At 40.2% G+C, this 114,860-nt stretch overlaps 6 protein-coding genes and 1 long non-coding RNA gene across 10 annotated transcripts; 1 reads left to right on the top strand and 6 right to left on the bottom strand.

The window, feature by feature from the left end:
* Nucleotides 1–4,309: 4,309 nt before the first annotated feature.
* icmt (isoprenylcysteine carboxyl methyltransferase) lies at nt 4,310–12,396 on the bottom strand. The gene is made up of 5 exons (XM_034591499.1): nt 12,132–12,396; nt 11,220–11,308; nt 9,967–10,136; nt 6,076–6,293; nt 4,310–5,390 (listed from the first exon to the last, which is right to left on the bottom strand). Exons 1-5 carry the CDS (start codon nt 12,348–12,350, stop codon nt 5,211–5,213), a joined length of 876 nt encoding a protein of 291 aa, XP_034447390.1. The 5' UTR covers nt 12,351–12,396; the 3' UTR covers nt 4,310–5,210.
* Nucleotides 12,397–14,460: 2,064 nt separating this feature from the next.
* Nucleotides 14,461–38,816, bottom strand: rtel1 (regulator of telomere elongation helicase 1). 2 transcript variants are annotated; one of them, XM_034591397.1, is made up of 33 exons: nt 38,549–38,816; nt 37,460–37,655; nt 35,245–35,338; nt 34,849–34,930; nt 34,531–34,591; nt 33,675–33,750; nt 32,694–32,778; nt 30,682–30,747; nt 30,003–30,159; nt 29,818–29,856; nt 29,614–29,689; nt 28,968–29,065; nt 28,205–28,260; nt 27,456–27,527; nt 27,269–27,350; nt 26,908–27,040; nt 26,336–26,449; nt 26,089–26,129; nt 25,850–25,935; nt 25,669–25,746; nt 23,871–23,948; nt 23,182–23,328; nt 22,965–23,080; nt 22,629–22,752; nt 21,319–21,481; nt 21,071–21,228; nt 19,653–19,748; nt 18,261–18,471; nt 16,812–16,949; nt 16,260–16,391; nt 15,679–15,867; nt 15,466–15,588; nt 14,461–14,976 (listed from the first exon to the last, which is right to left on the bottom strand). In XM_034591397.1, exons 1-32 carry the CDS (start codon nt 38,648–38,650, stop codon nt 15,509–15,511), a joined length of 3,426 nt encoding a protein of 1,141 aa, XP_034447288.1. In that variant the 5' UTR covers nt 38,651–38,816; the 3' UTR covers nt 14,461–14,976; nt 15,466–15,508. The 2 variants fall into 2 exon arrangements, with proteins under 2 accessions (XP_034447288.1, XP_034447290.1); XM_034591399.1 differs by having other exon boundaries at nt 14,487–14,881; nt 38,549–38,784.
* Nucleotides 38,817–41,371: 2,555 nt separating this feature from the next.
* Nucleotides 41,372–43,399, bottom strand: ndufb11 (NADH:ubiquinone oxidoreductase subunit B11). Its single transcript, XM_034591521.1, has 3 exons — nt 43,176–43,399; nt 42,110–42,240; nt 41,372–41,581 (listed from the first exon to the last, which is right to left on the bottom strand). The coding sequence occupies exons 1-3, from the start codon at nt 43,347–43,349 to the stop codon at nt 41,452–41,454; spliced, it is 435 nt and encodes a 144-aa protein (XP_034447412.1). The 5' UTR covers nt 43,350–43,399; the 3' UTR covers nt 41,372–41,451.
* A 2,795-nt stretch (nt 43,400–46,194) lies between these two features.
* Nucleotides 46,195–69,946, bottom strand: LOC117765191. The gene is made up of 3 exons (XR_004614518.1): nt 69,936–69,946; nt 68,679–68,688; nt 46,195–46,815 (listed from the first exon to the last, which is right to left on the bottom strand). It is a non-coding gene; the product is annotated as an uncharacterized LOC117765191 (long non-coding RNA).
* tbc1d25 (TBC1 domain family, member 25) lies at nt 48,977–57,677 on the bottom strand. The gene is made up of 7 exons (XM_034591400.1): nt 57,183–57,677; nt 54,904–55,013; nt 54,630–54,784; nt 53,037–53,164; nt 52,761–52,949; nt 51,819–52,094; nt 48,977–51,139 (listed from the first exon to the last, which is right to left on the bottom strand). The coding sequence occupies exons 1-7, from the start codon at nt 57,225–57,227 to the stop codon at nt 49,445–49,447; spliced, it is 2,598 nt and encodes an 865-aa protein (XP_034447291.1). The 5' UTR covers nt 57,228–57,677; the 3' UTR covers nt 48,977–49,444.
* Nucleotides 59,232–69,214, top strand: dedd (death effector domain containing). 3 transcript variants are annotated; one of them, XM_034591473.1, is made up of 5 exons: nt 59,232–59,458; nt 61,160–61,791; nt 65,001–65,105; nt 65,189–65,326; nt 67,862–69,214. In XM_034591473.1, the coding sequence occupies exons 2-5, from the start codon at nt 61,227–61,229 to the stop codon at nt 68,266–68,268; spliced, it is 1,215 nt and encodes a 404-aa protein (XP_034447364.1). In that variant the 5' UTR covers nt 59,232–59,458; nt 61,160–61,226; the 3' UTR covers nt 68,269–69,214. The 3 variants fall into 3 exon arrangements, with proteins under 3 accessions (XP_034447364.1, XP_034447362.1, XP_034447363.1); XM_034591471.1 differs by having other exon boundaries at nt 59,232–59,529; XM_034591472.1 differs by having other exon boundaries at nt 59,232–59,529; nt 61,153–61,791.
* An 8,602-nt stretch (nt 69,947–78,548) lies between the features above and the next one.
* On the bottom strand, nt 78,549–106,518 carry LOC117764835 (voltage-gated potassium channel subunit beta-2-like). The gene is made up of 15 exons (XM_034590915.1): nt 106,468–106,518; nt 101,575–101,915; nt 98,134–98,177; nt 96,178–96,215; nt 92,593–92,672; nt 90,405–90,449; nt 89,300–89,344; nt 87,389–87,432; nt 86,655–86,741; nt 84,667–84,752; nt 84,249–84,369; nt 82,702–82,796; nt 80,730–80,850; nt 80,416–80,504; nt 78,549–78,858 (listed from the first exon to the last, which is right to left on the bottom strand). Exons 1-15 carry the CDS (start codon nt 106,516–106,518, stop codon nt 78,769–78,771), a joined length of 1,377 nt encoding a protein of 458 aa, XP_034446806.1. The 3' UTR covers nt 78,549–78,768.
* Nucleotides 106,519–114,860: the final 8,342 nt, after the last annotated feature.

Here is a 114,860-nt window from a genome sequence, read left to right as displayed (position 1 = left end):
TTTCTCTTGTTAAACTCAGATAAAACAGAGGTTCTAATACTTGGCCCTAAACACCTTAGAGATACATTATCTAATGATATAGCTGCGCTAGACGACATTGCCCTTGCTTCCAATGAAACAGTCAGGAACTTGGGAGTGATCTTCGATCCTGATTTGTCCTTTAATTCACACTTAAAACAAATTTCTAGGACCGCCTTCTTCCACTTGCGTAATATCTCAAAAATCAGACATCAAACTAGTCCACGCCTTTGTTCCATCCAGACTTGATTATTGTAATTCCTTATTATCAGGCTCCAGCAGTAAGTCGTTAAAGACTCTGCAGCTTGTCCAAAATGCTGCAGCACGTGTCCTGACAAGAACCAGGAAAAGAGACCACATTTCTCCAGTATTAGCTTCACTACACTGGCTTCCGGTTAAATCTAGAATAGAATTTTAAATTCTCCTCCTCACCTTCAAGGCCCTTAATAATATGGCACCATTATACCTCAAAGAGCTGATAGTACCATATCAACCCACTAGAGCACTGCGCTCCCAGAATTCAGGCTTACTTGTCGTCCCTAAAATCTCTAAAAGTAGAGTAGGAGCCAGAGCTTTCAGCTATCAAGCTCCTCTCCTGTGGAATCATCTCCCACTTTCAGTTCGGGAGGCAGACACCATCTGTACGTTTAAGAGTAGATTAAAACCTTCCTTTACGATAAAGCTTATAGTTAGAGCCGGTCCAGGCTTGTCTTAGACCCGCTCTTAGTTAGGCTGCTATAGGTCTAGAAGGTCGGGGGACACATGACACTCGGAGCTTCTCTTTCCAGCTTCTCCTTCCTCTTCTCAATCGTTATCACATCAAAGAAATGCATATCTCATCAATACATGTTACTGACTTGACTTCTTCCCCGGAGTCCCTTTGCCTTATCGTCCGCAGATCCAGGGCCGCGGCTGTGGCCACATCATGGATTATTATCTGTGGATCGCATATCAGAGATCGTAATGGTGGATCCAGTATGACAGATTCTGTATCGTGCTGGCTGATCGTGATAATAATGGTGGATCCTTTATCGTGTTGGCCTCTGATAATGGTGGTGGACCACGATCGAGGTGGCAGCTGATGATGGATCCTGATGGCGGCAGTGGACAATGACTGTGGACTATAGTGGCATCCGATCTTGATGGTGGATCCTGATCGTGGTAGCTGCTGACCATAGACTATGATTGCAGCAGGACTGCTTGATACATAGTATTTTTCCTCAGATACTCGACCATTACTGACAATAATCCATCAATTCATTGACCTTCAGTTATGCTTCAAAATGTTTACCCTTATCAATGCTGCTAAAACCTTTATCTTGATGATGTTCTCCTTTACACTTGACATCTATTGCACTTCTGTCCATCCTGGGAGAGGGATCCCTCACATGTGGCTCTCTCTGAGGTTTCTACATTCTTTTTACCCTGTTATAAATGTGGTTACATAAGTGTGCATACCCCCTTATAATTGGGAATGTGGCTGTGTTCAGTCATGTTAAATAGCAGTCAGAACAGACATGCCATCATGTAAAGTGACTCTGATCAACCCCAGATAAAGTTCAGCTGTTCTAGTTGGATTTTTCTGACATGCACTTGGTCCATGGCCATGATCCACAAAGAGCTTCCAAAGCATCAAAGGGAAGCCATTGTTGAAAGGTATCAGTCAGGAGAAGGGTACAAGAGAATTTCCAAGGTATTAGATTTACCATGGAACACAGTGAAGACATCAACAAGTCGAGAAAATATGGCACAACAGTAACATTACCAAGAACTGGAAAGTCCCTTAAAAATGTATGAAAAGACAAGAAGAAAAGTGGTCGAGGAGGATGTGGAAAATGTGTAATGGTCTGATAAGACTAAGGTTGAAGTCTTTGCATCATGCTTTGGGGCTGTTTTTCTTCAGCTGGAACTGGGGCTTTAGTCAAAGTGGAGGGAATTATAAACAGTTCCAAACACCAGTCCATTTTCGCACAAAAATGTAGGAGCCTCCGCTATAAAGCTGAAGATGAAGAGCAATTATACCTTTCAGCACGTCAACGACCCAAAGCACACCCTCAAATCAACAAAACAATGGTGTCACCAGAAGAAGATTAAAGTTTTGGAATGGCCCAGCCAGAGCCCAGACCTGAGTCCAATTGAAAATCTGTGGTTGGACCTGAAGAGGGCTGTGCAGAGGAGATGCCAGATCTGACAGATTTGGAGCTCTTTTGCAAGGAACAACGACTGCTAAGTCAAGATGTGCCATGCTGATAGACTCCTAACCAAAAAGACAGAATGCTGTCATAAACTCAAAAGGTGTTTCAACAAAGTATTAGTTTAAGGGTGTGCTCACTTTGCCACCACATTATTATAGTTTTTATGAAATGATACAAGGTCTGAGGAGGCCATGGTTACATACCAGGTCATTTCTTAAGATTACTAAGTAGTAATATTTACAGCCTTACTTTAACGCAGTATTAGTAGATGGGCTCCCTGTCTCCCTCCACTAATAATTTTACTAATCCTTTATCTCAGATGCATTGCTCGTGGATAACATTATATATGTACTGTAAATCCATGTGATGTTATCAGTTCCTGCACACACCCATCACTCTAAGTCCACTGTGATATGTTCTGAACAATGAGAATAATAACGACAGAGCCTTTATAATAACTGCCTAGATTTTAATCCACACAATTGGTGTTGAGAAAATCTGCTTTTTGAATAAATGCACAGTAATCTGCCAACAGTTTTCAGTCAGAGTAACAAACTGCTTAATACTGGCCTACGATAAATGGACGATATACAGTAAAAGTGCAACACACCCGGAAACCAATCAGGTTCCATGCTGCAATCAGCTCATCATCTGAACACCTCATACAGTCATCTCATAGTCTAAACCTACACAGAGCACTTCACACAAATGCTACAAGTGTGTCACTTTAAAATCAGACTACACACACAACCCACACGTACATGCAGCCTCTGACTGCACTAAACAAACCCAACAGTCAGTAGATTGTGCCACTGGTCAAAATTTTAACTAATTTCATGAATTGGTTGAATGTTTCTCGGGTCTTCTTGTATCAAGCTAGTCCTGAGTGTTAAAAGTAACAATTAGCAGACTCTATAGCTTAGCACAGACAGTGAAGTGATAGTAACCATCATGTTAAGAGGGCTGATTCAGAAGTTTGTGGACTTAAGTAGGAGAAGATGAGTTATACAACTCTTGGTAAATGCACGTGCACTTCCAATTCTCTCAGTAGCCATTTTCAGTCATGACCTGCGGGTAAAATCCGGAGGATGGGCTACAGAGTTTACCCAGTGTTTGCCTTTCACACATGCACAACACAGCGGGAGATTCTACGCACAGACACGTTCACATCAGCAACAGATCCTACATATTATTCAGACGAGAGGTGGAGCAGCCGGGTGCAGCAGACAGAGACAGGAAGTGATGTATTAACTCTGCTGCAGAGATCATGGGATTTTCTTTACAACACACAGAAACCAGTGTCTGCTCTTATCACCACAAACTCTCTTGAGATCTTCGTTGGTGTCTTCGATGTGTGCGTCACCGCTTTTTCAACAGGAAATATGTTTTCTTCATTTTTGCGTCTGTTAGACGTTAGAAGCATCATCAACCCCCCACTCACTTGCTGTGGGGGATCCCCTGCTGGATTCACACATCGATTTCTACTAACTTTATACTAGGAGACCAGTCAGAGAAGCGTCTCACTCTGACATTTGTGTTCACACATGCACCTCCTCCAGAGAAAATACAGCCAGTGATTAGCCAGAGTTTGAAAGGGCTCATCATCCATCACCAATGGAGGTCCACAAGGTGGCGACACTAAGGGATGGGGGCCGCTTCTTACAGCCTGGTGAAGAAGTGCACTGATGAACTCAAAGGTGGCTCCCAAGATGCTGGGTTCTACAAATTAGGGATTCACAACCACTGAACTTGGAGTGCAAATGTATGAGGTGATTTATGTTGCAATACAAATGTGATAGGTTTTCTGATTGGTCTGCTCCTACCTTACACCATGAACTTATCAACCAGCCCTCATGCAACTGCAGCATACACAATTTTAAGTGGTAAGTTGGTAGATGCATAGCTGAAATGAGCGAACACCATGTAGAGTGAAGCCGACAAGCTGAACTTTGGTATACAGTAGTAGGTACTGTGGATATTGTGATATGGTTGACTGACAGACGACAGCAACCATCTGTTCGGAGTCCAGATGAGAAGTGTTATCAGGCTTCTCAGGTCTGCATCCCCACACAAACTGCACAAGGCCAATGGAAAAATCCCATGACTTGGAAATGTTTATAAGAAATAAAAGAAGAGAGACCCACAATTTCCCCAAGCGTACAAACACGTCATCATCAGCCTAATTAAAATGATACATACAGACCTGAGACCTGCAGCAACACTTTTGATCCTTTGCAGACCAGATATACTCAATAATCTTTGACCCGAGGTGCCTCATGTCCAGGGATGAGTCTCGATAACAAGATAGTGAGTAGACCTACAAAGAGCTCTAATACAGTATGTGGCTGTAAAGTTTTCCTTAAAGCCTTTGTTTGTTTTGAAATGGAAATACAGTGGAAACCACTTATAGTGATCACGGATATAGCGATCAACTGCCCCTCTGCCCGGGACAAATGTAAACACTAGAAGCTGTTTCCACTGTAGCTAATTAAGGAGAGTGCTTTTTGACCTAACTACTGATAGTGCTAGCAACTATGTGAACTCATTGACTCTAGAAAATATCTATTGAACCTAATTTCTTGTGAAACATTTCCCATTTAAACTTCAGAGAATGATAATTTCACACTCTGCTGGAGTACGATACCAAAGGGCCCAGTGCAGGTATCATTCTTCAGCTCATCAGTGAAAACACTAGGCATGTGTAAAGCATGCAAACAGAAACACAATTCAAACAGATAGAGTGAATGTTATTGGAATATATCTAGTACAGCGGAGGTTCTCTGGTCTTTAATTGGATTTTTGAGGTTGGTAGAAAAACAGCAGCCCAGCTGCCCACCGTCCTCCCAGCGCTCAGTCTTTGTCTGTGAGCTACAGGCTCTCAGCCAGCTGCAGGGTTTCCCTCTGGAGAGCAGCTGACACGGCAGACACTGCACACCCACCAGGTCTGACCTGGTTTAGTGATGTAAGTCTGTTATGTCCAGGATCCAGTTGATGGGACTAGTTGACACGGATGCCTGAGATGAAGGGCAGCCCAGTGGGAACCTTCTTCTTGTACTTCACATAGTCCTCTGCGAAGAAGTGGATAAGAGAGAGCTCCTCCTCCTCAATCCGCTCCCGAAAGAACCGCCAGCTGGCTATCGTGTAAGCCAGTATACACAGCGGGTTGCACAGCAAGACCTGCAACAGTTAACAGTGTTGTCAGTCCACAAAGCAGAACACATAGGAAATGTCAACAAGTCTGTACTGTCTCATCTGTCTGTTATTATGGGTCCGGAATGAACAGTTTTCCTAAAATTTTTACATTTCTGCCAAAATTTCAGCATGAAGTGGTTCTGTGCCCCAATCATATGGGCTGCATTGTTTTTCATGAAATATGAGGAAGATGCAGGGAGCTGCAGTTCATGATACACAGTCTGTCTGATGCTGATCTGAAATCCTGCACTCTGTTTACCAGCTATTTCGGCTTTGATGATACAGTGTCATATTCAGAAAACACATGACCAACAGACTCCAAATCCTCCAAATTTCTGTTATTCCAACAAGACATGGTTCAAATGCCACCAGATCTGGTATCCATCTCCAGCCAGTCCTTCACTATTGTTGGATAAAATCTGAAAACGTCCCATTTTAGATAATGACTAAATTCATTATTAGATGACGCATTGGAGGAGCTGTGAAATGTGGAAGATGTTCAACAAATGATCAAAGCACAGACCACAGTAATAAATACTTATTTCAAACCATCATTATTTGACGGACAAAATTAAAATAGTGGAATGTCACTAAAAAAAGATTGTATTTAACATTGTGCTGGGGTTTGGCAGCATTAGAAGAGAGAATGACGTGTGCTGTAGCAGCTCACCTGTGTTCCTATGCTCCAGTAGAACCAGCCCACATAGGAGGGGTGTCTGAAGTAGGCGTACACCCCGTCAGTGACCAGCACATGACTCTGAGCCTTCTCATTCTGGACAATATGGTTGAAGTTCGAGCCAGCGGTCAACATGGCCGACTTCCGCAGGCACTCGCCACACAGCACCATGAGAAGACCCACAATGCTCAGCCAGCTCAGCTGCTTCAGCTCTGTGAGAGTGGGGACAGGAGAGAACACGTCATCGCCGTGCGGAGGTCATGTAGGGTCTGTGATGGACATCTGCTTCTGTCTGGGTGCATGTATCCTTCGCTCTCATCTGCAGCACTCGGAGTGAACTACAGAGGAACTGTGGGAGCTGATCAGGTTAACTGTTTGTGCTTGTAATAAAAAAAATGTAGAGTCAGAGAGATTTAGCTGTTACACCAGTGTGTCCGATAAAAACCTAATATTTCATGTTGATAATCTCAATTTCACTTTGTAGCTAGAGGTTTTAGGTTTATGACCTTTCTACATTCTCCAATGAAACATATTTCATATCTAAACCTTTGAGTCAGTTATCGAGAACTTAAAAAACTGAACCTTCTTGGGTACAGTAAGGGTTCCATAAACACAGGTAATGCTCATTTCAGGCCACATAAGCAAACAACCACAACAATGTCAGAACATAATGGAGGGATCTCCATCTGTCAACAACCGCTCGTACAATCGACTTAGCAGGATTGTTGATGAGGAAGTGTCCACTGTGAAATACTATGGATTAGGGCTGTAACGATACTCCAAATCCACAGTTTGGTTAATACCTTGTATTTGTGTGTGGTTCTTCTGTGTTTTCTTTGAGGGGGGTGTAGAGGGTGATTAAGAAAAAGCAGGGGGAACATTTCTAAAGAGAAGAACCATGTTGGACTTGACTTCACATAAAACTATGTAAACGAAAATAACCAAAGAATAGGAAAGAGGTGAGAGAGTGTGTGTGTGTGTGTGTGTGTGTGTGCGCGCGCGTCTCCCATCGTCTCAATGTCCAGAGTTCAAACCGTATATACACAAAGTCTGTTTCAGTCTGCCCAACACAGTTCAGTTCAATCCAATTCACATAAGGAAAAACATATACAACAAAAGAAAATCTGTTCCGGGTTTTACAGCGGATCTTCATAAACCAACAACTCAGGAAATTAAACAGAAAGAGAGTCCTTGTCACCTCAATAACAACAGCATTCCTATATACAATATATTCAGGGCACTCACAGTACCATTGATGGTCTAGTGACTAGACCATCAACACTCTCGACTGACTGACAGACTAGACTCTAGTCTGTCAGTCAGTCGGGATCAAACCAGCTCAGGGATACTCCACAGGGAATAAACAGTCCACCTGACTCCGACTTCAGAGATGAGGCGTCTGCTTCTGAGTGGCAACAACACGCAGACTTTACAACGCACTTTGTAAAGTCTGCGTGTTGATGATCCTCTCCGACCGCTACACTTATTGCTCTGAAGATACTAGACACTTCTGTGTTGGTTCAGATTATGCAGGGTTGGGATTGGAGTGCGATTGGAAACATACGCACACACGCAACAGGCTGCACCTGCTGCTGTGGCAGCGTGTGGGGTTGGGCAGGGAGACGCGTCGCAGTTCCTTCTTCGGGTGTCGCAAATCTGTTTTGGTTCGAGAATCGTTACAGTCCTATGGATGAGTGGTTCTTCAGAAAATCCACAAAGATTCCTAAATTGTGACAGGCTCTGCAATCGTCAGATTCTAATAAGGATATGTCTGAATTCTAGCATGTGACCTTTTCCACATCACACAAGGAAGCAGAGCACAAACTGTAAAGCAGTGGAATAATTGATGATGTGAAGGAGCCCAAAAATCCTGCTCTGAAGGTTGAAGACTTTGAACGTTGTCCTTGTTCTGTTAGACCTTAGTGGAGCATTTGACACTGTTGACCATCAAATTTTATTACAGAGACTAGAACAGTTAATTAGCATTAAAGGAACTGCCCTAAACTGGTTTAAATCCTATTTTTCACATCGAATCCAATTTGTGCAAATTAATGATGCGTCATCTGTGCGCACCAAAGTTAACCACGGTGTTCCACAGGGCTCTGTGCTCGGCCCAATTTTATCTTGTCAATAAAACCTGAATAGTGTAATCAATTAACTAAACTCCAAGCATGTCTCAAAGACATAAAACCTGGATGACCCACAATTTTCTCTTATTAAACTCAGATAAGACAGAGGTTCTAATACTTGGCCCTAAACACCTTAGAGATACATTATCTAATGATATAGCTGCGCTAGACGACATTGCCCTTGCTTCCAATGAAACAGTCAGGAACTTGGGAGTGATCTTCGATCCCAATTTGTACTTTAATTCTCACTTAAAACTAATTTCTAGGACCGCCTTCTTCCACTTGCGTAATATCTCAAAAATCAGACATGTCCTTTCTCAAAAAGATGCAGAAAAACTAGTCCACGCCTTTGTTACATCCAGACTGGATTATTGTAATTCCTTATTATCAGGCTCCAGCAGTAAGTCGTTAAAGACTCTGCAGCTTGTCCAAAATGCTGCAGCACGTGTCCTGACAAGAACCAAGAAAAGAGACCACATTTCTCCTGTATTAGCTTCACTACACTGGCTTCCGGTTAAATCTAGAATAGAATTTTAAATTCTCCTCCTCACCTTCAAGGCCCTTAATAATATGGCACCATTATACCTCAAAGAGCTGATAGTACCTTATCAACCCACTAGAGCACTGCGCTCCCAGAATTCAGGCTTACTTGTCGTCCCTAAAGTCTCTGAAAGTAGAGTAGGAGCCAGAGCTTTCAGCTATCAAGCTCCTCTCCTGTGGAATCATCTCCCACTTTCAGTTCGGGAGGCAGACACCATCTGTACGTTTAAGAGTAGCTTAAAACCTTCCTTTACGATAAAGCTTATAGTTAGAGCCGGTCCAGGCTTGTCTTAGACCTGCTCTTAGTTATGCTGCTATAGGTCTAGAAGGTCGGGGGACACATGACACACGGAGCTTCTCTTCCCAGCTTCTCCTTCCTCTTCTCCCTCCTTATCACATCAAAGAAATGAATATCTCATCAATACATGTTACTGACTTGACTTCTTCCCCCGAGTCCCTTTGCCTTATCGTCCGCGGATCCAGGGCCGCGGCTGTGGCCAAAACTGCGATGGTGGATCGCGAATCAGAGATCGTGATGGCGGATCCTGTATCGTGCTAGCTAATCGTGATAGTAATTGCGGATCCTGTATCGTGGTGGCATCCGATCGTGATGGTGGATCCTGATCGTGGTGGCTGCTGACCGTGGATTATGATGACTGCTTGATATACAATATTTCTCCTCAGATACTCGACCATTACTGACAATAATCCATCAATTAATTTACCTTCCATTATGCTACAAACTGTTTATTCTAATCAATAGTACAAATACCCTTATCTTTCTGATTATCTCCTTTACACTTGACATCTATTGCACTTCTGTCCGTCCTGGGAGAGGGATCCCTCACATGTGGCTCTCTCTGAGGTTTCTACGTTCTTTTTACCCTGTTAAAAGGGTTTTTTTAGTAGTTTTTCCAAACTCTTGTTGAGGGTTAAGGGCAGAGGATGTCACACCTTGTTAAAGCCCTATGAGACAAATTGTGATTTGTGAATATGGCCCATACAAATAAAATTTGATTGATTGAACGTTGGATTGTCTATATCTGTTGGGGCATATTTGGGAGATTCAGAAATATTATACTGTTAATTTCTTCATGCTCTGTACATCCAGTCTGCACATTGTCCTGAGCTGAGATCACACTGATGTAATACAAAATACACCCAATAGTTCTGAGTGGACGGAGAGCAGTGACAATGAGACTGATGACACACCAACCTGGAACTGTCAGCTTCTCCACAGTGAACTCCACCCATGACGAGATGGCAGCCAGGGTGTACTCCACGCTGTGGTTGAGGAGGAAGGAGTCCAGCGACAGGCTGCGAGGGTTGATGATGGCTGTCACCAGGTACTCAGAGTAATGGAAGAACGACAGGGAGCACAGGTACCTACACAGAGGGACCGTTACTACACATGTTCAGCTGCATCACTACTGAAACATCCTGCTGTCATGATAGGACACATGGCCTGCTTCAACACTCATCTCTTCTGACCTGAGCAAAAAGGTTTGTTTGATTCGCTCAAGAGTTTACGAGACACACATTTAAACCAACATTTTTGTGTGAGTTCACCTGCCACACAACAATACAATACAAAACTAAAAGCACCTCTAAATCATAACCATCCTGTTAACTCAGCAGGTATCTCCATGACCAATTTTTGTTAACAGAGCCAGAGATTCCACTTTATTTATTGTTTTGGTTGTGAGTGGTTAATTTGATTTATGTTTGACCTATTCAGGCTATTTAAATATTTCAAATTCTAATTTAAATGTCAGACTGAATATTCTTTAGAATGAAAGTGTATTACTCTTTGAAAGGGTGTAGTTGCATGATTATGTTCTAATATTATCATTGTATCAGTGGTATAATAAGGTTTCAAAATGATGACAATAATATAATTTATGGCTATAATTTCTGGGACAATATATCATCCAACAAAATGTGTTATTGACAGGACTACCTTCATATTTTTAATAATGCACCAACCTAGGTTTTCTTTGCACAGTTTACAGCTTTAGTTCTTTGAGAATTTCTTTCATATCCAAGCAGAATTGATATTGTACAATATCCTGAACTGAACAGATATTGAATAAAATTGGAAATCGAATCGAAACCTTGTAAATCAGAATCCAATCAATTTGGGAAATCAGTGGTGATACCCAGCTCTTATTAAGAAATTACCAATGTATATGGGAACCGTCCAGAGAAAGTATAATAGTTGTATTATTGTGGTGCCAAAAGGCTAATTTTGGGTGCACATAGCAAATATATTTTCATTTAGGTCCTACATGAAAAGGTTAGGTGCACCAGTGCAACCAATGTACAAAGTTAGTCTGAAGCTGTGGATTTAATAGAAATGAAGGAGTAGAAGTACATCTGTACACTCCAGCATTGAGACTGTCATCCGAACGATACAAATGATACATACCATACATTCATATATACATACATACATACATACATACATACCAGCCAAAATGTGTCCAAGTGGTTTCAGAGCAGCTGATGATTAAGCCACAGCCAAATGTGACCCCCAGGAAACAGGCTCTCACCGCCACCTGCAGTCAGTGAAACATGTTTCAGGTTAACAGCTGCCAGCCTCAGACACACCTACACTACATCTTTACATCCAGAACTATCACTCTCATTGTTTTCATTATAACAACTAGTCTGTCAGAGCTGAAACATGATGGTACACAACTGTTCCTGGTACTCCCCCCCCAATCTCTCTCCTCTCAGTCCGACCGGTCGAGGCAGAAGTTTGTCCACATTGATTCTGGTTCTACAGGGACTTTTTTCTCTCCACAGTCACCAAAGTGCTGCTCAAGTGCCTTGAGATAATGTATATTATGATTTTGTGCTATACAAATCAAATTGAACTACATCCAGATTACTCGTCCAGATTAACAGCAGCTTAAAAACCATGAAACCTTCTCCTTACACCTGACAAAGCTTTAACGTTGAACATTATTTGGAAGAAGGCTTTGTGGCTCCTCCCACCACCTTCACATACCAAGCAGCACAGGAAGTGTCAAAGTGCAGCCACCATGTAACCGGTTATCCTTCACCAGAGTCTGGGTGAATAAAGGTCTCAGGTGGTTCACTGAGGTAAAGTCTGTGTCACCTGTACATTCAGTAGATTAGAGAATGAGAGGACATCAGCTCAGCCTCGTCTGGATTATGGATCTATTCAGAGCACACTGTTAATCACCTTAAGTCAGCGTGTGGCTGCAGTAAGCCAACTGTCAGTGGGAGTTAAGCTAGCTAACATTAGCAGAGCTACACCGCTTTAAATGGCGGAGTTACTTCGACATGTTGGCTAGTAGTAAGTGCGAGAGCGGTGTGAAGAGAGAGTCTCCCTCAGTGACATGAGGAGTTTACCTTGTACAGAGGACCTCTGTGTATGACCAGCAGCAGGCCGTTCACCACTGCTACGTGGACGCAAATCGCTATTTTCCCCGGAGTCTCCGTCAGGTAATCAAAGACCCAGTCGAGATGTCCGAACCACGTCCTGATCAGGGGGATGATAACCACGCTGAGCCCTAAAAGAAAACATCTCACACTCACTCTGCCTTCCAGCGACAACTTACTGCCTGCCATGTTGAGTCCTGAGCTGCAGGAACTATCGCGATACGTGACTGGAAACCTGGTGACGTCATCACTACTTCCCGCTAGCTCTTCGGAAGTACCAGGACCCACTTCCTAGAAAGTGGCCCTCACAAGACGGTAATAATAATGATTAACAAGGGATATTCTCTATCTTGTCCTATATTGTAAAATAATTAAAATAATAACGATAACATAGTGATAAGAATAATGATGATAATAACAATAATAATAAAGATGATGTTAATAAGAAGAATAAGATAATGATAATATTGATGATGATAATGATAATAATAATGATGATAATACTAATAATTATAACGATAATAATATAACAATAAAACAATAGTGATGATGATAACAGCAACAATAATAGTAATAATAATAATGACAATAATAATGATAATAATAACAATAACAACTATGATGATGATAATAGTTTTATTTATAAAGCACTTCTCCATAAAGTTACAAAGTGCTTCACAAATAAAGAAAACACAAGTAAAACACATTCAACATAACAATAAATAAAAAAATAAAAAAAATAAAATTTCAGCATGACCTACCGTTACAATAATAAAAACTAGAATGAGGTTGCAATGAGGGATGCAATATGATAAAAGAAGGATTAAGCTTTGATTTAAAGGAAACTCACTCAGCCTGCTGTATTTACTCAGGCAGTGCTCCAGAGCCTCAACGAAGAAACACTCATAAGACACAGTAGATGGCAGTAATGCACTATGATGTTGGTTGCCACCCGCCAATAAACCGAACAAAGAAGAAGAACCTCTGAACTGTCATATTTCTAAAGCTCTGTCCCCCTCAGTCTTCAGCTGAGCACAGATCAAAGGCCCCTGACAGAGGATCTCAAAGAGCGAGCAGGGTTGAATGGGGATAAAAGATTCACAATTATCTGAAGACTGACCATTAAGTGGTTAATAACCCTATTCTAAACCCTATTCCAAAATGTACTGGAAGCCAGTGTAAAGAGACTAAAACCGGAGTAATGAGTTCCAACCGGTTTACTCTGGTTAAGAACCTGGCAGCTGGGTTCTGAACTGTCTGAAGGAGCTCTACAGATTCACTAGCAAGGGAAGTAAAAAGACTGGGGCAGTAATCCAGGCATGATGAGATAAAAACATGTAAAATATTGAATTCTCACAATATTCCCCAGTTGATAAAAACACATTTGTACAAGTTTAGTGACATGCTGCTCAACATCATGTCCCCGGATAGTATTACATATTCGGTCCCAAAATTGACCCTTGTGGTATCCCATACTTGAAGTCAGCAAGTGAAGACATATGATTGTTAACGGCACGCAGACTTTTGTGTCTGATGGATAGGATTTGATCCAATTCATTGCAGTACCAGTTAAGCCCACCCATTTCCTCAGTCTATCCAATAGAATGCAATGATCGACTGTCAAAAGCAGCACCCAAATCATGGAGTACAAATCACTGAAGTGTCACTCAATTAGCCCCTAGATGGAAAGACAAATTATATTTGCTTCACATTTTAATTGTATTTATTACATTTTTTTGAATGAAATTTACTCACTTATGATTTTTTGCGTTTTTGCATATTTATGTGATATTTAGATTAGCTCTGTCTTACATTGTTGTTAATGTTATAAATGTTATTGCCTGTTGAAAAAAAAAAAAAGGAAGCTGAAACCAAAATGTGTTACAACTTATTTCTTTTTAAATGTGATCATAAAAACATCTGTATTGGTATTGGGCACTTATGAGAGATGGACGTGCAGTTCAAAAGGGACAAAAGTAACATTTCGCAAGTTGACATTAGAAGCTACTATTTAGAGACAATGATGCTAATTGGTTCATAAGTGATGACGTTAGCAACTCAAAAACTCTTCTGAATTTTTCTGGCTTGAGATGGAGAGGGAAACAAATGTTTCTGATTATTCCAACACCACATGAACCCACCATCGATCTCTGGTTGACACTTCACCATAGAAAAAAGCTTATGTAAATATGACACAAGCCTGTCTGAAGTCTGACCCAACATCTACCAATCAGCAGGTAGCATAACGAAGGCTGAAGAAACCAGAGCCATGAATAAATTCATACATTCAATTCAATTGATTCCAAAGATTTTTTATTTTTAATATTGTCATGGAGGTGATTGTACTGTGAGTCCAGTGTTTGAATTTGTGCTTGATTCACAGAAATTGCCACCACATATTACAAGTTCACTTTTAATTACATTATTGTAAGACCTAGTGTTAGTAGACAGTCTGCTTTACTTGCAATTAAATTATAAACCTTTACAGCCCATGTTTCAAAACACCTTTTAAATGCGTGATCTACTCTTCTTCGTTGTTGGGCAGATGGAGAAGAACGCAGGATCATGGGACTGCTGACGAGCGTCGTCAGGAGTTACAGGCGCCACTTGTAAATGTTGATTCCAAAAGTAAATCTGGTTCATCTGCTCAGTCTGTGATGTACAGAGGACTTCCCAACCAGAACGCATCCAGCTGCAGCGTTCAGAGGAGTTACTGCCCCAAAACAGAACCCAGTTTGCCAGAAGGAACATATCAGTAACAGCTTTGTGGCTGCCTGAGGACAAAATGTCTCCAGTTCTCAAAGGAGGTGACAAGCTGAGAGAGAAAAATGCAAAAGAATTATAAGGCTACATGAAACAGACAGTATTGTTCTATGAACAACAGCTAATAGTACTGTTTTGTTGAGTGAGAGGGAGTTGAAAGCTGTAAGCAACCTAAAGAGGAGACCTAAACCAGCAGCATCTCCTACTAATAAGAACTTTGTGTCTATCTATTATACACTAATATAGCTTGTTCCTCTGTAGCATAGAGCAACACAGAGACACACTAGCACTGGGTGACATCTTCCTTATGGACACGGACACGGACACACACACACACACACGGACAGACATGTATATGGACACATGCACATGGACACACAGACAGACATACACGTACACAGATGGACAAGCACCCAGGATATCTATTAATTATCTGGCCTCATCTAACATTGATCATCCTAATAATCAGTTCTATGAAGCTGGTTATCAACTGCTCTGTGGTTTCTCAGTGTAAACGATGATCAGTGGTTCTGTGATATACCTTTTCTTTGCAGGTCTTCATTCACAGCAGGGACATCAGCAGTTCACACTGGCTGACCTTTCAAAGCATCCACCATCTCTTTGTACTGCTTCTTATGGTGGGTGCGAATAAACATGCCAAATCCTTAATGAAGAAAACATGAAAGAAATAGGAAAATGAGCAGTGAGAACCGCTGGATCAAACATTTAAAATGATTTACTTGTTAGAACTTACGGACTAGAAGGTTGAAGTCCTCGTCTCTCTCTGTAAATAAGCTCACCACTGTGGTCACCAACTGCTCATAATTGTCCGTCTTCTTGTAGCTGTTAATGGTCTTAAAGAGCTCAGCTGATTTCTCTGCTCCCAGGGCTTTTTTCACATCAGCCAGAAAAGCAACGTGGACGTCTTTCTTTGGAGCAGAAGCTGATGAACACAGGAAAGGGGGCTGGAGCTTATCTAATGCATAGTGACACAGATTTAAGCTGATTTTAGATGTGCACAGAACTCTGTAGATCCTATGGACTTTCTCGGAAGGGGCTCTATGTGTAAAAGCTAATTTCCAGAGTGAGAGCCTCTGGAGTCTCTGCAAACTTTCTCTGTCTGGCCCGCTAGTTTTAAGTCCGCAGAAAGTCCGGAGGAGCTGATGAAACAACACTCCGGACTTCCTCCGGAGGTCATGTCTGAAAACAGCTTAATATTTAAGATTTGATCGCTCTATTTGTTTATTGCTGAATCTTTTTCATGTCAGATGGAGAGTGAAGAGATGAAATAATCATTGAAGTGTACACAGCACCAGAGGTTAAAGGATGTCCTACCAGTCGCAGGTTCTCTTAATCCTTGCTGGTTTAAGTGATGTCCCCCTTTGTTGAGCTGCTCTGTATTAAGCTGCCTGCAGGTAGACGTCCCACTGGAGGAGGTTAGACTCACAGCAGGCTCACGGTCTGTGGCTGGTAGAAAGTAAGACAGATGAGCTCTCCACCATATGCAATGAAACAAAGCTGTTCTGACTGTAATGATTAAGAATGATCAAGCAGAAAAAAGTATTAGTAGTTGTAACTTTGGAGAACAGAAAAACGACTGAAATTATTTATAATAAAGATACAGGAGCTGGAAGGAGGACTTACATATAAACTATAACTATTCAAACAAATGGTAATTAGTATTTTGACACAACTTCTACCACTAAAGTGAGATAAGGACATGTTCTAACATAAAACAATCTGAATAGCAACAACCAACATGCTTCTGAAAATGACAGAATTAACACATGAACTGAAAGAATTGTTTAATGATTGTGTTTGAGCTTGCCAGTTATGTTCAATGCTATCAGACACACAGAGGAGAGAGGTGGGTTGAGTGATCCGTACCACTCTGCAGTATCAGCACCTTCTTCTCATCCTTTGACAGTGAGTGGTCCGGTTTGTATCCGCAGCCCTGCCCTGTCAGCTCCACACACCTCTCATCGAACCTCTTCTTGTGATGTGGCCGAACAAACTGGTAGAAGCCTGCGACACAGAGGCTCCGTCAGAATCAACTGGTGACGAAAAAGCTTGAGTGCAATGTATTGTGCATATCACCATTACTGGGCTTCATTTTATATCTTGATTATTTGTATATCAAGAGAAAGAAAATGGTTTCATCAAACATGTAACATGTCAAACAGTCTGAATTAACTTCTAAGTGTAGTGAAAATCTGATTTATTTTTAAAGTAAAGAATTACCTGTTAGAAAAATTCAGCAGCCACTCATGAGAGGATTTGATTTCAATACTGAACTTTGACTGTTTAGTTCTGCGCCTGTGTGGAAATCTGATGTGTTGACGTTACATGAGGATGAACAAAAAGCAACCTCTGTGCAGGTGAATAATATATCTACCAAAAACCTTGGTAGCCGAACTGAAGAAAAAACGTCATTGATTATGTTTGTTTAATTCGACTGATGTCAGTCACAGGCTGTCAATTGTGTCACTTGAGTGGTTGTCAGCCTTGTGAGGGTGGTTCTTAGATGAGATGAACTGAAGGCAGATGGAGAGCGAGAATTGCGTGCAGTGGCCTGTCAGGAGGACTTGTTTAGTTTATGGAGGTATTTTGGTATGTCCCAAGGGACAGTTTGGGAGGAGAGTGGAGCGACCATGGAAAGTGACTGAAGCTCACCAGGCTTCATATGAGTCATCGAGGAACCCACTTCATGTTGTGGCCTGTTGTAATGTAGTACAGCTGAAAAGCTTAGTGGACATCAACTCCATAGATGCAAAACTAATAATTTCACCAGTACAATCTGCAGCATGCTAGCATGCATATCTCGAAGTGTGAATTTGTACAATGTGATCATAATGTACAAATAAAAGTAACAATGATTAAGTTCTTAAAAAAAGATTTTGACCCAGACTCCTCTAGACAGGGGATGTAGGTAAAGCATCTTAGATCAATTAATCAATTATGTGAAATAACTGACAGTGTACACAGGAACTTAAGGCCCCTGTGGAAGTCACCTGCTTTGTTGGTGAACCCTACTTTGCTCATGGGTTTCTGTAAGACAGTGAATCTGCTTTTAGACGGGCACTGAACTCCATAAGTCCTCCTCTCGCTGTATGTGTGAACGCAAATGTCCAAGTGAGAGGCTCCGGACTCACTCCGTCTGGCCCCCTAGTATAAAGTCTGCACAAAGTCCAGAGGATGTGTACACACAGCAGGATATCCTCCTCGTGTGATTTTCAGGTATTTGGTCTTGCAATTTACCACAATGTGAAGTTCAGCTAAGAGACAAGTTGAGGGTTAGAGAGGGCGCTTGACTGTTTATTACAGCAGAGGACTTACCACGGAGCAGACTGTGAGTGTTGGTGTCCTCAGTTAAGACAGCTGTCTCAGTGAGCAGGACATCCAGGTTGTCTGTCTTCTTGTAGGTCTGCAGCGCCTGCACGATGCGATCGAAGTTGACCTGGCTCAGTGACTTCTTCATCTCTGCCAGAAACGTCTTAGCTCGGCTGGCTCTACTTTCCCCACACACATCCTCTGACACACTGATTTTCTTAATAGATGGAGAAAAATACACACAATGTGATGGTCAACTGGATTTTTCTTTCACAGAAACAAACAAATCTAAAGATACAGAACCCATAAATACAGATTTATCACAGAATAATTGGCTAAAGTAATCAAAAATTAAAGCAAAACATTAAATAGTCGCATAAAACAAACACTGAGACCAACTTAAAATAATATTAGTCTTTATTTAATTGGTCAAAAATGCTTACAATTGAATTGATGTGACAGTGTGTACTGTTAACACAAAGAGGCATAAGAATGAAGGAGCCACATTACTGCATGTGTCTGACAGTCAGACACATGCAGTAATGTGGTGTAATGTGATGGTGTCACATCACATTACACCATCAGGCTAGTTTCACTCCACACACGGACAGGCAACTCAACTGATACATTTAAAAGAAGAATTATAATGAATAATATTTTGATCACTACATCCTCAGGATTATTTTGTTGGACATTGTACAACTGACTTCATGGTTTCAGAGGATGATTAGTTCTCCTAATCACTAGACAGCCTTTAAAAATAGTAAAAACATACGATGAAGAGATTATTAAATATTTCACTTAATAATTATGAATTACTGATTAAATCAAAATGGAACTACAAAATATTTGTTTCTGCCACCACCTTCTACCTCTGTTTTTCTCACACTTTTAAAAGATCGCGTCACAAATTAAAGGTGGGTGGGCAGAGCGCCAGTAAATATGGAATAAATCCAATCTACAAAGATGTTTGTCACTGACCCAGTTCTTATTACTCTAATATCTGTGTGTGAATATCTGCTCTCTCACACACACACACACACACACACACACACACACACACACACACACACACACACACACACACACACACACACACACACACACACACACACACACACACACACACACACACACACACACACACACACACACACACACACTCTATACGAGAGGAAATAGTCAAATCTCTCACAGCGCAGTGGAACGCACAGATGGGCGTAAACGTCCTTACACCCCTGTCTATGAAGGAGGCAATTCAGCTGTGATTTTCACTTGTCAGAAAATCTTACTTTATACTCAAAACATGTATATTGGGCTTGATGCTCTAACTGCACAGCAGCACAGTGGGTTGAACAGATCTGTGGAAAAAATTGTTTTGTTAAACTCAACATGTACCTGCTCTTGGACCAATTTGATTTTACGTTTTCCTCCCCGCATTTCATCTTCCATCCTCTTGTCATGTTTAAGAGAGAGGGTGGACAGATGGTTTGCCTTCAAAAGAAAAGTGCACAATTGAACACAAGTATAATCTTTGGAAATAAAATGTCGAATAAGTGTATTTTTTCATTGTTGTTTCAGAGAGTGACATACATCAGTAATAACTGTGTTGACCTGCAAACCTCACACAAAAATTTAACTGAACAAGAAATTGACCACAAGTTATTGTGTACACAGGTCTCTCCTTTGCTTAGTAGCTGGTCCTTCAATGTGGCCCAGCACATCTTCAAGTTCCAACTAGGACTGCAGCTATCAATTATATTAATAATTGAGCATTCTATAGATTATTCCACTTATTCATTGAATAATCAGATTTTTAAATAAATCACTTTTGCCTTATTCAATAGCAAAAGTAAATAAAGAGAAAAAAGACATGTATTAAAATAAACACCTGACCCGTTAACTTTTTAGACATACATTCAGCATTTCTGTAGGATTAATTGCAAACTAAACCTATTGAATATATTTGAGTGCCATATGGTTTTCAAACATTTTCTGAAATGCAAAAACTAAATAAATAAAAAATAATACAAATATGTCAAAATATAAACAATAAAATGTAGGCACTGTGGAGCTGTCCGTGGTCTCTGCGTCCGTAGCTAGGGACCGTTTATGTTTATTTATCGCAAGTCATATTGTCATCGCGATATTCAACAACGTTATCGCATATCACATGTTTTCCTAATATCACATTACACAATGTTCAGGCACATATGGATCGCATAACTATCTGTTAGATTTTTTACAGACAAAAAGCTGTTTGGTTCATTATCATGTATCAGCAATACTAACTGAAACAGAACAGAGTATTATCACATGACGCCAGATAAACGACAAGGCAGAAGATTTGATGTCAAAGGCTATAAAAGGTTCAAGATGATAAACCAGTCAACACAGACACTGATGTGTCAGAGAGGCGCTGCTGCATACTGGTCTTCAATTTAACGAAGGTATAAAACACAGAGTTAGTGATCTAATATTTGTAAAGCAATTTCTGATCATTATTAAACTGTGGGGATGAATTGGACTGAGGCGGGTCGCCTGTTAAACACTGCACACAAGAGTAAGGCTGTAAAAAAATTGATTGTCTGTGCAAAACTCGGAGTTGTACAGTTAAATAGATTCAATTAAGCTTCAATGCAAATAATTTGCATCCTTTATTTGTATTCTCAATGCATCTTGGGTATGTTCAAACTTGTACTTCCAGCTTTCCACTTGTGATTGGATCACCTGAAAAAGGTCTGAACTGGGTCTAAAGTAGAGAACTGCTATTGACTTTTAGGACAGGTCACTGTGTCTCACAGTACACACACTACCTTCTCCTCTCCCACGGCAGCATCAGCGCCCTCTCCATCGTGGACGTCACCTCGTTCCAGAGCGTCCAACAGGTTGGCTGGTCTCCTCTGACTCTCCTGCACCTCACACTCGTACTCAATACAGATTTTGGCCATCCCACTAGCTCCAGTGTTTTCATCTGACACACAAAGACCAGACAACAGGTTACGACTTACGACACATGAAGGACTAGCTTCTCATGGGAACATGCCTTTATATTCATACTCACTGAGCCTCCTCCTCTTCAGGCTGGGAAGGTGGCTGTCCAACATCTTAGCCTTCTGTGTGTGGGAGCTTTGGGTGGATGCGCAGGAAGTGAAGCCAGAGGACTGAGTGTCTGATAGACACTCTGTGCTACATTTCCCTGCAGCAGTCTTTTCTACTACAGGCCTCTGTCACAGTCAAACACAACCACGAGCAGTCCATTTAAACTTAAAATCAACTGAAATCAACTTCCACAATTCATTGTCAACACACAGGCAGGTCAGATTTAATGAGGTTTTTGTTCCTGCCCTTCAGTGCAGATGAGCTGCATTCTGCCACACACACACATACAGTATGTTAAATGTATCAATTAGGTGCAGGAGCTCAGAGTCATAAATTACATGTTATTTTTAGTGAGTGTCTCTGTCATTGCATATGCATTTAAGGGAGGATTGCACAAATACAAGACATATTACTATATGCTGATTATATAATCCACTGTATCTGTTACAGTCTGTCCTTACCTCTGGAGAGCAGTAGCTAGCTACTTATGAAAATTAAATGCACATAGGCAATAAGGTGTGTTGTCAGGGAGAAACCTCAGTGAAACTTAACTAAAACTGTAGTTGTATTAAAAATAAAATAGATTTAAATCAATCTGCTCAATAAAAATTCAGTTTGAGCTGATCATATCAAAGGTTCTTTATGTGACAATAGAGTGTAACTCTTTAGCCGTTTTCAGACATGAACTCTGGAGGATGTCCGGACTTTCTCCACAGTTTGTCTTTCCCACATGCACAACGCAGTGGGAGATTCTCCAGTCAGGCACGATCACAACACAGAAATCTTTGGAGCTTTCAGGTGAGGGCTGGTGCAGCAGACAGAGGCAGGACAAAACGTAATAATTCCGCTGCGGAGATCACATGTTTTTGTTTCCAGCACATGGACTATGTCTAGTCTATTTCTTCTACATGTATGGCTCCGCTTTTGAATCCTGTGCTGCTGGTACGGGATGGAAAAGGGGATGTACACAAACGACGCGCAATATATTTTTTATTAAGTTGAATAATCGCAAAATTTATAAAAAATAATTTAAAGATAACTACATAAATGTGCACCATATCTGTATTTCTTTCTTGACCAAAAACCAACAATTATTTCTGAACATACTATATATGATATTTTGGGCTAAAATTAACTGGGTGCAGGAGTTGTAATTAATGTCTGTTAAACTTGAAATTGAACTTAACAGTGTATTCTGTAATGTCCACCTGCCCCACCCTCTCCCTCACTACACTGATCATAGCAGTTTTGTGTGCATGTGCCAAGACTCACCATTTTCTGTGCAACCCTGAAGAATTGAGAGACGTCACGGACCACATTCCCAAAGCTATCGTACAGACGCACATAAGGTCTAACCCATGATGGAAGCTGAGCCCGGGCTTCAGAGCTTTTAAACCTGTGGGAGAAGTCACATTATTTTAGTTCACCACCTCGATTTTTGTTTAATTGACCCAGTCAAGCTGCTGTGGGAGAAAAAATTATTAGAGGTTTCTTCAGGATTTAATTTTTTTCCAAAGACATTCCAGTTAACTTTACTTAATTATATCTTGCACAAGGACCTCAGTATCTCAGTGTAGGTAATAATATGACTTGTTACTGAAGACTGACCTGTGATCGCACAGGAATATGGCTCCATAGTCGTCCTTATGGCGAATAACTCTACCCACGGCCTGGTTCACAGCTCTGAAAGCCTGCTGTCTATACCACTCCTGCCCAGACAGGTACTGTTCCAGCACACACACATTATATATACACACACAGACAAATATAACAACAACTATGGTCATGGAGCATTTTCAGTCAAACTCTGAGCAGTTTCCCTCACCTTTAGTCCAGGAACTCTCTTCCGGCTCATCTCATCCAAGAACTGCATCTTCAAGATGACTCGAGGGTCCATCCTTGGAGGGAAGGGAAGGCCTGTGATGATGACACCTCGACCAAAGTTGTCTGTAAAATCCAGACCTTCGCTAGCCTGATACAGGAATACATTCACAGAACTGTGACCAGGTGAAGTTACATCATATAGACGCCTCTAGTTTTGTACCAACTCGCAAAGTGTCTTCTCAAAAGGTTTCCGCGATTTTTTTAATTTCTTCCTCATGTACTGTGGTTGTCTCGCTTTTTGATACTGTTTGATACACTACGCCCCACGTTTACGGTGGTACTTCTCCATTTCATCTTTTCAGTCAGAATCCAGAAGCTTTTAGAAGACATGCAAAAATATGGACAAAACTAATGCAGAGTATGGACAGAAGGCTCCCTCTGTTTCTGAATACGTGTCACTTCCTGATTGGTTCTTATTGGTGACAACTATACTACCAGTGGTGAATGTAAAGTGCTGGTAAAAATGATCAGTAACAGTTCTACCTCGTTGTTCTAAGAAAACAAATCCATGCTCTTCCTTTTCACCATTAGCTCTGGTAAATATCCATACAACATTTGATAGCAATATGCTCTTCTTATCTAAAATGGTCAATCTTGTTTACAGACTTCACGGACACACAAAAACCTCACCTTCCCTCGACACACCGCAAAGAAGCTTCCCCCTTTGGATGCTGGATCACGGACTTTGTTGTAATATCCATCAATAGCCTACGAACAGAGAGTAATAAAATATAATAGTAAACTTTTATATATAAAACTTTACTTAACAAAGTTACAAAGTGCTTTACAAGGAAGAAACAATAAAAATAAAACTATGAAACATGAGAAAACATAACAGTAAAATAGATTTGCCAGGGTAAATAACAGCCAATGTCAATCATTTATAAAAGCTTGAATACAAAGAAAACTTTTATGAAGGGATTTAAAAGAGGATAGAGAGTTCCATGGGGTATGAATTCCCCAAAAACCTAGACTTAAAACTAACACTATAACTTAAAGGCCCCAAATTTTACACCTTTCTGGGATTGAATCTGAGGTGTTGGTACCCCTTAGATGATATATCAGTGGTTTAAAGTCGAAAAAACTGCTGCAATGTGTATTTCCATGGCCTCTCTTCTGCCTCTCTCTGGAGCTGCAGACAGAACAGGCTCTTGAGCCCCTCCTCTGATTGGCTGACTGCACTTTGAGTGACACGCGACCAGGCCTATCACCGGTCTCATTCTGGCGCATTCACTCTGGTAAACAGAGCTGAAAGACACGTTGTTATGTTTGCAGCTATAGAAGACAAGCCACATATTTACAGTCGGTTACAACAGGATGTTTCTGAACGGTAAGTTACACCGTCCTCATGTTTGTTCAAGTTTTAGCAGGACCCTTGGCCAATTTAGGAGTAACGTCCAGAAAAAGTCCACGGAGTGACTGTTTTCATACTTTGAGGGTCCCTGCTGACCCCCTTCAAGTAACTACGGATAGTAAAAGCCCAGAAAATGTATTTGACACAATATGGGCCCTTTAAGGAAAGAGCTTCCGAATTAGATTTCTGTTGCAAAGGTTTAATGATGGCGTGTTTAAAACGGTTAAAACATTATTAAGACATTTTAATACAACAGGGAAAACGTTAGGGAATAGTCTTTGAGCAGCTTGGTGGGGATGGAATCTAGCATGCAGGAAGAAGCGTTTATATGCAGGATGGTCATCTCCAGCATTGAGACTGAAACTGTTTGAAGGAAAGGATATATTCAGGATGGATTTGGGACCTAAGATTCTATTCCTTGTTTACAAAGTGAATCTTCAAGTGAACTTAAGGGATATTGTTATTTTAAAAAATCAGCTCAGAAAAATATATCAATCTTGCATTCATTCACACTGAGTTTTGAGTGTGGTAAGCCCTGTTTCAGACTTACTGACCTTCCATTGTCTCTCTAGGGTAAGATCATTTATCCAGAGGAAGTGACTTGTTTTTAGTAATCTCGTTATAAATTGAGCAGTTTGGTTATGGATGGAAAGGCAGTGATAGTTGAACGATTTTAACAAAGCGTCTGGATCAAGAGTGGATATAGGGCAAGTAACAGAGGATGGATTTAAAGGTTCAGTGTGTAGTATTTAGTGACATCGAGTGGTGAAGTTGCATGTTGCAGCTGAATACCCCTCACCTCACCCTCCCCTAAGTTTTTAAACATAAAAGGGCCCATTCTACAGTAAAGAAAACAACAATTCATACAATTTAGATGAAACACACTAGTGAAAACATCACTAGGATGATTTTATATTCAATCCCTTTCACCTAAATCTTACATACTGAACCTGTAAGCCATAAGTTGTTATCCAATTATCACACTGCTATCAGGAAGTTAACCAGTTCACACAATGAAAGCTCATGAAATACTTTGAGACATGCAAATAGATTTCTAATAAAAGTTACACATACCTCAGTAAAGGTGCCCTTTCCTTTAGGTTCAACAAACATAGGCTTTATGCTCTCAATACGATCTGCATGTCCGTTATCCTGATGAGAGAAAACACAGTGTAGCAGCACATTTAACATGATAACGTTCAATTCAGGTATCATACAGTCTTGTGTTTCCTTATTGCTATATTTCCACACTCACTCTCCAGAAGTCCAGTGTTTTGTCCATTAAAGAGAAGGAGGGAAAGAACACTAAGAGACCATGAGGAACCACACGGCTCATGTTGGCTGAGGAGAGAACCCAACAAGAGACACATCCATGAGACGATCATGACAGAAAGGATGAAGTCTAATAATCTGATGTATGATAACTTTTTTAACAAAAAACATTCTCATCCTCAGAAACGTGCAAGAATAAAGATATATATTGTTTGATCTTACCAACAGTTTTGCCTAAAGATGCCATGTTTTCAGGAATAAACCTGTCCACAGAGACAAACATTAGGAGCTTTATTTGCAGTATATTTGATAGTTAGGAAATATCATTATCCTATAATAAAATATGAAGGTTTTTAAATTAACTCTGGAATCTTCTTTATGTATGTATGTATGTATGTATGTATGTATGTATGTATGTATGTATGTATGTATGAAGTGTAGAAGCTTGTCTGTAGGAGGAAACACTAACCTTCTGTCAAACGCTGAACTCAATTGCACGCCATCTGGGCCTCGTTCAATGACGCTAACAAAGATCTGGTCCCGCTCAATCACATGGCCGTTCTCCAGACACACTGGGAATTTTCTGCAGCAACAACAAAAACAGATTGGGATCAAGATCAAGGTTTTCCTGCTGCCAATACAACTAAATGATTGATTACTAAGGTTAAGTGTGTAAATGTTTGATGTTTAACATTCAGGATAATAAATCCTGATGATTTCTGCTTTGTCTTGTAGCAATCAGTACATGCTAAGAACAGCTTAGTCTGCACTTTATCAGGCTCATGTCTACTTTATCCTGAGTTATGTCTGGCTGGAACAATGGTGGATGGACAGACAGACAGAAGGACATCACAATCCTCAGAGCGTACAGGGATGAAAACTACACTACATAAGCACTAAATCCACTTTGTTGAGTTTGTAAATTAGATTTGCAGTCCCTTTATTAAGGTAGCTATTGACTTTGGGCCCCAGTCTATAGTGTTGGTTGCATAATTGTACATAAATCCAGCTTTGGGAAGCAACGAGTAGGAGGTAACTTACATCCTCATCTCAGAGGTGAATGATGACAGAGGAGAGAGGGTACCACTGGTCAGAATGATGCAGCGAACACCTTGATTCACCAGATCCTGCATGCTGTAGCCAGGAGAGAAGCACCAGTAACTCAGAATATTGCCTACAAGGTGCCAAGAAAAGCAAAAGAACAATTTAACCAGGCTTGCTCAGAGTAGAGGGAGGACAGTGAAACAACCTGAACTAAAAGGTCAGCAGGGTTCATGGTTCAGATATCCACACAGAAGGTTTAATATGGCCATGAGTGATTTCAAAGCAAGTTAAAGATGGTGTATTGTTGTACAGTGTTTGGTGTCTGAGTGTAGTTGAGGAATAAAGGTCATACCATTACCTTGTTTCTTCGATGAGGATGACGCCCACACATCAGAGCTCTGTTTTTTCTTGTGAGAGCTGGTGTCTCTGTGAATATGAACCTGAGCCAAACACATTGATATGACAGCTGAAGTCACTGCATAAATAAGTGTGTGGAGATGCAAAATCACTTCCTGCCTGTTTTATGAGTTCTGATGGACACGCACCTTAAAATGAGAGGTGTTCAACTGCATCTGCTGCTGTCTGTCCTTTTCTGATGGCTCACCACAGAACACCAGCTACAAGAGAAAGACAGGAAGAAAACTAATTGCTGTGTATGCAACAGATCAACGATGGGCTCTGCCATTTAGCAGTAAATCTGGTCATGTGCTAATTTACATTTTCCAGAAAATTCCAGAGCATTCTTTACAGAAACAATTAAATTCCATTCAACTTCATTTGTACAGCGCCAAAGCCCAACATAAATGATCTTAATGCACTTTACATAATAAAGTCAAGACCTTATAATTGTAGAGAAATCCTAAGTTCCCATAATGAGCAAACTCTTAGTGACAGTGGAGAGAAACACTCCTTTTTAACAGGAAGAAACCCCAACAGAACCAGGAGAGAGGACACAGTCCAGAAACAGTAACTTTTGTATTTAAGCACTTTCAGACTGGTTATTATTATGATATATACTGTATACTGTAGGTATAATGCTATAGTGCAGTTTACTAGATAAAGCACAGGGTTTTGTATGGGTAAAAACTGAATGTTAAATCAGTGAACTTTGGATGTGATGGGAGGTGTAGTTTTAAACTTTGGACAGTTTCCCCCTCCACGTCCCCCTCTTGACTCCACCTCTTTACCTAACACAAGAGTCTGATCTCCATCTGATATCTCACTCAATGTAAAAAGAGGATAAATGTGTTCCACAAACATACAACGATTCCTTTAACTTCATTATGTAGCATACCTGTATGATATCAGCCAGCTTCTGCAGTCCATTGGTGTTCAAGAATATTCCTGTCTCTGAAGAGAAGCAAGATGAGATCTCATCTATTAATAATATCAACTACTGCACATTTGTATTTGTTTTGAAACAATCTGTGTGATATAGCCATAAGCTGCTTTCAGGCATGCACTGAACTCCCGAGAATCTCAGGACATATTCCAGAGGGGCTGTATGTGAAAACATAAATGTCCGAGTGAGAGGATCTGGGCTTTCTGCAGAGTTTCTCTGGCTAGCCTCCAAATAAAAATCCCAGATTATGTCAGAATGATCCGATGAGAGTACACAGCAGGAGATCCTCTGCATGATTCACCATGAGCGAGTGGGTGTGTCGATAACATTTCTAACATGCGACAGGAGCAAAAATGAAACTAGTTACCACCTGAACCCTCCGAATATTTGTGCGTTGTGGTGAACGCGTCTGAGCAGAGAATCTCCTGCTGTGTTGTTCACATGTGAAAGGCATCCTCCAGAGAAAGTCTGGACCCAAGTGTGCCAATATTCTCTGGGGTTAATGCCTGAAAACAGCTTACAACATGAGTATGGCACCAAAGCATATTACAGATATTGGTTTACATTCAGTTCCTGCTTATAGGCAGGTATGAGTGGAAAACAGACTCCATAGTTGAAAGATACATCTCTTCGTAGACAGTGAAAAATGTAACAGATCCTAAATCAAGTGACATGTCATCTTGTAAGCAATAAGTAGAAATGAATCCACACTGACGCCCAGCTAAGTATCCACTGATCTGCTCCAGAGCTTCATGGACTGCTGTCTTGCTGCTGTAGGTCAGGTGAGCTCTCTCTAACAGCTCATAGATGAAGCTGAGACAGAGAAGGAGAGGTGGCAAGTCAAAAGGCAGATATCCACTGGAGTGTTGTTGCAATGGATAATATTGTTTTGAACCACTTTAAAATGTCCTTCTTATTCCTTTCTTTTCACACTATACAATATCGAACTTCTTTTGGTCAAGAAATGTAAAATAGAGCCTCTACTAATTCATTGTATGTCCTTATTTAACATCATTATCCACAACTTTATGTTTTGTATAAGTACAAAGTAGAAGGCAGGCTACACTGTGAGGGCAGAGCTGTATTTAATAAAATACTGTTTCATTGATATTTACTGAGGTAAATAAGACAATTAATTGAGACTAATCTTTTTCATATGACTTTCATGTGATTCATCAGACTGTGTGGATTCAAAACACTATGTGGATAAATCTGACACCTTGGAAGTGGAAATGTGTCTGTGGAAATCCATATAAGATGTTATGGTAATCTAACTGGTAGATTACAGCAGGAGCCAGAAAGGACTGATCAATTAAAAATGTTGCAATCTGTTCAGTATCTACTACCACATTTTGACTCACATTCCAGGTTTAGTGATGCCTTTGTCACTTGGAACATCATAGGAATCAATGGCAGCTTCCAGATCCAATAGAATCTCTGTCAGAGCAGACAGAAACCCCACAGAGCAGAGGATTAACGTGCAGTCAAACCTAGTTCATGAGATAATTGTGGTAAGCACCAAAACAAGGGTTGTGTATCTTCTTTATACCTGAAAGAATACTTACGTTTGATTTTAGCAACGGTGACCAAATCTATTTTTAAACCTGAAAGAAAAATATATATAACCAGCAGATTAATAATGAATTAATAATAATAATTCAAATATGTTTAAAGCCTTTTGTCAATCAAAAATCATTAATGCCAATCTTTAAGTGTGAAGTCAATGGTTGAGATAAATAAGCATTCTAACCTGAGTTGAGGGATTCTACATTGAAGTTTTCAGTGACAGCATCTGTGTGGCTGGCTTCTTTAGCCTGCTCCACCAGCAGCCTGTCCACAGCATTAATGGCAGAGGCTACATCATAGGGAGTCAGGTCAAATGACGTGGACTCTTCGCATGTTTTCTCCTGCAGAAAACACAAACATCATGTGGTGGATCCTCTGTCCTCTATGAGAACCCTCGGCCATATCTGTCCCTATGCTCATGAATCATTTCTCCCACATGGGCTCAGATTAAACACTATGTTACTGGATTATTTCAGTTTGCATGTTCTCTCTGGTTGGTGCACTGAACCATCAACATTGCTGGTGCACCCTCAGTCAACTGCTTGTTTAAAATGTTTGAATCACCATTTCTGATTATGGAAGCATCACACATATATTGTAACTTCTCAAAGCCGGGTATAAAGTATGTTATTCCAACTTCTCGCTCAAAACCCCCTTTTTCATTCCTCACACTAAGTATTTCCGCAAGTGCATCATAATTCACATCTCTGAGATTGACTACAAACATGTTAAAGACAGAGTTTTTAGAGAGAGATCAGGGAGGCTGTGAGATGGCCTATAATCAATCAATCACTCACTCACTACTGGTGCTCAAATACAATTGAGTGAAGTGTTAATTAATCACAGAGTAAATAAGCTCTTACCACATTATGAGCTTCATCAAAAATGACCACAGCTCCATTCAGCTCAATATTGTGGGCTCTACGGCTCTGTGGAACAAAGGGAGAGGAGAGAATGACCACATTCATTATAAGGGTTCAATTACCAAATTAAAGTCTATGTTAATGCACTTTACTGTCACCAAACACTTTGATAACCATCTGTATAGTCCGACCAGCTCGAAACATCATTTGGTCTTTGTGAACAGAAATGATGTACAAATTAATTTGTATATATAGAGGTGAGATCGCAGTGGTCACTGGAGATATATGAGGAGACTCATTCTACAGCCAGGAACTTGGAGCAAATACAAGCTGTGGTTTGAGCCTCTCCATGAGCCTGATGTTTGACCTCATGAATTGTATTGTTTTTTCAGAATAAACACTTATTTCAATTTTGATTCTTGCAACATATTTTTTTTAAAGTTGGGACGGTAAAGCATTCACCACTTTGTAATGTTGCCATTCCTTTTCACAACACTTAAGAGATGTTTAGGGACTGAAGACACCAAGTGATGAAGTGTTTCAGGGGTCATTTTGTCCCTTTCTTCCTGCAAACAAGTCTTAAGGTGTGCAACAGTACGTGGTCTTCGTTGTCGCATTTGAGTTTTAAAATGTGCCACACATTCTCTATTGTAGCCAAGTCTGGTCTGCACGCAGGCCAGTACAGTGCCCCCATCCTCTTCTTCCGCAGCCATGCCTTTGTAATGTGTGCACAATGTGGTTTTGCATTGTCTTGTTGAAATATGCATGGACGTCCCAGGAAAAGATTTCGTCTTGAAGGGAGCAGATGCTGCTCCAAAATCTCTATGTACCCTTCAGCATTAATGGTACCATCACAGAAGTGTAGGTTACCTTTAACAAGTGCACTGACACAACCCCATACCATGACAGACCCTGGCTTTTGGACTTGTTGCTGGTAACAGTCTGGATGGTCCTTTTCATCTTTGGTCTGGAGTACACAGCGTCCATTTCTTCCAAAAAAGACCTGAAATACTGACTCGTCTGACCACAGTACACGTTTCCACTGTGCTATGGTCCATCCCAGATGCCTTCCAGTCCAGAGAAGTCAACAGCGCTTCTGGATAGGTAAACATAAGGCTTTCTTTTGACACAGTAAAGTTTTAACTGGCATTTGTGGATGTAACTACGTATTGTAGTGCTTGACTAAGGTTTGCCAAAGTAATCCTGAGCCCATGTGGTTCTATTGCTTCTAGATAAATGACGGTTCTTGATGCAGTGTCGTCTGAGGGATCAGAGAGCACGGTTAGTCAGCTTAGGCTTGCGCCCTTGTCCTTTACGCACTGAAATTCCTTCAGATTCATTGAATCTTTTAATTATGTTATGCACCGTAGAGGATGAAATATCCAAATCCAGTCCTATCCTTCTTTGAGGAACACTATATTTAAACATTTCAGTAATTTTCTCACATGATTACAATCACCTGTTGACATCACCTATTTCAAATCACATAATTTTTTAATCATTCTCCCTGATAACTAGCCCTAAATTGCCCCGTCCCAACTTTTTGGGGAATGTGTTGCAGGCCTGAATGGCAGGAATGGATGTATATTTACAAATAAAATGAAGTTGACCAGACAAAACATAAAATATCTTATGTTCATACTGTCTGCAATGAAATACAAGTCAAATTAAATTTAGAAATCACTAATGTCTTTTTTTAAATTGCATTTTCCATACCGTCCCAACTTTTTCTGAGTTGGGGTTGTACAATATATATATATATTAGTATACTGTGTTGCTGCTTTAGTGAACACTCCACTGTAGCTCACTCTCTTTCTCTGTCCTTCTCTCACACACAAAAACAAACTAACATACAATATTATTCTCCCTATTTTAAGTTGATGTACCATCACAATGATTTTAAATATGTTATTTTATGGAAACAAAGAAAACATGTCATTGTGCAGGTATGAACAGGGCCTGAGGTAATTTCAGAAGCGAGTGAGAAAATGCGATTTCTCACGGCAGCTCACCTTTGGATCCAGCAGGTAATTGTAAGGCATAAAAATGATATCTGCTTGCTGCTTTAAGGAACGTGAGAGATAGTAAGGACAGGCCCTGGGAAAAAGAGAGCAAAAGAAAAAGGACTCAGCTTATTATCCCTGAAGCAATACAACAAAGCTGCAGCACAAGGACATTACACCAACATATCATTCCTAAGGCAGCAACAGTAGTATTTACATGGATGGAAAACTAAAGCCGTTTTCAGACATGAACTCCAGAGGACGTCTACATCATTTGGTCTGGGCTTTCTCCGGAGTTTGCCCTTCACACATGAACAACGACACAGAAATCTCAAGAGCATTCAGGTGAGGGGTGTTGCAGCAGGCAGAGCCAGGATGTAGAGATCACAGGTTTTTGTTTCCCAACGTCGGCTCCTAATCACCAAAAGCTCTCTTGACATCTTTGTCAGCGTCTTCTACTTATGTGGCTCTGCTTTTTCATCCCGAGATATTTTTTTTCTTTTTCTTTTTGTTTTTTTGTGTCTGTCGCGTGATAGTAATTCCATCAACACACCCACTCGGTCACAGTGAATCCTGTGGAGGATCTCCTACTCTGTTCTCACATAAGCTCCTTCGATCATTCTACAGACTTTTTACTAGGGGGGGTGGCCAAAAAAAAAAAATCAAAGACCAAAAAAAAAATCGGAGAGCAGACGTTTCACGAGCACAGAAGAAGCTGGAGCACTGGAAATCTAAACACAAGCAGGAGCTTTTAGATGGCGAGCGCAGGGTTTGAAGTCAGAGCATTACAAAATCTAAACATGAAATCAATAAGTCATGCTCTCAAACTGAAAGACCACCCTCTTGAATCTTAAACCCCATATTAATCAGGTTAAAATCAGATCTGGACACAATCAGGATATGAAACACATTTTAATATTTGGTGTAAATGAACTGAGAAATTTGCTGGGGAAACCGACAAGTCAGTGAACAAGAGTAGATAAATCTCACCTCTGTTTGTTGCCAAATTTGACCAAGTCTTCCACATCAAGGATAGAGTTCACCAAGTCTCTGTCAGTGCTCTTCTCTAAAGAAGAAAACATACATATAATGTGCAAGGGGTCACAAGCAGCATTTAATAACAGGTGCTATATCATGACTAGGTGCTCTTCACACTTCATGTGATGACATATTACATATAGCCTGATAAACATTTAGACAGGTCAGATTTTCCATAATACATTTTGATACATAATAATACCTGTGACAGTCAGTTTGTTCGATACAGTCATTAAAGCTGCTTTTAGACATGACCTCCGGAGGATGTCCGCAGACTTTCTCACAGGTTTTCCTTTCACACATGAACAATGCAGCAGGAGCTTCTCCGCTCAGACGCGTTCACAACAACACAGAAATGTTTCAATGTGTTCAGGTGAGTGGTGATGCAGCAGACGTAAGATGTAAAGTATAAATTCTGCTGCAGAGATCACATGGTTTTGTTTTCAGCACATCGACACCAGCTCTGATCACCAAAAGCTCTCTAGACAGTTTCGTCAGTGTCTTCTATGTGTATGACAATGAGTTATTTCTCTTTTTGTTTTTTCATTTTTGCGTCTGTCGCATGTTAGTCTGTCCGCTCGCAGTGAATCCTGCGGAGGATCTCCTGCTGTGTTCTCACATCAGCTCATTTGGACATTCTGCAGAGTTGTTATTAGGGGATTGGCCTGAGAAACTCAGCTGAAAGTCCGGAGGCTCTAAATTACTCTCAATCCCAGTTCAGTGCATGTCCTAAAGCAGCTTTAGTGCTGCCCTTTCAGACCTCACGGACATCTAGTGTTTAAAGCTCTTGCAAGTGTGAAACCATTACCATCAACATTATTGTAGTAGACACATGACCTGGTGGAGACTTTTCCTCTGCACATATGGACCTGAAAAATCCATAGAAATTGTATTAAAACTGTGAAGACTGGTTCAGTTTGCACCAATTTTTGTGTCTAATCTTCTGCGTCTTTTAAGTAGCAACACATGCTCACACAGTACGGACTGTGGAATCAGGACATTCATACAGACCAAACAGTCACAATTTAAAAAACTATTCTAAATATAAAATAAGAGACTTCATGTCTGAATCTTTAAGACAGTTCATCTGACATGGCAACAAGAACAAAGCAGAGGTGTAGATTACCTTAACATGGTTGCTCTCTTGACGCATCACTTCCTGGTTAATACATAGCTGCTCTCTTGACCCCAGCACACACACCTTTGGCCTAAAACAGACATATGGGTACAGTGATATACATTTATGGCTTTACCAGAAATGGCCCGATACTGAGAGCTCAGCTTGTCTGTGATGCACCAGAATCAGAGAAATACACTGCACAGAGAATAGGTCACATTAAAGCCTTTAAATCAATGTCAAACATTGAAGGTTGACTGGTTTTATACATGTAAAACATCCAAATCGTAGTGGGATCCTGATTTTCATTGTTTAAATGGAAATAGTAAAATAACATGAAAAACACATGATATGTAAAGAAAAGAACATTCCTTACATCTTGTTATGACTGGTAAAACAGTTTACCTGTATGAAGTGTTCTTTAACTCATTCATGACCTGTGCCAGCTGAGAATGTGTCCTGGATGCGTAAATGATCTTGGGGACGTCAGTGTAGTAGGCTGGGACATAATGACACATTAATTACACTTTGTTTCAGAGTTACATGAATCAATAGTTTAACTGCCAAATGTACAAATCATACATCTACAGAAAACTGTTGAACTGTGTGTAAGTCACAGACATCAGAGGTCATAGAATCAACTCATCTGAAATCAGCTGTTTGGTTGACCTGGTGATATTAAGAGCTTCGTTTATAGAGTGAGAGATGGATTCAGAATTCAGAATCCTTTCGAGAACGTATGTTTACCAGCCAAAAACTGTAACTCCTATTCTTTGCAGATATGGCTGAGCTGTTTTTAAAACATTCTGCTAGTTTGTATGGACTTAAGATGAGTTAAAGCATAATTAAGCATTTGGGAACTCTATAACAATCCTTAAGGTGTGAGGCTTGGAAATGATTTCATTGCACTTGAAGGGCATTGGGTATAAGGAGATTTCCCAAAGATTTAACATTCCAAGAGACATCATTGGGAGCATTATAAGGGAGTTTAAAACTTATGGCACAGCTGCAAACCTGCATAACCATGGGAGAAAGACCACCAAGTGAACTGGCAGCAGAGCCTCATATTTAACAACGAGGATCAAACTGTTATATTAGAAAAATTTGAGGAGAACAGGGTTAGGGTTAGGGTTACATTATCCAGACTAAAGGAAACACAGTTACAGCTGCTAAATGCAGGAAGGACAGCTGGTAAAAGAAAGTTGTGTGAATGTGTAAGGTGACATTTAGGAAAAGAATATTACGTGACCACGACATAACGCGTGGGAACAAGATAACTCGGGGGCCATGAGATATGAATCTGTTCTTTACTAACAAGACCTGTAGAACTGAAGAAGCCTCTTGGACGAGAGATGAAACGTTTCACTGAATCACATGAAGTCGCCTAATGAGCTTTACTTTGACACACACTGTCTGCACTGACTCTGAGGACACACTGGGGTGGAAACGTTTGCAATTACTAGTCAATACAAACCTATGGACCTATTTTCATGTGTCATGACTGTGCGCATTTGGTATTTAGGTGACAGGAGGTGCATCAGGAAACAGGGAGATTGAGATGTACTGTGTGTGTTGGCGGCGGAGATCGACTTAACCAACCAAACACTGTTTTAAACTTCCCTTATCCTTCCCTTCAAGGAGAGAGGCCACCGCACAACAGTGTAGTGTCACTGAGGGCTGACTGTTCGAGTCTCAGAGAGAGAGAGGGGAGGGAGGGGTGGAGGCTGTCACAAGGTAAATCTGTAAACTATCTATGCCCCCTTTTCAAGTAAATATTTACAGTCTGTGGTACTGGGAGCACGTTGCTCCTACATGTCATGTTGGTTATGTTGGGCTCCAGCAGCTGACACAGGTTTATTATTCCCTCTGATGAGAATCTATATTTTATACAGGTTGATGTTGTATTTCAAACTTAACCTGCTACGGAGCAGGTTAGCCGTTCAGCATAAGTTAACATGGTGATTTAACCAGTTACGAAGTGAACGAGTGTTGTAGGACTGGAAACCCTGAAGTAAACCTGAAGTTACCATGATAACCACAAATCCTGCTTCATAGTAGAGGCTTCTGGAGTGACCTTCTCAGTCCCTGGATTTAAATCCCATTGAAAATCTTTGGTGAGATTTATAGAAAGCAGTTGCTGCACAGAAGCTATAAAACATCACTGACATATATATATATATATATATATATATATATATATATATATATATATATATATATATATATATATTTGTTGTTGTTGTTGTTGTTGTGTAATGTGGCTTTTTGTTATGTATTTTCATTAACCTTGATTCACAATGTCTTTTGAAGTGAGGTGGTTGAATATTTCCGATGGCAACTGTAGTTTAGGTACTTAGACAAACTTTTCTAGTGACCACCACACTCGAAATGAAAGCGTGTACATTCAAATGTGACTAAATGTAAGGATCCTGATATACTGTATGTTATGCACTCTGGGAAAAACATATTTAGCTAACATGTGACATCAGATTTCTTAAAAATCACAAATATTGTGTAAAGATCCTGTAAGGGGTTGACTGCAGTGTGAACCTAATAGTAATCTGAGGAACCCAGCCACTGGAACACTTTAAAGCTGGGTGGTGATTTGATATGAACATACTTGGTGTGTCACCGTCTGTGGCAGCCGATCCCCAGGATGCGAGCGGTGTGTTTGGGAACATCTCCCCGTCCATCTTCTGTGCTATCTTGCGGGCAGAGATGGTGTCCTTGAAGTGCTCCCTCCAGGCCAAGGTGGCACACAGCAGACACAAGGTTTTACCAGTGCCCGTGGGACTCTCCAGAGCCCCGTTCTCTTTCTGCAACAAACAGGTACACGTGACCACTGGATGAATCTTGGAGAGAGAGCTCCGCCAAAGCACAGATTTTTCTTTAATATTCACAGATGTACTATCACATGATAGAACAAGGTCTGTGATTCTCCCCAAATTCATAATTCTGCTACTTTCAGAGAAGTGTTGATCCGCCAATCTGCTGTTATTGATATAAAATACAGAAAATACAGAGCTTTACTGGGCAAGCAGCCCTTTTGCTATCTGACTGTTTGTCTGTCTGTCTATCTGACTGGCTGTCTGTTTGTCTATCTGACTAGCTGTCTGTCTGTCTATCTGTCTGTTCACTGTCTACCTGACTGTCTGACTGTGTCTATCTGACTGGCTGTCTGTTTGTCTATCTGTCTGTTCACTGTCTACCTGACTGTCTGACTGTGTCTATCTGACTAGCTGTCTGTCTGTCTATCTGTCTGTTCACTGTCTACCTGACTGTCTGACTGTGTCTATCTGACTGGCTGTCTGTTTGTCTATCCGACTTGCTGTCTGTCTGTTTGTCTGTCTATCTGACTGTTTGTCTGTCTGTCTATCCGACTTGCTGTCTGTCTGTCTATCTGTCTGTTCACCGTCTACCTGACTGTCTGACTGTGTCTATCTGACTGGCTGTCTGTCTGTTTGTCTATCTGACTGTCTGTTTGTCTATCTGACTGGCTGTCTGTCTGTTCGTCTATCTGACTGTCTGTCTGTCTGTCTATCTGACTGTCTGTCTGACTCTTTATCTATCTGACTGTCTGTCTATCCGGCTGACTGGCTGTCTGACTGTGTGTGTCCAGCTGGTCACCATGACAGCAGCTGGTCAGGTGTAGAGCAGCCTCACAGTGTTGTGGTGTAGTTGTTGTCATTAGCAGGTGTTGACTTCTTACCGTCTGAAGACATTCAATCACTTTGTTCATGTAGACCTTCTGACACTCGTATGGAGGGAAGGGGAAATTCACTGTGACTCCATTCACAGTCAGTGTCGGCATCTCGAGTCTCCAACTAACGCTTCACTAACAGGGAACAGTCCCCGCGGGTCCCATTCAAATGAACAGACTGATATATACAGCTTGATTCGGGCGAAACTAAACTCTTCACGTCACAAACTCAATTTGGCGCCAGCTTTCTGGTCTCAGCTCAGTGCGCATGCGCGTTGTACCATCGTCCCTGTGCTGCGTTCATGTGCAGGCGGAGAGCAGAGTGACGGTGCAGCAGACGGATGTGGTGCCATTTTAATTTAAGGCTGCTGCATTTCATCATAGAGTAACAAATCTTTCCCCATGCCCTGTTTCTAACAAATCTTGGCTGGATATTAAAAACTGCTTATCACGCAAAGTAAACAACAACCTTTATCATTTCCCATATTCTTTTTTATTTGAATAATCAAATACATCAGTTTCTGATGTGGTTAGCGTGACATAATCCTCATGGGTAAATATATTCTTTCCAGTAAAAGGAGAACATCTAACCCCTCTGTTGAATGGTTGTAAATGATTTTAAATTATTTACTTCACTGTTTAAAATAATGCACTGTGCAAGGAATTTCTATAAGGATGTATGTTTTTATTTTACTTATGTCCCCCTTTTGGAGTTCCAGTTTGTGAAGGTCTTTAATAATTACTGTGTTTAAAATTGTACGATGATAAAACATACTTAATACAGATATTAAGATGAGAAGAAAAAAAAATCTAAGCAATGTTGTCGAAAATGTTTCTTAGCGAATTAGACAGCTTTGTTGTTTTTAATAGTTTATTCATTGAATCATATAGAATGTCAGAAGTTCAGTATAAATCAAGAAAGTTAAGAAATGAGGTTTTGTGCATATGATATGTGCCCTAAAGACATATCATTTCTATCAAGACATCATTTCACTGTTTTCAGACTCTACTTAATAAATAAGAGTAAGAGTAACAAGGAGATCTAAATGTCTCTGGAATGTGTCCATGTTTAAATTAAGTGAGAAAAGGACTCAACCTAGAGGAACACAAAGTGGAAACATCTGGACTAAAATTGTGAATGAATTAATAGCATGGACAGTATCTGTGCACAATTTAGATATCAATCAATCAATCAATCAATCAAATTGTATTTGTATAGCCCATATTCACAAATCACAATTTGTCTCATAGGGCTTTAACAAGGTGTTAAAACCTTGACTGATATGAATTTCTTCAACTTTATTAGGGACAAAAGATGACAACTGATTTTAGAAAACATCACCTTCCATTGATGTTAGGACTTTGGATGTGGTCTTTGAAAAGATGTCAGTAATTTCCACCTGGGGAGTGGAAGGTCCTCAGTCCTCCATCTTTTCTCTGTGGTCTTGAAGAGGGACCCTTTGAGAAATTCTAATTTTACAACCTGAATTGTTGTAGTAATATGGTTGTTTGCTGCATTTTATAAATTGGCTCTTTTTTTCTGTGTGAGGTAATATACATAGATAATAGGTTGTATTATTCCATCATAGAAGTATACAAGAAGGCTGCAAACAACAATTACGTTCTTTATTAATTCAATAATGATTCCAAATTAATCTTATGTAAATTGATCAACTGACCTCACAAGTAATCAGTGTCACATCAGGCCTGGGAGACTGGTTGATGTTAAGATGCCTCCGGTGCCTGTCAGTAGGGGCCCAGAAGCCGTTGTGTGGAATGACACACACATTTACAAAAATATCTTTTCATCAAACTAGATACTAGATACTTAACTTAGTTTTGACCACATCTTTGTTTAATATTACTTGCTTACTTTATATGGCAGCATACATACAAAAAGTACCACTGTAAAGCACTTAGTAATGTGGATTTTGAAACATGCTCTACAAAGTTTATCATTACATTATTATAACTTGAATACTTTTGTGTTCTTTGTTTCATAGGTGATTGATTTAAGTCAATTTATAAAGCTTTGTTCTGTTTAAACTGAATATCTGTTTGCTAACTGTTGAACGTGGTTCTCCTCCCATCAACTGTGCTTCAATGTGGCAAAGATGGATTCATAGACTGCTCAAGGACCAGAAGTGGAAACTCATCAATGTTAAACATGATCGTAGACACAATCAGGGGGATCACTGTGAAATTTCATGGGGGCTGTAACGACTCTACAACCGAGATCACAATCTCACATCATATCTAGACGCCAACTCACTGCCTCCACAGCAGGAGCAGAATGTGGACCTCTCACATCTTTACTACTGCAACAAAACAGTTTTCTCCTTTTCACAATTAACACTATATCAAATGTTAACCACTAAATATTATTTAAGTAAATATTAGGGCCTACTGTATATTCTACAAATATTCTATATTAAACCAAACTGCAAGTGTGCCATGACTATTTTAGTCCAATTATGTTCAAGTTAAAAGTGTTAATAGTCAAAGGACAGCTTACTAAGCTCGAGATAATTAATAACCCAAGACTGTAGATCCCTCAGACATGCAGGTCAGATATGTGGGAACATTTTAGCCCACCCTCGCTGAAAATATAACAAAAGGAAAAATAAACAAATTAACTTTGAATTTGGAGAATCCTTAAATATGATAAGTTATTTGAAGGGCTGGGAATCTGGTCTTTTTAATATAGATCACAATGCACTGGAAACAGTTTATTAGTGGGTATCAAAAAGTTAATTTCAGATTTATCTTTAATAAATGATTAGGACAACAATCAAAATATTTGTTCAAAAACTCATTGTCCACACACAACAATTACACAACTCAATACCTAATATCATTTATTATAGTGTAATACAATAATCATGAAACACAGAAGGTGGATGATGGACATCCTACTCCTCTCCAGCAGACGGTAGAATGATCTTGTTTGGGTCGTAATAGTTCTCATCTATGAGAGGAAGACCCTCCTGTTCTCTCTGCAGGATCACACGCTCAGCCTCCCTTCTGGCCCACTCCCGCATTCTGGAACATTCCCACAGGAGATACAGTCAGGGAGTGGAGGGGGTGAGAACGACAGAAAAGGAAACTTGTATATCTACAACTGTTAAAGATGATCTTTTATTTTCAGCCACTGCGTTTACTGGCAGGCCAATTACAACAGAATAATGCCACAACAAGTCTTTTAGATACATTTTTTTTGCCTATATTGGAAAGTCAATGGTAAAGATGTTGTTGTTCTTTTAGCTCTTTTATCTATAAGTGGATTCAGCTGTAACCTTTGCCATTACTGTTGTAATAACCATAACAATAATAATTTGAATTTATATAGTTCTTTTCAAGGAACTCAAGTCATTACATGTTTATTCTATATTATGTTAGTCTGCTCTGAAATCTTTACAGTCAGGTGATATGCAAAAACACAAGAAAAGCATGAGATCTTTCCTCTGTCCTGAGAGGAAACCATGACTCAGCAGAGCCGTCACTACCACCACCGTCGCGTGTTGGTAAATATAACAGCCGATATGATAAGACAATGAATGGGGGACTCACCCATGGTCTGGTAAATAGTGGATAAATGCTGATCCGATCACAAGAGTCAGTGAGATGCCAAAGAAGAAGGCCACCCTCATGTTCCACTCATCCACCACAGGATCACTGGAGAAGCCATGGTAATCTGGATTCTGACAAAAAACAGAGCAACACATATCAGCAGCTGTATAGTGTGACACTTGTGGAATAAAAGGTTTTTATTTTCAGATGGCAAGTGGATTTTTGGGAAACAACATTGATGTGTGCCATGACTACCACCAGCTAGGGGAACTTTTGGTACTGACATACTGCAGCTTTCATATTCACTTAATGATGAAATAAGACACTATCACAGGCTGACTGTTGCACTCTGCATCCTCCTGACCTCCCTCACAAACTCTGCTGGGAGAGAATAATAAATAATGACAATGAAAATGATGCCTTAAGACAAGATCATTTCCAATGGTGGTAGCTGCAAGTCAGCCTGTGCAGGTTGTGTGCCCATGAGATAAGCAGCAGTGAGGCAATCCATCTAGAGGCCTGAGGACTTTCCTGCAGTTCCACACATTGTGACTCAAACAAGGCCACCCCTAAGAGGGCTGATGACCAGTATATACACAAGAACTGCGGTGACTAATGCGTTGTATTGAATTGCTGTTTGATCACTTTCCTCCTCCAAACATGTATGACTGTAGGAGGACATCATTGGCTCAAACAGCGCAGCAAGTCCATTTTAAGAGGTTCATTTTAAGTCTGTCTTGAAAATCTATCACAGCAAGATTATTAGTTTGTCTTCATTTATACACTCAGTTTCAGAAAAGGAGTATTATCAAAACACACACTGGATTCCAGTTAACTTCCTGGAATCAGGGGGAGTGTGTGTGTACATGAGAAGAGATCATCTCGCATATTATTTCAGCCATTTGACTCAACAGTCACAGCTACAGAGATATAACCAAAGCTGCGGTTCACAGCGGGCCTGTGCGGTGCAGTGTGACCGAACATGGTGAATGTCCGCTGGGTAAGCATTGTGTACATGACAGCCTGTGTCCCCCACACTTCATGGAGAGAGCCGAGAAGGACTCACCTTGACGTACTGGCTGACCTCACCGTGTCCACCCTGGTCCACCGTGGGGTGCAGCTCCGTCACAGCGGGAGAACCGGCGGCACCGCTCGGTTTGGACTGAGAGACAAACCTTGCCGGCGGACGAGCAAGTAACCGGGGTAGAGCGGGGCCGAGCCGTGAAAGTCGGGTCAACATTATGGCTGTTTGTGAAGACTGTGCTTGACCCGGAAGCGGAAAAACAACCTTTTACTCCGCTTCTTCTAAATCTCCTACAGGTTGAACGGAGCGTTACCGCTACCACGAGGTAAATGACGGTAATGCACCCAGTAGACCCAGCATGGTCAATACTGATTGTCATCAATGTGGATTCTTTTTTAAAGGGGACATAGCATGCAAATTCCACTTTGTTAGTGCTTCTACAGGTTAATGTGGGTATCTGGCATGTCTACCAACCCAAAAACTCTGGGAAAAAACACTCGCGCGTTTTGTTATAGTTCCTCTAAGTCAGAAACGTCATGCTTGAGTGACTCGATTGAGCTTCCTGGGTTTTGTGTCGTAACAAGGTACTGGAAGTCTCCCTACAAGGTCAGCCCGCGATTCTGCTTTCTCTGCTTGTTGTTGTACCCGTTGAATGTCGGGGTTCGGGGGTAAATGATGGTCTTCATAGCCCCCCCCACCCCCCACCTCTCTTTCTCTCTCTGTCTGTCTGCTTGTGTGCTTGTAGTGGATGGGCAGAGGGGGACATTTAATTATGTGATTGGGAAAATTAAAACTCCAGGACAACAGAAGGGGAATACAAAGTATGGGATGCATATTTGATAATTTATATCATATAAAATATGTAATTTATATCGTTTAAAATCATGGGGGGAGAGGGGGGAGGGTGGAGCTGGCTCATTCGCATTTAAAGGAACAGGCACTCAAAACAGGTCACTCTGTGGAGGGCTGTTTTAGACAGGGTAAAAAGGGTGCTGTTTGAAATGATCCTTGTGGTATTTTGACCAAAGTATGTTACAGACATTTCATTAAGACCCCAAGGAACCATATCAACTTGTGGTAAAATGGGCATGCTATGTCCCCTTTAAAACAAAAAATAGAAACGTTAGAACATCTAATTTGATTTGCTGGGATTTTTAAATTAAGTTATTATAAATGACCACTTATTTTTCTGCTTTAACCTTTTGTAAAATTACATTTGGTCTCATAACTGAGAAAATTCGAATTTTTCTTAAAATCATTTCATAAAACTCGCCAGTTTTTCAAAACAAATGTAAATTTTTAAGAACCAACCCGAGATTCAGTATATTTCTGAAAGAATTATCACTTTATTTAAATTGTTTGAAACTGATCAAATCTAGAAATCCCTATTATCATATTAATGTGTCAGTAGTGTCAGTTAATCTCCAGACAGAAGATGAAGTATGTTTAATTCAGTTTAATTTTAATTACTATTTACTTATTTATTTTAGAATTGTCTCACTTTTGTCTCATTGTCTCATTTTTGTGTTTTTGCATATTTATGTATATTTAACTTTTTGCTTTATCTTACATTGTTGTTGTTGTAAATGATTTTGCCTGTTGAATTTGTATTTGCAATACAAAAAAAAAAAGAAAAACCATGTCAGAACATGACTCTAAGATCATAATGAGTCCACATATTATTATAGTGTAATGGTGTATGGGAGACTCCAGACAAAACAAGTCTTTTGACTGTATATAAAAGGTCTTAACTCAGGTTTGATTGACCGGGTTCTACAATAAGTCCTTTTGAACACCTTTAACATTGTTAAATGTTTCATGTTAAAGGTCCAATGTGTAAGATTTAAGTGAAAGGGATCTATTGGCAGAAATTGAATAAAAAATTATCCTAGTGATGTTTTCACTAGTGAGTTTCATCTAAATTGTACAAATTATTGTTTTCTTTACCCTAGAATAGGCCCTTTATATTTACATCGGGAGCAGGTCCTCTCTACGGAGGCCGCCATGTTTTTTAAAGTCATCCAAACTGGACATATTAAACACCTTTTGAGTTTTTATGAAAGCTACCACAGGTTCTCTTTCATGTTTGGAAGGGGAGGGTGAGGTGAGGGGTATTCAGCTGCAACATGCAACTTCACCACTAGATGTCACTAAATTCTACACTGAACCTTTAAATAATCAGTGTTTTAGCGACGCTACACCTATACGATTGTCACTGTCACTGCAGTGCGTTGTCTCAAGTTAAACTTGACTGTATAATGCTTAAGTGTTACCTAGTGAAACAAGTGCTGGCAAGTAACCACATTGAAATTCCCATAGTAAAATTCATGGTCCAAAGGATCTCTGATTTTGGCCTTGTGGTTTTAATGACCCTGTGGATTTTCTTCTACAGCCCTCGGGTCAAACTACATCGATTTCTCCTTCAATCCATGTTAAGCTTGAATTGGTAAATGGGCTGAATTTATGTAAGTTTGTTAATTGGAACAACCACCCAACACACTTCACACTACAGGTCACATTCATAGTGCTCCTGTATCACATCCTATTGATACACTTATGACGCAGCTAACAGGGAATTTGCTGATTCAGAACACTTGCAGATCGAACCATGACCTTCCAATAAGTGGACGAACTCACCTGGTCCACAGTTGCCTCATATTGTGTGGGATGTAGTGAACATCGCACTCTAGAAAGCATTTGCGGAGATCTAGAGAGTGTGTACAACTTTGGTTGAACAGCGGCCACTGTGGCTACAAATGCTAATTATTGGATTATGGGAAATGTATATGTTTGATTGATTCAACATTTCTGTGGTATTTTTTTCTTCACAAATGACAGTCTACTCTAAGAGTTTGCTGAAGCCAATGGTAAATCTAATGTCAAGCCAACACAACAAACAAGTATACATGTTCAGCTCTGGTAATTGGAAGCTCCAGGTATTTTCAGCCTGTGTGAATGAAGAGGATTATGATCTATACTCCAAATGTATACATTTTATATAACCTATCAGGTTTCCGTCAATTTTTTCACTCGACCCAAAAACACATCCTTCACGCAATCCTTTGCACTGATTATTATTTATTTGTGTCCAATATACTATCGGTAACACTGTTGTGTGTTGTATGATTAAAAAGTTTTACTTTGTGCACATATATAATTTAATGATATAATCAAATACATTTTTGCAAATGCACATATTGTGAGCTCATAGTCCACCTAGTCCAGTTGTTTCAGTTCTTTTTAAATATGCTATTAAATACTGATGTACAAAAGGAGGCTGAACCAGATAGTACGAGTAATAACCACAATAATCACACAGGTCTTTCTAAAGACATGAGATCACTTGCACATGTTAGAAGTTTGCCTTTCTGTCAGAAAACCTTTGCACGAGGTTCATGTAGTGAAAGGATCAGATTTAACACAAACCATGTTCTGTTCCTATACATAAGTCATCTAATAACCTAAATTTCACCAAACCGTACTCGAAAACTGAAGTTGATACCAGAAAAGCTTTGTAGCATAAAGCCCTGAGGGCAAACTTCTAGCAAAAGTATTTCACTTCAGCCCTCTGCATTACAGATTACTAAGCATACACAACAGCAGAAAGAACAGAAGAGTCAAGACAAGCCTTCAGTCTTAAAAGTAAACAGTGCTGAGGAAAAAAAAGAATCTTCAAAAAAATCTGGGAGAAAATCTGTTTGTGGCATGACAACAAAATCAGCAGGTGCACCTCTGAGGATGTATTACCTAAAAACTCTGTGTTTGACTGATTCCTTAAGTTATGCAGCACATCATCTACATTATTTTAACCGAGATCAATATGTGCAATGATCAAGGCTGAGCCATGTCAACATTTTCTAATCACTGTCAAACAAACAGAAAGCTAATATTATGATTACATGAGCATAGCACTCCTGACTGCTGACTTTGTTGTGTTGCAATTGGAATATCTCAATTTAATATTTAAATTAGCTCTCAGGGTCTTTCAATTATGCAAATAAAAATATGACATGAAAGGTTAAGTCACGTTTGACATTTGATACAATTTTGGACCAAATGGAGACACAGGATCAATAATTTGGACTCATAGATTAACTCAATTCAAAATGTGTACAAATGTATTTAGACTAGTTTTGACTCAGTAGCTCAAAGAAAAGTATAAAATAAAAAATATGGACACTCATTTTTCCACATGTCCTGACAGACATGACATATTGAGATAAGAATCTTAGAAGTATGCAGATTCTACAAAATGTTGTTAGATGCTGTTTTACCCTCTCTCCTAAATGAACTCTGTAGTGAACACCATGCATAAGAGCTGTCACTGATACAATCCAGTCACATTGTTTCATCGATTTTTTGGATCAGCATGTGTGATGAACTTACGTAGACAAATGTTAAGAGGACAAAAAAAAATCAAGGCTATTGATTCAAACAAGTGAGGCACTTCTCTTCCAAAGGTTGTAAATAGGCTAATATTTGTGTCAATGGCTACGTCAGGTGGTATCACATCATCTTCTACTTTAGAATGTCTATGACACTGAAGAATCAACTGTTAACATAATGAATATACAGCCAGGACTTTTTTTTTCCAATTTCAGTGATCACACGAAGCAAACAGACTTTCATGTGTGATATTAGCAAATGTGCATTCAATGAACACAGACAAAACACAAAAAGTCAAACAGTCTTTGGGAAACAGCAATAACCAAAGTGCTGAAATGATGACCCGCCTTTAACTAAAGTACAGTACTTTCTTCATGACTGTTGTAGTTTGAATGTATGAGTCCAGCATACATACAGTGTATGTAGATCCACACCAAACTGCTCCCTGCAGCTCTGCACAAACACTACACAACTTCACCTCATTGTGTAACATGACGACATAAAAGATCAGCCACATTGTCCTGTTATAACCACAGACACCCCAGCTACCGACCTGGATATGACCTTGATTGGCTGAGTCACATTCAAAATTGAGAAAAAGAGAAACAAAGCCAAAATAACGGTGTAAAGATTGTTTAGCTAAAGTGCCCCCCCACTTTTGACCATGTCACTGATTCATATTAATTATACCCAAATTTATGGAAACCTCAGCCACATGTCTCCTGTACATCATCTACCATCACCTGTTGTTTCACAGAAGCAGTAAGAAAGTTTAATCATCACACAAAATTAAAAATGATCCAGCTCATGGCAACAAGAGGACCAAAGGCTGAAAGACATATTCATTAATTCTGGCTCATCTAGAGCAGAGTGGTATCAATGGGAATCTTTAAGTGGAGGAATGTAGGACTCTTCTCTCTATCTTATCACATCCACATGCAACAGCACTTGGGAAGAGTAAAAGTAGAAATCCAGCAGACACTGGTTCACAACAGCTTTTGAATTAATGCTCCAGACCACAAGTTTGTATTTTCAGGTACAAAAAGTTCAGGGACAAAAAAGAGAAAGAGCTTGAACAAGATGCAGTTCAAAAGGATCTTTGTTGGACTCATGCATGCTTAAGTGATCCTAGCTGCAACCCAAAATTGTGATAAAGGCTCCAAGCCCAAGCTGAGATGACCCCCGATGACATCACTCTGACATCATCATCTTTGTTTTATCATAATAGACAAACGTACAGAAGCAAAGCAAATGGTGGCAGGGCTCGGTCAGAAAGGTGAGGTTAAGTATGTGTGCTGGCTATTTATGTCATCAGTTTATTTTGTGACTCACTGACGACTTAGAGCTTGGTTGATAAGATGAGTCGTTTCTGTAAAAGTCCTTATGAATAAGAACTATTCAAACCGTTACTTTCAGTATATCAGAGTGTGGAATTCCCTTTTGTTTTTAACTAAAGAAACATGAGTGTTTTAGTTAAGACACGTTTGTGGCTTATAGGACATAACATAAGTTTGTAAACAAAGTTTAAAAAAGAGGGCAACTCAGGTTAAATGCACCAACTCAGGTTAAATGCACCAGGTGGCTAAACTGTTATTGGTTCTAGCAAAACTCAGACAGCCCAACTATCTGACACCTGAATCACAGGGTTTAAACATCATGCATCAGCAACAACAGAGGACATGAAAAGAAATGAAGCTCTTTCATCAAGGACAGACCTCCATTCTATTAACTGGAAGGTTTTAGGAGAAAAATAAAAGATAACAATGACTACTGACCAAAGGAATATAAATACATATTCAAGCATACACAGAATGAGAAGATTATTAACAGCCCAATTCAATTAGGATGGCTGGCTAAAAAGGTGGACACCTCCAACAGGCCACAATCAGTCTTTCGCTGAGGTTGGGAATCTAGTGTTGATGGAATCAGGAAGCGGGGGAAAGGGAAACTTGAGCTGTTGGGGAGGGAATGGTGGTTGTGAGGTTATAGGTTGAGTTTTGAAATGATGACTGAGGCGAGGCTAAAGGGCTGTAAATAGGCCTGGCAGAGATGGTTGAAGAAGGGGAGTGTTGCACAGCGGTAATTGTTGTTGGGGAGTCAGAGCTAACCTCATCCCCTTCCTCTGAGTCCCACACTTCACTCTGCAAGTAGTCTGCAAATAAGGCCTTGGCTCGCTGCAGCACCCTGCTAAGGTTGTGGCGCCGCACTAGCCGATCAAAGTGCATGGCTAGCTCATTGTAATCCAAGCTGTTCTTGATTATGTGGTCTCGGTGCTCCAACAGGATGGACAGGCACAGAAACAGCATGAAGGGATTGCCTTTGCCGAACTCTTGCGGAGGCGGCAGCGAACACGATTTGATGCTGGTGGTCTCAGCTTTCAGAGAACTGGGTGTGTTAGCTGCGGTGCTGGGAGATTTGTTGCCTGGCGAAGGAAGATTGTTGGTGGATGACCTGCTGCCAGACAACGAGGGGCCTCTGCCAAAGGACAAAATAGGTGAAGAGAGAAGGGATCGATTCTGAGGGTGGGAGGGAGATGCAATAGATGTTTTTACAGTGGGGGTTGTGGGAGAGTTGATCCCTGTATCGCTTAGCACTTGGGCGACGGAGGTCAATATTTTTGGAACAGTGCTTGGTAAGGCCTCTCTCCCATTGTTTGTGGATGGGGATGTGGACTTCGGAGGTAAGTCTGGAGACGCTCCTGGCCAGCTGGAGGGTGAAGCTGAAGATGTCAGAGACACAGATGAGCCACTTTTCCAAATAGGTAGGCCACTATGAAAGAGGTGAGGTGATGATATTGGAGAGAAACCAATTTCACAGTTTTTTATGAGAGGTGTTCTCTCTTCTGGATCCCCCTCACTATCAACTGTAGACTGGCGACTTGGGATGTTTGGTACCGACTTTGAAAAAGCCAAACCCTGTGGTTGGTCACCATCTTCCATATCAAAGCTATCTTCATTTCGGGCAGTATAGTATTTAAACTCTCCAAAACTTGTTTGCTTTTCAAAAGGAGCCTGAAAATCAGACTTTACCAGACTCACTTGATTAATGTCACAATCACTGCCCTCACTTCCTGTTCCAGCACCTACATTTTGCCTGTCTTTTTGTTCTATGACGGCATTCCTGGTCGCATCTGCTTCTTCTCTTGAAGGCCTCAACATATGTCTCCTCCGCTGCTTCTCTTTTTGTTCCTTATCATCTCTGAGGAAGGTCTCGACTGTCTTGTCTTTGTAGGTCACAGTTTCATCAGCGTCTAGTGGCGGTCCAAGAAGCTCCACTTCGGTCTCAGGCGGATCCGGAGGCAGGGAGCTCCAGGTGACCTCAAGCATCCGTAAAGCATCATCAAACGCAAATTCTCTCTTGAGCTCCAGGAGCAGCCAGCGGTAGCAGAAGAAGAGGTCGTCAGCTCCTCGGGACACCAGGTAAGAGTAAAATTCTGGGTCAGAGTACTGCAGAAGCAGCTTTAGATGCTGGAATTTAATAGACATGAGTTGCCCATCTGGACGGAAGTTTCCCTCCAAACGCTTCATTATGCCACAAAAGCAAATGAAGGCATGCGCCTCATTGTCCATTACTGCAAGTATAGGGGAGGCGATATCACTCATGCCTTGACAGTATGATATCTGAAAAGCAAGACATTCACACATTATACATAGAGTTATACAAGCCTACAGTTCAAAAACAAAATAGATTTTTAAATCATGTAGATATACACATGCTTTTATGTATAAAATTAGCTTGCAAATTATGGGAAATATTATTCATTAAGAGAGAGTAGACCATGCGCCTCATTTATCATGCATGCACTCAGATTTATCTGTCACTGATGGCGTCACTTGATTCACTTGTAATATCTTTATGTATGGCAGGAAATCAAGTGCTTGCTCCTTGTGGGAACAGTTGGGTTTCTATATAATATTGTAAGTTATGGATCTTACGATGTAAAGTGCCTTGAGATCATTTATGTTGTGATTTGGGTATACAAATAAAATAGTGTGGAAATGGTGAAAACGTTAAGGAACTAAAATGTGAACTACAGTAACAACTCTGGAACACATGTAAAATGACACTCATGTCCATATGTCTGTTGACCTGATCTAATCCCAGGATGCTACTTCTTTAAAAAGCTGCCGGATCTAAACTTCATTGTCTGTGGTGTTTTCTGTCTTTATATTTCTCATTTACAATTTTTTTCCTTCATTTTCTTGTAAATGCTGAAGGTTAGGGGAAGGGTCAAATCCTGTGGTGCTGTCGGCCACCATCCCCCACCACAGGTATAATTGACAAGACCTCACTACCAACCTGTGGGTGTGTGATGGCAAAAGTGGTGAGCAGGTCTGTAAGTGCAGTCAGATGTGGACTGTCTTCTGAGCCAGCATAGTAAGGATGAGCCCGGTCGGTTCTCAGGACGTCTTTGAGAACATTTCCGCGAATAAATTCAAGGTCCTCATGACTGACCCGGGCTGTCCACTCTCTCTTCAGCTGGTCATACTCCCTTGTCTTTCTCTTCATGTAGTCCATTCTTTCCTGTCCACTCAGTCCATCAGGGTACACATTCAGGAGGTACCGCCACACAACCTTACACCACAGCAGACAATACAGAAGTTATTCCTTTATTCCGTCGTAAATGACCAGTTATTATTTAAGAATTGAATGCATGATTTATCATGTCATATATGAAATTAAGGCACAAGCAAAAAACATTCCATTTTTTAGAGAAGAAGCCAGTTTGTCATTATCACAAACTACATCATCATTTATGACAAATGATTATGAACAAGTCTGCTTACAATTGTTTTGGTTTCTTTCTTTGATGATGTACTATGCCAAGAACCACAACTACTAGGTTTGAATAACCCCTTTTCCACCAAGGTATTTCCAGGGCCAGTTCGGAGCCAAGTCTGGAACCAGTACTTTGTGTTTCGACAAAGAACTGGCCCTCGGGGAAGAAAAACTGGTTCCAGGGTGGCACCAATTTCTTGCTGGTCAACAAGAAAGAACCGCCAACGTCTGTGAGCCCATGTGTGATTGTCTGTGTGTCAGCGCGAGTGAGAGAGGAAGACAGTGAGCGAGCTAGCATTGTCGTGGAACCAACTTAGAACCAACACTTGCGTTCGGTTTACTTTTTTGGAAAAGGGGTAAAATAGAACCAGAATTGACAAACGGAATGGAAAACATAATCAATTAAATTCCCCTGACATCCAACCCTGATTGTCTGGAGAGCGTGCTGTAGATGAATCTCACCTTGCGCAGAGAAGGCTCCACACCACCATGATAGATTCGCAGTCTGAGTTCCTCGGGTCGTGTCAACTGGCCCTGACCATTGAGGTAACTGTGAAACTCAGCATCACTGAGAGGAGGCTTGAAAGGCTTGATCTCCTCCCCATAAGACCAGCTCAAAGCTTGCTGGACCTTGGACAATGTCCGGCCCATCTGAACACGAGTGAAAAGAAGCACATTAGGAAAGAGGGTACAGTTTAAAAAAGACTATATGAGGAAGCTAAAACAAGGTGAAGAAACCTGGGACAGTAGAGACTGGGTGAAAGGAAGAGCGGCGGAGGCCAGAGACCTCGTCCTCTCTGCAAGAAGCTGCTCAGAGCCAATCACGTCTTTGGGGCTTATGATGTCCCAGTCCTCCATAACAGGACCTGTGGTTGAACAAAAAACAGTTTTTCCACAGTGGAACCAGCAGAGAACATGTCAAGCCAGTTACAGGGAATCTTGGCATCTGGTTTGACTGTTATTTAAGTTTTAGTCACACACCAGAGAGCGTGGACAAACATGTGCTTGTCAGTTTGTTAGCTCAATTTGGGCTTCCAAAGACAAAAGGACCATTCTACGTGTCTTTATGTCATCAGATCTGGACTACTGCAACAGCACTTTACGTCCTGAGGCAGTGAAACTATTTAGCCCAGGAAATCAGGCCAGCTGTCTGAGTCCCTACCTAAGAGAAACTTTTATCAGACATACTTTCCTGTTTTACTGGAAATTTTTTATTTTCTTTTAACTGCCTTTTTGACTTTTTTAGCTATTGTCTGAGGAATAATTAAATCTGATAAATTAATGACTTCAGTTTCATTCTTTCCTTCTGAAAAACTTTGTATTCTAAACTATATTTATTGCTCTTTAAATAAAGATTATTATCATTACCTATATTTTATGCTCTCTATAGATATTTCACTACTATTATGAAACAGTGAGAATCAGAATTAAGCACCATCGGCTGCTGGTGCAACCCTTGTAGTGATTTGTTCCTGCAACCCACCAACACCTGATCATTAATATAGGCTGTGCATGGGTGTTTTGTACATTGTACATTGAAACTGTTTTTGTTCTGTGTAATCATTCCACTCTTCTTTTTTTTTAAGATCCCTTGCTAATGCACTTTCCCTGGAAGTGATGAGAGACAAAATCCACAGTTTTGTGAAAATCTCAAAAATCCCCCATTAACTTCTTCAGGAAATGCAAACTTCACTTTTGGATTGACCCTCACAGTCCCCTTAATCTATTATTCTAAACAGTGACACAATTTAAACCTGCTGAGGGGTTTGCTTTGCAAAATAACTCTTTCTAACTGCTGCTGGCAGCTAACCTTCAGAAACAATTCTCTTGATCTACAATCCACATTTCTCTTGGTGCTATCTAGAGTTCCCTTTTCTGTTCCTCATTTTCCTTCAATGCACTTCACTCTCCTCTTCTGACACGCCCCTTTCAATGCACTCACAGCTCAGTGGTTCCTTCATCTCCTGAAACATGGGTTAACTTTTAAGGACTCCATAAGCTCTTGACAGCTGCAGCTTCAGCCCAGTATATCAAAAGATCACGTTTGGAAAATAAAGAAGTAACCCTCAATAACTAATATAACATATTCCAAATCTATTTCTTATCATGTAGTATCTTATGTCCCAACTGGATTACTATCTTAACTATCTGCTGCCGTTTTAAAATGTGAACGACTTGAGGAACATTTCACTCATTAATCAAAGTCTTTTACAGTTTATGTTAATAAATAATGTACATGATGACAATTGTATGAAGACGTCACATTTCGCTTTAGTATATTCATACTTTTAGGTTGTGTTATTTGGTGTAAGGAAACACAGGTGTTCTCACTGTCTTCTGAAGGTTTTATGTCCATCTTGAGCTGTAGGTATGTTTTGGCTGCACTGACAAATGCAACATCCAAATCCGAGTCTGACACCAGAGACTGATACATTTCAGCACCACTCCTATCCCGAGACAGGTAACTGATCCCAAAGCTCCGCTTCCTAGTTTGAGAGAGGAACAAAAGGAAATGCTGACAAAAATATTGTAATCTTGCCATGACAAAGTCTGACAATATTTGTGTCTGTACAACAGTTTAGTCAGGGGTGACCATCACTCTTACCCATTCAAATCAAAGGCTCTGATGAGAATGTGCTGCAGAACCTCCAGTGATGTTATCTGAGGATCAACAGCAAAGGACCGAAACTCCACTGGAAGCACCCCATCACATTTCTGAAAAGCATCACAAAACTCAAGCTGAGGAAGGAGGTGGCAAAAATATCAGTCTCGATTCCAAAATATCCAATACAATATAACTCTACAGTAATACATATATAAAGTATACAGTAATGCACAGATATAATACATAGAACATTGTCTATGAGCTGTTACTACAAAATACTAATATTTAGATTAGATTAAACTTTATTGTCATTGCACATAGTACAAGTACAACGAAATGCAGTTTAGTAGACAAATATTAGAATACGGTGCTAATGAGGCAATATTTATATGTAAGGGATATGTGATTTAAGGTGCTGATCAGACAGCATTTATAGGTGAGAGTTTGTGTCATATATTGTAGATGAAAAAAAAAGCTATAATAAAAGAGCAGCATGGTCAATTATTTACAGATACATTACATTACATGTCATTTGGCAGACGCTTTTATCCAAAGCGACTTACAATTAGTGCATTCAACATCTATGAGGGGCCATTTAGGGGTTCGGTATCTTGCCCAAGGACACTTAGGGAAGCAGATGGGAAAGACTGAGGATCGAACCGCCGGACCTTGTGGTTGGAGGACGACCCCTCTACCCCTCAGCCACAGCCGCCCATATGCCAGATATGGCATATATGAGTATATACAGATGCAATGAGAACAGTATAATATATATAAGTATATTAAATTATATTAAATATATATAATAATGTGTGCAAAAGCAGGTAGGGGGGGCAATGAGTAAATATCATGTGCAAGACAGGTGTGAGGGGGCCTGAGACCCGAAGTAGGTATTGAGTGTGACAGAATAAATATGTGCGGAGAAGCAGTGTAAGCCCATGTATATGAAGGGGAGTGGGGGGAGTGAGCTAGTGCTGGGTTATACAGACTCATAAGGTCTCATTCATTAGGAAATGCATAGATGTCCAAATACTGACTGAAGGCTCTGACAGAGGGAGGGTTCAAGTCTCTGCCTGTGGAGCTAATTTCTGTGAATAATCTCATGCAGCAGCGTCACTTTCTTGCAAAGTCCCCTCTACACAGTAATATGTCCCCTCTTTTGGAGTTCCAGTGTGTGGCGGTTTATAATCGTACTTGACCGTGCATTTTTATTGGTGTAAATCAACTGAATACACACTGAACCTTTAAGTCCTTTGAGTATTTGCAGCAAGTCAGAAACTTCTCAGATATCAGACAGAGCATCACAAGGAACAGGAAACACTGGAGCAGCCAGACTTAACAGATGAGGAGCACTCTAGTTTTGTGTGAGGGAGGTCGTCTATCTGAGACCATCAACCTGTGACACAGATGCAGAACCAGAGCCTGCACTGGACTGTGGAAAGGTGGGCTTCCTCTGTTCTTGCGCATCGTTTTTAGTGTGTTTATTTTTTTTACTCATTTCTTATATTTGTCTAAACATCCAACTTATATCAATAGGGAGCACTAATATCGTATTTGTCTTTACATATGGGCTCCATGTGAGTGTTTTGTATGTATTTTGTGTATCTTTCAATTCTTCAGTAATTTTAAACAGCAGCTATTTTATTTCAGTGTGAAATCTCAGGTAACTACGATCATGTGACCAGAGCGATTTTACCTACAGGATGTTTGTCAACAAGAAACCTGACTGTGTGTTGTTTGTCTTGGGTCATGTGACATGTGTTTTAAAGCAAACTACAACACATAGTGAAGCAGCTAAACGTCAACCCTGAGCCTGACCTCATCATGCCTCTGCTGACAGGTCATGTGTGACGTCACCACGTGTTGTCCCGTGCACGCGTCTGCTGAGCAGGCAGGTGACGTCAGCTCCAGTGTGTCTGTGAGTGTGAGTGTGTGTGTGTGTGTGTGTGTGTGTCTGTGTCTGTGTGTTCACTGCTGTGGATTCAGTATCGATGGGATATTGATAATGATCGATCAGACAGTGGCAGGTACATGTGGTGTTATCATCGGCCCAAACACCGGGATAGACAGATTTCAGATTGTAGCGATAACTACGATAATGGCGGTAAACACAACGGTAACGTCATGTCGCCTCTTTCTCGTTAACAACAGTATTCTGTCGCCACAGTGTGAATCACTACAGTTTGTTATGAGCAGACAAACAACAAGCAGGTGAATAAACAGCACAGCGGGCTGTCTACGTGACCAGCTGACGGACGTGGACTGGTTGGCCGTCCTACCTTGACTCTGACACGGACCACCCCTCTCTCCTCCTCGCCTGCCATCTTCAAGAGTCCGTGCTGGAGCAGGATGTTTGTTCTGGGCTTTGTTTTGCGTCTAAGGAGACATGGTGATCGATAATATGATCGGAGCTAGCGCTGCTCCACTTCCTCTGCTTCGTGATCTTCTTCTGCACTCGGTTAATCAGAGGCCCCACAGCGGCATTACCGCCATCTACTGGACACACCGTGATCAAGTCAGCACAAGTCCATTCCAGTCTAACGTACTTTTCTCTGTGAACTTTCAAAATTGATCAATTGGCCCATTCTCCCTAAGGTGGAGGAAATGTATTTAGAGGTGGACCCTCGTAATGAGACAGACGAAATATTAGAACACATGTTTTTTCATGCTCTGTTTCTAACAAATTATGGCTGTTATCACTCGAAGTAAACAACATTCTGACCTTAAACATTTCACACTTTATTTGGATTTGGATTTGGATTATCTAAATTCATTTATTTCTGACATGGTTAACCTTTATAATCCTAATGGGTAAATATCATATTCATTGTAGTAAATGGAGAAATTCTTAGCCATCTTTTTGGATATATGTAAATTCTTGTTTATTTGATGTCCCCCTTTTGGAGCTCCATTGTGTCAATGTTAGTAATCACAAGTGTGTCTTTAAATATTTGCTCCTTTACCCCTTATGTGTGTGTGTGTTTGGTTTCATATATTTGTCTAAATATCGCCCTTTCATAACTTTTACAACACTTACATTGCCTTTATCTATACGTATATGTTCTCTGTCAATGCTTTGTATATATTTTGTGTTTGTGTCAATAAACTTTTTTTTTCTGTCACCAGATTAAAAACTGAAAGTAGGCAAGCCTGCAGTAACAGGGGCTTTCCCCTTTACCAAAATACTATGATTGGTATCTTGGGTAGAATTACTCAGCCAGAGAGTTAGCGAGACAACACACCAGAAAAGTGGAATTATTCTATTCTCTTTTTTTTCACAAGAAGCAAAATCAGCTACACAGTGAACACTACCTGAAATACATGGACTGAACAATACACTATTAAAACGAACTAAGAAAATATGCAATAAACCTACTTCTCGTTCAGTCTCAAACAATACTGTTCACATCACAATACTTTTTCCAAAGTATGTCACTGTATTTTTGATGGTAATGTTTGATATTGAGTGAATATCTGCCAATAATTTCCATTTGTCATAATTCAGGTGTTATCCAGAGTATTAAAAATGTTACAAGCTGCCTGTTATATTTGGCATCAGCATCAGGTGGGGCAGATACAGGCTCCACTGCACACAAACACTAAATCAAATTCTTTCTGAACTCCTAGTGTTGGGAATTCTCTGAAGAATCACAGAGAGGATGCGATGTATCAAATGTCTTTACTTAATCTTGCATGGGGAGAGCATGGTTGTTTTCTGAGGGGATGATCAGAGTGTATTTCCTTATGTACCTTCAGGTAAACCAAAGAACAAAAGCTGTTGACCTCATGGTGCTTGATTCAGACATTCAAGTGTTATTCATGCCTTCTCAGCACAACCCTTCGTGAATCTGACAGATAGTTTTCTCAGAAAGTTCTTAAGGAGAAATTTCCTATAGGTATTGTATTATAATTGGAATTATATTATTGGTATTATGCTGTTGGTGAATGAGGTCCAATGACTATATAATTTGATAGCAGTAGACACTTGACTTGACTTAAAAACAATTATGTCATCCATAATTTGACTTATTATATCTCTGTCACCATCAGATGTAGGGCGTACCTTTTAAAGTGCTAATTTAATTTGAATGGTCAGAAAATAAATGAATATGAGGAGGCTGGTCAGCACTGACGGATGTTGTCTTACGTCCAATCATAGGGAGGTATCTTAAAACTGTTGGAAATGTTTTTATTGGTATACACGAATTAAACAACTTTAAATAAGAAGTCCACAAAAATGGTTTATAGAAGTCGCACGTAATTTTGGTACTTTAAATCTCCAACACTTTTGTCCGTATGGGCCACCGTACTGGGTAACCCGGAAGTGAACTCTGCTGTAAACTGGAAGTTCTTTCATTTTAGCTGAACGAGACCTGTCTGCTTGTTTTTCCCATGGTGACTGTATGTGCACCACAACCATTACACAGACTCTAGTTTCGCGTCAGGAGGGATAAGTGTCCATCAAGACACCGGAGGCACGTAATGAACGTGGATGGTTTTGTTGACATTTAGACGTGGCCGTGTTTCCTGTGCTCCTCTGTCAGACACTGGGAAGGTAACTTAGCGTTAGCGGCCTACCGAACTTTGTTGCTGACGAGCTCGTCTGGGATTTCCGAAAGACACAAGGTAATACAGAGTCTTCATTAGATACCACATGCATCCGATTTCATGCTATACTGAGTTGCAATAAGTAGTTTAGATAACGTTGGCGTGGAATGAAGCTAGCGAGTAGCAGTCATAACAAACCCTGGCGCAGATCACGAAGAGAGGTGGATTGTTGAGCGCATATTCCCGGAGACACTTGCTTGGCTGTTAAGTCGCAAATAGAATACATGGGATGTGAGTCTACTTGCATACATTGTTGTCTAGCAATCACGCATCAACTAGGCCTTGCATCGGTTTTTCATTTCCAGATAACTATCGTTAGCTTGTTAGCTAACTTCAGTAAGGCACCTAGCTAGATGCTAGCACGTTATTTATCTTGCTAAACAGTTGCCGATCACAGAGTGTATTTGTTTGTTTGACCTTCAGTGAAAAGAGTCATTTTAATAGCAAAAGCGTTAATATAAAAACCTTTCCAATCTGTTTGTAAACACAAGTCTAGTTAGCCAAATTAGCCTCTCTCTGCTAGTGTTAAGGTGAGCTGGTCCAAACTCCCTCATTATGATAGAGGCGAGTCATGATTGTGATCTCTCGTGTTCATTACTGTAATTTTACGATGTTTACATAAAAATTCATGCAACATTTGACCAAGTACTAATTCAGTTTCTATCATGCTCGTTTATTCTTGTGCTGCTCTTCTGTACCATTTTGCTCCCTCAATTACGTAAAAAAAGAGTAACCAGGCAAAGTGTGACATCATTCTTGTCATTGTTAATCATATCATTTGAAGGCTGTGTTTAATATCACGCCCACTTGTTGTTTAGTGCATTATATTTGCCTACACTTTTATTTGAGTGTTCGTTTTCCTAGAAGAATGGAATAGAAAAAAGCAGTATCCTTTGCACCCATTCACACACTCCTTTCTGCTAACATTCCCAAACTGAACTACTTCACAATGCAAGATTACAACTGACAGTGAAGGAAAAATGCATTGGTTCTTAAGTATCTAAAATAACAATTTACTGTTCACTGTGGAGGGAACTTTTAGGTATCTGTGGTAGAGAGAGTAGTGAATGAGGGACTGAGGCTTTTGGGTTGGGTGATTGCCGATACAGCTCATGTTATCTGAAGTTGTATACTCGCTGTGGTCCTGGTTTAACTGAGGCTGTAGGACAGGATTTGAAATAATGTTGTAATTGCACAGGTATGCTGTAGGTTTGCAATATGCCTTACATTTGTATTAAATGGAAGTACAGGTATCAAAAAAAATAATGCCCACAATGGCCTTAAACATCCAGAAATATTAAAGGTATGTACAAAATGTACAGCATATGTGTAAACACCTGCTGCTTTACAAATTATTCCCTTCTCCAGAACATCTGTCCCTTTATTCAATATGTGGCCTTTACTGTGTTCTCTTGGCTCAGCTTTGATTCTAAAAAATATTTATTTAATGAAAGTGTACTTAGGATTTCTGACATTGGCAGAGAGGGTTTGCCTTCACAATAATAACATGTGAGAAACCCGGCACATGTTTGAAGTTATATCATGTAGTTAGTTAATGATTAATGATGATGGCCACTGATAGTAAGATTGGTTTAAAAATATTTTATATTAATATGTAATTCCCCCATTCTCCATTTTTAGTTATCAGTTGGAGCAGCGAAAGACAGAGGGAGTTGCAGGGATTCCAGCATCCCTTATCACCGTCTGGCCCTGAGATGACATCACAGCAGCCTCATCTCCCCAATGCTGTTTATCCTCCCCAGCTTGCTCAGAACTCGTCTGCACAGCAGGCCCGGCCTCATCTTCCGGCCAATCAGCTGCACTCCAGCCAGAACAGTCCAAATGCTGGGTCTCTGGAACACAGAGCACTGACTGGCAGGCCGGGGTGCTCCGGTGTGTCAACGTCCAGCGGAGATGTTGCCAGCAGAAATGTTTCTGCGACCAGCACCAACTCTAGCTTATCCAGAAGAGATGGAGGTTTTGAACCGTGGCCGGAGGAGGCAGTGGATAACTCCCATGGGCTGTACTCACTCCACCGCATGTTTGACATAGTTGGTGCCCAGCTAACACATCGGGATGTGAGGGTACTGTCGTTCCTGTTTGTTGACGTGATTGATGAGTATGAACGTGGTGGCATCAGGAGTGGAAGGGATTTTCTGCTGGCCCTAGAGCGCCAGGGTCGCTGTGATGAGACCAACTTCCGGCACGTTCTCCAGCTTCTAAGGATTATCACCCGCCACGACCTTTTGCCTTATGTCACACTCAGGAAACGACAAGCTGGTGAGTATTGTCTATGTCAATTTTTAAATGTACAATACATATTTTTAGATTTTTGAGCATAACAACTTAAGGAAGAGCAAACATTCAAATGCAGAGACATTCCAGTGCTGGAATAATTTCCGTGGCATGCTGCTTAAGGAACTATGAGCCCAACTTGTCTCCAAATATTTAAATTCAGTTAAGGTCAAGAATGAGTACTATTATTACCGCATTTTCAGATCAGCATCTGGTATAAACTACTTAAGAAGGATTTCTTGCACAATCATTTAAAAAACATACTGGGAATAAAATGTTTTATGTAGGCTTCCCCCAAATCCAGTCCATCCAGAGTCAGCACTTCAGTAACAGTGCAGAAAGTTGGGTGCAGGTTGTCTTCATAATATTTACAAGAATGGTTCTCTAAGGCAGTGGTGAAAAACTCATTCACAGAGAGGGCCAAAATTAAAAAGTTGGACTACGTCGAGGGCCAAACAGTGTCAACATTTATTAAACAGGATCGACAGGATATTGGATAAAGTGCAAAAAGAAAACATATTTAGGTAGGCTACATTCTTCTTTTATGTGCATGTGCCAGAGCCAGATGTTTGGCATCTTTTCTTGGCTGACAGTTTATTAAGGTTTGGTGTTAGGCTCTGTGCTGAGGAAACCTAAAGATGGAGTGAAGGTGTGCATCAGTGAGACGACTCCTGTGTGGGGTTTTTGTTCATCTTCATCACAGAGAAAAGCGTGTGGGTGAACTTGATGGGACAGGCACTGGGATCTCTGGAACGCTGGAAAAATAATTTAATATCATCAAATACTCTGCGAGTAAGTGGAGGGGCACAGCTTATGGAGCTTTTTTTCACACAAAAAAATTGTGCGTCCTATTTACCGGCGGGCCAGTTAATATAGACATATGATATTTTATCGCGGGCTGGATATAATTGTACCGCGGGCCAGATCTCGGTAGATCGACCGGTAACTGTCGATCCCCGAACTCTCTGGACTCACTGGCTGCGGTTTCGCTGCAGATCAGCTGTGTGTCGGTTGTTTACACGGCAGTGTGTCCGCTGCTGGCGGCAGAGTTGCTGGTTTATCTACTGCATTGCCTTCAAAACAAGTCGGTTTATGTACTAAACTAAACACCAGGACACTACAGTAGGAAGACGTGCATCTTCCCGTCTGTCGATAACAATCAAAGCCCCTTTAGAACCTTAGAACAGATGAATGGATTCAGAAAGTGAAACACTGGAGTGCTTTTACTTTGAAACCGGTTTGGGAAGTGTTGTAAATAAGTTTGTGTCATAGACAGATAAACATTGTGTTTTACAGAAGAATAAACAGAGAAAATTATCTTTCAGCTGAGTTTTAATGTTTATCTGTTGAAATTATGTTACAAACATAAATGGTTGCAACACTTTCTGTAAGCGTTTCAAAATAAAAGCACTCAAGCGTTTCTGTTGACGGAATCCATTCTTTTGTTTTAACAAGGAGATTTTATTGTGAAATATTTGCAGGAGCAGAATATGCACAGCTTCATACTGTGTAGTACTTGTATTTATTTGAGTACAAGGGACTTCTTTCATACAAGGAAATAGTTATATTAATGGCCATATTCAAGTCAAAGCCCATGTAAAAAACATTGTGCTGCAGTAGCAGCTCCTCTGCAGAACATATTGTTGAACTGAAGCTAAATATTGTGCACTAGACAAATGCTGTAAATATGAATTGATATTGATGTGAATATTGTTCATTAAATAGATAAAGTTGCACAACTGCCCTTCTTTGTGTATATTTATGCTCGTACATTCAGCCTTTATCAGAAATTGCAAAAACTAATAAATATCACCCTCCTAAGTGGGTTTCTTGGAAGATATCAGGGTGGTAGCTCTCGGCTTACGTTTGGAATTAAAACGTGATCTTGGGCTCGAAAAGGTTGGTGACCACTGGTTTAGAACAAACCAGATTCTTACTAGAATTGACCATTCGGACAGTCAGGACTAAGAACCCATTAGTCATTCTAAAAGTTTCAGAGGTTAATATAACAAGTGTTCATTACATATTGATATATTGCTTATGCATTGTGTAAGCACAGTGAGAAGGTATTATACAGACTTGATTTTAATGTTCCACTTCAGATTTGTAAAATGTTTTGCTGATTGTCAAGTTTTTGTCTGTCTATAAATAAGATTTAAAAACCACAGCAGTTACTCAGCAGCAAAATTTGTTTTTAAATGTGAAACAAATAATAATTGGACATTTATCGATCATATTTGATAAACACTGTCAGATTTTTTTTTTTTATTATATTTTTAGCCATATTGCCCAGCCCAGCTCAGCCCAGCTCAGCCCAGCTCAGCCAAGCAAATACAGGTCCTGTTTGACATCAGATGTCAAAATCTGACTGATAAGCTTTAAAGCATATGTGATCAGTAATCTGCTGATTAGAGGTAAACTGCACACATCCAGAGGAAGACTGGAAGCTGTAAGTGCTTCTACAAACTCCTGAATTATGGGTCTGAATACTTAAGTGAATAAGAGAGTTCATTTTTTTATTTTAAAGGGATAGTTCACCCAAAAATTTAAATTCACCCACTCACCACGATACTGATGTAGGGATGGGTTAAGTGTTTGAGTCCCAAAACACTTTTGGAGTTTCAGGGGCAAACAGCGTGCAGCCAAATCCAATAAAATTGAAGTAAATGACCACCTCTTCAAATGTTAAAAAACAACAAAAAATGCCTCCACAAGCCCCGACATTCAAATTCGACTCGAAACGACGTCATTTACACCATGTTTTTAGCCTAAAAGTCCACTGTTATCCTCCTCCTAGTTACTGCTGCACTAACTGCAGCTATTGCGAGTTCTCGCGATACTCACAAGCAGTAACTAGAAGGAGGACAACAGCTCCAAAAGAGTTTTGTGGACTAAAACACTTCACCCACCCCTCCATCAGCATAGTGGTGGGTAGATAATTAGTAAATTTTCAGTTTTAGGTCAACTATCCCTTTAATATACTTACAAAAAGTTTGTCATTATTGAGTGTAGATTGATGGGAACATTTTATCCATTTAAAATGAAATCTACAACACAACAGACTGTGCTGAAAGTGAAGGGATACAACTGCTTTTCTGAAGCTCTCACACATGCTCTATGAAATCTTTGTTATTAATTCCAAAGAAGATTCTTACTCATTGAAATTAACAATTGCTTCCACAATCTATTTTCAGTGTGTCCAGACCCTGTTGATAAATACCTGGAAGAGACATCAGTACGTTATATTTCACCAAGAGGAACAGCGCAGAGCAAGGTCACGGCACCCCACAGAAGAACAGGTTGGTGACTGTGTTTGTTCAAGGTCTTTTTGACATTATGACACAGAAGATGGATTAATGTCATAACTGATGTCCCTGTCTAGGTCCTCAGCCAGTCATTTGCTGTTCCCCGTCAGGACCCCATGTTGGCCCTCCCCGAATAAAGCCAGCTCCCCCTGTACCAAACCGCAAACGGAAGAGAAGTCATTCCTCAGCTGACTGCAGAGAGAAGCAAACATGTGGTAAAGAGACGCACAACATAGACAAACAGCATCATGTTTGTCGAGTCTCAGAGCAGGATTACAGATTTTAATACCAGTAGCCTATTTACTCCATATGCTCAAGATCCTTAGTCAGAGGTGAGAGTGGATTTATGTCATTGATCAGTATGAATCAAACGTTAACAGAGGGATTTAGACTCCTGAAATGGATGTGACAAAATCAGCAGATAGTTGATCTGAAAGTGAAGACTCAACACACTGTTGTTTGGCCTACAAAGCCATAGATACAGTAGTAATAAGTGGCCTAATATGGGCAAAAATTATATTGCGATAAAAAATATTTGTATCCCTCGATAACAATAATTATCACGAAAAATGTAAAAATGTTTCTTTTACATTTAAATACTATTTTGTGAAGGTTGGGGTTTTAAACTCTTCTTGATGGGCAGACAATTAAAAACACTTGCCAAACAGAAAAACATTTATCAAATCTAAGGTCAATCAATTACGTTATTCCTCCTCACAGTGCTTGCACAATGTGTAAGCATTATATTTATATGTTGGACCTTTGTTATTTTGCTATTGATGAATATTATATTACGATAATTAGTGACTGACAGACAGGGGAGAGGGTTTTTTCTAGTGTTTTACACACTACAGATTATAGAGCTGACATTAAATTAAACTTACCCTGAGTTCTTAGTGGTACTGATCTGGTTTCAGTTTCAGCTAGCATCCACATTTCACTTTTACATGTGCACATTTGTGACATAGAAAAAGAGGCAACGGTGCCTTTCTTAAGCAAAGTGGTCCATGAACCTCTGTCCAGATGTTGTGGTCATGCAGTCAGGAAGCAGCGTAACCACAAAATCCCCTCATCTCAACTCAGGACAATTCAGCCACCTGCAACAACCACTCAGCATTCAAAGTGTCTTTTATAAACTTTTCTGAGGAATTAAAATGGAAACAAATTCGAGGCTAATGTCTGGATGCCCATCACAGGCATAACTGAATCATTTACATGAGTTGTATGACTTTTCCACCAGACAGCTACAGACTGTAAAATAAAGCTAGGTTCGGTTTGATGTGCAGGAAAGTGGAAGAAAGCTTTGAGCAGCAGCTGCGATCTCACTCTTTGGTATCAAATGTGCTCTAACAATCATTGGGTGTTGTGCCACACAGTCTGTATAACACACCACTGAATTGCATTTTAGGTAGTGATAGTGTACAACAGACGGACAACTATCCAAGCAAACAAACCAGGCTGATGAAAGCAAGTTTGAAAGTGAGGATACTTGTTTAACCCCCTCGTCCATTCTGCTTCACTCTCGCCATGCTCAGTACCTGAGCAGACCCATTGTTGGGTTATGTTACGCAAGTTCTCCTGACTCTGAGCTTCAGTGCATTCTGTTAAAATGTACTGATCTTACATTTAAGTGCCAAGTTTCAGTTTGAGAAATTGAGATGTCAATTTTGACAGTGCTGTTTGAGTATCAGGATAACATCAGAGGATTCACCACAAGATACAAAAAAAAATATAAGACCAGACTGCAGTTCAAAGACAGAGAAAGCATTCTATGGTCTGATGAAACAAAAATCAACCTCTGTCAAAATGATGGAGACCGTGAACAGAAAATAAGGAGCAGCTCATGACCCAAACTACCTCATCTGTCAAAGGGCAACATCTCCCACACAGGTCTTTCTATAGTGATGTAAAGTTACTCAAATTAAAGTTGAGATTCTCCACTGTACATTGCAGTCATTCACTCATTGTGAATCTGATGTTTGTTTCAATAATAAATTTTTATTAGGAGGGAATTTTTACCTCTTTGTATATAAATACAAACCATTTACTATATACAGTTTCGACTGTATTTTTCTGCGTTCTAGTAGACACTGACATTATAGTCTGTGCGTGGCAGGCTGCACCGCTCTGTCAGAGTTGAACGGGGGGGGCCGGTGCATCATGATGTTGGCTCAACATTGTATTGGCATCGTCCATCAGCCCAACCCTATTGGAAGACATTTATTTGATTGAACTTCATACAATCTTGTAGCCCCAAGACTGCGATTGAACTGTTGAGTTTTCATCTATACACAATAAAAGAAAAGAAAAGAAAAGAAACCACACAGGTTTAGGATAGGCTATGGATGGCAGAGTTCCTGTGGTGGGGAAGCTCTACATGTGGTGCTCTGATGTGCTTGAAAAGTTATGGTCGGTTTTCTGATTTGGCTTCCCTCGGTTATTATATCTTGGGAACAATACCGATGTAGAACAACAAACTGTAATATTTATTTGGCCTGATGAATAATACTAACTTAACCTTGAGACTTGGTTGCACAACTCTTGCAGGGCTTCAGTCTTCAGGTTAGTACACACAATATTCTGCAGTCTAAACCCATGCTAGCTGTCTGCTGTTACTCAGCTGTTATGAGTGTTGATAGGCGCTAACATTTCCAATGTGACCTATTGGTGCTACTTACTGTATATGTTCCAGCCCTACTATTCACTCTGGGCTGACCCACGCTGTACCATCTCTCTCTCTCCTCTCTCAGATATCCGCCTCCGGGTTCGTGCTGAATACTGCCAGCATGAGTCTGCGCTTCAGGGAAACGTATTCTCCAACAAACAAGAGGCAGTGGAGCGACAGTTTGAGCGCTTCAACCAGGCCAACACTATCCTCAAATCCCGAGACTTGGGCTCCATCATCTGCGACATTAAGTTCTCCGAGCTCACCTACTTGGATGCCTTCTGGAGAGACTACATAAATGGATCCTTGCTAGAGGCCCTTAAAGGGGTATTTATCACAGATTCCCTCAAACAGGCTGTGGGCCATGAGGCTATAAAACTATTGGTCAACGTCGATGAGGAAGACTACCAGGCTGGTCGACGCAAACTGCTCTGCAATTTGGTCACAGGGGGAGGAGGCCCACCAGGAGGTAGCAAAGACACTGTATCTTAGACCTACTCTCATGGTGCAAGCATATGGGAAGGATGTAGCTGTGCCTCCCGCACAGGGAATAAAGTGTCATTTGAGGTGCCTGAAGTGTGTCAGAGAGGAACTATGGACTTCCAGTCACCCAATTGATTTCCTTGAGAGCTAAGTTCATAGGATTTCTACTTGGCCACCATGAGCGTAGCATGCAAGCAAGTGATTGGGAACTATGTTGGCAAAGAAGTTGGCGATGCATACAGGTTGGCATTACCTTGTATCCTGAGCTGTTCTTTTTCTTTAAGGAGCAGAATGTTAATCTCATATGTGGGTTGACTTTGACTAATTTCTGGTTTCTAGTATGTTAGCTCATTGAATCACATTGTTAACTCTTTACTCCTGTTCCAAAGTGGAGTTACTGTATGTTCAATCCAGGAAACATGCTTAACACTGATGAGTTACTCCCAGTGGGAGTTGTATGTTATTGTCACACAGGTTTGTCCTTTTTCCAGGTTTTTCAGGTACATTACAGATGGTTTGGATAAACCCAATAAGAGAGTGTTCTGTATGTTATAGAATGGTGCAGACCCCAGTTGACTCACAGTTTGTCTCTTTCTGTTAGCTTACTGCCTGACTTTCCCCACACTTTGCAGAGTTGTCTTTTCTGTAAAGTTAAATCCTGTCAGAGCGTTTGTATGGCTCATATTTGGTCACTGTCAACATTATTGTGTCTTTACTCATTATACGCATTATGGCTCATTACAGCAGCTGGGATTCTGGCCCAATTTGATGTTTCAGCTGTCCAGTCACTGCCAATATTTATTTGTGGATTGCTCTAATGTATCCAATGTGTCATTCGCTGGTGTTTTGGATTTGTAAATCAGTGCCAGTTTCATTGTCAGCCTGCACTGCTGGACATCTGTTCACTTACCTTCTCACTCCTATTCATTAGTGATATAACACTGAACCTAAATGGTAACAAATCAACAGCAAGTAGTGAAAGTCACAGCCAGAATGTGTGGTGTCATCTCAGTTGTGCAGGAGGCCAGAACAAATGAAAATAATTCACATGACCTGTTTGTCTAAAGATAAAGACATGTCACCCTGTAGCTGCACTCGCACATTAAACCCTCAGTAGTATCCCTCTACATATATGATGAGGTTGTGGTTGAGTCCTCTGGGTGGTGTGAGCAAGTGCCCTCAGTGACACCCTTCTCCCTCAGGAGGGGTGGCATCTCCACAGGCATGAGCAAACTGAGCAGGGGGATCTCTTGATAGGGATCTGAAGCGGGAACTACTGTGAGGACCAACATAATGGTGAGTTTCAGTGAACGTTGACACTCTATGTTTTAGCACATAGATCCTGAACTGTGATGTTCTTGTAGTGACACACCACTTATACATTGCAGCTTGAAATGCTAATGAACCAAAATTGGAAAGTTTTTTTTTATCCATTCACAGGAGACATTAGATTTGGTGGGTGCCTGTAACAAGTATGTGTTGGTAGTATTCCTCGTCATAGCTTTCATTTTATACAGTCATAATATACACGTGATGGCCAGGCACACGTTCCCAGTCCTGGGAAGGCCCTAGAAAACACCAGAATCTTTACAACATGGATCCACAAGAGATTAGAGTTTGTGGTCCTGTTGATGCAGTAGCTGTCAATTTTGTGGCTGCATACTCATGCTACAAACCTCCCATCCCACTAAGGATTATCTCTGTATGTCTACATTTAGTGAAAACAGCCTTTAAATTATGTGCTTCTACATTTTCGGTGTTGTGATTTGAAAATGTATTTTTGAATTGGCACTGAACATTTGCATTCAATCTAAATGGTGAGCGGTGGAATCATACGGACACAGTTTCTAGTTATATTGGGCTGCAGTGGACTAAGATGTCATGATGTCGTCAAAACTTAAAATTTGTTTAAAATAAGAGGTAAAGCAGAAAAGGTCATTACTTGTTACAGCAGGACGGATTGTTGTTTAGAAAAAATGTTTAATAGCAACAATATAGTATTAGCATAATGCTATTTTCTGATGAGAAGATTTAGATTTTGTTACATAAGTAGACCAGAGACTGATTTTAGAAACATGCCTGTCTCTAGAGCTAATATTTGACTCTTTTCTGTTAATCAGTGAAATAGACAAAAAATACATGCAGGCTCATATTCACTAGCAACAAATGTGCACTTAGTCAGTAAAGAATGATTTGGACAGAGTTCTTCACTTAGGATTCTTACATCCTGATATTTGTACTTACTACTTTACAAATGTGCATCTTTCTTTTTGCCAAACATTTATCAAATTTTGCCTCTGATTTTAAAATCCAATTAAACTTCAGTTTTCCATCAGTTAGATAAGTGAAATTCAACCGTTTGCTTTTATGTTCCCTCTTAAAAGTTCAGTGTATGTATTAACCAAATATATTCTTCCTGCTAAAGAAGCCCTATCTTATATTTGCTGTCATACCATCCATGGGTACATGTGAGAACATGCAAGTCATGATTGACAGGCCACTATTACTCTGAATTATATAGAGTTGGCCTGCATTTTATATTTTTACCCCAATGGAATTTCAAAAGGTTGCAAGTTAGTATCTATTATATAGGTTGGTGTATGTTATGTTGATTGTATGTTATGTTAGTTGTTCAATGCAGCTGTCTTTTAAGCAACATTGCATGTAACCTGTTATGATCCCCCCCCCCCCCCGAAATCTCATAGAAACTCTCAGTGTTAACATTTGTAAATATCTTCAGAATTTCCAGTTTTATTAATTCAGTTTTGCATTTCTTTCAGAAAATTGGCAAGTAGGACTGTTAATAAATGAAGCGGATGGGTTTTGTTGAAGTTTTATATCACATGACCAATGTCTTTGGTGGAAAACAGTGTACATTTTCCAGATATGAAAATATAGTGGACATATTAAAACTGCTTCCTGATAGATCTTATTGTGGGCAGCACAATAATTTCATAAATTAGGCCTAAACCTTATAGGTTATAATCACTTTGACACACAAACACTGTGTATGAGGAATTCCTTGAACACATTTCCAGCCGTGCGCGAGAGCTTCTGGGTGCATCTCATTTCTGTTTTCCATGTGTCCTCATTCCCTTCACTCGCTCCACAGCTCTTCAAACTCACAACTGGAAGAAGGAAACATCCAGGCATCACATTTTGTGTGGCAAACCAAGTTTATTTGTGCCATGAATGTCCCTGCAGAGACTTGAATGTAATGTACACAGTGTGAACCATACTCTGTTGCTTTCAACCCACATGCTAAATGAAACGATAAAAGATTTGGTGGTTAGTCCTGTTGACTTGTTTACCAATAAAAGTAAAACGTTGCTGTGTTTCTATTTGCCATCGATACTCTGCAGTCACTTCCTTTATTGATTATCAAACTGAGCGTTGACTAACCACTGCTACAGCAGGTCTGCTGTCAGTCAGTACTATCCGACTTTGTACAAAATAGATTAAACTAATTTATGAAAATAAGATGGTGAGTGCTGTGCAATTGTTTACCTAGATGTTTTTCAATAGTAGATCTCACAGTCAGTTAACTAATTTGAGTGAGCTTTGTTACTGTTGTGGCAGATGTATCAGCAGGGCAGAAAGTATGATGCAACCTTCCAAAAGCATCAAAATGTCTCAGTGAGAGCCTTCTGCACTCTCTCCGATTAGAAGACAGCAGGAGATCCATCGCAGGATTCACTGCGAGTGGGTGGGTGTGTGGATGTTTTAAACATGCGACCACATGCGACAGACACAAAAGTTATTAATAAAAATAAACCAAATTTTGATTTCAAACATTTGGTTTTAAAAGCTGTAACACATTCACGAAAACGTGTTGTTTAAAGTTGGTTCGCACACTTGATATCTGTTCCACACATGTACAGTCTCTCTTAGTGAATTGATTTTGGTGTCTGAATTCAATTGAATTTCTGTGTAGCAGTAGCTCGGTCTCCACTCACATCATGTTCACCAGTGTCAGTTAAGTAGCAGCATGTTACCTCCTTACTGTTAGTTTGGCTGGTTATCTGGCCGGTAACCATCCGTCCGGGCCATTCCATTGAAGAAGGATGAGGAGACGTTTCTTTATGGTTCGGAACGCAGTAACTTTATTTGCCCTCCACAACAGCAGCAGCAACATACAGGGCCGTGAACACTGTTGGGCTAGAACCCTGAGCTTCTCTCAACACTTCTGTCTGACTACCTTCAGCATTGGCTGTACTGCCCTTCATTAGCCGCAGGTACTCTCTTCACACTTCATCCCCGTAATAACAACGTCACTTCTCTTCCCCACAACACCGAGGTGTACTATGTCACACACATTGGCTTAAATGTTAAATGTTTGTTTGTTTCACACAGTTAATGAGCAGTGGTCTGCTGTATATCAAAGGTCCAGTGTTTTGTCAAACTGTCCATTCACCCTGACCCACTCCTCCTGATGCGGATGCCACCTGACATCCTTCTTTGCTGTGGTTGTTAGACCTCACCTAACAATAAAACACAACCACTGTATGTGCCAAAAGGGTGTGGGGAAAGATTCATTGATCTAGAGCAGGGGTAATCAACTAAAATTTAAAGAGGTCCAGTTAGAGAAAATTTCTTGAAGCAAAGGTCCGGAAGATCATAATGTCTAACTATTTAGTGTGATATATATTTAAGTAGCCTAGTAGTTGTATCAACATCTGCATGTACTAAAATACCTGACTGTCAAATCAAATGAATTCAGTACGATTCAAAAACTTTTTGACAATATTTATTGTCACGTAACATAGAAGTGAACATATATGTATGATTGCAGATATGTATAATGTTCTCTCATTAACTAAATAAAAGTAGGGCTGCATTTCAAAATAAGAGAAAATAAATAAAATGTGAAAATTGTGCATGTTCAAATAAAGGGCTTAACTTCAGAAAAATTAAATAAAAGGGAGCAAAAGCTTGAATTTCCCTTTTTCTGTTTCACATCTTGACTCAAAAGTCTCAACACATCTTAACAATTGAACAGTTTTAGAATCACTTTCTTCCCCTCTTATATCCCACTCCCCCACTTTGTTCGTCTGTTTCTCTCCCTTTCTCCGGCTCACTCCTGTTTCTCTCCACTTTCTCCGTCTGACTCCTCTGTTTCTCTCCCTTTCTCCGTCTCACTCCTCTGTTTCTCTCCCTTTCTCCGTCTCACTCCTCTGTTTCTCTCCCTTTCTCCGTTTCACTCCTCTGTTTCTCTCCCTTTCTCCGGCTCACTCCTCTGTTTCTCTCCCTTTCTCCGTCTCACTCCTCTGTTTCTCTCCCTTTCTCCGTCTCACTCCTGTTTCTCTCCCTTTCTCCGTCTCGCTCCTCTGTTTCTCTCCCTTTCTCCGGCTCACTCCTCTGTTTCTCTCCCTTTCTCCGTCTCACTCCTCTGTTTCTCTCCATTTCTCCGTCTCACTCCTGTTTCTCTCCCTTTCTCCGGCTCACTCCTCTGTTTCTCTCCCTTTCTCCGGCTCACTCCTCTGTCTCACTCCTGTTTCTCTCCATTTCTCCGTCTCACTCCTGTTTCTCTCCCTTTCTCCGTCTCACTCCTCTGTTTCTCTCCCTTTCTCCGGCTCACTCCTCTGTTTCTCTCCATTTCTCCGTCTCACTCCTGTTTCTCTCCCTTTCTCCGTCTCACTCCTCTGTTTCTCTCCCTTTCTCCGGCTCACTCCTCTGTTTCTCTCCCTTTCTCCGGCTCACTCCTCTGTCTCACTCCTGTTTCTCTCCCTTTCTCCGTCTCACTCCTCTGTTTCTCTCCCTTTCTCCGTCTCACTCCTGTTTCTCTCCCTTTTTCCGTCTCACTCCTCTGTTTCTCTCCCTTTCTCCGGCTCACTCCTCTGTTTCTCTCCCTTTCTCCGTCTCACTCCTGTTTCTCTCCCTTTCTCCGTCTCACTCCTGTTTCTCTCCCTTTCTCCATCTCACTCCTCTGTTTCTCTCCCTTTCTCCGTCTCACTCCTGTTTCTCTCCCTTTCTCCGTCTCACTCCTCTGTTTCTCTCCCTTTCTCCGTCTCACTCCTCTGTTTCTCTCCCTTTCTCCGTCTCACTCCTGTTTCTCTCCCTTTCTCTGTCTCACTCCTCTGTTTCTCTCCCTTTCTCCGTCTCACTCCTCTGTTTCTCTCCCTTTCTCCGTCTCACTCCTCCTGTTTCTCTCCCTTTCTCCGTCTCACTCCTCTGTTTCTCTCCCTTTCTCGGTCTCACTCCTCTGTTTCTCTCCCTTTCTCCGTCTCACTCCTCTGTTTCTCTCCCTTTCTCCGTCTCACTCCTGTTTCTCTCCCTTTCTCTGTCTCACTCCTCTGTTTCTCTCCCTTTCTCCGTCTCACTCCTCTGTTTCTCTCCCTTTCTCCGGCTCACTCCTCCTGTTTCTCTCCCTTTCTCCGGCTCACTCCTCTGTTTCTCTCCCTTTCTCCGTCTCACTCCTCTGTTTCTCTCCCTTTCTCCGGCTCACTCCTCTGTTTCTCTCCCTTTCTCCGTCTCACTCCTCTGTTTCTCAACTTTCTCCGTCTCACTCCTCTGTTTCTCAACTTTCTCCGTCTCACTCCTCTGTTTCTCTCCCTTTTTCCGTCTCACTCCTCTGTTTCTCTCCCTTTCTCCGGCTCACTCCTCTGTTTCTCTCCCTTTCTCCGTCTCACTCCTGTTTCTCTCCCTTTCTCCGTCTCACTCCTGTTTCTCTCCCTTTCTCCATCTCACTCCTCTGTTTCTCTCCCTTTCTCCGTCTCACTCCTGTTTCTCTCCCTTTCTCCGTCTCACTCCTCTGTTTCTCTCCCTTTCTCCGTCTCACTCCTCTGTTTCTCTCCCTTTCTCCGTCTCACTCCTGTTTCTCTCCCTTTCTCTGTCTCACTCCTCTGTTTCTCTCCCTTTCTCCGTCTCACTCCTCTGTTTCTCTCCCTTTCTCCGTCTCACTCCTCCTGTTTCTCTCCCTTTCTCCGTCTCACTCCTCTGTTTCTCTCCCTTTCTCGGTCTCACTCCTCTGTTTCTCTCCCTTTCTCCGTCTCACTCCTCTGTTTCTCTCCCTTTCTCCGTCTCACTCCTGTTTCTCTCCCTTTCTCTGTCTCACTCCTCTGTTTCTCTCCCTTTCTCCGTCTCACTCCTCTGTTTCTCTCCCTTTCTCCGGCTCACTCCTCCTGTTTCTCTCCCTTTCTCCGGCTCACTCCTCTGTTTCTCTCCCTTTCTCCGTCTCACTCCTCTGTTTCTCTCCCTTTCTCCGGCTCACTCCTCTGTTTCTCTCCCTTTCTCCGTCTCACTCCTCTGTTTCTCAACTTTCTCCGTCTCACTCCTCTGTTTCTCTCCCTTTCTCCGTCTCACTCCTCTGTTTCTCAACTTTCTCCGTCTCACTCCTCTGTTTCTCAACTTTCTCCGTCTCACTCCTCTGTTTCTCTCCCTTTCTCCGGCTCACTCCTCTGTTTCTCTCCCTTTCTCCGTCTCACTCCTCTGTTTCTCAACTTTCTCCGTCTCACTCCTCTGTTTCTCTCCCTTTCTACATCTCACTCCTGTTTCTCTCCCTTTCTCCGTCTCACTCCTCTGTTTCTCAACTTTCTCCGTCTCACTCCTCTGTTTCTCTCCCTTTCTCCGTCTCACTCATCTGTTTCTCTCCCTTTCTCCGGCTCACTCCTCTGTTTCTCTCCCTTTGTTTTCTCTACCTGTATCTCTATCTTTCTTTTTCTTTCTACCGTCTTTTCATGTGTAACTTGCCTCTAACTCTCTCACCTGTCTGCACTGTAGAGTCGCAATGTTTACCGCCTGGAATGCACAGACTTGATTGGCTGAGTAGTATCACGTGGGATGGCTTAACTCGCATGCAATTGGTCTGTGCGTTTCCTCAGCCGCTAAACCACTACCGTAAAGACTACAAAAGCTGCGCCGGTTACAAATAGAAGCGCCCCGTCAGGTTTTAAATCAGAACCTTCTGATTTGGCTGTAGGTCCGGGTCCGTACGGGACGGCTTCTGGGTCCGGACTCGGACCGCGGTCCGCCTGTTAGTGACCCCTGATCTAGAGCAATAATCGATTCAATATTGTTGATGCAAAGTGAAAAAATGTATCTATATTGTTATCTTTAAAAATCTTTTAAAAAACATTGAACACTGACAGACGTAGCTTACAGAAGAGATACAGTAGTAAAATGTGATAGTCAACAAGCTGTCATCAAACTAGTGATGATTATATGCAAATGAATTTACATATTTTACTTATAATGTAAAAGAGACACATGTAATAACAACAATAAAGAAATAAAAACATTCATATCAAAATTATTATTTAGCTTTGGTTAAGACACATGTAAATTCCTAAGGTGAAGTGGACAGTTGTGATTCAGGATGACGGTTGCATTTGCACTGTATTGCATAGGTGACCTTGACCTTATGATTACTGGTTATTATTACTTCAAAAATACATTGTCAGAGTCACTAAATATGAGTGAAGATTTACAGAAAAATCCTGCTTTAATGTATAACATTAAAGTTCTTTCAGTTTTGTTTGATAGGATGTTATGTCTCTAAATCTCCAGTTTGTTAATCTTGGTAATCTCGGCTCTTTAAATTCACTGATGAAAGATATTTGCACTTACGTGAGAAATATGGCAGTTTATGGTGAACAACAGAAGGTTCATCTTTTTTCTTTTAATGAAAAAGCACAAATTGCTCAGAAGTAAAATTGTCAAATCATATTTTAGTTCTTTTTTGAGGTGATATCAATGTAATTGATTGTGTTAAAATTGTGTTAGAAAACATTATGAAAATTGTAATCAAAATGAAAATGTTATTGTAACAGGCTTTGTGATATTGGTAATGTTAAATTAATTAACCATACCAATATCATATAGATTTCCAAAGAATGAATATATTATATCAAATATCAATATAATATATTGTGTCTGTAGTAAGCTACTTCCATGGTAGACTTGAGTGAATTTTAATGCAAAACTCATTGTTCGTTTTTATCTCTTTTGCAGTCTTTTGAGTTCTGTATTGAAATTAACGTAAAAATACATTCTATTCATATAAGGTTGACTGAGATGGGGAAACTAAAGCCTGAATGAGTGCATGTTTAATTGTAGAGCTGTGTTAAAAAACCCTGTTTTCTTTCAGTTTGTTCCAGGTGTTTGATACATTCTGCAGGCCTCTTGCTGATGTGGTGTTTTTCTGTTCACCTGTTTCTGTCAATACCAAGATGCAGCCATCACTTATCACCTGAGATGAGGTACACCAGGGTCTAATTCCCCAATACAGTTTCTGCCATACCAAGTGCATGTGAGAGGAGAGACAGAGCTGAGATCATTTGTGCTACAACCACCACCCTGCCTTTGGGCCACTTTTTGAGCTTTTGGACTTTTTAAACAGAGTTCTTAAAGAACTTTTCTGATAAAAAACCCTAGTTTGAGCCTTAATTTGGTCTCTCTCCATTTATGACTGTTGCTGATATCATTACATCTATAAATATCACTCTTATTATTTTCATTATCACAACCAGTCTGACAGAGTCTAAATATGATGGCTACACAACTGTTCCTGGTGTCTCTCTCTTCTCTCCCCTCTTTTCCTCCCACCTCTCCTCTTCTCCCCATTTTCTCCTCTCACCCCAACCTGTCGAGGCAGATGTTCGCCCACACTGAGTCTGGTTCTAATGGTTTCTTCCTGTCAAAAGGGAGGTTTTTTTTACTCCACAGTCCCAAAGTGTGTTTACTCATTTGGTGGGAACTGTTTCTCTATAATATTTTCAGGTCTCAGCCGTACTCTGTAAAGTGCCTTGAGATAATGTATGTTATGATTTGGCGCTATACAAATAAAGTTGAATTGAATTGAAATGTAATTTGATAGCTATAAATGGTCATATTCCCACATTGGCCAAGATATAGTGCTAAACATGCTAACACATGCCCAGAATAAAAAAAAGTCATTCATTTGTTCCTCAGACACCACTGCAACTATCCAGCTGATTAACTAAAGGTCACTTTAAATCCTTTTTTTTTAAGTACAGCTCAACAAAAAAAAACAATCAAACATGCATTATTGAAGTTAAACAACATATGACTTTAAACTGACAAAAACATGACTGCAATGCTGTAACAATAATCAAATACCTAAACTGACCATAAATAATACAAGTTTAATTCCCAAAACAAATGCCTGTTGTTATTACAGTGAAAATGGGAATACATCACACCATAATGTGCTTAGTAGGCTGAAGATCTGGTCCAACACAAAACATGCTGAGACAACAATCTGTAGACAGTGCAGAGGACTCATCCCGCTGATTAGAAGAAATGCAGCTTTTTCTTTTTTTCATTGAGGATTGAAGTATTGCATATGGTAGTAATTGGCACTATAAAGTGGTTATAAGTGCAAACACGAGCAAGAAAGTAAAGTGCATCAACTTGGTGAAATGGATAATGTTTTTTTTATGCCTTGTTGTGTCTTTTGCAAACAGATTTCCGATTATTCACAGTTTGTCAAATTCTGCTAATCGGTGTTGCTGCTTTTTCAAAAGCAGAGACAGTTCATCACTGGTGCTTCTAGGATCTGAAGTCCTTTTTACTGTACGGCTTGTTTCCCAAGATGCCATCCATCTCAGATGCAAGGGACAGTGAAAACTTTGGGAGAACCTGAGGAACGAGAGGAGAGAAACATTACCGTCAAATGTACCTTAGACAACTGGCCGTTGCTTGAGTCAGCCTATTGGAGGCACATCTTGACTTCAGAGTGTCACAGAGATCTCTAGTGGATTTGTCTGTGGTCATTCCTGAAAGCTGTCATCTGTGGTGTAGCCCACAACCAGACCAAAAGATGTTTAGACAATCAATCTGCTGATCATTTGCTTCAGTGCTAACTCTGTGAGTTAGGGTTAGGTCATATTATATTGGGAGGTAACCACTGGAAAAAGACGAAGAAGACTACAAACTAAGCATCTATTAATTTGTGCATTCATGATACAATCCTTTGTATTGTCATGTTGTATTTACACAGTACAAAAGGACACACTCTAAACTTTTAAACTTTGGCACATTTTACTGTATATTGATAACTAATGATCAAGTGGCTCCACACAGTGTACAACATGTGTCGGTTTGATAAACCTTCTAAACTACACAAGTGCATAATCATTTTCAAACTGACTTTCCAGCTGTTTGACAGGGATTTCATTAAAACAAAATAGACAATAATGATTCCAACACTATGCCACATGGTGTGTGCATGTAAAATAAGGACCGTAATTGATGTTTATTCTGTTTCTTTTTAGTGGACCTTTAATGAGCATAATTTTCCACAAGCCCAAGAAATTTGCAGGTTATTAAAATGGATGGAGTGACAACGGAGGCAAGTCCTGTGGTGAGTCTACGGGCCACAGTTAATTCACACAACTCTGGAATAATAGCAGGACAGACTGTGACTGAGTGCTGGGGAATTTGATAGATTGGTTATGGAATGATCAAGTCATGATAATATAATTATATAATAATATCTACCCTGCTGCACTGCAGAATTTAATGAAAGTTGTAGATTATACACCTGAACATGAGCATTGTTTTATGTTTCAGCTTCAAACAGCAAACATTGCGGTGCATGCTGATTTGTCATGGATTATGGACAGAAAGCCCTCAGACTCATCTAATTTTTCACAAGGATTTTACAAATATTGTGATATTTTTACACTTCCTCATCAAAGCTATAGTATCACAGTACAAGAGGACTTCTTCTTGACTAACAATGCTCATATTTATGCTGTCATACTGTTCTCACTGTGGCCCATCAAACATTTGTGGGGAAAACTAAGGTTGCTGACAGGCAGACTATTTAACTTCTCATGGCAAACCTTGATATATGCAATAAATTTAGATAAATGATTTGAAAACTTAACTAAACATAGAATAAACACATTTTATTGTTGATGTCTTTTAAATATGAAAAGTTACTTGTGGGTCCATATGTCTTTGTTTTTACAATGTTTGTCTGTAAAATGTCAGAATGAAAACAAAAACAGATGTGAACTAAAACTAAAAGTCAACAATGGATCACATACTGTATTTTCATCTTAACAGTGGGTGTTAGTTGAATATCTGAAGTGTTCTACCCTCAGACCCTGGTAATATTTAATACTGCAGTTATGGAACTGTTAACAAACTGGTTGTATATGCTTTTTTTTAGCCTGTATACTTTCCGACCTGTATTGCTCTGATATTCTCCATCAGTTGGTCAGTTGTGGAAGCTCCCAGCAAGACTGAGTTCACCCCTTCATTCCTCAGGCACCAGGCTGTGGGAATTTTGAACACAGGTAGAAAAGGTGAAAGTAGTCCATCGCAGAACATGTGAAAGACAGTGTTCTGGAGAATGGATAGAATTTTGCAGTGACAACTAATCTTAATAAAGCCATTATGACAGTAACAGAAATGTAAGGTATTCCAGTTGAAAACAATACCAACTGTGCAGTAGGGTATGATGAACGCAAAACAAGATCAACATTTAACAGTTTTTTTACCAATAGCCAGCTGGGGCAGAGTGCAGCCGAGTCGCTCAGCAACTGCCTGTAACTCTTTTAGTTTCACCTGCTGACGATGTCCCTCCTCACTCAGGATCTTGTCCTTCAGCCATTGATAACCCTGTTGCAGATAGCACAGCAGAGATCAGGCTTAAAAGCACAACAGGGAATTTGGTACAGGGCTCAAACAAGACTGCCACAAGATTTTCTTTTCTTTGTAGACTGTCTTTGTCACAAAAGAACTAGGAAAGCTGTGACTACTCAACAACTACTTTTGGAGACTCTGGAGACACATTGCCTTTATTTGCATGGTATAAAAGTTTGAAACTAGAAATTGGTTTAAACCAACTTGCTGTTTTGAATGACCCTTTAGTGTACTCATATTATGGTATCATATTTTTCTATAGAACAGTATACCATCAAATATAAACTAGAGGAGATTTTCCCTTGAGATTTCTGTGTTACGTTCCACCCGCAGATTTAAAGACCACTTTTCTCCTATAGTTCTGTCCAAGCTGACTTCACTGGTGTCTTCATCCAAACAATCAACTTGTCTATTAGGTTCTATTCCAACTACACTTTTTAAAGTTGTATCTTTATTTAACAGTTCTATATAAAATCAGATTAATATATCTTTACTAAGTAAGGGTTGCCTCAGATAATGTACTTTCTCATCCTGCTGGATATTAGTGCAGCATTTGATTCTGTCACAGAGACTGGAACAAGGAATTAAAGGAACAGCACTAGGCCGGTTTTAAATCGGATTTATCTGATATATTACAATTAGTTAATGTTAACAATGACTCCTCCATGCACACAAAAGTTAGTCATGGAGTTCCACAAGGTTCTGTACTGGGATAGATACTTTCCCCTTTATTTAGAGTGGTCATCAGGACTAGAAAAGTGTTAAAAATAAAAATAAAAATACAGACCATTTGGTTCCCAGAGTCTGTTAGAGTAGAATGGGAGCTGAATTCCAGCTCCCATTCCATAGTAGAGCCTTCAGCTCCCACTCTGGGTTCAGGAGACAGACACTATCTCTACATTTAAGGTTAAACTTAAAATGTTCCTTTTTCATTAGGAACGTTTATTGTTAGTGCTGGTCAGGTGAGTCCTGAACCATCCCTTAGTTATGCTGCTATAGGCGTAGACTGCTGGGGGAACTCCCATCATGCACTAAGCACCTCTCTCTCTCCCTCTCTCTGTCTCTCTAACTCTGGCCCCCCATGTATTTTGATCACATTACTACATGTCACTAACTTGGTGTTTTCTCTCCTGCGCAGTTATTATCTATAAGTATCATTATTACTATTTAAATTACAACAACTAGTATGACAGAGCCAGTTGGCTGGTTCAACACTTAAGATATAACACTCCTGACCTTAAATGTTTCAGTAGAGATCTTCAGACATTCCATAAAGGAGTATGATATTCTCCTGTATATTACACACTTAATGTGTTGTACCTTGTTTCTCTTCTTCAGGAGACACAAATTATAATCAGAAAATGTATTTTATCATTTCACTTACCAACCAATCTTTGTGAAATGGCCTAAGAAGTATTCAGATGGTACTTTCTGTAAGTACACACTTAAAATGAGTAAAGTAGTATCTTCCTAAACCCTAATTAGTTCAATACAAAATTGCTCCAGTGAAAACACAGTATGTGGACTATCCAGAGTAACAAGGAGATTTTGTGGACTGTGAGGTGGAAAACATTTTCACACCTAAACAAATAACACAACAGGCCCTTTATTATTATTATTATTATTATTATTATCATTATTATTATTATTATTATTATTATTATTATTATTATTATTATTATTATTATTACTACTACTGGGATGTTTGCCTTGATGTGTATTTGAGTATGTTCAACACAGGAAGAGAATGAAGCTGAGGTTCACTCAGGTGAAACAGTGACAGGATAAATGCCACATTATGACAGAGGCAGTGAAAAAGTGTGTTACCTTAAACGAGGCACGTGAACAAGGGGGGATCCCATGGTTATACTTCCCTGAGATGATCCCACAAGCAAGTGGAGACCATGTCATAGCGCCGATGCCTGCACATACACAAAACTTGTAATAGTAAACTTTATTTATAAAAAACACAAAGTGCTTCACTATAAGAAAGATAACAAATCAATACAATACACAGTTAAACATTAGAAATAAACATACAGCTTGGATGAAACCAGGAAATTCCTTCTGGTAGAAGGGCATTTTCAGAGGTGATTTAAAAGATGATACTGACTCAGACCAAAATTCCTCAGGCAATGTAGTTCCAAAACTCCAGGGCCCTGACTGCAAAGACTCTGCCCCCTTTAGTTTCTAACTTGGTCTCTGGAACAGTGAGAAGGCCTGGGATAAAAAAGGTGTGAAATACTAATAATCAGGAACCAAGTCATGAAGATCCTTGAAGGTGATTAACAAACGTACAGAGATCACATCTCTGTACTTTCCCCTCGTAAAAAGTCTGCAGAATGTGAGAAGCCGATGTAACAACACAGCAGGAGATCCTCGGCGGGATTTATTGTAAGCGAGAGGGTGTGTTTGTGAGGTTTCTAACACACGACAGAAGCAAAAAGAAAAAAGAAAAACTAAAAGAAAACAAATATCTCTGCTTATGAAAAGTGGACCCATGTAGAAGACACAGACGAAGATGCCAAGTCAGTTTTTACTGACGCCGGTATCGAAGAGCTGTACACAAAAAAACATCCTCCTAGCTGCTTAAAGTCCGGACCCAATCCTCCGGACATCCACCAGAGGTCATGTCTGAAAACAGCTTAAGTTACAGTTATAAGTCGAGCACCAAGCAGAACAGGTTTTTATGGTAAAGGCACAAAAATAGACTATTGCAGTAATCGCAGATAAAAGCATGACAAACGTTCTGCATCTCTACAATTTAGAATGGGTCTTATTTTTTTTACAATATTTTGAGGTGATAATAATAGGACACGCTTTGTGACATGTTGCTCAAAACTCAAATGGCTACTGAGGAGGACACAAAAAGTCCCTGCAAAAGGCTTTATGTAATGTGACAGACAAACCAGTATGTGGCAGTATTTGTCTGGGGATGTGCTGAGGCCCGTTAACAGTTTTATTAGATTAGACATGTTGGAGGAAATTAACAGATATCCAGCTTCTTAAATCAGAGAGGCAATCTTATAAAGAACATCCAACATGGAATGGCAGCCCATCAATTCAATTTGCCCACACTCCTGGTCTCTTATTTTTTAGCATTGAATTTTTTCAGTTTTTATGCATTTTTTCATGTAATTTTATTAGCTTTTCTTTTAAATGTCATTTTAACATCTATATTCTATGTAAAGCACCTTGAGCTGGATTTCGTGTATGAAAGGTGCAATAAAAACAATGTATGTTTATTATTATTATTGATAATAATAATAATAATAATAATAAATATTTTGAGCTTCACATACTGATGAGGAGTGAGTTGTTCATTATTGTAACTATAACAATACATTTCCTCACAGACCATGGCAGCTGCTTACCTATCTTGTGGTAGAGTTCAGGAAGTTGAATTTCAACCTTCTCCCTCTGGAACATGTGATACTCTGCCTGTTCGCAAATGGGTGGGATCTGATTGAATTGTCTTGCCACAGAGTACGCCTCCTACAGCAAGCACAGGGAACAATGACTCCATACAGTTCCTCTACGTTCAAAAAATGTTAACCTCATCGAAAATGGACCAATGAAAAACCCACCCAAACCCAAGGTTCACCAACACCAGTCTCTAAAAGATCAAAGGGTAATATGAAATTTAAAACGCGGTGGACCCGAACATAAGCACTGGCATCACTACACACTTTGCACATTGTACCAATTCAGATAGTGAATCTCGAAGAAAACATGGACATCTGATGCTGATATAATCTTGTACAACATGTTGTGATATAGGTCTGAACTCACCATGATCTCCATAGACGTCCATCTTGATGTACCCCAGTACATGGCCATCCCGTGGTTAATCACATGGGTCATTGCCCTCACCGTCTCTACCAAAACAGCCCAAATTGTTTGAGTCAGCTGAGTCATTTAATTGGTGACATTATCAGTGAGTTTGAAATAAATGGGGGGTTAGGGTTGGGAGTATTGAGAAGACTATGAATATTAAATGGTTAATAATTGTATCTATTTATAGTCTATATTTATATAGCACAGTCTTGATGACCACTCTAAGTGCTTTACAGTACAGTTTATTGCCATTCACCCATTCACTCACACATTTATATAGTGCATCTATGTGCAGCAATGTTTTTCTATGAGGGGCAATACGGGGTTCATCAATTAAATCAAATTTGATTAAACAGAGTCAGAGTAATTAGCTCTGAAGAGGATTTTGGTTTGGTTTTCAGCTAGATGCCAAGTCTGTGGAATATTTATTTAATACAAACAGATCAGATAAACCAAAACTCAATAGAAGATAATCATTTTTTCCCCTGACACTCTCATGTTCTGCCATTTGCCTGAATAGACACGGAGAAATTTCTTGGATTTGAAATAATGGATCTAAAAGTGTGTATTTTTGGTGTTATTTCTTTGGTTGAAAGACAAAATGCTAAGTTATACTGTATACCACCTGCTAGGCAGACTTTCATGTGACTATGATGGGACACCAGTATATGTGTATTTAATTTGATTATGTGTACTTTGGTTTCCTGATATATCTTGTTTTGTTGTCTCAAAAACAAAAGAACGTGAACAAAATACAGATTATGTGAAACCATTTTGTAATTAAACTTGATTTGCTGTTTTATTTCACTTCACCACCAAGGTGCGCCTGCTAGAAGAGGGAAAATTGACAAATACCAAATTTAATGGTAAAAAACATTATTGTTCCATTCAGATTTGAGCTAATGTTGCAGCCAGATTTACATAACATCAGCTATTGACACATACATGTGGGTTTTTGTCAAAGTGTTCTTGGGCAAATTGCCCCCAATGCAATTTGGTGCATAGATGCACTGTATGAATGTGTATGTGAATGGGTGAATAGCAAAACTGTTCTTTAATGGCTTTGAGTGGTCATTATGACTTCAAAAGCACTATTTAAATACAGACCATTTACTTTAACCGGATGGGACATTTTATGTACTAAATTTGGCAGTTCAGGCGAACGTTAAGGAACACTTAGGCCTGGTGCACACTAGACGACTCTTAACTGAATTTAAAAACATGGGAAACCACAGACATTATGAAAGATTTAATCAATTTTTAATCTTACAGAACGCAAACACTAGACGATTTGGCCAGAACACAAGACCACACACTTGTCGTTTGTAGGGAACAATTTCACAGTGGCAATTACAGAGACTTGAGATCTCATGGAAACTTGTGTGATCACACGTGACTTCAGAAGAAAAACAAACATGGAGGAGGATTGACGTTGTCAGCTTGCAGCTTGCTTGTTATTCTATTTTACAATGTAAAACAAAAAAAAACTACGGATGAAATCGTCGCTGAGAAGGCAGAATTGGCATATGGATTTCGCAGAGGTGAGTTGGAAATGTATTTTTGTTTTTAGACACAGCTAGCCGATTATCGTAAAAATCCAACATGTTGGATATTTACGATTTGAGATCGGGGAAACTCTGATTATCATGTAAACCTCTCACACTTAAGGATTATTTGGCCAGATTATCTGCACCGACTGGCTTCTGATCGAGAACACCCTTGAGATTGTCAGAAGGGGCGAATCCAGTCAAAGATCAGCCCCATTATCCTCTATTGTGCACCAGCCCTACAGAACCATCCACAGTAATCCACAGTTTCATCATAGGCTAAACCAGTATTTCAAAAGAATGTAAAAGAGGCGAGATAAACTTGGGTTAATAAATCTCAGTCATTTCAGCACCATAGAAAGCAAAGACACAAGACTGGAAGAGAAAATCACCCACCTTCTATAGGTGTGTTAGGATCTGGTCGATTGGCAAAGATCACATCTATGTACTCCAATTGAAGTCTCTCTAGCGATGCTCTTAGACCTGTTTCATGAAGATATGTATGTACAATATATAAACATTCTGATGTTATGTAGTCTTTTGGGTTACATGCAGCTAAAAACAACTAGATCTTGCTTGTTTGTTGTAATGACAAAATGAAGGTGTGATGATTCTGGGTTTTAGTTCTTGTTGGTTTTTGTGTTCTCTCTCTCTCTCTCTCTCTCTCTCCTTTCTGTTCTTTCTCCTGCAGGGCATGTGTGTGGCAGGGGGCGTGGCTGGCTTCTCCTGCAGCAGACAAGGCACACCTGCTTCCACTCAGCTCATCAACCAGTCCATAAAGCCTGGTCTTCACACTGTTCCTTGTGAATTTTCTGTGGTTTTCTGTTTTCTTGAAGAAGCTCACCAGTGTTTGTTCTCAGTGTACTCAGGTAATCCTGTGTGCCTTGCTGTTTGCCTACATTGTGTCTACAGTGCAGAGTTTTTCTTCCATGTGCTCAGCACGCGTGCCGTCCCTGGGATTCTAGCAGCCAGCCTGCTCTCTGCCTCCACTGCCTGCTCTTTGTTGCTTTTTGTTGAGCAATAAACTCTTTATTTATCTACTCACCTGTATCAGTCTCTGCTTTGGGGTCCAAACAAAATCAAGACTTAACAGAAGGTTTAACATTTATTCACAATGGTGAAAATCTTACCTTCAATAATGTGTTTTCTGGACAAACCTCTCTCCATTTCTGCTCTGAAAAAAAAAATTGAGATTGAGTGAACTTCATTATGTGCAGAAATAAAAAAGGTCCTTAATCTGAAAGCTCTGTGTCGAGCTCCTCATATGTTACAGAGTGGTTTGGTTCTTACCAGGACATAAAAGCTGAAATTCAAAATTTCAGACTAATTTTCATGTTTTGATCTTGAATCACACCAACAAAGGAATTTGAGTTACTGTTGCAATTACTTTGAGGGGACTATAGTTACAAGTTACAGAAAGTAAAATCCTATCCTCACTCAAGTGTTGTGCCATAATGCATCAAACGTGATACCATGAAATGGTGTGCCTTTCGGCATTCAATAAATTTGGTTATCAAAATAAAAATATTAAATATTAATATTTTATTATTAATATTAAATAATAACTTTAATTGATTAAAGTTACCTCGGGGCACCACCCTTCAAAGGAAGGGAAAAGATAGCCAATTTATTGATTAAGTCTCATAAAGGTTCTATCTACAAATTTGGAACTCTGATTAACAATTAAATTAATAACTATAACCAAAATTACCATATAGATAGTTAGCTAAGTTGAAGGATATGGAGTTCTTGACAGTGTAGAGGTTGGCAAAATTCACTTATGCAACATTAATGAAAAGACATTTTTGAAAGAAAAACATTTATTATGAATATAATAAAGTATAAAAACACAAATTACTAACGGTCTAATTGCTAAACAAAGATAGGTATGTGTGTGTGTCTGTGTGAGTCAGCGTGCTTTCAAAATGGCGGCTGGCCAATTGAATATAACACCCTCCCCCCCTATTGGAATGTTTACGACCTGTAGAGATAATGAGGTGAAGAGTTATGCGTGTGTCTGTGTGTGTGCCAAATTAGAGAAGGTTGCTAGATGTATGCAAGGAAAGACTGAAGATCATAACTAGCATTAGCCTAGTATAATTATTAAGCCCAGTTGTGTTACCCGTCCGTGGAAAGGGGAAAAAGGAAGTTGCTGTGCAGTTCGAAGTTCTGTGAAGTCTTCTGGCTGGTTGTGGCTCTTGCCTTGGTGATTCTGTTGAGCTGTGTAGCTCAGTTGCTGGTTGAAGTTTTCCTGCAGGACATCGCATCGCTGCTAGGACGTTGGTAGAGCTTGGAGTGCGAAGAGGTTTCCTTGGTGAGATGAGCTGGAAGCTGCACCTTGGTGCTCCTCTCGAAGAGTTGGATGGGAAGAGAAGATGTGAGCTGGAGAAGAGGCTCCACAGCCTTCCCTCCTGTAGAAGGATTGTAGGAAGAGGGCAGAAGAGGGGGAGAACAGGCCTTATATTGGCCCGGTGACCTCACAGGTCATGGGGTCCAGAGTGACCAATGGGAGTTGAAACCTGTGTCCCTGGGGGGGTTTTCACACCTCTGTGTGAAGTTGATGCCCTCTGGGAGACTGAGTTCCTTGCTCTGGTTTTTGATGGCCCCTGGGAGACTGAGTCCGGGAGGGACATGCTGCTTCAGGCTTTGACGACACATGTAGGCTGAAGTGTGGTTTCACAAAAAAACCATGGCCCAACACAAGCAAAGAGCCATAATGGAGGTGAAGCCCTGTGAATAGGAAGTGTGGCTTCCACCATGGAAGTCCCATTAGCTGCTGTAGTGAGCCTGCTCATAGGACCTAGTGCATGGTGACCCCATGTAGCTCCTACTGTTACAGTCACCTAACCAGAGTGGCTTTATGGTTTCCCCAGATGAATGGTAAAGTAAATTAAAAAGCTCCCATACCAAGTCATTACTACTAGTTAAATTATACCTGACAGAATTTGTAAGTGTTGGAGACATGACAGGGTGCCTTTCGAGAGAGAGAGAGAGAGAGAGAGAGAGAGAGAGATAGAAGGAGAAAAAAAAATAATACATACTTTCCTCCCCAGAATATTTTGGTGGTGATGACCAAACTGGAACGCCTGTATGTGACAACATAGATATACACAGAAATCAAATTGTTGGAGTTTTCAGACTCACACCTTGAAACATCTATCAGCAACAAAAAACTTATTATATTATCAAGCACATTGCTTAATCCAGCAGAAAAAAATAAAATCTAATAGAAGATTCAACATTGCCTCATTTTATTTCTGTTGACAAATACATACCATGTATATTAAAGCGAACAACCTATATCAAAACACAAACTAGTGAAAATCTTAGCTTTAGGCAAGAACACAGTTGAATTGTTCTTTATACTTTAGGACGAGAGGCTGACTCATGGTCTCCTAACCTGATTTATAATTTTCACATACAGTCACCCTAAAACATCCCAGTTTGCCTTTTGGCAATGGTTTTTAAGTCTATACCTTATTTATATGTGGCATTAAAATGGGTCTCAAATCCAGATCGTATCTAGATCTGATTTTAACTCGATAACGTTTACACCTGGTGTTAATATATGCCTCTAGTTTCCACACTTACATCTGATCGCTCTGTCCAGTTCAAGTTACAGACCCTTCTCATCTGTGCTTAAAAATATATATAAAAAAAAACAAAAACAACAAAAAAAGACAGAAGAGGAATATAAAAAAATGTGACCATTCATGATCCATGCTTCTTGAAGTATTTAAGAATGCAGTTAATAATGATAGGAGGACAGTGATGAGGATCTTTACAGATGAAGACTGAGACACAAACTTGTGCTCAGACTCTGTAAGTACTGTATTTGGTCCACTACACCTAACCCACAACTCTTTATGACCAATCTGCAAACCAGTTTTCACTTTTCGCTTCTGCCTCTTTACTTCTTCTAGTAGATCTTTATCTAAGTGATCTCTCAGTCACTTGTTTGTCTGCTTTGCATATATATATATATATATATAAATGTGACAGTCTGACAGCACTTGACGGTGCAGATGACAAATGTAATAAATATTATTTAGGTATAAAAAGTCTCGTCAATATTATCATATTACATCACAGATCAAATAATAGATTACAAGTGTACAAAAACAAGACACAATCTGAAAAGTCTACCTCCATCCTTTCTTCTTTATGATATTTCCCAAGACAACCTCAGCCCTGGGAAAGGAGATTAGCAGAGAGAGAGAGAGAGAGAGAGAGAGAGAGAGAGAGAGAGAGAGAGAGAGAGAGAGAGAAATGAGCAGTTTAATTAAACTCAACAAAATTCTTCATCATCCAACTGATTTCACATAATACACAAAGGCCAGGCCTTGGAGGCAGAGGGGCTACATAGTTTCGTCCACAAGATGAAAGACGGTGGAGATCAAATGATCAACTGATTCCACGACAGCTTGGGTGTTTTATTGGTAAACCAGACAGAGAAGCAAGCTGGTATGTCCATGGGTCCATATTGTCCATGCACCTTGATAGCAGGGGGCTTATTTCCTTTACATATAACATATGTAGCTGAGTAAGGAGATAGTCTCATAGATAAATCTCTTTGCAAGCACAGGATAAGTCCAGAGATTCTGACCAGATTTGGCATAATTTTAGAAATGGAAGTGTTGCATGAATCTACAACCCTTCACTGTTTGAATGATTTCCTGTCTTGAACAGCATTGATCAGCTGATTATGGGCGTTTCTAAATGGCCAATCAGATTCTGCCACAGTCTCTTCCAGCCAATAATGCGACTGCTGTCAAACTTTAAACACCTTCTCGTCTCTTCCGCAGTCAGCCGTCATTCAGCGACGCACATAAGGCAATCTTTTTCTCACCTTTCTTATTTTCACATTGTTATTCATCTCGATGTCGGACTCTCACAATGATTATCCCTAAGAGGTTCGGACCCAGATTCCAGGGGAGATCGCTTCAATCCTTCTGGTGGTCAATGCAGGAGCCTTTGGCGAGCGAACATGACGAATTTCCCACAGACGAGGCTGATTTCCTCATCGATCAGCTTCCACATCGCGGCATTGTGCCAGCTTCACACCGGTTCCTTCTTGGCTCCGTGAGCCAGCAGTTTATTTAGCTCGCATGGTCTTCGGACCCCATTCAGTCTTTGCGACGTATGTGTTGCACATGGTATTTTACTTTCGGAGGACCCTAAGGACCTTAATTTATTTTCGTCAAACTGACTTAATTTCTGTTGCGGTTGTTGTACCATTTTATAATTTCTGTTAGCATTTTTATATTATTTGGAGATTGGTCCTTGCTGACCTTTTACTTTTTTCTACATTTGGCCCCCCATCCAACATGCATTTTATTTTACTTTCGGTCTTAAGGACCTTAATTTATGTTCGTCAAACTGACTTAATTTCTGTTGCTTGTACCATTTTTATAATTTCTGCTAGCATTTTATATTATTTGGTCTTGGACCTTAATTTTCATTCGGTCGAATGACCTTTTATTTTAGTTTGGTCTTTGCTGACCTTTTGTTGTGTTCTACATTTTAGAACATATATCACTCATGCACCTATTCTGTTTGCAAACACCTTTATATGGTTCTCTGCTCACCTCAATTTCTTCAATTATGATCTCTACTTCATTTGGTTTCCCAAACCTTTATCCCGTATGTCTTCTTTATCCCTTGGCCTGCAGCTGCTTTCTAACAAGAGCCATATCACTACAATACATTTATCTGATAAATACGTATATTCGATAAAGGTTCTAATCATCGTCTATTCTTACTAAGGTATTATTCATTCTGTCACAACCTAGAATACTACATTTACAAGGTAAGAAAGATCATTAATCAATTTCACTTCTCCGTCAAAGTCATCCACCATCTTTACTTTCTTCCCCTTTTCTCTTTTTTGGGGGGGAATTCATGTACTACATGCTCCACCACCTCTTAATCCTGATGACATCACATAGCCAAAGACTATAGCATTCACATCACTTCTTGTGGGCATATCAATAAATGTTAAAACGTTGAATCAAAGTCTTTCCTGATTGAAGTATCTTTATAACTGTTGTTTCTTGTTGAGGGTTAAGGACAGAATATGTCACACCTTGTTAAGTCCTATGAGACTAATTGTAATTTTTGAATATGAGCTATACAAATAAAATTTGATTGATTGATACTGAAGCTGAACTGAGGATGTGCAATAATTATTATTCTTTAGCATTTTTAGCTGTTTGTATAAAGCATCATGTGCTCTACTACCATCATCTTGAGTGGAGTGGGGTTCATGCATTAAAACTAAGACAGATAATGTAGCCTAAAGAAAAGTTATTAGGTTAAATGGAGTCATACTTACTTTCCAGCATTGTACACTTCAGCTGTGTCAAACAGATTGATTCCATTCTCATATGCCAAAGTCATCAGTTCCTCTGCCACCTTCAACAGAAAATATGACATGATAAAGAAGAGCAATCAAACTATTGTATTTTCTCTCCCTCTGACACCCACTTTCTCAGATTGTAAAGTTTTTAAGTCCCCAGATGCTTATTCCTTATTTTTGGTTATGCTTCCATTTTGCTCATATTCACAAGGTCAATCTTTTTTTGAGTGAAACTTCTGTTTGAACTGCCATGAAATAAGCTACAGAATTTTCAATGATTAATGAATAAAATGTCTTTTAGATGTCTGAATTGATGACCATATCTCTTTGTCCTAATTGATTCATATGTGTGGTATAGGTCATTGATGAATTAACTTGAACTGAGCTGCTTCAGTACATATTCACAGATCTATGCACGCATTTGCAGATTTGTCAATAGATGTACAAATCTCAATACATTTGCAAATCTTATACAGATTTACAGATTAACAAATCTGATCATGCACAACTCCTAATAACTCCCAATAAACATATTGCTACAATATTGGCCCCATACACTTATATTTCATATTTATCTTAAGTTTGTATAATCACACATATATGGTTTTCCACATCTGTAAATCTACACAATGTGCATATTTAGAATCTGATATTTTGCATTGGCCCACAAAAATTTGCAGAGGAATGAGTTTTGCTTGTACAAAAAGGGACATTACCCTGCCCTGCCTGCTCCCTCAGTCTCTCTACATCCACACGCACAGGCAACAGCAAAGGTCGGGGGTGATTAGGAATACAATTATATACATGCTCAAAATTCAGCTGATTGTTAGTGGAGGCACAGCTGAAACAAAGAACTCAAATAGGTTTTCTGTGCATCCTCCAGCACTGTATGGATCCAGAGTTTCTCAGCTAAAGCACAGTAAACATAAATTGGAAAAGAGGACACTGATCAATTCAAATCCCATAATAGTGAAAACAATCCAATATTTTGACAGCGTTTTCCTCAAAGTCTAAATGGACAAGGTCCAGTGTGTAAGGTTTAGGTGAAAGGGATCTATTAGCAGAAATTGAAAATAAAATAATCTGAGTGAGGTTTTCACTAGTGTGTAATTATCTCAATCATACGATTTATTGTTTTCTTTACCCTAGAATAGGTCCTTTGTATTTAAATACTTAAATACTATATTTAGCGGGTCCTCTCTACAGAGGCTGCCATGTTTTTTGCAAATAATTCTACTCTACTCACAAAGGCTTCCTCCACTGTGCGTCCACCCATATAGCATACAGATATGAGCCACTTCAGGCAACAATGCAGCACTTCTGGTCTACTTGTGGCCCAAACTAAATAGATGTGAGCCTAAAGTTGCCCACTTACAAAATAGCAAATATGGTCCAAATATCCCAAAACAAATGTGGGTTCCTTTTGGCAAACCAGCAGCAATCTAGGAAAGGTATAATGACATGTGGTACTGCTATGGCTTACTTGTGTCCCAGATCTGGCAAACAGGAGCTGACCACCAAAGTGCCATCCTTCCATGCGGCATGTGGGCCGAATGTGGGATGTAGGCCAAATCAGGGCCTAAACTATATTGCTATATGTACTGGTCCACCATCACTGAGGCTGTTACAGTATCTGTACTATGTCTAAGCGGAGACATAAGCGAGGGGCTCACAGTAATAATTTACAGGTGCCTCCTACAAGGAACTTAATTTTATTACATCATGCAACTAGAACCTCTGTATGGACAGGACTGCTCATCTGATGGGACGGTAAAATTAAGAGACAGTCGCTAGTTATGTCTTTGGAAACATAGACATAAACTGGCTGCTGCCGGCAATACTGGCAGCAGCTATGACATCCTTCATTGTTATCTATAACAACAAGTACAGCTCAGTGTGATTTGTTTTGTGATTTGATTAATAATTAATTTGATATCTGATCATTTTTTAAAATTAATTTGACTCCTTTTTCTTTTTTCTTTCCTTTTCTTTTAAATGTAATTGTACCATGTTCTTATGTCTTCTCTTCTTATTTTGAATAACATTTGAACTGTTTTTATTTTCATCTATATTGTATGTAAAGCACTTTGAGCTGCATTTCTTGTATGAAAGGTGCTATACAAATAAAATTTATAATAAGCATCATTATTTTTATTTTTATTTTTTATTTTTTGCATAAACTGAAAAACTGTAGAATGAGTAGAGTTAAGGTTAGAAGGATGATAACATACCAAAAGTCTTTGGCCTGGTTTTTGTAGGAATTTAAGCAATGCTTTAAGCTAAATGCTAATGTCAGCAAGCTAACAGACTCACAGTCACAGTATCACCAAGCTACACTAAATAGCAGATTTATTTCTCACAAAATCCATCCTTTGTTTTTGTGGGAATGTAGTTATATAATTAATATTGCTTGTTATTGTATGTACAGCTTATAGTGATCACGTATGTCCCAGGCCAAATTAAGCACTATAAGTGGTTGATTACTATAACTGAATTGCATAGCTTCCATATGATAGTCCCAGAACTTGAGGTAACGGTGTCGCACACACACGCACACACACACACACACACACACACACACACACACACACACACACACACACACACACACACACACACACACACACAGTAAATTACAGTAATTATTAAATGACAGAGCCCCTAAAAACTGTAAAAAATAACTTTTTTAAGGTCCAAACATGTATGAAAAGACCCTTAAATGATCAATTTAACAGCATTTCTACAGGAACGATTTTGTCCCAAGCATTTGATCCATATAAACGGGTGATCACTATATCTGTAATCACTATAAGCGGTTTCCACTGTATTTAACTGTCTAAATACAGTGTCACTACTGTCACTACCGACTTTCTCAAGCAAAAATGTCTTGGACTCAGATTTGAGTGATGATTGAATGATTACTTATGATGTGAGAAAATCAAATAAAAACAAAAGAATCCTTGGCCTCTCGACTTGGAATGACTTGTTCTCCTTTCCAAGCCCCCATAATAAAACACTACAGCTCTTTTCAGATGGGAGAATTGGCTACGGACTCTTCCTACAGTTTGCCTTTCACAAATGCACAACGCAGCGGGAGGTTCTCTGCACAGGCACATTCACAACAGCATCATATCCTCCGCATTATTCAGGCAAGAGGTGGAGCGCTGTGGAGATCACGGGATTTTCTTTACAACACACAGCTCTTATCATTACAAGCTCTCTTGAAACATTTGTCAGTGTCCACTACGTGTATGGCATCGCCTTTTCACCTGGAGATATTTGTTTTTTAGTTTTTTTCATTTTTGCGCCTGCCACGTGTTAGAAATCAGGCAAGTTTCAAATTTCCCTTCAGAATCAAACACAAGTGGATAAATCTCATATCTGCCTTTTCCTATTCATTGCAACTCTGCCTCCTAACAATCAAAACACTTCCCTCCTCAGTAACGACACACACACATGGAATCCATGCACTCTACATGGTGAAACTGTTACATTTGTTACACCCTGTCAAACATAAACCATGATTATAAAATACTGTAGAGGTTAGGTGTATTCCCCTACCTCATTTGTTATCTGTCCTCCAAAGGTAACCCACGTGCCTGCACAAAATGAAATGATGACATTGTGTTTGTGTGTCTGGAGGACAGAAAATGTCAAATAAAATATTCGGCACAAAATGATATTGGATTGAATTACAACAAATCTGAGAATTGTCAGTTTGTAAATCAACATTTGAGAATGTGCACAGTAGAGATGCGCGGATCAGCTCTGACATTATCTTAATCTGCATGTGACTCATTCACCCATCTCCCACCCAAAGGAATTATTTTCTATAACTAAGAGAATCTCAACAGTACGAATGGTAAATGGGGAAGACTGGGATCGAACTGCCTACCTGCTGGTTGGTTGACGACCGCTCTACGCCTTGATAATGCCCCTTGGCTGCGCTGAATAAGCACTTGCACTCATCCAATTGGCCTATTTCACCCACCCATACGCTTTTAATCTGAAATGTTCATTTTTATGACCCTATCCACCCGACCCGACAGTCTGCAGTGAGACACACCAGGGCTTATAAGAGCAGTGGGACAGACCAGTACATCTGAGAGCAGTGGGACAGACCAGTACATATGAGAGCAGTGAGACAGACCAGAACATATGAGAGCAGTGAGACAGACCAGGGTGCACGAGAGCAGTGAGACAGACCAGGGTGCACGAGAGCAGTGAGACAGACCAGGGTGTACGTGAGCAGTGAGACAGACCAGGGTGCACAAGAGCAGTGAGACAGACCAGGGTGCACGAGAGCAGTGAGACAGACCAGGGTGCACGAGAGCAGTGAGACCAACCAGGGTGTACGAGAGCAGTGAGACAGACCAGGGTGTACGTGAGCAGTGAGACAGACCAGGGTGCACGAGAGCAGTGAGACAGACCAGTGCTAATGAGAGCAGTGAGACAGACCAGGGTGTACGTGAGCAGTGAGACAGACCAGGGTGCACGAGAGCAGTGAGACAGACCAGGGTGTACGTGAGCAGTGAGACAGACCAGGGTGCACGAGAGCAGTGAGACAGACCAGGGTGTACGTGAGCAGTGAGACAGACCAGGGTGCACGAGAGCAGTGAGACAGACCAGGGTGCACGAGAGCAGTGAGACCAACCAGGGTGTACGAGAGCAGTGAGACAGACCAGGGTGTACGTGAGCAGTGAGACAGACCAGGGTGCACGAGAGCAGTGAGACCGACCAGGGTGCACGAGAGCAGTGAGACAGACCAGTGCTAATGAGAGCAGTGAGACAGACCAGGGTGTACGTGAGCAGTGAGACAGACCAGGGTGCACGAGAGCAGTGAGACAGACCAGGGTGTACGTGAGCAGTGAGACAGACCAGGGTGCACGAGAGCAGTGAGACAGACCAGGGTGTACGTGAGCAGTGAGACAGACCAGGGTGCACGAGAGCAGTGAGACAGACCAGGGTGCACGAGAGCAGTGAGACAGACCAGTGCTAATGAGAGCAGTGAGACAAACCAGTGCTAATGAGAGCAGTGAGACAAACCAGTGCTAATGAGAGCAGTGAGACAAACCAGTGCTAATGAGAGCAGTGAGACAAACCAGTGCTAATGAGAGCAGTGAGACAAACCAGTGCTAATGAGAGCAGTGAGACAAACCAGTGCTAATGAGAGCAGTGAGACAGACCAGGGTGTACGAGAGTAGCAGGTCAAAACAAATTCCCAGGATAGATATGTTGATTACTTAGAGAGAATGATTTTTATTTTCAGTTCTACTTGTGTATTTGGGTTTGTCAGCAGAAAAGTGTCCCATCTTAGGAAAGACCTTCTACTTGGAAAGTGTCTTTTTGTGTTGCCATGGTCTTAAGATATCTCAAAACAGCTGTGCAAAATCGAGAAAAGTAGAACACCCATAGTGTACACATAATAGCTCAAAAGTGATGACTTGCAGACTGAAGAGCATTAGAAATTAGACTCGTGACCTTGTCGATGCACTTGAATGTATATGCCACACTCACCTAATCCAAGACAGGACACCCTCAACCCAGATTTGCCCAGATTTCTGCAGACAAAAAAAGTCACAGACCAGTGAGCCCTGCAACAGCTAATTGAAGATTATATATCACATTATCAATATATTCTACTATAAATATCAGTCATGGGCATTGGCAGCCATATTACAATTTCTGCTGTTGGTTTTCACAGTAAATGGCTCTATTGCTTTGCCCACTGTCTCCTACTAAGCAGCTCAGCCAAGTGTAGTTAGATTAAATGAAAGAATCCGCCTCCTCCATACTCTTTGCAATACTCCTTGTTCACAGGGAATGTTACAGTTTTACATAGAGATTTACAAATTAGAGTAACGATGGCTGTTTAATTCCAGAGTGTCTCAGGAAACAGCCCAGTGCAGGGGGGCTGCTTGGCGGGGACCAGGTCTCATTGAATAGGTCCCCTGCAGATACAAAAAAACTGCATAGGTTTTTTGTAAGATCCAGATATGTCCCCCCTTATTCCTCCACACATATGGAATTGTGCATCTATTTGCAGCACTTTCTCTATCACACATCACACATCCATACACAGCCGCCAGGGGTAATTTGGGGTTCAGTATCTTGCCCAAGGAAACTTCTGCACAAGGAAGGGGGAAGACAGGGATCAAACCTTGTGGTTAGAGGCCACCACTCTACCTCATGAGCCACAGCCGCCCGTATGTACTGAGCATTTACACTGTTAACACAAAAGATTACACCATAACTCCACAGTACTTATGCTGTTCATTGGGGGCTGTTATCTAAAGTTTTACTTTCTAACAATTACAAGTGTTAAAGCTGTTCAGTTGTTAAGATGTGATGATATTGTTGATTATCAAGTAGTTTGAGACTGCTGAAATGTGACATGGACTTAAGAAGAAAAAAGAAAAAGAAACTAATACGTTTGTGACATAGACAGATAAACATTGTGTTTCACAGCAGAATAAACAGAGAAAATTATCTTTCACCTGAGTCTAAATGTTTATCTGTTGAATTTATGTCACAAACATAAATGGTTGCAACACTTTCTGTATGGGTTTCGAAATAAAAGCACTCCAGCTTTTCTGTTAACCGAATCCATTCTTCTGTTTTAAAAAAGGGGGATTTATTGTTAAATATTTGCAGCAGCAGAAGATGCATGACTTCGTACTGTATAGTATTTATTTGAGTACACAGGACTACTTTTATACAAGGAAATAGTTATATTAATGGCTATATTCAAGGCAAAGTCTATATGTAAAAACATTGTGCTGCAGTAGCAGCTCCTCTGCAGAACATATTGTTGAAGTGAAGCTAAATATTGTGTTTTGAACAGATGCTGTAAATATGAATTGATATTAATGTGAATATTGTGCATTGAATAGATAAAGTTGCATAACTGCCTTTCTTTGTGTATATTTATACTTATACATTGAACCTTTAACAGAAATTACAAAAATAATAAATATGACCCTCATAAGTTTTAAAGTTTTTTTTAGAAGATATTGGAGTTGTAGATCCCGGCTTACGCTCAGAATTGAAAAGTGATCTTGGGCTCGAAAAGGTTGGTGACCACTGCTCTAGAGTAATTATTTAGAATGTTTTTGAATCCTGAATATGTGGCTGGGCTCTGCTGCATTTTATTAGACATGGTCTGCCTAATGCTTAAAAAAATTGGTTTGCAGCGGATATACTGCTTTCCCTTTATGCTGTTGTTTACACAGGGAGCATGTCTTCTGCAGGGCTACTATGTGAGGTTCAGGTATAACTACTGTATTTCCTTGAATAAAAGTTATGCCTCTATGCTTAAAGGGATAGTTGAAAAATGAAAATTCACTCATTATCTACTTACCACTATGCCAATGGAGGGGTGGTGTTTGAGTCAGCATTCATATTCGACTTGGAACGAGGTAATTTACACCATGTTTTAAGCCCAAAAGTCCACTGGAAGTGGCTAAGCACACAGACGTAGCAACCAGTTGGTGCGTTCGCGGCCCGTCAATGCACCTCGTCGGAAGATATCAGCAGACATTTAGGCTAAAAACATGGTGTAAATGTGAGATCCCATAGAGATTTTTTAATAAGGTGAATTGTTAAAATATAATCTTTACTATTATTTGTTGTGCTTTGCCAAAAATGAGGAAGACAGTGAGTACAGAGATGTGACATAGGACTCAGTAAACTGGGGCCAGTGGAACTGCTTCCAGATCCACACTAAAGAAAACTAAAGAACTGTTGGAGGTCTTTTGGAGTGCAGGGGGCGCTACTGAAGACCTTCTATGGCTCTGTGGTGGCATCAGCCATTTTCTTTGGAGTGGTCTGCTTGGGCAGCAGCATCTTAACTGCTGACAGGAAGAGACTGGATAGACTCATTAGGAGGTCTAGCTTGGCCCGGGAATGCCCCCATGACCCAGTGGAGGTGGTAGGATAGAAAAGAATGATAAGCGATCATCTCCGATGGAGAACCAGCTCCAATTCCTGCAGGACACCATTACAGCACTGTGAAGCTCCTTCAGTGACACACTGGTTCACCCAGTGTCTGAGGAGAGGTATCACAGGTCGTTCCTTCCTGCTGCCCTTAGCCTAACCAGCTCTGCTCCCAGTAACCACACACACCTTATCTATCTCACTCAGGCATTCAACTGAATAAATTCAACCCTAACCCATGTGTGCAATACTATTTTACTTGTTTATATTTTGTTTACATTGTACATGTTTCTATAATTATCTCTATGTTTATTTATCTACTCTATGTATTTTTTACTTATTATAACTTTTACTGAGTTTGTATTTCACTATTCCCTTTTTGCTGCTTTCCCATAGTGGGACTAATATATTTATCTTATAATAATAATAACGATAAACTTATTTATAATGGATTTCTGGGACAGTCCTGCAAATAATGACTAAGAATAATCTAAATGGCTGGAGATAAAAGCATGAATAACAGTTTGTGCATCACTGAATGAGAGAAATTATCTAATTTTGGCAATACTCCTGATTTGACCAATAGCTGATTTAATGATATTGCTGAAATGTTTTTAGAAGTTCAGGTCCGAATCAAAGACTACACCCAGATTTCTGGCCTCATGGTTGAACTGAAGACCCATCTTATCTTATCTCATAACTGTTGTAGGGGCCTAAAGCTGATGCGCTTTGGGGCTGATGTTGCCGTATATATGGAAAGAGAGAAAACTCTCTGTTAATGTTGAACACATTTTTTTGGACTGCCTGTAGGCCAATCATGGAGGCCCCTTGTCTGGTAGCACCTACCTCACTGTATGGAGCAGCTTTTCATCAGATATGTTAACCTACTGTAAAAGTTTAGCTGCAGATTGAATGTTTCGGACCACATTAGCAATAGTGATAATGATATCATCACTAAGCTGCGGTTTCCATATGAGCGTGTGAGCGTGTGTGTGTGTGCTTGTGCGCGTTTGTGTGGTTTACCTGTAAATCATGCCCGTAGAATAAGACATGCTGTCCCTGAGTGACACATGGTTCATCCTGAGGAAATCTTCCAGGTTTTTGAGCTGAGCAGCTGCACGAACCTCTTTTAGCCGCTGGAACTCAGCTAAGTGGTGACTGCGCTGCTGCCTTTCCTCCTGCTCCAGTGCTTGCTCTGACAAGAAACAGCTCAGGCCACTGTGCACGCTATCACTCATGGATGATAGAGACAGTATCTTGCCTCCAGACACGCCACTTCCACTGCTGATGCTACTGCTTCGACAAATCCCACTGCTGTCTCGACTCCCAGGATGCCCCCCTCCACTGCCCCCAGGCTTGGGCATCTACAAGGTTATGAGAAAACAAAATCTAGTGTCACAACCCGACAGTAATGTGACAGAGCAATTGACTATATTGTAAACACGCTGCTCTCAGTCCAATCATCCAGACAGTATTTACACTTTTCTCAACCCATCAAACTGTCATTTGCATCATGGCTTGTAACATAACCATAGCTGTCTGTTGCTTTCTGCTCTGTCTGTGCAATCTGAATTATTGAACTACAAACACTAAGTAATTTATAGGTGACTGATGAATGTGTGTGCGGATGATAAGATGAACATGCACACATTCACATGATAATGACTTAATAATCACATAATCCGAGGGATGATTGATTCAATTCAATAAAATTGTATCTGTTTAGCGCCACATCCCAATCTACATTATCTCAAGGCACTTTACATAGACAGTCAAGACCTTATAATCTTTTTCTAGAGAAACCCAACAGTTCCCACAATGAGCAAGCACTTTGGTGACTGAGGAGAGATAAAACTCCCTTCATTGATAAATTCATGTTTTAAGGTAAAATGGACTATCTCAGAAATCTGGACTTTTTCAAATTTTCTACTTTTACACACTAAGTACTCAGTCACACATACGCAAATGTTTGAGTGGTGAACCTGCGCCTCCCATTCACTTCCAATCTGTGAGAGCGAGAAGGCAAATAAAATCTTTGCTTCTTGTGTGGCAGCGTGTCTTTGCTTAGAGTTCAACCTGGATGAACTTTTACCCACGATATTCGCTTCACATTCATCTATGTGACCGGGCCCTTGGTGTATACACACCAAATGTTAACCTATATTTTCATGTCAACCCAGGTGTCCGTCAAGTCTGGCCGCCTGTGACATTCTTCTTCATCATACAGAACCTGATTTCTTTAGTCAGGCCGGTGTGGTGGGGACTCAACTCATCTTGAGTTCCAGTGAAGCCTCTTTAATACTGCAAAAATACCCACTAACCCCACCCAACTCCAATCGACAGTAATGGAGACATGACTCATTGGAGGACGCACTATTTAAGTTTTCTTATGGAGGAAAACAAACTTTTTCAGATTAAAAGTAAATCTATAAAAAATAGAACACTTGACATTACATCACATGCAGCAGATAGCAAGTGCTGCTCATTGTAAGAACTGTTTGGTTTATATGTAAAGGGCCTTGAGGTAATGTTTCAGGAATCACAAAATCTGAGGTTACATCAAGAATATCCAAAGTGCAGCCACAATGACATCTGTGCTCACACCCTTTTAACATACTGGTAAACTGGTTATCACCACACTTTTGCAATCAACTTTCACCACTGACTATATACAATGCCTTGGTTACAATGTTACAGAATGAGTGTCACAACCTCAGATAAAAACCATGAATATCCACAGTGCAGCCAAAGGAAGAAGAGCATTACGTGTGTGTAATCGAGGCATTAGCATGCAGCCTGGGATCGAGTTGGGAGAAAGTCACTGTATGGTTATTGACTTTTAAGTACTCTTTATTATCTATATATTTATTATTAAAAAATAAACAAAAGCCTCCGCAATACCTAAGGGGGCTTGACTGGGGCTGCATAGATTTGTGACATGGCTTTAGCCCACCCTAGCCCCAGTGTAGCACCGTTCTTGGTCACAGCCTACATAATAATTGGCTGTAACCATTTTTATCAATATTTGAGAGATATCCACAAACCTTTTTATGTAGCCATAAAGGTCACTTGGGGTCCTCTGGTAGATGCAACATATTGTTAACTGTTATTACCTCTCCACTTCAAAATAAAAGTCCATAGTTTACAGTTGTACCAACCTGACTTTTGTTTATAATCTTAAAACTTTAAAACTAATGGGATTTGATATAGTCATTATCATTATCTGAAAAACATAAAATAATGCCACAGGATTTCATTGTGAACTTATTATCCTCAAAGTCACATTTTTGCTCGTATGGTTGCACCACCTGACATTTTGAGGGTTTGAGAAGCCAAAACATTTAAATAATATTATTATTTGAATCAACTGGCACTGGGAAAGAGATAAATGTGGGTTTGAATAAGCTAGATAACAAAATCTCAGGATCTGTAAAATGGCCCTTTCACCTCTCACAATTAATGTGTTACAAATAACACTGACCTGGTAAGGAACTATTCCTCTCAAACCTAGAGTATCTGATGTGTTGCCATGGTACCCGAAATTAGGTTTTTATCAATATTTATCTTTTTACATTTGGTTCTGTGCAACTTTAACAAATTTTACATTCCATAGTTTCATGGATTTGTTATTTCATTTTGTGTGTTTTGGGACTTTCTGTGTACTTGCACACACATCTGAGAGATTGTAAGTTTTTGTCAGCCATTTTTAAACGTTCTTAAACTATTTTGATTATACTTTTAGTGACTGGATATTTATATTATAATTTATTTTAAATCCTTTAATTACAGGTTGGGCGGGTGGGATTTCTCCCAGTGCTACGGATGGTCAGTCTGACTGGGACAGATAGGTCAATGTGTTTGTGAGTGAGTGAGTGAGTGAGTGAGTCCAGAATGTGTCCATATTTAAGTGCCTGTCTGAAAGCATCTTAACAGATCTTACATATATTCATCATTGTTAAACTCTGGTGGGAAAAACATAATATATATATGTAGTGTACACATCGAGGGTATTTATCACTCCTCGCTGACTGTATAGCAATGCTTTTTTTTAAATTAATTTTGGTCATTAGCCCTTAAATATATATTGCCACATAAGTTCTCAACTCATAGTTTGAATAGCATAACTACATAACCAGTATTTAAACCGCCATTCATACTCATTCATATTAATTGTTTCTTGAAGTAGGTTGTACATGTCTCTGTATAATTTCATTACGGTTTACTAGAAATCCATTATGCGGTAGGGATCAGTTCTGTCTTTCCTGTGTATCCCTACTTTCCTTTACAACGCACAGCCTCACCTCCATTGAATCATGATATCAACACCCATTCAGATTCCGCATAACCTTCAACCCAAATATAAAGAATAATGTTTATACAGTGCTAAAGGTCTGAACTAATCAAACAGAGATAGAATTAGACTTCTGTAGTTGGTTGTTAAAATTAAAAGAATTAGTTTTGGATTAGAAATCAAACTATACTCTAAAACAGTAAGTACAGTAGGAATAAAAAAAATATCTTTAGCTACACCTGCTTAGTAAGCCGTAATATAATTGAGGTCTATATGGTCTGAGCTAATCACTACGACTACATGGTTTTGTTTAGTCTCATATTACAATCTGAAGAAACCAGTGCGTGAAAACTGAAGTGATTAACCTTAACTTGCACATCAGACCCAGATTACTTTGTATTCTACCCACCACCTCAGCTGCACTGGGCTGTGTAATACTCTCGTCCTCCTCTCTGACTGCTAGCTGCAAAAAAAAAAGATCTATCTATTTTTAATCATTTAGATGCTAATTCAAGGGATTTATCTTGTCTGCCCCTATCCCTACAACTCCTTATATAATGAATCAGCCACAGTGAGTGTTGTTATGATGTTTAAAATATCATATTTTTCACATGAGTGGAAAGATATTATTGATTATTATGATAGAACCCTGAAAATCATTGTTATTAAAACCAATCACTCAATAAGTAAAATAAATAAACTTGTGATTTTCCCCACTTGCCCAGGGATATACTGTACACCAGTATTTGTGGCAGCAAAGAGGGTTTGACCCTTTTGTTGGGTGTGGTTACAGTGTCCCACTGAATCAAAGCCACCAAATATGTCAGTTCCCTAGAGAGAGTCATCAATAGTATTACAGCAGTAAAGAGACCACCCTCTGCAATTAGAGTGTGAATGTGAATGATGGGGTTACAGCTGGGTTCAATTCAATTTTATTTATTTTATTTGTCTAGCGCAAATCATAACATACATTATCTCAAGGCAATTTACATAGAGCTGGGTTATAAAACAGATCTGCAAACTAGAGGTTGCTCTGCAATTATCAGTTGAAAAAACAGTTGTGTAACATTTAGTCTGTCTTTACATAGACTCTCAAACACCCTGAGGTCTGACTGACACCCAGGTTCCTGTTGCTATGAAGATGAGGATAAGGTGCTTTGATAAAGTGAAAGAACTATTGCCTTAATATTTGGTGTGCTGGTTTCACAGATGAAGCCAGTGATACCTATGTGTTATGATTCACTAAGTACAAGTCAAGAACATTAAATGTTACTAACTACAGCTGTATGCTAACATTTATGATGTATTGACACATCCACATCAAGAGTACAATGTCTGCTCTCGTCATCTAACCTAATTAAATACCTACACCAGAAAATCCCAAGGCAGTCAATAATTTAAGAGCCTCTTTCTGCATCCTGATTATAATGGAACACTAAGACCAAACACAAGAACAGTGGTGTCTCAATAAAGAAAAAAACAACAAGAAAAAGATATTAGCGAATCAGATTTCAAATAATCTTGGGTCACCACGACCCTCTATAGAACTCCAGCTATGGGAAGCATATCCATGAAACATCAACCTTTCTGTCCCACTATCAATGAATCAATCAGTAGCTACTTACCCTGGTGCTTGGTGTGCGGCCGATGTAGGGGTTCTGGACTACACTGCTCATGATAGAGCTTGGTAATGGCTGGATAAAGCAGTAGCAGTATGTTGCTCAGTTTAGTGCCAAGCAGAGCTGGTTCTGGATTGCTTTAAAAGTATTTGGTTGTTGAGATAAAAAGGCCTTCTACTCCCTCCTACTTGGTCACACGGGCCACAAAGAGCCCTATCAGCAGCCCCTTCTGCACTGCAGAGGACAAAAAATAACTTACAAGTAAATTATTTATCTTGGTACTAAAACTAGCATCTGCACTAAGAGCTTGTGATTGTAACAGCAGAAGGCTGTGAGAACCCTGTTATGTTGCTTGCTCCAGCAGTGATGTGTCTTTTCCAGACCTTTTTTTAACCGACTACTTCTACGGGGGAAAGTAGTTGTATCATATAGGTGCAGATTTTGGTATGCATGCCCCCATAATGTCAAGGCATGGCTAAACCTACCAATACATTGCATAATGAAATGTGTGGAGTAGGAGTAAGGTGGGAGCCCACAGTTGAGTGGAGACTAGCTTGGAATTATGTATTTGTTTGAGGATTTTCTAGTTAGCAGCATTACACAAAAAACTACAGGACAGATTACCTCAAATCATAATACAAGCTTTTTGGGGGGGGACATTTCTCTCCCATTGCTCAGGGAGTAAAACAAGGATCTAGATTAAAAATCTGTCATATTTAGGGGACTTATATCTATGGAGAGCATTCATATTGACATTAAGTTGGGCATTGGCGGAAGTATTTACTCTACTGAGTGCTTCTCAATTTTATTTGTGGTAATGGTTGTAAGCCCCCAGACAATTTCTACTTCTTCTAGCATCAGTGAGTCGGCTCACTTTGGAAATCCATGTGTTTTTGCACAAAGAATACAATGAACAACAAAAGTGACTGAGAACTTTCTTTAAGATGAAAATTAAAACTATAGTGTAAAGTGACCATGTGTAAATACAGAGACCAACTGTCAGAAGGAGATGGAATTCATCACATCCTCTTTGGAGAGAAATTAACAATTAATCACCACATTAGAAATATAAAATAAGGCACACATGAAATAACAACAAACAAAGAGAATCATAGATATACTCTGATCAAATATATAAACAAATATATATTTTTATTATTATATTTATTGCAAGGTAAGAGTAGATAATGTTCCTATATATATATAGCTGAAAATGGACCTGAATTCTTAGAAAAAAACACAAGAAACATTGCATCACAGTGTATCAGTGAAGCCTTCAGCCAATCAGAGCAGAGTTGGTGCTGCAGCTGGAGGAGAGCAACTGCACAATCTGACGTTTTAAGGTCACGTAACACAGTGACGTTTTGCAGCCCTATATAAAGTAAGGCAACATTTCTAACCAGCATGCATTGTGTTTGGACCAGCATGCATCATGTCACGTTAAATCAGTGCTTAAGTCGGTCTTTAACAAGCTTGGCTGTATGTGTGTCTGGAGGGGGGGCTTGCGGTTTGCATGTGTATGTTGGGGGGCCTGGGGGGGGCGCCAATCTGAAATCTTGCTTAGGGCTCCAACATTGCCAGGGCCGGCTTTGCCACAGCCCGTCTACTCTGCATCGGCCAATCGGCTTGCTGCTCCCTCACTGCGAGAGACATTGACATTAGGACAGCAGAAAGTCCACACATCTTCCGCCGCAGGCTAAAGACACATCTCTTCCGACCACACCTTGGATTAAAAATAAAATAAAATAAAATAAACTTTGTAGTTTGGCTTTTTTTAAGCAATTTGTACTTACTTGATTCTTGTTGTTCTAGGTTCGTTCCCTCACAGTTGAATGCACTTATTGTAAGTCGCTTTGGATAAAAGCGTCAGCTAAATGTAATGTAATGTAATATAATCAACACCACTGTTGATTCGTATTACTGGCAATCATTTATTAGATTGGAACAAAGCATAAGCATTAAATGTGTTAGGATTGTAATAATATAATTAGACACTATAGCCCCGAAAAGGATCGATTTTACACGCACCATGTTTGTACCTTAACAGAAAGAATTAATGTTTTGTTATGTGTTAGGACTGTAATCCGTGGCATACAATACACTGTACTTAAACTTGTTCTCATACATAAACCTTTATATATATTACAGTATTCCTTTAGCTTTATTCAACATCACACATACATGAATGCACTGTGCTCATTAAGACACTGTGACCTATGCCTTAGAAAGAAATCAAGCAGCTGCCCCAGCTTCTGAAGGCCAGATAGGAAAGGTGTTGTCTTGTCTGATGAATACGCATGCTTACGCACACAGAACATACAGCCGATAAAACAGAAACACAATGTTTCTCACTCCACTGAACAACAACACCGTATCTGCAAAACTACTGAAGACTCACAAAGCTTCAGCCGGATAAAGGCTTGTTTTTAATACACAAAACTTAACACTGTCAGAATGTGAAGATTTGCCCAGCTACTATCAAAGGAGGGACGAACCTGGGAGCGGCTCCTCATCATTGGTGGATTCCAGTTCCAAGATGCTGGGACCACGCCTTCAACCTACTATTATAAATATTGCACCTGTCATCCGTTCGGGGCGACTCTTGACTACCCCGAGCTACTGACTAAAAGCCGAGGCTGTGCATTGAGTGCCCATAGCTATGCTGTACCTTTTCATTGCTTCTAAATAAATACTTTTTGAACCAAGACCGACTCTTCTCTCTACCTAAGGATAAAAGAACACGACAAAATTGGTGACCCCAACGTGATCCTGAAGAGAAGTTTTGACCAGAAAGACCGGAGACCCAAAGGTCGAGGCTGCTCCGATTGATTCGCCACATACTCACAGGCGCCAAACTAAAAGGTAAGCAGAAACCTGTTAAAACAAATTCTGCATTAGTTATATAGGCATTGATATAGATTATGAGTGTGCAGAGAGGAGAAAGGAGGTAAAGTAATAAAGTTCTGTGTTTTATGGAAGCAATGAAAGGGTATGTAAAATAAAAGTACTAAACAGAGGTCTGGGACCCTGTGAAAGGTCTGGGACCTTGTGAAAGGTCAGGGACCTTGTGAAAGGTCTGGGATCTTGTGAGGGGTCTGGGACCCTGTCTTGGCGCAAAAGAAACAAGATAAAAAGCGAGGTCTGGGACCTGCGCGGGACGGGCGCCACACTTAAAAAGTCTGTGACGCACGAACCCTTAAAACTAATTCAGATTGGAGAAAAGACAGACGATTCATGCAATAGATTGCATCCGTGCAACCAAATCTGGGATTAGGGTGTGAACCTGGAGGAAGGGGCTACCGGCACTGACGAGTGAGGAGCTTAACTAGCCAGACACACCGTTGCTTGAATCGGGCACAAATTAAAAAGACGCCGAGGCCATAACATGTTGCGAGGACTGACAGATGAAAAGACTGACTAGAATAAAAAGACTGACAGAGACCAAAAAAACTGACCATAAAAAATATAAGATTTAAGAGGTCTGAATGTGTGGGTATTTACTAAATACTAAACAATAGCGTTTTGGAGATTGATTAAAGAACTTAAGGTAACTAATACGTGTGGGTAATGGAACTGATCTGAGTAGTCCTTATATGAACTTCATGTAAAGGAACTATGGTGACACAGCACTAAGTCTGATACAAGTGTGAATGAAAGTGTGGAAAACGAGAGAGAACCAAATTAGGAGGAGATAACAAGAGGAAGGTCACCCGGCTGACAGAGACAGAATTAATAAGGAAATAAGAAAAATAGAGCGAGGTCGCCATCTGGTGGCGGATAAAAGAAAGTACAACTAGCGGTGTACGCCTGCCATCTGGGGGCTGATAAAGGGTATTACAGCTATGGATAAAACAAGGACGCCACCTGGGGGAGACCAAAGGACATTACAGCTCAGGTTACAACTGGTTTGACATCATTGGATTGGCTTGTGTTTTTTGTTTTTATTTTATTTTTCCTCGAGACCCTGGTTATGGACCCTGGTTGGATATATGTCAGGAGAAATTGACTGACTACATGAAAGCCTTAACTAATCTTACTGAAGTTTTGTCTGCAAAGGTCCAGGCGGCTGCTGGACGTTCTGACGAGACCCCCACGGAGACTCCTGTTCCAGTAAGACCGGGTGATTGGGTAAGGGTCAAAGTTCACAAGAGAAAGTGCCCGACCCTAGGTGGACAGGACCTTGGGAGGTAACAGAGTGTACCTCACATGCGATCCCAGTAAAAGGAAAAACAGGAGCAATTTGGCACCACCTCACACATTGTGTACCCACTGACCCACCTTCTCGGTCTTTACGAGAAGTAGCCACTGATTTGGCCGACTCCTCCTCAAAATCTTAAAGTAATACGTTGACCACAAAAGGAGGGTCTATCTGTATGTCTTGTCTTGATTATTTCCAAATATAAGCTTGTATACTCTACTTTAAACTCAGCTACGCACCTCTGAGTTCCATATGAGCAAAGAGAAACATGCAGATAATGTAAATGACAATGGAGATAGCAGGACTTCACCCCTGTGGGTGAGGCCATCAATGTTTGTTTTTTTCCCTACCTGAGACAAATCCCTACTGCTTTCCATGATTTCGGTTACAAGTGTGATTTCTAGTAATCAGGCAGTGAATTCTTATAATTCTAATAATTGTGTTTCTGTTGCTTTAACTCCATAGATAATTAAGACATTCTAAATGATTTACAGGACTGTTGATTTTTTTGTGACGAATTCTATATAATACTTTGTAATGAATTCAAATATTTCCCAGTTTAACTTTATGTTTGAGCACATCTTTTGTTTAATCAATTTTAGTGCTCCTATTTGATAAGATTATTAAACTGTTCTTATCCCAAGGTTGTGAAGGTAAAAAGTTCAGTTAGTAATTGTCCCAATAATTTTGTAATTGTACAAAATGAACGTTTTGTATTTTAACAATTCAATTAGAGAAGCAGTTTACTGAGCTGGTAACATATATCCTGTGTCAAACGTTTTATGTATTCAAGAGCAATTTTCGTTAATGGGACTAGAGAGTCCATCTTATCTGGTATTTCAGTTGGAGTTGTTTATTTTATTTATGTTTTTTTTATTGGTTTCTTAGATGTTTGTTTTATTTGTTTTGTTTCAAACAAGGATATTTTAATATTTCAAAATTCAAATTCAAATGTCAGACTGAATAATGTTCATTGCTCTTTGAAAAGGTGAACTTGCATGATTATGTTATAATATAATTTTTCCTAAAATGGTTTTAGAGTTATCAAGACCGCCAACCATAATATTTTTTATAGTGCACAAAATTAGAGGGTTCCTTGCACTGTTACACATATCCAAGCAAAATTGGTACTGTGAAATGATATATCCTTAACTGAATAGAGATCGAATTTGGAGTGAAGAAGCAATTTCCACACAGAAATTCTTTATTTATTTAATTTTCTTTGTTTTTAGAATTGGAAGATAAAGACTACTTAAGAATTTTACTTGAGATTTTCACCCTTAGAGATAATATGTGCTGACATTTTGCAAGTAAATTTTGTATCTGATGTTGTGATCATTTTATGATCAAAAGGGAGGAATGTAATGAAAATTGTTTACCATTATACCACACTAAATATTATCTCTGCTTATGCATACTATTCTGCTTGTGTAACTGCCAAAATGACATTAGAGCCACAAATCTGAGACTGTGCTCGTCTCCCCCAACAAGACCTCGAAGAGGCCTTCAGCATGTGTCTGTGTCTTATCTCCTGGGATTTTAATATTCACTCAGTCCACACACGTAGTTCTCACAACACAGAGTTCACACACACACACACACACACACACACAGTTCAACTCTTCACACACACACACATCTCTTCATTGCATCTACATAAAAAGCATACGCCTGCAACAGTTTCTTTGTCACTACAAATGCAGTGTGCTACCCAAGGGAATGAATGTGATAAAATGGCCAATGAATGTGAACAAACAGATAAATCTGCACAGAAAAAGTTTTCTTTGTATCCTACAGTGCCTCAGTGTGTCAGAGTGGACCACGATCTCGACTGTGCCCCTCTTCAGAGACCTGAAGTGGCTTCAGCCCCAGCCGTTCACCTCCGCCCTGTATTCCTCCACGAACAGAACAGCAGACACCTGCTACAGGTGTGGAAAGAGGGGACGTTGGGCGAGGGAGTGTCCGGAGGAACGAGGTGCAGCTGCTCAGGCAGATTTAAGAAGGGGGGGCCAGGAGAGAGCGGTGGAAACTCTGATTCATTCGACGCCTGAGATACATGGTATCGCACCCACACCACACATACATGAAAGTGACACACCAAATGTCACTGACACACACACATTGATATTAGAAGCAATCACATGCTTAGAAATGAAAAATTACTTTTCTGCATTATACATCACATGTTCATATGGTTCCTGATATCACATATAAAAAACAATGGTTTAGAGATGAATGCAAAATGATAAACCTTTGATAACACGTTTTGTGGAACACAGGCCCCAGAGGTTACACCCACAGATACAATGCACAAACCCCCTTAGGACAGCTCCAAAGAAACATCACCCTCACCCGGAGGATCACGTCTGCCTGCTCCCCCGACAATAGTCTCTTAAAGACTCTTAAACATCTCCACTATAACAAATTGACTAAAAGGGCCGCACTGACAAGTCCTTATTATTTTGTTTTAGGAGTAGTCATGACAGGAGCTGACCCCATGGGCATTGTTAGGGTAGACGTCCGTTCCTCCTCCCCTAGAACTCAGCCTTCCCCTTCCCCGTCTGATAACTCTACTACTAACTCCACAAGCTCTCCCCCTGAATCCACATCACCACTACCATCCCCACCCAGCTCCCCTGCAGTACAATATTATGACGCCAGTACCGTTGAAGATGTGGTAGAAATAGAGACTGGATACACTGATGAAAACATATGGCTAAAATGGGTCCATTTTACTGCCCATTCCCAAAACCTCACTAATTATATAGTCTGCAGTCAGCCCCGGCCCCCCTACTGATAGACTCGGATCGACCTGGTTTTGATTGCATGTATGGCTTACACATGGAAGCCAGTCCCGCCAACTGTTCTACTCTCAGTCATCTCTTTCCCCCGGCGCCAAACAACACGCTGCCCCCTATATTTACTCCAGTAAAGGGAAATTACACGTGTCTGACTAAACATACATAGACGCCATAGGGTTTCCTCGGGGTGTTCCAGACCAATATAAATTAGCGGATCAAATTGCAGCGGGATTTGAGTCTATCTGGATATGGGTAACTCCCAACAAAAACGTGGATCGCATTAACTACGTCCATTTCAATCTCCAACGCCTGACCAACCTTACTCGAGACGCCATAACTGGCCTATCCGAACAGCTCGCCCCTACTTCCCTTATGGCCACACAGAACCGAATGGCCCTAGACCTCCTACTGGCAGAAAAGGGTGGTGTGTGCACTATGATAGGAAGTTCTTGTTGTACATTTATCCCCAACAATACAGCCCCTGATGGCTCGGTGACCAGGGCTCTCTCCGCCTTACGCACCATGGCACAAAACATGGCCGCAGACTCTGGAATTAACAACCCCCTAGATAGCTGGATGAACACTGCATTCGGCAAATGGAAAGGGCTGATTGCATCCTGCCTCCTCTCCCTAGCTATCTTTGCAGCTATCCTAGTCACCTATGGCTGCTGCTGCATCCCTTGCTTTAAGACCTTGCTCAACAGACTCATCACCACGGCTCTGACCAAAGAACACATGCCCCCTCCCCCACCCTATCAGTTGCCTTTGTTGAGTGGTGATGATGATGATGATGATGATGATGATGATGATGATGATGATGATAGTGATGATAGTGATGATAGTGATGAGTTTGCATTGGATGAGATGGAGGTTGGGGAGTTCGTGGATGATCCCCAGTAAATTGTTCACACCATAAAATGGTGTGAAAGGAGGGATTTGTTAGGATTGTAATAATATAATTAGACACTATAGCCCCGAAAAGGATCGATTTTACACGCACCATGTTTGTACCTTAACAGAAAGAATTAATGTTTTGTTATGTGTTAGGACTGTAATCCGTGGCATACAATACACTGTACTTAAACTTGTTCTCATACATAAACCTTTATATATATTACAGTATTCCTTTAGCTTTATTCAACATCACACATACATGAATGCACTGTGCTCATTAAGACACTGTGACCTATGCCTTAGAAAGAAATCAAGCAGCTGCCCCAGCTTCTGAAGGCCAGATAGGAAAGGTGTTGTCTTGTCTGATGAATACGCATGCTTACGCACACAGAACATACAGCCGATAAAACAGAAACACAATGTTTCTCACTCCAATGAACAACAACACCGTATCTGCAAAACTACTGAAGACTCACAAAGCTTCAGCCGGATAAAGGCTTTTTCTT

This window comes from Hippoglossus hippoglossus, chromosome 7 (genome assembly GCF_009819705.1).
Source record: "Hippoglossus hippoglossus isolate fHipHip1 chromosome 7, fHipHip1.pri, whole genome shotgun sequence".
In the NCBI taxonomy this organism is placed as follows: Eukaryota; Metazoa; Chordata; class Actinopteri; order Pleuronectiformes; family Pleuronectidae; genus Hippoglossus; species Hippoglossus hippoglossus.
This window is presented reverse-complemented; position numbering and strand designations above follow the sequence as displayed.

Bases quoted from the DNA above. Each gene is read 5' to 3' on its own strand.
- icmt (XM_034591499.1), bottom strand. From the start codon at position 12,350: ATGGCAGGCAGTAAGTTGTCGCTGGAAGGCAGAGTGAGTGTGAGATGT. The intron at 11,309-12,131 runs GTAAACTCCTCA...CACTGACTGCAG, and splicing joins ACAGAGGTCCTCTGTACAAG to GTGGCGGTGAGAGCCTGTTT. The intron at 10,137-11,219 runs GTATGTATGTAT...CCCTCTGTGTAG, and splicing joins ACTTGGACACATTTTGGCTG to GTACCTGTGCTCCCTGTCGT.
- LOC117764835 (XM_034590915.1), bottom strand. From the start codon at position 106,518: ATGAGCAGTGTAGTCCAGAACCCCTACATCGGCCGCACACCAAGCACC. The intron at 98,178-101,574 runs GTAAACCACACA...TTTTGTCTGCAG, and splicing joins TCTACGGGCATGATTTACAG to AAATCTGGGCAAATCTGGGT. The intron at 90,450-92,592 runs GTAAGTATGACT...CTCCTTTCCCAG, and splicing joins GAAGTGTACAATGCTGGAAA to GGCTGAGGTTGTCTTGGGAA.
- tbc1d25 (XM_034591400.1), bottom strand. From the start codon at position 57,227: ATGGCAGGCGAGGAGGAGAGAGGGGTGGTCCGTGTCAGAGTCAAG. The intron at 54,785-54,903 runs GTAAGAGTGATG...CTCTCAAACTAG, and splicing joins AGAGCCTTTGATTTGAATGG to GAAGCGGAGCTTTGGGATCA. The intron at 52,950-53,036 runs GTTTCTTCACCT...ACTCGTGTTCAG, and splicing joins CCCAGTCTCTACTGTCCCAG to ATGGGCCGGACATTGTCCAA.
- rtel1 (XM_034591397.1), bottom strand. From the start codon at position 38,650: ATGCCGACACTGACTGTGAATGGAGTCACAGTGAATTTCCCCTTCCCT. The intron at 32,779-33,674 runs GTGAGATTTATC...TCTTTTTCCCAG, and splicing joins AAATTTGGCAACAAACAGAG to GGCCTGTCCTTACTATCTCT. The intron at 16,950-18,260 runs GTAAGTCCTCTG...TCTGTGTCGCAG, and splicing joins CACTCACAGTCTGCTCCGTG to GCTTCTACCAGTTTGTTCGG.
- ndufb11 (XM_034591521.1), bottom strand. From the start codon at position 43,349: ATGTTGACCCGACTTTCACGGCTCGGCCCCGCTCTACCCCGGTTACTT. The intron at 42,241-43,175 runs GTGAGTCCTTCT...GTTTTTTGTCAG, and splicing joins AGGTCAGCCAGTACGTCAAG to AATCCAGATTACCATGGCTT. The intron at 41,582-42,109 runs GTGAGTCCCCCA...GGAATGTTCCAG, and splicing joins CACTATTTACCAGACCATGG to AATGCGGGAGTGGGCCAGAA.
- dedd (XM_034591473.1), top strand. From the start codon at position 61,227: ATGACATCACAGCAGCCTCATCTCCCCAATGCTGTTTATCCTCCCCAG. The intron at 61,792-65,000 runs GTGAGTATTGTC...ATCTATTTTCAG, and splicing joins ACTCAGGAAACGACAAGCTG to TGTGTCCAGACCCTGTTGAT. The intron at 65,327-67,861 runs GTAAAGAGACGC...CTCCTCTCTCAG, and splicing joins CAGAGAGAAGCAAACATGTG to ATATCCGCCTCCGGGTTCGT.